The following is a 132,500-nucleotide window of genomic DNA, read 5'->3' on the forward strand; positions in this document are numbered from 1 at the left end:
TCTAGCACCAACCATCTTTCTGATGTTATTGTTTTCCGACCCGGTCCCTTTGCACTACTGTCACAACTAAATTTCCGTGCTGAACTTGACCTTCAAAGTGTTTAGCTAACAAAATTATTTCCCCTTGACTTCTATTTGTTCGCTCGTTAAAGAACATTTTCCCACCACATTCTTTTTTCCCATGTAGCAGCGTCATTTATTGTTATGTGAGCCTCTTGCAAGCAAACTACATAAACCTTTTTTTACTTGTTTAGATGTTTAAACAATGAACTTCTCTTTTTTTTCAGCCCTCTGGCATTCAGCGAACATTAATTATACGTACCCTATCCATATTACTTCAGTGTTTTATGGTTAACCATTGCACTACAATAAACACAGCATGGGTACCTAACCATAATTCAAAGTCGTGATCGACATAACATTGCCAGGTCCATTGTCCAGATCAGTCCACATAGTGCTATTTCAGCCACATGTTTTATCTCCCTTACTGCCAGACACGGCCAGCATGACAGCCTGAGTGGCCAGCATTACATTTCTGCTGCTTCCCCTTCCCTTCCCCTCCTTGGAACGACGCCGCTTAAGCTACAACTGACAAATAGCGCTTCATCGTCGCCGTTCTCCCTTCAAGAGCTATCAGCTCATCGTCTTGACAAACGTCAGTCCTGAGACATATCGGCCTTCTCTTGAAGTACTGAAGCCATATGATTGACTCACTTGTGTAAACAAAGTGAGTCTATGTTTTAACCCGGTGTTGGGTTGTGTGTGTGTGTGTGTGTGTGTGTGTGTGTGTGTGTGTGTCCGTGGTAAACTTTAACATTGACATTTTCTCTGCAAATACTTTGTCAGTTGACACCAAACTAGGCATAAAAATAGGAAAAATTCAGTTCTTTCCAGTCATCTTGTTTAAAACAATATTGCACCTCTGGGATGGGCACAAATTTTTTTTTTTTAAAGAAGCCAAATTATATGCAAACTGCATTTACTGTTATATTTATACATTTTTTATTCTCTAAACTTGGCACTTTGATCTGATATTCTGACACAACAACAAGAGCAGTCATTGTTATCATTTTTTGTTCAAACAGGAACTTCTTTTGCTAAGCATGGAAGTTATATTTATTTTGCAAACGTTTTGGTGCAGATAGTAAAGAAGGGAAATTAATCTGTAATTAATGCTAGGGGACTTAATTTGCTTTAAACTGATCTTTCTCATCTTAAACATTACATTTTGAAATTATACTCAATACATAAAAAGCTTGTGTGTTTTACTCTCAGTGTACAGGGCTTTCACTATGTTCATTCGCCCAAGTGGTCTTTTTCGGAAAATACTAAAATCAACACGACGAGTGGACTTTATAGATCTACTGACTGAGCCTTGAAGGTCATGGGCAAAAATCAATTGCGTACACATATTTATAGATATTCAAAGCGCGTGCTCATATTCTTCGCTAACGCGAACGACGCCATTTTGTTTCAAGTTGTTGACCTGCCCGTTCAATCCTATATTCAATGGACAATACACGATAACATGTGATGGAAAGTTGGAGAAGGAGACCGTTAAATATTTATTCAGAGAAAGATTTGTGAACGCCTCATCACTTACTGGATTATGCCCCAAACTGCCATAAAAATATCCACAGAATCATTCGGAATTCACAGTTAAAAATTGTAAACCATGCGAGTTAATACCCTTGAATTGATGAACGTAAAAATTTCCAGTCTTGACTTTTCTCAAAATGAAGTCCTTTTCACTTCATACGACGTTTAGAAGTACTTGTACTTGGCTCTACATGTTATTAGTTTAACAAAACACTAAATTTTCATATCAACTTTAAAACTATAAAACTAGAATGAACATAAAAGAGAAATTGAATCGACCGTGTCATACTACATTCCCGGCGGGTGTAACTAAACATGTACATCTATCTAGATCTAGAGAAAACGGCTAAATGTTGCAGTGTGATTGTGGTGATAGCCACGTCTCCTTTACCGCGGACTTAAAAAGATGTTTTTTTTATTGCCCTTAAAGATTTTTTCAATGCCCAAGATACACCAGAATAATATAATTTATCCCCCCCCCCCCCTTTTTTTTAAAATTTTTTATTTATTTATCGCCCTTTGAAAAAGTTATGTTCAAATATTGAATTTTAGAACGTCAGTTAAGGAGCCACGATAGTGTAATGGGTAAGACAGTTTCTTCTTACCCGAATACGCGGGGTTCGAATCTGGTTAGGACTTTTCTTCTTTATTTTCTTCTTTTTTTTTTAACCCGAAGCTTTATGGTAACAGATACAGAACACATTTTAATGATTAGATTTTTTTTTTAAGTGTATTACAAGTGAGTCTTGAAGGCCTTGCCTCTCTTGTTCGGTGTTTGTTTTATACGTGTTTGTTGAATCATAAGTTCCTTAATCATTTATTTGTCACTGTTGTTGCTGTTCCTGGGTATTTTTCTTAACACACACACACACACACACACACACACATGTATGTATGTATGCATGTATAATTATGCATATGAGTGGTTTGTGTGAAAGCATGTTTTGAATAGGATATTAATGTGAACTTTCGTTGTAGTCTCAGTATGTTCACAGTATGTCAATTCGTTGTCTGAGTGTTAGAAGTTGGTTGGATCGGGGTTTCTACTCCGTTTTCTTCTAGATCGTGACAATTATAGAAGAAAAAAAGAACAATGACGATCAGACAGTTTGACTTTTGATGCACAGAAATGGTGGGGATCAAACCCACAGGGCAGAACAGTTTAGTGCGCGTGCCTTTAAAAAAAAAAAAAAGATTTCTTATTTGGTGTGTGTGTGTGTGTGTGTGTGTGTGTGCGTGTGATGGCGAGAGACACACACATACACTCTCTCTCTCACTGTCTCGTTATGAAATAGATTCAAGCGTGGTTTTTTTTGTTTTGTTTTGTTTTGTTGTTGTTGTTGTTTTTGCGTGTGTGTGTGTGTTTTGTTGTTGTTTTTCTATTTCATGCGTGCCTACCGAAGATGGCGTTGTTGCTGTTTAGTTTGTTTCTCTCTCTCTCTCTTTTTCTCTGTGTGTGTGGGGGGGTGGGGGGGAGGGGGGAGGGGAGAAAGAGAGAGAGTGTGTGTGTGTTTTAATACGTTACAGTTAACGACTTTATGCATATTCTGAACACGGTCATTAATTTTTATCTTGCACGTGAACTGAGTGGCGTTGAAGGACTTGTTTTTCAATGACCATGTTAGGTGTATGTGCAGAGGGTGTGGGTGGAGTGGTGTTGCTTGGTGGGGGAAAGTGTGTAGAGGTGGTGCTGCTCGGTAAGGGGTCAGGGGGTGGAAGCGAGGGGGAATAAGTAAGATGGAGTAGGGGTGTGGGGTGGGGAGCAGATTGATCACGTGAGGATGAACTCGTTTGGTAACACGGCGAAAGGAACAGGTCAAACAAGAAATTAGGATTTCAAGGTGTGAAAACAACAGAAAGGAACAGGTCAAACAAGAAATTAGGATTTCAAGGTGTGAAAACAACAGAAAGGAACAGGTCAAACAGAAAGGAACAGATCAAACAGAAAGGAACAGGTCAAACAGAAAGGACCTATAGCTACCCAGCTTCAGGAGAAAAAAGAAGAAAGATAATTGAGAAGAAAAGAAAAGAGGGAGATAAGCAAGAATTTTGTCTAAAAAAAAAAAAAAAAAAAAAAAAAAAAAAAAAAAACAGCTGCAGGGAGGGGGATAAAGAGGTAACTGTTAAGAGGAAATCATTTTGGTGAAGACAGTTCTTCCACGGTTCAGCCAACGAGAAGTGATACAAATTGTTTTTTTGAGAAATACTGATGCTTTTTGATTCACATTAGCACATTATGCCAGGATCCTGGTTGGGAAAGAGACTGATGACGTTTTAGGGTACGCATCTGCAAGATGACACATTCGACGAAACTTGAAGCAACATCATTTCCGAACAGATATATATATATGTATATCACCAGGGATCATCCCGTGTTCCTGAGGAAATATACTATCTTAACAGTTGACAGTAGAGAGTGCGAAAAAAAAAAGTAGGGCGGGGTGATGGCGAGGGTGAACTTGTGTGTGTGCGCTGTGTGTGTGTGGGAGGGGGGGGGGGGCGACCACACTGCATATCGAAGGCGAAAGGTTGAAGCAGACTCAACTTCACGTCGCTAGGTCATTAGGTGGCTATCAGTAATCATCGACTGGAGAAACAGATCCTGAGACGAAAGTGGAGATGGATCGGACATACCTTGAGGAAATCGCCATCCAGCACTACACGCCAGACCCTGGACCTGAAACCCCCAGGGAGAAGGAAGAGAGGACGCCCCAGGAACAGCCGGAGGAGGGACACTGAAGCAGAGTTAAAAAGGATGGGATCCATCTGGAGGGATGCAGAAAGACAGCCCAGAGTCGAGTTTTGTGGAGAAACGTCGTTGATGGCCTATGCGCCATAGGGAGTGAAGGGCCTAAACAGTCGTCGACTAAATCATACAAAGAACGCACGAGCATACTCACCCATCTGAAAACAATTACACATTGCTAATTCTGATGATATAACTTCTAATATCACCATCTTAAAGAATAGTGTAAGTGACTTGATTTTAACGAGGTGGAGGGTGAATGTAATTTCTGTGAACATGCACACGATTTTATGTTGTTGGTGTTGTAGTTGGTAGTGATTTAGTTGATTCGCTCACTTTTTCCCTTCGTTTATTTTTTTTCGTTTAGTTGGTTGGTTGGTTGGTTTTCATTTACATGAACCAACTATTACAGTTTTGTTCAAGAAAATCATGACTGGCTGAAAACATTGAGACGAAATAACAACTTATTTGACGATATATGTCCTCTTTATTAAATGACAAATTTACTGAATAAACAATATCGTCATAAATCATCCAAAAGAGGTGTTGTAAAAAAAAAATTAAATTTTTTTTTTTAAGTTCAAATAATGATATAAAGAGTTAGAAATAATTAATACATACCCGTTTAAACCATTCGTAAAATCCTGTTGAATAATCTGCGAAAGACAACTGACTATAAATATTTGTTTTAAAACCCTCTGAAGTCCACTGTGTAAATCAATTGTAAATAATATGTATGTAAATCAATTGTAAATGATGTGTAAAATACATTATGCTCATCACACACACACACACACACACACACACACACACACACACACGTCCTCGATGATATAACAATACCCCCACCCCACCCTTACATTTTCTAACGGTCATTTCACTGAACTTCTGTTTCCAAATAAATGCAGTAAGTCGAAACTGCGAAATACGTCAAGATTATCGGAATACGTGTCAAATAGCATCCTCAATCCGATGATGATGCCAATGAGAACGGTAGTTGACCGACCCCATAGACCAGCGTCTTTAACCTGCGAAACATTTTCACTGTTTCTGACCAGTCCCCCACTGACCAGCTCCACACTGCATCTTGAACGGCTTGCTATGTCTCCCATGACTGCAGCATCCTCATGATTCTTCTGACCGACCCACTGAGGTTCCAGGAAACTCACCTTGCGTCGGTTGCGATATCCACCGTCTCCCAGACTAGGTGTCGCGGTGTGAAAGTGGTTGCCGCTGTTCTGCCTCTGCCTCTCCAAGCTGTGGCCTAGTTTCTCGATGAAACTTCGCTTCTGCTTCAACAAGCAGTGGTTGCTTCTCAGTACATACTCGAAGGTGGGAGTTCGCGCTGAGCTTAGATGTGACAGCCTTTTGTGGGAGTGGTCAGTATGACGCAGACAGCTACGGACTCGAGAAGCGTTGTCACGAACAGACTGATGACCCACCAGAGTTGTTCTGTCGTCAGAGGGACTGTCTCCAGAGAGAGTGTTCATTCTGGCTTCGTCCATCGTATGTCCTTTTAAGTCTGTTAACATCATTTTGTGCTCACTCCTCGGAGCAGCATCGGTGATGATTTGACCTTCCTTGTCGCTGCCCGCAAACAAGTTATTGTAGTAACTCTTCAGCATGCACTCGAAGTTCTGGGGCTTATCTGAATTGCTGGTGAATATCTTGTTCCTGCGAAGGTTGTATTTAGTATCCGTCAAACTGTCTGTAGTCATTGTGCTCGGGGGTTCAGTCATAACTTTTTCGCAAGATCTTGGCTGACATTGTGCAGCGACTTTCCCACCACTCCCAACGGCAGGATCATTTCCTATGTTCGTGATACAAAGTGTGGCTGACTGCGGTGCTTCTTTCTGCCCGAAACCTGCTGACAGTCAAAGTCAGACAAAACATTAGGACACCTGACGACTGGTCTGCAGCAAGTCCAGTACTGAAAACAACATGTTGAATACGATTATACAATTATGATGATGATAATAATAATAATAGTAATAATAATAATAATAATAATAACAATACAAGGATTACGGTGATGATGATGATTTGTTTTTTGTATTTGTATTTCTTTTTATCACAACAGATTTCTCTGCGTGAAATTCGGGCTGCTCTCTTCATGCGTGCAGTTTTATTTGTTTTTCCTATCGAAGTGGATTTTTCTACAGAATTTTGCCAGGAACAACCCTTTTGTTGCTGTGGGTTCTTTTACGTGCGCTAAGTGCATGCTGCACACGGGACCTCGGTTTATCATCTCATCCGAATGACTAGCGTACAGACCACGACGCAAGGTCTAGTGGAGGAGGAGAAAATATCGGCGGCTGAGCCGTAATTCGAACCAGCGCGCTCAGATTCTCTCACTTCCTAGGCGGACGCGTTACCTCTAGGCCATTACTCCATGATGATGGTAATAATAATGTCCATTTATAACAACTCTTTACATATTGAAAACAAGTATCTTCATCGGGAGTATGACGTCAAGAGCAACGTTATCTTTAATCAATATATATTTCATGGAGTGGACACAGCTGTTAAGTCAAGTGAATAACGTTAATGTTGTACTTAGCAGTAAAGTCAGGATGTGAGAGGAGAGACCCATCGGCTTGCAAAAAGTAAGCAAGTACATCTGAGCATGCTGCCAACACTGTTTACATGATTGTTGAAAAAGACTGAAGATGGTTCAAAGAAGGATACACATGCAGAACAATATTTTTAGATTTGTGCTCTGTTGTGTTGAGACTTAAGTTTTCTGGACCAAGTCAGTTTTAAAGCTAACATATTTATTTTCATATGTGGCACACTCAGCCTACATTTTAAAAATGTTTCTTTTATGATTACAATTCTGCTCATTCTATCGTGCCAAACGTGACAAAACCATGATAGTTTTTGGAGATGTGTTATATGTGTACCATTTTGGGACGTAATATACACAATATTCATTCAGGATAGGTCCCGTTCTTTTAGCAAAATCATAAACGGCGGACAGAACGCGTTCTGTGACTTGAACGTTTGGATCATGTTTTCTACCCCACTCAAATCCCGGTGAGCAGATTGGCGCACACTACTAAAATCACAGACGGTTACAAACAAACCTGTCAAAATAGTTGTTCAGTATCGGAATCCGTGAAAGAAATACGAATTTTTGTCTCAAAGAGATTGCTGGAATTTGCCTCTTGGAGTTCTATTTAGAAGCCAAAGTCTATCATTCTACAGAAAAAAAAGTGTATTATCCACATCACACGCACATGTGAAGTGCATGTTTAGTTCATCAGTGACGGACCCTATACCGAAAGGAAAGTAGGTCTGTTTATTCTGTGGTTTTGTGAACTGTCTGCACCAAGTGATGAGGCCTTTGCACAAAGTATTCTCAAAATAAAGTTCAGCGACCTCATTCGCCTTCTTTCAATATGTTATCACAAACTACCGATGGGATCAGCATCATGGTTTCCCGTCAAGAACATGCGTTTAGCGGCTTGTGTAGAAGTGACAGTTTATATTGAGGTGTCGGGTTTATTTGTTACAACTTAAAGCGATAGCGATAAATAAGCCAGATGTTTGTGTTATGTCGCAATAACATCACAATTGATTTCATTAGGAAGTAGCCCATCACTTCATCATACTTTTGGAATCTCTAGCACAACTCTCGACTGGCTTAAATCTTACCTCTCCAATCGCACTCAAAGGGTGTTCATTTCTAGTTCTCACTTTGAAACCAGACCTCGGTATGGTGTACCCCAACGCTCAGTTTTTGGTCCAATATTGTCTGTACACTCACCCACTGTCCGACATCATCAGACAATATCAATGTGATTTTCACAAGTTTGTAGATGACACCCAACTCACTAAAGCTTATTCCTCAAATTCTTTTGCCATTCGCAAAAACACAGAGATGTGCATTGTTGCTGTGAAGGCGTGGATGCTGACAAACAAGTTTAAACTTGATTACGTCAAGACAGAAGCCACACTTATAGGTTCTAGGTCTGCACCAAGTCACATTTCCGACTATACCTTAACTGTTTGCAATGCTCAAAACGTTCAAAATCCTGTCAGAAACCTAGGTGGATTTTTATTCAACTCTGTCCTTGCACGATCATGTCAGTAATTTATGTAAACTGCAAACTTGCAACTGAGAAAAATCGTTACCATTCTACCGTATCTAACTACTGAAGCAACCAATCGGCTTGTTTGTTCCTTGATCCTAATTCGCATTGACTACTGCAATTCACTACTCGCTGGTCTGCCTTGTGATTTGTTATCACGGCGTCAGATGATTTTGAACAATGCTGCAAGAATCGTTTACAAGAAGTCAAAAAGGGTCAGGTTACTCCACTTTTACGTCAACTTCATTGGTTACCCATCCAGTAAGAATTCAATACAAAATTGCCACATTGGCTTTTCACCACTTTGAAGGATCTCTCCCTTCTTACTTATCTACTGTCCTTTATAATTACACCCCTTCCCGTTCTTTCACGTCTTCTGCTGAAAAGCTCCTTCGAGTCCCAAAAACCTCTCTGAAGACATTTGGCCAAAGGGCCTTTCAGTATCAAGCACTTTCTCTCTGGAATTCTCTTCCTCTGGATCTCCGTCACTTATCAACGCTGCCCTCTTTCAAAACAAACTTGAAGACCCATCTATTCGAACAGGCCTTTGGGTGTGATGAAGCATAGATAATTGTCTGCATTCTTCCTCCTCCTACACATCCTACTTTGCCCTCTACTGGTCATCATGTAGTGCGTGTGTGTGTCTGTAGATGGATGTTTGCGTGTGGGCGGGCGTGTATGTGTGTGCGAGCGAGTGTGTGCAGGGTATTTTTGTCTTGTGTGTGTGTGTGTGTGTGTGTGTGTGTGTGTGTGTGTGTGTGTGTGTGTGTGTGTGTGTGCGTGTGATTGCTCATAACTGCAATTTTACTTATTGTCTACCATGATGTATAGATACACATATGTGTTGTTGTTTTCATGTGCAGAGGTATGTAAAATGCACAATTGTATTTGTGTTGTTCTATGTACGGCGCTTAGAGCCCATTACATGGGTAGTTTGCGCCATATAAGTACTATCTATATATCTATTATCATTATGATCATTATTGTTATCATCATCATCATCATCATTATTATCATTATTATTATTATATGCATAAAAGGCACGCGCTAACCCATTTTAATTCACCAACGGCGCTGTTTTTACCAACAGAACGACCTTTTGCGCGAATGTGAATAATGTAAGACCTTAACACTGTTTGTAAAACATAACAGCCTTTCTTAGCCTTCAGTCACAATTTCAAACTTAATGTTCAGGATGAGTGAGATGCGTTTAAAAGAACATATTTCCCAAATACATTCAGATCGATGTCCCATTGTATCGTACAATTTTACTGCTCCTACTGATCGGAATGAATTACTATTTTAGCAAAAAAAATGATAAAACTGCTGCTACAAACTGTAAGGGAAAGTGCTAAACTGTAGTGGAAAAGAAACCTAAATTTAAATGTTAAAATTATTTTTTGCTTCTTCACTATTTCCTGTGCCCTTCCCAGAAATGCGTTGTGGATGTACTATAATCTATAGTTTTTATGTGTGGAAAGATATGATTTTTTTCTATTCTAAAGTAAAATATGGTGACGCCTGAAGGGCTACGTGTACATTTTTGTACTCAATCATCGCAAATTTAGTCTTGTTCAGAACAATTCTGGTCAGGAGATAATACAGCTTTCAGCTAATGAATTTCGATTACAAAAAAAAAAGAAGAAAAAAAAAAGACTGAATTAACATTGTTAATGTTTATTACGTCAGATGAAGGGTTTTGCTGGCTGATAGGTCTATATTATACACGGGCACCTAAAGAGACAAAAGACGCATTTAAACACATAATATCGACACATAGCATACGCAAATAGATAACAACCGGCTAGTGATCTTAATAAGTTGTCTTGTGCATTATAAACTAGGAAATACAGTTCTCAAACAAATGCATTCAGAAAAGGACACGGGCGCAGTGACTGACGAAGGGCTCAAGTTTGAAGTACACGTAGGAGAAAAAGTACACACACACACACACACACACACACACACAAAAAAAAAAGCCAGTCAAATGTTTGCTGTCATCAGAAGGACATTCCACCACTTATGCAAGAAGTGCTTCCGGCCTGCCACTATACAAATCACTAGTGAGATCACACCTTGACTATGCAAGTTCCATCTGGTACCCTATGAGTGTAAAATTAATAGAGCAGATTGAAGGAGTTCAGAGGCGTGCTACCAAGCAAATTCCAGGGTTTGATTAAAGAAGTTGAAGTTACCAACGCTTAGCTACCGTAGGTTAAGAGAAGACATGACTGAAATATATTACAGGAATTTATGACAAGGATGTGTGTGGCTTCATCAAACTCTGGAAGGAAGTAGCACCACATACAGGAACAAGGGGACATCATATGAATATATACCCAATGCAAGCGAAGACTTTAAGGCAAAAGTACAAACAACCGGAAGTTTCGCACAGAAGCAGCCAGAACTTGAAGTAGAGTCCGATGAAGAGGAACCCCTGGGACATGTACCGGAAATCAACTCTAAGTAAGTCTAAGTAAGTACTCTAAACACATCTGACTCCAAATCATCTTCAGCCGCAATGCGACAGACCATGTTCGCAGTTACCTTTCCGCCCGATAACAGACTCTTTATTGTTGTTTTTAAAGCTGACAGTTAAAAGACTGGGTCAGGAATCTGTTTTGAACTGTGGTCTACGTCTGGATTTTGTTATTGTCAAGGATCCCAATAAAAACCTCAAACAAACTATCATACAAACTCATAATTCATCAGGATCAGGATTTGGGGCGTTGTTTTATACAACTTAGCCATTTTTGGCTTTTTATGCCCCTTCAGATTTACTCCTTTACATTGTTGGTCAAGTCGTTGACTAGCTCAGTCATTTTATCCATCAGTCATATTTCGTTTTTGTCAATAACTCGTGTTTATCTATGAGGTTCTTAAAAGTATTTATACTAGGTGCACGTTTGATATTGTTTGTTAATTTGTTCCAATAATTTGTTGCTCTGTTACTAAATGTAAACTTTCTGAGATTTGTTCTGGAATACTGTTTAAATATTTTGTCTGTACTGTTTCTTGTAGTGTCTACCTTTGGAGTACAAAAAAAGCCTGCTTTGTTTACATCGTCAAACCCATTTAATGTTTTGTACGTCTGTATCAAGTCCCCTCTTACTCTTCTTGCTTTACGTGATGGTAGTTGTAAGTACTTTAATCTTTCTTGATATGAATAATCTTTTATGCTATTGACCAGCTTTGCTGCTCTTCTTTGAGCCCTTTCTACGGCTTGTGACTGCTTTATTTGCGTTGGGTACCATACAGTGTTTCCATATTCTAGGATAGGTCTAACTAATGTTTTATATAACCGTAAGAAAGTAACCTTATCTATAAATGTAAATGCTCTTTTTATTATTCCAATCATTCTGTTCGATTTGTTTATACTATTTGTTATGTTTGTCAAATGATAAATTTTTGTCAAATGTGACACCTAAGTCTTTTTCCTCATCACATTTTGATACGTTTATTTCTTTGTCTCCGATTTTCATTATGTATTCTTTCTCTGGGTTTGATTTCCCAATATGAAGTACTTTACATTTTTTAGCATTAAAATATAGATTCCATGTGTCTGACCATTTTACTAATGTTTCAATATCTTTTTGTAAATCCTGATATAATTTTGAATTTTGTGTCATCTGCAAAAAATTTACATGAGACAAAGAAGGTAACAACCTGGCAGTTATTTAAATGTAAAGATTAACTTGCTTCATAGACTTACACATTCTTATGAACAACACGCGTATTATGATATAATCCAACATCTCATCCCATTTACCGCTCCTGGAGATCCAGCAGTCCTCAGTCCCGCTCAGGAGATTGTCACCCATTGACGACGTGTTGCTTCTTCTCAAACGTTTGTGTTCCTCCGGAATCATTTTCTCTGCCATTTTCTCGGGGTAGTCAGCAAGCAAGATTGCTGACGACTTAGAGCTGGATCTTGTTCTCCTCATGGCCAGGTCTGTTGCCGCAATTCACATTGGTTACTTTCGGCAGCGAGTTGGTTCTGACTACAGAATACAGAATGATAATGTTTTGCTCTCTGGGTGAATCTGTCTTTTAATGTCCACGCATTGCCCAGTCTTTTTTGTGTCTTTTTATTTTTTTTACGCGAATTTCAGTATGATCTGAAAATGTAACAGACACGACTTTGATGCCGATCTTCCGGGTTGTGTCGCAAATAAAAAGTGATGCAGTTTGTGACTGACGTCAAGTGTGCGCCGGCGACGCTTTATATAACGTCATATTGTACATGACATCATTAATAAGTTTCGAGTCGTGTCGACTCCTTTTTCTTCTTCATTGTTGAGGGCCCACAATCATATACATTGAGTTAACCGATAGGTCGTTAAACTCCACTCTACCACCTAAAACTGATAAGGGGGTGGTGGTGGTGGGGGGGGGGGGGTCGCTACTACTATTTTGTAATTGGTGTTCTTTGATGATGTGAAGAAGAAGTAAAGGTGAAGGTGGCATCATTCCACTGCTGTTCAGGGGAATTGGGGGGTGAGAAGGGACAGGAGGTAACGGGACAGGGGATCGGGGTAGGAGAGATGGGGGTGGGGTGGGGGAGGTGGCGTGGGGCGTGGGGGGCACTGGAAGTGTTGTTTACTGCTTGGAGACCCTTGACAAAAAGTGTCAAGCGTTTTGGCCTCCACAGCTACTTGCATACGTGCCTGTGTAGTGTTTAACCAGAATTTAATGATTTGACTGATCACTTTTAAAGTTAAGGGATATTCGCCCATTTCACTGAGTACTGCTAAATTTGTGGCTGATTGTGGACTACCAATATTTGTTACTTTTTTCTTTCTTTTTTTAAAGATTTATATTTAAAAATGAATAAATAAATAAATAAATAAATAAGCTCAAAAGTGTGTGTTTAATACAATGTTTCTATAGGTCTTTAAAGGTAAAACGATTGTCTGATTTTTCACAAGTGGGGAACCATATTTCCGCACCATACGTTAGGACAGGTGAAACAAGACAATCACACAATTTTGAAATCATATGTACGCTTATGTTTTCATTCTTGAAAGTTATTTCAAGACTATGACATGCTCCGTTTACCATATGTTCTGTAGCCTGTTCAAAATTTCCCGATTTGATGGAATATTGTTCCTAGGTATTTATACTGTCATGTTGCTTCTACGACTTCTGTACTACATCCATAAAAAATAAATAAATAAATAAAATGAAATAATGATGATAATAATAATAAAATCAACAAAATAAAACAAAACATTTTAGCTCTTGGTTCTGTTTTCGAAATTGTGACTACTTTTGTTTTGTCTTCGTTGACTTGAATGCCTCATTGTTTACAATGTGTCTAGCTGGTTAAGCTGTAGGCCATGTTTAGTTTTGAAAGTAGTCCTTGGTCATCAGCGCATAAAAGACAAGAGATACTCTTATTTTGAGACAACTGTTGGTCGATCGGTTTCTTGGGAACCAGTCAACAATATTATTTATGAATATATTGAATGGTGTGGTGCCTTGTGTGCGTACGTGCGTGCGTGCGTGCGTGTGTGTGAATGGTTCAGCTCCTGGGAGTGACGGGTTAACCATAGAATTTTTAACATGTTTTTGGAATGAAATAGGGAAAGCTCTGGTAAAATCTTTCAATGAACCAATTATTAGAGGGGAGTTATCATATACACAAAAACAAGGTATAATTACACTGTTGCATAAGGGAAACGAGCTTGATAAAGACAAGCTAACGTACTGGAGACCAATAACGCTAACTAATTCTGACTATAAGATACAACCAAACTATCAGCAGAAAGATTAAGTAAAGTTATTCAGAAATTAGTAAATAATGTCCAAGTAGGCTACATTAAAGGTAGAAATATTGCAACGATTATTAGAACAATGGATGATGTAATTAATTACTTAAATCAGAATAATGGATCTGGGTATTTACTGGCAGTTGACTTTTGTAAAGCCTTTGACTCGATATGGAAGAGTTTTCTATAGTATACCTTTGAAATCTTTGGTTTCGGAGCCGACTTTCAAAAATGGGTACCTGGTTTAATGAATAATACAATAAGTTCAAAAAATCATGGGGGATGGGTGTCAGAGCCCTTCAGCGTGTTATGCGGGATAAGACAAGGGTGTCCATTTTCTCCATTAGGTTTTGTTTTGGCAGTCGAGTTACTAGCTGTTAAAATAAGGAATAGTTCTCTAAAGGGCAAAAAGGTCCCATCTTCTAATCAGAGGCAAGATATTTATATAAAGATGGCAGGCGCAATAGCCGAGTGGTTAAAGCGTTGGACTTTAAACCTGAGGGTCCCGGGTTCGAATCTCGGTAACAGTGCCTGGTGGCTGAAGGGTGGAGATTTTTCCGATCTCCGGGTCAACATAATCTTTATGTGCAGACCTGCTTGTGCCTGAATTCCCTTCGTGTGTATACGCACGCAGAAGATCAAATACGCACGTTAAAGATCCTGTAATGTCAGTGTGTCAGTGTTCGGTCGGTTATGAAAACAAGAACATATCCAGCATGCACAACCCCGGAACACGGAGTATGGCTGCTTATATAGCAGGGTAAGAACGGTGATACACGTAAAAGCCCACTCGTGTACATACGAGTGAACGTGGGAGTTACAGCCCACGAACGAAGACAAAGAAGAATATAAAGATATAACAAATGGTTGATGGTACAACTTTATTTCTAAAGAATAAAGACGACATGGATAAATCAAGAGAAATTTTCTATCTATTCAAAAAAAAAAAAAAAAAAAATCATGTGTGTGTGTGTGTGTGTGTGTGTGTGTAATTAAGGTATGTAATATGCGTAGTCTTTGAATCTGTTTGATGCTTTTGTGCGTCATGTCATTTTGTTTTTCTTCCTCTGTTTGATGCTTTTGTGCGTCATGTCATTTTGTTTTTCTTCCTCTGGTAAGTTATTGCGTGAGTGTATGTGTTTAATGTTTATTATAAAGCGCTTTGAGCTTCACTTTAGGGAGGAAAACGCTCAACAGGTATTAATTATGATTGTTATACACATATACACACACACACACATGCACACACACGCACACACACACACATACAGACACACAGACACACACACACACACACACTCACACGCACACACACACACAAACAAACACACACACACACACACACACACACACACACACACACACACACACACACACAGATAGCAGATATTCGGCTACGCTGAAAGAAAACAACTGCAATAACAGTAAAACTTACCCAATCGACTTTCTTTCTCAGTATCTGTCTGTCTGTCTGTCTGTCTGTCTGTCTCTCTCTCTCTCTCTCTCTCTCTCTCTCTCTCTCTGTGTGTGTGTGTGTGTGTGTGTGTGTGTGTGTGTGTGTGTCCTATTCATTGAGTGCTCTGTCAAATGATTTCATTCAGTTGTCAAAAAGAACCGTGCGGACGACAGAAGTATGAAAAATGAGTGTGTCATGTATAGACAAGTGGAGAGGAGTTTGGGGGATATGGAAGGCAAAGAGAGACAGACAGAGAGATAAAGACAGAGAGTAGGATAGTCAGAGTGCTGAAAATTTCTCCCACTCATTGTTTAAAAAAAAACATCTTTCGCCAAGGCCATAAGTGGGAGCAGCCGTGATTCTGTCCACGGGGTCACATGCCAAACGGCTCTGTGTGTGCGCGTCTGTCTGGACACAAAAGTATGCCGACTATAGCCTTCACGAAAGAAACTGACAAGGGCAGTGGCCTCAACTAGCCATGAAAAGAAATACGCACTCATTCACCCAGCCCAGACGGGCGCAATAGCCAAGTGGTTTAGGCTTTGGACTTTCAATCTGAGGGTCCCGGGTTCGGATCACAGTAACGGCGCCTGGTGGGTGAAGGGTGGAGATTTTTTCGATCTCCCAGGTCAACATATATACAGACCTGCTAGTGTCTGAACCCCCTTCGTGTGTATACGCACGCAGAAGATCGAATACGCACGTTAAATATCTTGTAACCCATGTGAGCGTTTGGTGGGTCATGGAAACAGAAAAATAGCCAGCATGCATGAAGCACGACAGTCATCGGCAAGTCATGTTTGTGGTGTAACGGAAAGGAGCCATGGGAGAAGACAAACATGGAAACCAAAAGTCACAGTGATTCAGCAACCCGCTACCATGGCTCAACATTGGGTGCCTCTGGATGTTCAGAGAAGTGGAATGTTGACCTCAGTAATAGGCTGCAAACTCATTGGAGGTATCACACACAGGTCAGTGGACTTGCAGGGCTAAAAAAAAACATCTGTCGCATTGTTGTTTGATTGGTACACAATGGAGTGGGCTGATCTTTACCAAATCAGATAAGAAAAGTTGTTAAAAACGTGTGTATGTTTAAGTTTGTTTCTCATGATGTTGATATGGATACTAGCACTACAGTGTTAGCACTTTACAAACACGGGGTCATGTTGCACAACAGGCTGTCTGCCTGGGTAAAACCAACTGACAGCCGCCATTGGACAATCAACATTCATTCCCTGTGTCATCAATCAGGTTTCGGTCACACACACACACACACACACACACACACACACACACACACACACACACACACACACACACACACACACACACACACACACACACACAGTGTAATATTTGACGTGTATGACCGACTTGTTTATTTACCCCGCCATGTAGGCAGCCATACTCCGTTTTCGGAGGGTACATGCTGGGTATTTCTTGTTTCCATAAACCACCGAAACCTGACATGGATTACAGGATCTTTAACGTGCGTGGTCGATCTTCTGTGTGTGTCACGTAGGGCGTTCAGGCAGTAGCAGGCTTCACACCTGTTGACCTGGGAGACACTTAACCCACCAAGTGCGACGTGGGTCGAACTCAAGAAACTCGGGCGAGAATTCAGCGCTCTAAGAATTTGATCACTGCACCCGTTTATGTTTCACGCCCACACTGTGTGTTATCCCCAGACAGGACATGTAACGAGCCAATAAAGAAAGCCGTGTGGAATAAGCTGAGAGGCTATCTCCGTCAGTCTGTATTGTAAACAAATATAATATATCGTGCTGTGGGCGATGGTGATGCGGAGACGGGACCTGGAACCTTGACCACTAGTGAACACAGGACCACAAGTCCAACGCCCAACCGATCCTGCCACGGTGCCTCCATGGTGAAATGGAGAAGGCTCTAAAGGCAAAATTGTTGTGTATAGTGACCAGTCCAGATTACCATACTTACCACTTGGAATCTATTTTGTGCTATAGTCTGAAGACAGGACAAAAACTGACAGTTGGGATTCATGGTGCACAGTGTTAGTGCCTCTCAATGAACATACCGTCCCTGAACAATGAAACGGGGCATATGTTGTGGCATGGGAGAACATGTCAGAATCATGAAGACAAAGAAATCAGAGTTCACTGAATGAATCCATGGCCATTACACAATCGGTGTAAAAGTCATAATGATAACAATATGAAAAAGTGTTCATAGTTTGCTAAAGGGTCCCAGAGACTGTAGACCAAGGGTGTAATTATCAGAATCATAACAGCATAACAAAGAAATCAGAGTTCACTGAATGGACTCAGGGGCTGTACATCATGGATGTAAAGTCAATCACATTATTCACTGAATCGACTCCAGGATCCCCCATATTAAGGGTGTAAAATCATTTTTAAAATAATATGATGTCAAAGAAATCAGTTCTTGGAATGGACTCGTTGATTCCTCATCAAGAAGTTGGGTATCAAATTCATAACGCAATGACAAACACTTCAGGGTTCATCACATCTGTGTCAACAGTGGTTTGCAAACATTTGAAGAACACTAACAGATATTTTTGTTTGCATACACAATGCCTTGTTGTCTGGAAGAAAGCCTAGATATAGGGTATCATACATGCAAAACAGCCATGCAAACACATGATTTGTATTGTCAGTTCACAATCACCCAACACATTGCTCAATTCCAGTTTTGTCCATCTTCTTGATGAAGTTTTGATACAGGTTTTTCGTAGCTTTTTAGTGCATGTCAATTGTGCATGATGACAATTTATTCTGCTCCCCCCCATCCCCCGAAAAAAAGGATTTTCCAACGAGATACTTCAGGGTAATGGGATGTGAAATATCTTAATACAGAAACACGGATGTGTGGTCAGCATCATGAAATAATAATCATAAGAAGTAGTACCCTTCAACACCACATGAGAATGGGTGTAATGATCTTGTCATGAGTATCAATATTAATACTGTTAAAATATATAATTATGAACATCATGACTGTGACTGGTATAATGAATATGCATTAATGATTAGGTAACTACAGGCCGAGTCAGCCTCATTTGTCTGGGTAGTCTGTTGTTAACCCCATGTTCCACAGCTTTATCTGTGTGGGGGCGGAGGGGGGAGGTATCCGCTGAAATGCTGAAATGCCTTCACAAAGTGTACTTGCTATGTCAAGATCTAGTGGGAATCTGTTAGCTCGTCAAGTGCGAGTGTCTGCACTAGTACTATAAGGCATATGTTTTGCTTTTAAACATAATAAACAAGCAGATTTTGTCAATATGTACTAGTCCAATCTCGATAAAGCAAACATATTTAATGGGTTTTTTTTGTTTTGTTTTTTTAATTATAGACCAGTGTTAAATTAGTAGATGCAGACGATCCTCTTCCACACGTAGTATACAACGAATCGACACAGATAGAAGAAATAACACTGACAGCTCCTGAAATGAAAACCATTATTGCTAATCTTGATACAAAAAGGCGTCTGGCCCTGACCTAATTCATAACACATTATTAGTCGCTTCAGTTGATGTTATATCTGCTCCACTCAGCACATTCTTTAATCGATACTTGGACGAAGGCAAATAGCCACAGCCTTGGAAAACAGCTACTGTTACACAAGTTCATAAAAAAGGAACCAAAGATAAATGTACTAATTATCAGCCGATCTCCGTTTTAAGTTGTGTAGGAAGTCTTTGAAAGATGTGTGCACAAATATGTTTATAACTTTCTTACATCTAACAACCTGATTTCGGAAGCACAGTCAGGGTTTATTCATGGTGACTGGACAATTAACCAACTTCTTATTATCTATGACAACTTAGTAAATAACTACGATAAAAGTATTCCTGTTCAGTCAATATTTTTTTTTTATATATCTAAAGCTTTCGATCGTGTGTGGCACAGGGGCCTTTTACTTAAGCTGGAAGCTGTTGGTATCAGAGGTAAACTCTTGGTTTGGTTTCGAGCCGGATTATCTCTCAGACAGATACCAGTCAGTTCTAATCAAAGGTGTACAGTCAATTAAGTTAAAACTTCCTCAGGGTGTACCACAAGGATCTGTTCTTGGTCCACTGTTATTTCTAGTTTATATCAATGACATAGTCTGTAGTATTAGTTCTGATATCAAATTATTTGCTGATGACACGAGCATGTCTCTTGCAATGAGAAGCCCTGTCACGAGAAAAGAAACCCTGCAAGCTGACTTAAATAGAATAGACGTTTGGGCAAATACATGGAAAGTTAAATTTAATGAACCTAAAACAGAACTACTGAATGTATTCCGGAGAAACGTGGTATGCTACGACCTAACTTTTGGAAATGTCAACTTACCACAATACAATCAACACAAGTAGTCTGACAGAAAGCACCGGAACCTCTCAAAAAAAGGTCTCATAATTTTTTTCAGCGGTTTGGGGTTCCTTAATACGTACTCATCAAATATCTGACTGATGCCATCTTGTCATCATTAAGCTTTTTTTTTTTTAATTAAATAAAGAAAAAATCCAAATAAGCATCTCTCCTTTTAGTCCACACGGCACACCATAGCCGCATAGACCATGTGCGCCAGTACCCTGGCTGTCAGCAGCTGACTCAACTCAGGAATGTCCCGCCTGTCATCACCGGTGTCTTGTCTTCCGCCTCCCATCCCTGAGAGAGACCGTGGCACCATAAAACAGCCACCTTTTTCAAGGCAGTGCTACCTATTTCTAGGCAATATTTCGAAGTACACAACTTTTGTTGGTAACATAATATTACGTTTGTAATTTTTATTACATTTCTGTATATCCTGTGTCCCTTTCTTCTAACAGTTTGTGTGGTCACAAATTTATCCATGGCCAAAATCTGAATGGCATCGGTTTTGTTGTATACCAAGCAGATCGCCGGGATTTCCACTATTTTGGAATTTGAATGGAACAAAACACACAATTTTAAGGTGAGTGTAAATTATTTCACACTGAAATATTTCTAAGTAATCCGTATTTTGACATGTTCGCGAGTTCATCATTGTTTCAGTTGCTTGGAATGTGTGCGTAGAAATAGATTGATTGTTCAATTGTCTGACCTATTTATGGAATACACTGTTAATGATTCTGCCGCTAACGTGATATTTGTAACACGATATTCTGAAACAACGTTCATGTCAGTCATTGCTTTAGCAGACTGCTGGGTTAAAATGAATGTATTGTAAAATATTCGCGAAATAAGTCTGTTTTCCTTTTTCCGTATTTTTCAGCTCTGATGAACGCAGTTCAAGGAACATGTTGTGAAAACATACATAATAAGCATGTCGGAGTGTCCTCTGTGTGTGTGTGTGTGTGTGTGTGTGTGTGTGTGTGTGTGTGTGTGTGTGTGTGTGTGTGTGTGTGTGTGTGTGTGTGCGTGAAAGAGAGAGAGAGAGTGTGTGTGTGTGTGTGCGTGCGTGCGTGTGGGTGGGTGGGTGGGTTGATGGGTGTTTGTAAGAGAGAGAGAGAGAATGTCCGTCTGTTTGTCTGTCTATCCATGTGCATACCTATGTGCACGCCCACGCGCATGTATGCACATACTGAAAGTACCTCTGTCTTTTTTTTTCAACAGGTGGGAGAGGAACTTTGCTACTTCCAGTAGCATTCATCTTTACATTAAAAAACTGGAAAGTTTGCTCTCTGTTTCTGAACATGCCTTCATACGCTGCCATCTTAACCGTGCGTCCACTTACACCTCTTCTCTTCACATCAATCGCTACCTGAAACGCAAAAAGAAACCAGTACCGCATCCAGTGCAACAGTCGCCATCCAAAAAGTCAGAAGGTCATGGTCCAGGCGATCTGACTGGCATCAGTCTGAACCCTGGTGCACAAGCCACAGTCAGCTGATCAAAGGCATCTCTGAGAATCAAAAGCAGAAGAACACTGAATCACAGAACGTTAAATTCCACAAAAAGAAATGCCAGTGTGGATTCAGTCCGATGCCAAAGACAGAGACAAAATTCAAAGGAAACTTCTGGTGTGCATCAACCCACTTGCTCCAAATGATTATTCAGCGGCATTGTCAGCATCGCCATTGGAATGATACCCAACCAGAATGTCAACGTTGACAAATATGAATTTGGGAAGAAGACAAACTTGACTGCAGGATTCTTCAAAACAAAAAACTAAAGTTTATAAAAACCTTTTTGGTGGTAGATGAATCCTCTTTGTTTAGTGGGATACGACGTTTCGAACCATAGGCCTGTTGTCAAGTGATGAGAAGAGGACAGTGTGGACAGGAAAGCCAGTGTGAGAAATGGGTGATGATATTTAACTACTTTTTGTTTTGATGGACCATGCACACTAAAAACACTTGCTGATCACCATTCAGTGCAATACACACACACACACACACACACACACAGACACACACGGGGTCATTCTGCAAAGCAGTTCAGTGTAGGTGGGGTGACAACATAGATAGTATCGTTAGTAAGGTTGGGTTACTGATCAACTGTCTTCGTTCATTTAAGTACAAGCTGACCAGATGGGCTCTAGAAACGATGAAAAGATCCTTCATCATCCCGATCTTTGACTATGCTGATATAATCTGGGACAACTGCGCACAGCACCAATGTATGTATGTATGTGTGTGTATATGTGTGTGTGTGTGTGTGAGTGTGTGTGTGTGTGTGTGTGTGTGTGTGTGTGTGTGTGTGTGTGTGTACGTATACATAATTATACCCATATATGTTTGCATGCATTTAATTCAAAGGTTTTTAACGATGAGTAATATCCTGTCTGTATGCATATATGTAAGTGCATATACCTGAAAAGGTGTTGCCCTTTCACATGCCAGTTCATGATATGAATACATGATGGTGTGCTTGCTTGTTTGCTTTTTGGATTTTTGTTGTTGTTTTTTTCCGCGGGACGGTTGGCCTTCGCCGCTTTGAAAGTTCAGTCTTGCTGTGCTTGTGCCCCAGCGTTGATAGTTCTCTTTCTCTCTCAATTGACTTCTTTCTCAACCACACGTTTAATACTCATTTTCTTCACTTTATCCCACCTTAGTTTTGTTCAAAACTCGTGTATGATCACGTGTTAACTTCAAGTTACGATGACATCCGTCACATATTCAGTGTGTACACGTATCACGACATGACTTTATGTACGATTTTCTTGTTGTCCTTTTCATCGATATATGTGTTGTATTGTGACATGTTCCAAATCAAAAGACTGTTTAAACCAACATACCTACCCCCAACAACCCTCTTTCCACACACACACACACACACACACACACACACACACACACACACACACACACTGACACACACATTAGGAAACACCGGCAACAACAACGCACTATCACAGCCATACCACAGTCATACATCACTGAATATATCATTCTGAAAATATGAGTTGAGAATAAATAAATAAAATAATAGATAATCAAATTTCACTTCAGTACCATAATAAAAGCATAAATTCATAAGAAAGAAAGACATCTTTTTACATAAAGTTTAAAATGGAAAGGGCACATTTTTCCCGTTCTGTAGGCATATTCTACATCGTCTACTAGTAATAAGGTACAGTCTCAATGTTGAGTGGGTGTTCTGGATCATTTTAAATCTGCAAGGCTTTGCGTCTGACGGTTTGTTGGAATAGATCACTGTGACAGCTGTTGACGACCTACTGTCTTTCCAGGCAGTCCAAGTAAACGCGATGTACTTGTATTGTATCTACCAACAGGTGTCCCCAAACAGGATTCAAAACTGACAACAGTGAAATGAAGGTCACAAATAAATTCTGGTATCAATAGAATGACGCGAGCTGTGAAGTAGTGGACTGGTCACCATCAAAGCCAGTCAAGAAACGGTCCAGCAGTTAGCTCGCACACGCAGTCGTATTTTTTTCGGGGCGCCCTCTCTTAGGATATGACACCGGTCAAACATCACATTACAAGTAAGTATCATTTCATCAGTCCATTCTGTAACACTGCTGCTTACTGTCTCGTCTACTCGGCGCGAACCACACCCCACTTCAGTCACTGTGTATGTCTGTGTGGGAAAAGACTCGTCATTAAATGACATTATCCGTGCTCATCGTATCGGCCCATGGCGTCCCGGTGTAACAGGCCGAAACTTGTCCCTGGCTGGTTCTTACCCCGAGTAGGAACCAGCCTAGGCCATTTCTTACCCCTCCTGGCTGGAATATACCCCCTGTGTGTACACTTCGCTCACCCGACCAGTCTGTATCACATTTACATTGATGATGATGATGATGATGATGATGATAATAGGAATTTATATAACTCCTTCCAAACACTCAAGCCACTTCGCAATTAATGCAAAAAAGTGATGTGATGTTAGTCCAAATGTGACGATGTCCGTCCTTCGGGTTCGAAGATGACCATGGCTTCAAGAGCCAGATGGAAGATCAGTAGCAGTGGGTCTAGAGGTGACTGGTGAGGCCAATCCGGGCCCTGAAGTCTCGCCCACATGTGGGACACAAATGAGTGGATGCTGTTGTGGCAGTGGATGCCGCTCGGGCCTTGCGCACAGCACGCTTTCGGCGAGTTTCGCTGATGTGCCTGGCTTCAGCTGCACGGGCTTCTGTGGTGATTATGCTGCCAAGCTGGACGGTCCAGAGCAAGTGTCTCCCACGTGTTGATGTCGACGCCCAGGACTTTGAGGGACGATTTGAGGCAGTCTTGGTAGCGTTTCTTCTGTCCTCCAACTGAACGCTTGCCCTGAGACAGCAGCTGATTAGACAGTCAGCTGTCTGACATTCTGACCACATGTCCAACCCACTTGGCTTGGACATTCTGCAGAAGGGTTTAGACGCTGCAGAGGCCAGCTCGCTCCAGGACTTCCATGTCGGGGACTTTGTCCTGCCACCTGATGTGGAGGAGTCTGTAGAGACAGCTCAGGTTGAGCTGTTTGGTGTGTCTGCTGTAGACAGTCCAGGCCTCGCTGGCGTAAGGGTCACTGCACAGTAGACCTTCAGCTTAGTGGTACAGCTGAGTCCTCTCCGCTCCCAGACGTTCTCACGGAGTCTCCCAAAGGCGGCGCTGGCTTTGGCGATCCTGTTGTTGACCTTAGCGTCTATGTTCACACATACAGACAAACAAACACACACCACTACCCCCACTGACATCCACTACCCAGTGATCACCACTCACCACTACTGACCACTACAGCCCACTGACTACTGCTGACCACAGCTGACCGCTATCCACTGCTGCCCACGACTGACCGTTGACTACTGCTGATCACCGCTAACCACTGACTACTATTGACCACTGCTGGCCACCATATACTAAACACTAACCATCATTGACCACTGAGCACCGATGACATCCATTGTCCACTGATGACCACTGACTAATGCTGACCACCACTGACCACTACTGAGCAACACTGACCACTACTGACAGCTGACCACCACTGACCACCACTGACTACTAGCACTACTGATCATTTACAACCGCTAACCACTGACCGACCAGAACCAACCACTGACCACTACATACTGACCGCAATTACGACTATTGACCTCTGACTACTACTGATCACTGCTGACAGCTTCTGACCACTGACCACTTCTGACAACTGACCACCGCTGCCCAGCACTGACCACTGCTGACCACCACTGACCACTGACTTCTGCTAACCACTGACATCACTGTCCACTAATAACCACCGTTGCCCATTACTGACCGCTGCTGACCGCTGACAACCACTGACTACTGCTGACCACCGCTGACCACAATTACAGAACACCAATGACCACCACTTACCACCGCTGAGAGCCACTGACCACTATATACGGACCACTACTGACCACCATTGACACCACTAACCGCGGACAACTACTGACACTGCTGACCACCACTGACCACTGCAATTCACTGACCACTGTTGACGACCATTGACCACTACATACTACTGACTACCGGTGAGCATGACTGACCACTACTGACCGCCACAGACCACCACTGTCCACCACTAACTGGTGACCACCGTCGACCACTATGGACCACTGACCACCACTGAGCACCGATGACCACTACTGACTGCTTACCATTGACTACTGCTGACCACTACTGATAAGCACCCAAAAGTGTATGTATGATTAAACAAACATATGTTTAGGGGAACATAGACTTGGGGGGGATACAGACCTGGGCGAACATAGACCTGGAATAATATAGACCTGGGGGAACATAGACGTACCAAAAACGTTTTTTGGGGAATATCGTCCTGGGGAAATATAGACTGGGAGAACAAAGACCTGGGGGAACAAAGACCCAGAAAACGTAATTTAGGGAAACATAGACCCGTGGGGACATGGACCTGGGGGAATATAGTCCTGTAAGAACATGTAGCTGGCTGAAGGAAAATTCTGGGGAACATAGATTTAAGGCAACATAAAGCTGACCCCCCGAATTATCTGCAAAATAAACCTCTAAACCATCATTTCATAGAGCGTGTGCGTGTGTGTGTGTGTCTGTGTGTGTGTGTGAATCAGAATCAGAATCAGATGTCATGAAAACCGTGAATGAAACGTTTATAGACAGAACAATCAAGGGAGTGTGTGTGTGTGTGTGTGTGTGTGTGTGTGTGTGTGTGTGTGTGTGTGTTCTTTGTCTCTGTTCTTGCTCATTGATTTTTTAGTAATTTTTCTGTGATTCTGATTAATAATTTGTCATCACGTTATTGTTTAATCTTTGAATTATTAGTAAATTATTGAGAGGGCTCAAAACTCCAGAATAACCTTCATTTTTCTGCAAAATAGAATCTGCTATGAAACAATACCCATATGCACCCTTCCACTGGCAAAGAGGAGACAACCCGACAAAAATCCCCAATCCCACGGCTTTCATACAGTACCAATGGGATGAATGGCTGTTGGGTTAAACAGTCACTAACTGTATGCAGTCTGGCCTTAGGGCGACACCAGGCTGACGGACTCTACACAGATGGACATCCATTGCCCTTCCCTGATAAGAGGCTCTGTCAGGGTGACCGAATATTTTCCCTCACCACATAGAACACCCTTCTATGGATACAAAAAAAACCCTGTCTCGCGTGCACCTCGGGGATCAGCTGCATAGCACGAGACATAAATTCAGATCCCCAAAACCCCAAAACAGGCGTGGCAAAAGAGGTGGGAAAAGATTGTGCTTAGGTAGCAGAATGACAAAAGCAGAGCGGCTGTCAAAGAAATTCTTTAGAATCGGCAGTTGGAATTGTTCCAGCGCAAGAATGAGAATCTCAACAATTGAGAAATTGGCATATGATTTTGACATTCTATGTCTCCAAGAGACCAGGACAAGTGCAGACAGACCAATACATTTTGAGAATTTCACAGTCTTTCAAAGGAATGAAGGAAGAGGGGTAGCAATCATACTGAACAAAAACCTAAAAAACAAAGTTTCCACCATAAATCTAGAGAAATGGTGTAGCAACTCATGTGAATTAGTGGGGGTGCGTCTTGAAAAACCTGACGGAGTTCACAAAAGCATCGTGCTCATCAATGCCTATGTTCACCCAGGAACCTGCACAACAAAAGAGGATTGGGCCTTTTTAGAGGAATAGAGAACGAACTTGGAGACTCGGTCATTATCTGTGGAGACCTTAATGCAAGATCGAAGTTATGGGACCAGCGGAACACCAACCCACAAGGACTCGCACTTGAAGGAATGATAGGGGAAATTCTTCTTAGCCCTTTAACAACCACATCCCCAACTCGCCTTGGAACAAGACAAGGGGACAGTGACAGTGTGATCGACATCGCTCTAACATCTCCAAAATTCAGAGCAGAAATGAATGCAGAGACGCTTCCATACCAAGGCAGCGACCACCTCCCGGTAGCTTTCAGTCTACAGAAACTGTCAGATAAACCCTGTATGAAACTGCGTGATCCATTTCAGTATGAAACCAAAGAGACAACCGTCATCGAAAAATTAAGACGCAGAAGAAACAAAAGAACGGCACTGAACAGGATGCAAACTATTCAGCCCCCATGGTGGAATACCGACACAGAGAGAGCCTGGATAGAAAAACATGCGGCTGTCAAACTTTGGCAAAAAGAAAAAACAAAACCATCTCCGGACAAAGATATTGAAACAAAAATGAAAGAAAAAACTGAACAGTTTGAAGTCATTGCTCAAGAGGCCAAAAATGACAAGTGGAAACAGTTTTGCGAGGCACTCAGTTATGACACAACATTGACAGAGTTCTGGCAATTTTATCGTCGCATGGAAGGAAAAACGTGCACAACAACAACCCCAGACATGTTAGACACTGACGGAACCAAGCTTAAGACAAATGAAGAAAAAGGATCTGCCTTGCTCAAACGTTTCATACAACAGAGTGATCAAAGAAACTTAGATGAGAAAAAGAAATATATTGAGGAGTTAAACCAAACCCTTATGCAGACTGGACCAGATGATGACTTGACAATGGATGATCTAAACGAGGCAATAGCTAAATGCAAGAAAGAATCGGCTCCTGGCCCAGACAAAGTTCGCTACTCAGACATCAAGGAGCTATCGGAAGAAGACAGAAGCAAACTTTTCAATCTATATCAAAACAGTTTCCACAATGGACAGGTGCCGGAGGACTGGACACACAGCTTCTTAAAACCCATACCAAAACCAGGAAAGGACCATCGTCAGGTAAGCGGCTACCGGATCCTAACCATGCAAAACATTGCTGGAAAGCTCATGGAACGCATGATAGCCAGGAAACTTGCAAGGGATCTTGAACACAGGCACATTCTCCCTTCAAATCAAGGTGGTTACAGAACAGGCAAGTCCACATGGGAAAATGCAGCTGCTTTTGCATATGAGGTGTATGAAGGATTTCAAAGAAAAGAAGAAACACTAGCAGTAGCAATTGACCTTGAAGATGCCTACAATAAAGTCCAGTTTGCGCACCTCATGGAGCTGCTACTAAGTTATGGAGTAAGTTTGACACTGACAAGATGGATAGCAGCAGCGCTTCAGGAAAGAACCGTCGTCCTACGCCTCGGAGATTGGATGTCTGCACCTTCTAAACTATCCATGGGACTGCCACAAGGGTCTCCGCTCTCTCCTGTCCTCTACAATGTCTACACGAAGGGCCTTGCAGACTTAAACAACAATGGAATTGCTCGGGTGCTTACCCTTGCGGATGATGGCCTGGTCTTCAAAACTTCGAAAGATGCTCAGGAGAGAACTAAAGCCGTCCAGAAACAACTAAACAATATTGCTCAATGGTGCAAAGACACAGGATCTTCCATCAATCCAGCGAAAGCCCAAACGTTGCTGTGCACCCTCAACAACAAAACCGCGAGCAAATCACCACCTTCTGTGTCATTCGATGGCATTCAAATTGAGAAAACTGAATGCCTACGCTACCTAGGAATACACTTCGACAGGATGCTGACCTTCAGAAAACATACGGAAAATACTGTTCTCAAATGCAAAAAGGGCCTTTCAGTCTTAAAAGCAATGGCAACCAAAGGAATTGAACAACGCCACCTCTTCCTGCTATACCAATCACTCGTCCTCAGTGTGATCGACTACGGACTTCGGCTAACAACACCGTCTCAAAGCAACCTCCTAAAATTAGAAAGAGTACAAAATGAAGCTATGAGGCTGATCCTTGGAACAACAAAAGACACGCCCACAGAAACCATGCAATACCTGCTTGACCTTCCTTCAGTGCAGGCCAGAAACAAGTTAGAACAGGTCAAGACCTACTTCAAAGCATTAGAAAACCCTCAAAACCCACTGCATGACGCAGTCAAAGAACCAAAAGGCAGCCGTCTAGGACGAGGAAGATCATGGATGGGACAAGCAGAAGACACAATCCAGCTAGTATGCCGACTACAAGACCTGAAAGAAACAAAAGAATGGGAGAAAAACCCCAAAAACCTCAACCATCTATTCAACACAGTCATTTCACCCACTCTAGGAAGACATTGTCGGGAATGGCCAGAGGGCAAAACTGATGCGGCAGTGAAGCTACTCATAGAAGAAAACAGTAAAGAAGAGGACATCATCATATACACAGATGGTTCAGTCACCAAAGACCAGTCTGGTTGGGGATTCACTGCGAAACAAAATGGGAAAACAATTTGGGAAGAGAATGCTGCCTACAAAGTCACAACCTCCGGCCTAACGATGGAAGTTGAAGCTGCGACACATGCCCTCCAGTGGCTATCGTCCATCCATACGCCCGGAAACCAACATGCCATGATTCTAACCGACTCAATGAACCTCATACAGAAAATTGAAAACGGAATGGGAAGCCCAGAGTGGCATAAGGCAATGCGCAACTTTCAGATTAAAAACCCCACATGGTCATACTGCCCGGGACATCAGGTGTTAAGGGAAATGAGCGAGCTGACAGACTTGCTGGTAACGCAACACCAACGAGCGGCCTACATCTAGGAAAATCGGAAATCCTCAGAAAAATCAAAGAATACCAAAAAGAACAGGTACAAGGCCATCACACCATCGATCGCCTCAAAGAAATAAAAGCAGAGAGAGGGAGCGGCCGCAAGTCTAACATGAAAGGTAGAGCACGATGCTTTGCAAATCAAACAAATATCGGCATCATTTCCAAACCAACATTGCGCAAATTTCTTCAAAACGGAACAGAGTCTCTGTGGGCCTTTCCAAATACTATAGACTGAGCAACACACTAGACGCCACGTTTTTGGCATCAGAGATCTTTTCCCATCCCTCTTGCGGCCAGTCAGTGGCAGCCTCTGTGCGTGTGTGTTTGTGTGGATGTGTGGGTCTGTGCTTTTGAGTGCGTTTGTGAATGCGCGAGAGTGTAAGTGTACACAAGTGTCAGGAGAGATCTGTGTACGTGTGTGTGTGTGTGTGTGAGAGAGAGAGAGAGAGAGAGGAGGTGGGAGTGCGGGGGGAGGTGGGGTAGAGGATGAGGTATGTGAGTATATGCATGCCTACGCTGTGGGAGCAACAGGATATTGGAACGTATATATATATATATATATATATATATATATATATATATATATATCTTTGTATATATGTGTGTGGGGTTGGGGGTGGGAGATATGGGCGTATGTGTGTGTGCTTGTACAAGTAAGTGTTCATCTCTGTGAGTGTGTGTTTGTGTGTGTGTGTGTGTGTGTGTGTGTGTGTGTGTGTGCCGTGGAAGCTGCGATACGTAGACTAGAAATGAGTGTGTGGAGGAGGGGGGTAGAGGAGGTGCAAGGTAATGTGTGTGTGTGTGTGTGTGTGTTGGAGCTCATGTACGTTTATATGTATTTGACTGTGCTTTCATATCTGTGAAACTGCATGTTTGGTGCATTTCTGTTGTGCATGTGTGGGTGTGGGTGTGAATGTGTGTCTTCATGTTTTACATTTATTCGCTTATTTATCACCATTGTTGTCTTATTTATTTATTTATTTATTTATTTATTTATTTATTTATTTATTTATTTATTTTTTAATCATTTTATTAGTATTACTATTGTAGCCGTGTACCGAGTGGTTCTAATAGGGGTACGGCACAAAAGACTTAACTAAAATTGATTGATTGAATGAAAGGATAGACAAGATCCCACGCACAGGCCAGGAACATATAGAGGCCAGTCACAAATGCGGTTTTCTATTGTTTTATTTACAATAGTTACATGGAGAAAAACTAAGAGAAGAAGATATATATGAGAAGAACTAAGAAGAAGACGAGAACTAAGAGAAGACTAAGAAGAAGAAATAATGAGAAGAAGACAACTAGGAGAAGAAGACATAACAGAGAAGATGATGAGAAGATAAAAAGAGAAGACAAAAAGAAGAAGAAGACTAGAAGAGAACTAGTCTAAGAGAAGACAGTGCCTGGAATGACACAAACAAATGTCATTAGCACAACATGTCTGCACAAGTGAATAATAAAGCGCATGTACACATTTTACATGGAAAGACTATCACTCGGGTTTGGGATACGCAACAACATAATGCATATGTGTGAAGACCAAACGCTGACATCAAATGACATTTCTAATACATTTAAATAGTGCAGTTAAAGTGATTGAAGCGATGCTGACTTGGTGAAAGTACACTGACAGTATAGATTAGATAAAGCTTATACTGTGTCAAAGTGACTCAAATGAATCAGTTTATCATGTTGCACTATACTGGAGTAAGCTGTATAGGAGAGAGCATGATAACTAAATTACAGTTAACAGACTGATACATATCAGGTGGTTTTGGCCAATAACTGATATTAATCCAACACTATCTTGAAATCACAACAGCAGAATACTACATACATCTTAGAGTACTGAGCACACTGTAGCAGTACAACTGATATTAGTGTGAAAGATAATACCTGAATAACAAACAAGATAGAGAATCAGTGGCTTAGATATAATACTGGCAAACTGATAGACCAGATAGTAAGTGAAGAACCACCATGGCTTAACCATTAAGTGGTGAATGAACTTTACGCACTCACTAGAACATTCTGGAACAAACTATCTGTGTCGAGAGACGTCACTGACTGTGACGTTAAGAATCAAATGGAGCACTGCTCCATGCAGATGACGACATGGCAATTATTTAGATCAGTCATAGCCGATCTGTGACTAACTTGTCAAAGCAATAACTGAACAAAGAATTAACTGAACAAAGCAATAACTGAACATACTCATATAAACACAAGTACTGTGTCAAATAATACAATTTACAAATCAACACATTCTACACACTAGTACTTACAGCCATACGTAGCGAGATGTTGCTGTTGTGGGAACAACCGATGACATCAGCCCGAGACTGTTACGTGAGCTTGCTGAAGAACTGGCTCCTGCTTTCACACTCCTGTACCAGTGCTCCCTCAACACCGGAGTAGTTCCGAGAGACTGGAGGATGGCCAACGTCACCCCAGTCTTCAAGAAAGGTGAGCGCTACCGCCCAGAAAACTACCACCCTATTTCCCTGACCAGTATACCATGCAAAATAATGGAGCACATCATCACAAACTCTATTATGAACTTTACAGAAAAGTATGGAATCATCACCGAAGCACAACACGGTTTCAGACGCCAGCGATCCTGTGAAAGCCAGCTCATCGGAATCGTAGACGAGCTCTCAGTAAATCTCGAAGCCGGAAAACAGACAGACGCTCTCATCATGGACTTCTCCAAAGCGTTCGATAACGTCTGCCACTCCCTTCTGCTCCACAAGATCCACTCCATTGGCATCACAGAGAAAGTTCACACCTGGATCAGGAAGTTCCTATCAGATAGACAGCAGTCTGTAGTGGTGGATGGAGCCACTTCCAGTCCTGTTCCTGTAGAATCTGGAGTCCCACAAGGATCTGTTCTTGGGCCTTGCCTGTTCCTGCTCTACATCAACGACATGCCGACTGGACTGTCCTCCACTGCTCGTCTCTTTGCTGATGATACCCTGTGCCACAAAACCATCTCCTCCACCAGCGACCAGCAAGCCCTACAAAAGGATCTGGATTGCCTTGCAGAATGGGAGCAGAAGTGGCTTATGAGCTTCCATCCAAACAAATGTCAGACCCTGCGAGTGAGCCGGAAGAGAGACCCCCTACCATCAGAGTACACCCTTCGTGGCCACACCCTTGACGTAGTCAGTAAATCCAAATACCTCGGCATCACCATCACCTCTGACCTTAGATGGACCCCCACATCTTCAATGTCTCCAACCGAGCCAACAAGACCTTAGGCCTACTAAGACGGAACCTGAAAGTAGGCTCCCAGCGCATCAAACAGCAAGCCTACCAAACACTGGTCCGCCCAACCTTGGAGTATGCCAGCTCTGTGTGGGACCCCTATACAGAGAAGGATATCAATAAACTTCAGGCAGTACAACGCCGGGCTGCTCGCTGGGCGACCCATCGACACAGGAAAACATCCAGTGTGCAAGACATGATGGAGACTCTTCAGTGGTCTCCCCTCAAAGAGCGAAGGAGAAAGGCAAGACTGATTAACTTCTATAAGTTCCATAGCGGCAGTATTATCATCAACACATGCCACAAGCCCTCTCAAAATCCTTCAGCATCCACTGGGACCCGAGGATCGCATCCAGCAGCATACCACCTCTCCAACTGCAGGACGCTGTACAGGCAAAAGTCTTTCTTCCCTCGAACAGTATCAAACAGGAACAGCCTTCCTGCTGAGACTGCTCTCAGCATAACCCTGGAAGGCTTCAAATCCCGAATCTGATTACCTCCAGCAGGTGCTGGCCGCGGCTGGCTCGGGTGTGGAAGTGACCACTCATCGCCGACTATTGGAGTTTAACGACCTATTGGCGTGTACACCCTTAAGGTCAAGTTTTTTCGGTTGGAGTTGTTTTAATGCGTGTATTTGTTTGTGTGGTTGGGGTTGTATGTATTTGGTGGTGAGGGGGTTGTATGTGTGTGTCACTGGGGTTGTATGTGTTTGATGGTGAGGGGGTTGTTTTTGTTTTAGAGGGTGGGGTTGTGTGCGTTTGGTGGTAGGAGTTGTTCGTTTGTGTGGTTGGGGTTGTGTGTGTTTGATGGTAGGGGGTTGTTAGTGTAGTTGGTGTGTATGGGGTTGTGTGTGTTGCTGTTGTAATTGGGTTGTATTGGTATGATTTTGTGGTTTTGTTTGTAATGTTGACTGCTTGTGCTGTCTGTGGTTGTGCTGTGGTGTAGGGGTTAGGTTTTGTTAGTTTTGCCTTATGAGGATTGTTTGTGTAGTTTGTGGGTCTTGCGTTTCGTTGTTGCTAAGGGTTCTGCTTTTTTGTGTTGGTGGTGTGGTTACTGTTTGTGGTGGTGGTGTTGGTAATTTTTTGGTGTGGTCGACGGCGAAGGAGGAAGAGAGCCCGGCGACAGGGGGAGCGCCCAGCCCCCCCCCCCCAAAGAACCCCGCGGCGGCACCCGGGACACCACGCGCCCCCACCAGCCGCCCAACGCGCGAGGCATGTGGTCGACTCTTGTGTCACTTGTCACTTGTACATCATGTGTCTTTCTCAGTTGTGACATTTGTTTTCTTCATCGCACTGACCACTCATCACCCGCTCGGCCAATTTATACAAATTAGGCGAACTACAAAGACAATCACGTGGGCTGCAAACCTTATCGTCACTAATCTGAAGAAATCTGATGAGAACTGTGCTTGTTACAAGGTGTTCAGTAACAGATTTCTAAATGATTCCTGAACCGATTTGCATCGGATAAGTTGCAAAAGAAAGAGCTCAACGCCTACTTTATAATGAGTGTAAAATGAAGTGTTGATTATTTAAGATGAATTTATAATCTTAATTTAAGTCACCTGAACAGGGTCAGTTTTATCGAGCTCGTCGCTGAAAATTACAAACTGCGTTAAATCAGTTTCACGTAGGCAAACATAAATGGAATAGATTTAAAGATGGAATTAAGACGATTCTGCCAGTATATAATACTAGTAGTTTACTGATCTGACAAAAGAGCTATTAATTAAATACTGTGGAACAGAAACACAAGTTTGCTCTCAGCCAATGACGTATCGCGACGCGACACTGGTCGAGCAGTCAGCAGGTGGTCTGGCCAGGACAAAATGATGTAAGCGGAGTGACGTCACACATTCTGTGCGCGGGTTAGGAGGGAAAACTGTCGTCTGCTAATACAGCTTGTGCTTGAATAGTGTTGGAGCAAGCATAGCACGCTTGGTCACACTATTATTATTACTACTACCTTTCTCTATATTATAATTATTATTCATTTATTTATTTATTTATGTAAGCTTATCTATTATTTATTCCCCCGTTGTTGTTTTTTTGTTTTGTTTTGGGGGTTTTTTGTGGGTTTTTTCAAGGCCTGACTAAGCGCGTTGGGTTACGCTGCTGGTCAGGCATCTGCTTGGCAGATGTGGTGTAGCGTATATGGTTTGTCCGAACGCAGTGACGCCTCCTTGAGCAACTGAAACTGAAACTGAAACTGATTTTTTAGTGGAGATACCTTTCTTCAATACCCTTTTTTGACTCACTTGTGTAAACAAAGTGAGTCTATGTTTTAACCTGGTGTTCGGTTGTCTGTGTGTTTGTGTGTGTGTGTGTGTGTGTGTCTGTGTGTCCGTGGTAAACTTTAACATTGACATTTTCTCTGCAAATACTTTGTCAGTTGACACCAAATTAGGCATAAAAATAGGAAAAATTCAGTTCTTTCCAGTCATCTTGTTTAAAACAATATTGCACCTCTGGGATGGGCACAAAAAAATAAAGAATGAAGCATAATGATATGCAAACTGCATTTACTGTTGTATTTATATTTTTTGTATTCTCTAAGCTTGGCACTTTGATCTGATATTCTGATCTGATATTCTGACCCAACAACAAGAGCAGTCATTATTATCATTTTCTGTTCAAACAGGAACTTCTTTTGCTCAGCATGGAAGTTTTATTTATTTTGCAAACGTTTTGGTGCAGATAGTAAACAAGGGAAATTAGTCCGTAATTAATGCTAGGGGACTTAATTTACTTTAAACTGATCTTTCTCATCTTAAACATTACATTTTGAAATTATACTTTATACATAAAAAGCTTGGATTTTTTTTAAAGTGTATCACAAGTGAGTCTTGAAGGCCTTGCCTCTGTTGTCTTTCTTGTTTCTCTTCTCAGTTCTTTCTTCCATGTTCATTATCTAAAAAAATTATAGTTTAAAGTTTTATTCATCCTTTCACTCCAGTTGCTTATGGTGGACTGCTATCAAATGATACTTTTATGTCCAAAAGAAAACATTCAAATACTAAACACTATAACTTAATATGTAAACGCAAATATGTTTTAAATAACAATTAGCATTTGAATGTGCAGATTTGATAAACGTACTTATAGCTAACAAATTCCATCTGCTTCCTATGAACAAAAAACAAAAATGAAAACCGACTTCGGAGACAAATATTTTTCATGCACACGCTTGTTTCGGAAATCATTATACTTTGTGCATTCCATTATAAAATAGAACTCATCCCCAGTCACAGCCATATTACAAACCTTGCATAACCGCAACTCTCGTGGTGTGCCACTTCGTCTCCCTCTTTCTATATCCAACTCAAGATTACTAAGCATAATTCATCAAAAGCAGTCACTGTACATCAGAGCGGCTGAACATCTCTAGGAGTGAACTTAATGTTCAAAGATAATATGAATTAAACCAGGTGTTCAATATCGAAAATTTTAATTGCAAATAAGACAACAGTTTTATCCAAGCAACAAGTTCATTGATAACTTTCCAGTTTTGAATAAAAGCCCATTGGTAATAAATATTGTGTGAAATATATTCCTCTCAGTTCACATACCCTTCATTCTAATGTTGTTAATCTTGGCACTCTTCAAATATCAATATAAATTATTTCAGAGAAAAAGAGAGGGGGTAAGAAATGGCCCAGAGGATCAGAACTGGCCTAGGCCAGACATTACCCCGGTTAAGATGTAGCCCAGGCCAGTTCTTACGGGGGTAAACTCTGGCCTAGGCCAGTTCTTACGGGGGTAAACTCTGGCCAGGGTAAGATCTGGCCTGTTACACCGGCAACGATGACAACACAACCAGGCCCCGCCCCATGAATGCCAGATTCTCTCGGTGGTCAAACAGAATGACAGTACTGACCAAAGGCAGGGAGGCACTGAAGAGTAAGGGAGTGACGGTGACTTCTGACCTGACTACCAGACAACAACAGATCATCACCGCCTGCGTTACTGTCAGAACTGATGTTTCGTTGGATAGTTTAACTCTTTCCATACGAACGGCGAAAGAGACGACGTTAACAGCGTTTCACCCCAATTACCATCATCAAAACATTGCAAGCGGAAGGCTCTTATACTGAAGACGTGAATGTTGACAAAGAATACCACAATTCTGACGACGGAAGCTAAAGGTTGGGTCATTCAGACACCCACTGGACATCCGAGGGGTCTGTGTAGAGGAGAAGAAAGGACTTGCCGTACTGAGTGAGTTAAACTGCCCGTTTTGTTGTTCCGTTCAAGAAACAGAAGTCTTTTTCATACTGGTTTGTCCAAAATATAAAGAACTTTGAGACAAATACATACCTTCAAAATTCTGTAATAATCCATCAAGTTTTAAATGATCCATTATTGCTGCAAACGAAAACAGTAAAGTCATGAACAACCTGGCTATGTTCATTTTTAAAAATGAGACAATCAACTTATTAGTATGCTTTCAATAAGTTTTGCCTAAGTGCCTTACTTGAGTGTTTGATTGGTGTATTGTTTTCGTTGCCAAAACATTTCACTTGTCTGGAACCAACTGACAGCAAATGTAACAACTCAACCTCTCTTGATATGGACCAAAGGCCTGATCAGTAAGCATTCATATTCGTATTCGTAGTCTCTCTCTCCGTGCCCTAGCGCGCATGCACACTTGCCTGCGCACAAACTAATGTGCACCTGTGTGTTCGAGAGTATGTTTGTGGTTAGGTGTAAGTGTTCCTCATTGTGTACGAGCGCATGTCTGACACACATGCGACAGAAATTCAAGGCTACATACTGGTGTGTGTGTGTGTGTGTGTGTGTGTGTGTGTGTGTGTTTACATGCGTTCATGTGTGCCGTGTTTGTTGGTGTCAATGTATGCAGGAGAAAGACGGACCTTTTGATTACTTGAAGCGATACTGATTGAACGATCGAGGGTACTTAACCAGAACCGAGTGCACACACACGCGCCTCTGAGCTGGCTGCTGACGTCTGGAGAGACGTACAAAGGATCGGCCAGCAGCCGTTGGCACTGACTGAAGCCAAACAATACCTTTACAGTCGGCACCCCATTACAGCAGGCCCTTTCCCCACTGCCACAAGCATGTTTGAGATCAACCCGTCAGAAGTCCCACGCTACCTGTCACGACGTGTCTCGCGGAAAATATCGGAGGCCCGCAAGCCTCCCTTGACCCAAAACGGAGTTAGGTAATGGGAACAGCGTGTGTAGTGGTGGTGGTCGTGGTGTGATGGTGGTGTTGGTGGTGGTGATTGTAGGAACAGCGTGATTAATGGTGGCTGTAGTAGTGGTGGTGGTGGTGGTGTTGTAGTGGTGTTGTGATGAGGGCGGTGGTGGGCAAACTGTGTCGAGAAGAGAACTGTGCAGAAGAAGCGAATGGAAAAGTTGGTGGGCACGTAAGTGAGTGGAGATGAATTAGTTCGACGTAGTAAGAAGCCAGAACAACATCAATAAATCGACTGCGATGGTTATGGCGATGATGACACGTCAGTGACAACCGCAATGATGATGATGCTGATTAAAAAAAACAAAAACAAAAACAGCTTGATTACAAAAAAAACAAACCAAAAAAACAACAACTTAATCACAACAATGATGATTGTGATGATTAACCAACACGATGTACTGTATTCGTTTCAGCTGGGACAGAATGTATGATTGGAATCTGTCATTATGAAAGTGTGATACTTTACACTTTCATTTTGGGGTGTGGATACTGTACTCAGGTTGTTAAAAAAGAACAACAAAGTATCACACCTGAGTGTCAAACATTGCGCGGCTCAGACCGGGGGGTGGGGGAGGAAGGGCAAGGGGCGGGGAGGAGAGTTCAGTTTGTTTGTCAATGTGTGTGTGTGTGTGTGTGTGTGTGTGAGTGTGTGTGTGTGCGTGTGTGTGTTGTGGCTATAAAAAAAACAACCTGCAACTTAACAAAAGATGAGTATGGAGGGAAAGGAACAGCCTGGTGGTGGATGTCAGTTTATTGTATCATGACTGTTTACTTCAGTGATCACCATTCCATGCAGTAACAGTAAAATACAGCAAATTGGAGCTTGATAACAGGCAACTACTACGTCAGTTCACTCGCATGTACACGAATAGGCTTGTACGTGCATGACCGTTTTTACCCAGCCATATAGGCAGCCATACTCCGTTTTCGGGGGTCAGTGTGGACTGGATGCTGGGTATGTTCTTGTCTCCACTCAAGTTAATCCATCGAACACTGACACAGATTACAGGATCTTTCACTGACGTGCATATTTGATCTTCCGTCTGCGTGTGTATATATATACACGAAGGGGTTTCAGGCACAAGCATGCAGTTCTGCACATATGTTGACTAACCTGGGGGATCACCGGGAAAAAAATCTCAGTCCACTCTTTACCCACCAGGCGCCGTTACCGAGATTCGAACCCGGGACCCTCTGATTGAAAGTCCCGCTTTAACCCCTCGGTGCGCCCGTCGCACAAATCAGTCGATCTTGGAATGTTGGCAAAGACTCGAATATGATACTGATGTTTTTATTTCTGACTGATTTCTCACCCGGTTTCAGTTGCGCCGCCGCGCGCTTCCGAGTCAGTACTGTATAATTTGATCATATTTTGGGATGCCGTATAACTTGATCGTATTTGGGGATGCAATTACAGCATTATCACAATATTACTTTCTTTTGCATATATAGTTATAATCATTGGCAAGTGATATTGACAACATAATTATACTGTATTGATTTCACATTGACGTGCTCGGACGGATCCCTAACTTGCACTGGCTAGATCTGGTCGGACACCCGCAGATATTGGCCGTTGCTTAATCATGAGTTCTTGTGATATTACCGGCACCATAAATATAAATACGAATGCAGTATCACGTACAGTATCTATTATGTTTTTATCTGGACTCAGTGCTATATTCCTATACTGATTCACTGCACAACATACGGTCGACATCTGCAGGCTTTTCCGCACTCAGTGACAGCGATCATCAACGTGCATTGAAATTGCTTGCCATACTGAGTAGCTGTACTTGCAACACGCTTGTTACCCGCCAATCTCTCTGTCTATCCGGCTGTGTGTGTACGTGTCAGTGTGTATGTATGTGTGTGTGTGTGTGTGTGTGTGTGTGTGTGTGTTTGTCAGTGTGTGTGTGAGTGGTCCGGCTTCGAACGGCTGAACGTGACAGTACTGACGTTATCAGCATTCAACAGAAAATAATAAACAAGAACATAATGTGTCGCTCTTTGGTGCACACAACAAGTCAGTTTATTCTACTATTGTTGTTGTGTGCCAAAGCACTGGAGTTCACTGCAGTAACTGCTGCTGCAGTGCGCACTGGCAACACGGCGTACCCGTTACAAATAAATAAACGTCTTCATGATAAACAAAAGTAAAATATCAAAACTAAATCTGACAGTGTCTGTGAAATTAGATTTGATAACAGACGATTAAACATTAGATTTTCAAAATATGCCGCACTCTGTGAACCGATGATTCTCAACTCAATCTGAACGATGAACATGCCAGTCGGTGTACGAAATAGACCCTTTCATCGATGGCACAACGGTTGGAAGTTTCCACACGCAGTTGTACGTTTTTATAACGTGGAAGGTGATTGGCTGACTGGTTGAGGCAGTCGCAGCATGGCCGGCTGTTTGCCCAAAAGTGCCCATCGGTATCTTTCCGCAACGCCTGACAGGTCGTTAAACTCAACTCTACGTTCCGCAACGTGAACTGTCCGCTGCAGGTTCGTATACAGAATGCCTCTTACTATACTGTTGATGTTAGCATGTTTTAGCCTTTGCCATAAATAATAGAGTCAGAGAGGGGACACTGTAGTTTCTGATGTGCAGTGTTTTGTTCAGGGATGCATGGGAAATGGCTGGCCGAGCAGCAGTGGACTTTGGACGATCGAATGTCTATTTTCAGCTCGTTGCAGCCTGATTCCCACAATACTTGAATAATAACCGGCAGGAAGGGCACGAGTGAAGCTTAAAAAACGCCGTGAAATTGTTACGACGTCTTAGTAGGTCACATCAGCACAGACAGTAGTGATACCATCACCAGTTCCAGTGTCGATTTGGTCAGTTGCCAGTGACTTTTTCCTCCAGAGGTCCAGCTGACATAAGTGTAAATACTACTACTAGACTACTACTACTACTACTTCAGGAGGAAGGTGGCAGAATGGTTAAGACGCTCAGCTGCCAATACAGAGAGTCCGTGAGGGTGTGGGTTCGAATCCCGCTCTCGCCCTTTCTCCAAAGTTTGACTGGAAAATCAAACTGAGCGTCTAGTCTTTCGGATGAGACGATAAACCGAGGTCCCGTGTGCAGCACGCACTTGGCGCACTGAAAAAGAACCCATGGCAACGAGAGTGTTGTCCTCTGGCGAAATTACGTAAAATGAAATCCACTTTCATAGGTACACAAATATGTAAGCATGCACTCAAGGCCTGACTAAGCGCGTTGGGTTATGCTGCTGGTGAGGCATCTGCTCAACAGATGTGGTGTAGCGTGTATGGATTTGTCCGAACGCAGTGACGCCTCCTTGAGAAAGTGAAACTGAAACTGAAACTACTACTACTGTGTAATTGGCCTACTACTGCATACTTCTAAGAGTCACAGTATCGATATCAATCCGCTTGTCGTTGCAAAATCGAAGGTTTTTTGTTGGTTTTTTGTTGTAGTTTTAAAAATTTTTATGAACAAGTTGCTTTCAGAAGTCTCGAAAGTGTAAGAGGATCATGACACATTTGATTTGACACTGAATTTTTTTAAATTTTTTTTTGGGGGGGGGGGGGGGTAGGGTGGGGGGAGGGAGGGAACAGAACAAACGTCCCAGGTTGAAATACACACACACACACACACACACACACACACACACAAGAAGAAAATCAACTGCTTAAATTTTACACTTCAAAATGTAGATTTTTATTGTATGTGTGTGACTGGTGCTTAGAACTGGATGTGAATTTTCAGTATTGTGATATTTATTGTTATTGTGTATTGTTTCCTTCCAGACTGATTACTTGATAAATTGATTGTGATGTGTGTGCATGAGGATCGAGAGTGGGAGTGTCTGTGTGGTTGCCTCTGTGTGTGTGGGTGCGTGTGTGTGTTGTGTGTGCAAATGTGTGTGTGTGTGTGCATGCGTGCACCCATTTGTGTGTGTGTGTGTGTGTGATGTTTATCTTTTTGCATTACACACCATAGTAAATTATTGTTTCTTTGGTAGTTTTACAGTTACTGTATATGCCATGAGCTTTTGAAGGCACTAAATAAATTAAAATTTTTATTACTAATAAAGTAATATTATTATTATTATTATTATTAAATGCATATATATATATATATATACATACACACACACACACACACACACACGCACATATATATATATGTGTAAAAACTGTTCGGTTCTAAGAGTGTGGTTGGTTCGATTCCAAGAGAGGGGGGAGTTATGCAGGGGGGATATGGGATCAACTAATGATGCACTCACTCACTTGCACTCACTCACTCTCTCCTCACATCAATAGCAGGGCCACATGGAGTGGTTTTTATAGAGTGTTTACTTTTAGTTTTACAATATACATGGGAAATCAGCACACACACTAAGCAGTTCACCCTTCTTAGCAAAAGCAACTTTGTTTAAGCAACACACACTAAAGCAGCACACACTGCCTACTTTAAGTACTTCCTACAAGCAGCATCTACAAGCAGCATCTACAACTACAAGCAGCACACCTGAAACACAAACACACAACCAAAACCCAGGTCAGATAAAATCTGAAATATCTGGACATCACTGACATAAAAGGCCTATACCCTCCCAGCACCTTTCATCACATTTCCACCAGTATGCACTCTTCTCACACATAGATCTATGTGAGGTAATACAGCTTCATCAAGCTTACCTGCCACCAACAGCGACATACAGTACTGTGCACTATACCTATGACTGACCAGTACAACCCAGAGTGTTCGACTCAAGTTACGCATCATAGAATAAAACTGTGTGTTACCATAACAAAACAAATATCCTCTGTCTTCACAAGGTATACCACCGACACAAGTACATGTAAGGAAATTATTACTTCCAACATATCTCTGGTAAACAGCAGTGTGCAACAACATAGCACTGACCCTCAATGCTCTCACAGTTTGCCAACTCATTAATCACATTACAATGTTCCTTCCCACTTTGTCTTAACAAAGTAAACCACTGACACACAGCACAACTCGTACACATGTTACCACAACTACCAACAAATCAAACATGTGTTCCACAACACTTGCTGTTACCCCCGTGTGCACACACACACACACACATGAAAAACCCTCAACACACACTGACATTGTGTTAGCCTATAGATCTGTTCAGTTCACACTGAACCAACACCACCTACTATACAAAACAAGTAAGTAATACATCAAAAATACAGAAGAAGATATCTGTAACCAAATAGAAAGGGGGGGGGGGGGGGGGACTCCAAAGATTTAGGCCAGTACTTCTCTCAGTGGGTAGCTTTCACACATTAACCCCTTTTCCTTCCACAAGCCACAAGATCAACTTATCAACTTAAACTGGCTGTTCACCGACACAAAACATAGTTTCCGAACACAACTTAGTTATCAACATAGCATAAAACCATTACAAGTTGTGTACTCACAGCCCAACAAGGATTTCCTTGCTCCTCACATCACTGATCAGTCAGTCACCCTGTGTCAGTCAGTTTTTCTGGGAGACAGCTAAGAACTGGCTGTGCTGACTGGTTTTATCCCTTCCCACAACATACTGTGCATACTAATCCAAGCTACAACACTCACTCCCCCAACTAGTTGAACTGAAATAACCAATCTTTGCTTGTCCTAGTGACGCTATGTGAATGACTGACAGATTCACTGCTTAATCCCAATTCGTCCAATTCAACAGATTGATCTGATTCGCTACAATTCAACCCACTTGTTTCTATAACATTCTGTGACGACAGGTTCACCCATTTACGTCACAAAGAGATTGGGGAGACAGGACAATACAACTCTCGGCATGTTAGCCGGCATGATCAAAGTTCGCATTAGCATAAATTTTCCCTAGTTTACACTCCAAAGTCCCGCCATCTACGTCAGCTGCGTTCATGGAAGGGGAGATGGGGAATGACTTGAAAGACAGGCCGCCACATGGGATGTTCCGACATGCTGTGACACTCGTCTGTTTCAGCACGGGGATTGTGGCAGACATCACATAACTGCACGTGTTCCTACAGCTGGGGCGGGTGACGCGGACCAAAGGCGCTGACTAGGGAGTAGGGGTGAGGAGGGGGGTGGAAGGAGGGAGGGTGGCGTGGTGTCGGCGCGACCTCAAAGACTGGACTTTGGACGAAGCAGGAAGGGAGATAAGAAGGGGTGGGGGTGGGGGGGGGGGTGAAGGAATGGGGAGGGAAGGGAGACAGAATGTGGGTGGTGGGGGTCACACTGCCGGCACACAAAACACCCACCCCCGGCTTTTGAATGCAATGTCCTCATTGCTGCTGACCACATGCTGACCAATGCTGTCATCAGTTCATGCTAATGGGAGACTAGTTCTACCCAAACATTAGCAAAAACAAAAACATATGCAAATGAAGACATTACAGGACAAAAGAAACCACCAAAAATTAAACATTTAAAAAAAATAAAGCTGTACATAATACCATAACCCAGAAAAACACACACACAAAAAAAATGAAACAGGGAGATACACAATGCAAAAATCAACAACACAACGCAAAAATCAACAGAGTTCCAGCTGACACACATCAACCAACCACAAATCCTGGAATGAAGTAAAACAACAACAACATAGCATGACATACACAATTTTCCTCATTTCCAACATTCCCCTAGCAGGCTGTAGCAACAACTCGAGTCAATGCCGGATGGCTCACATCAAACCTATCCCTAGCTCTAGCCCTACCGGTTGACCCTGACAGTTTCCCACCCCTGTCAGTCTGATCTGGCACCCAGGCACCTACACATGTCCCATGCACCCCAGGCAATCAACAGATTGATCTGATTCGCTACAATTCAACCCACTTGTTTCTGTAACATTCTGTGATGACAGGTTCACCCGTTCACGTCACAAAGAGATTGGGGAGACAAGACAATACAACTCTCGGCATGTTAGCCGGCATGATCAAAGTTCGCATTAGCATAAATTTTCCCTAGTTTACACTCCAAAGTCCCGCCATCTACGTCAGCTGCGTTCATGGAAGGGGAGATGGGGAACGACTTGAAAGACAGGCCGCCACACGGGATGTTCCAACATGCCGTGACACTCGTCTGTTTCAGCACGGGGATTGTGGCAGACATCACATAACTGCACGTGTTCCTACAGCTGGGGCGGGTGATGCGGACCAAAGGCGCTGACTAGGGAGTAGGGGTGAGGAGGGGGGTGGAAGGAGGGAGGGTGGCACGGTGTCGGCGCGACCTCAAAGACTGAACTTTGGACGGAGCAGGAAGGGAGATAAGGGGGAGGGGGGGGGGGGGGGGGTGAAGGAATGGGGAGGGAAGGGAGACAGAGTGTGGGTGGTGGGGGTCACACTGCTGGCACACTATAACATATATATAATATATATATATATTAAAACACTAAATCAGTAAATGCAACAATAATTTTTACACTGTAGGGGAAAAAAAGTTCAGAGATGTTAGATAATGAGATGTACTGTTCTGTTTCTTCTGCTAACTATCTATACAGAAAGGATTTTCATTGTACTTTGTTGAATTGTAGGCATTGTGAAGTACTTTTCTGCCTTTTTTTTTTTTTTTTTTTTTTTTTTTTTTTTTGAAGGGGGGGGGGGGCGAAAATCAGAAGTTAAGAAAACCAGCTCCAAAGTAAGGACACAAAAACCTGAAAACTAGTTCTCAAGAAATGCCTGGAAACTTGTGAAAACTAGCTAAACAGTTATGAAAACTGAAAACTAATTTGGTGGTGTGCTTTGAATGATGAACTTGTAACATTATTCAGTGTGTTCAACGCTTCTTCAGGTTGCTAGCATCTTAATAAAAAAAATAAATAAATAAAAAAGATGCTTGTAAACGTGATGCCAGTTATGTAATCATATGTGTTTGTGTGTGCAGTATTATAATTAGATTTATGAGTGACACACTATCTGGTGTGTGCAGCAAAGCATAAGTTATCGTTGATAGTGTTCCTGCTCATGCATGTTTGGTGTATACTTTTGCATATGTCAGCAGAATTTTCATTATTTTGTTTGTTTCTTAGTGTTTCTTTTTGAATATTTGATGCTTTAACAGTACTTTTTAAGACAGCATTGTGTAAGCTGTTTAGCTTGTAACAAGAAGGAAAGATCATACATCATTCATACATCATCATCATTATAAAGTGACAACTAGAATACATTTTTCAATATGAGCTTGTAGCTGTGGCAGTGCAAGGAGAAATAGTTGATTTTTTCATTCTTTGTGTGCCATACCAGAGCTGTATAGTACATAATGTCACAAGTAAATATGAAAAGTGTCCATGTCTGTTACCTCTTTTGGATTGTTTACAATGCTTGAATAGTGTGAAATGGCTGATGTCACAGAATTAGATGAATAGCAGTTTGACGACTAGGATGTTGTGGGTTCTAGCCCAAGCTAAGAAATCTTGAGTGAAGCAAACTTCAGTCAAAATCAGTCACTACAGCATCGTCACAGTCCTCAGCCTCATTAATCATGATAAATGTAACTAAAAATTTGTCCCCAGATCTTTGGCCTTTCATGTCTTCCTGCCATTGTGGCTTTACTTAATGATTTTTTCTCCATTTTGACCTGCTGTATTCCATAATGGGCCTGTACATGTTTACCTCTGGCCTGGCACATTTAGGATGATTAAATTACCCGTATCTGTTTTTATCATTTTTTTAATTTTATTGAAAGACTTTGATAGTTTTGTCATACTTTTGATGACAGCAGATTCATGGAGACTGGTATTGGAGAGAGATGATGGCATCTCTGCTGTCATCAAAGGAGGCTTAGTAGGACACATCCTGGATTTGTTGAAACAGGCATCACAGAACACCAGTCACCACTGAAGTGGCTCCATACTACTACAGGGCCACATGTAGCAGTGGTTTGTGGCATCCAAATTTATATGACCACTGCTCTCTGTGGACTGTTGATGCAAGCACAGCCACAAGAGGAGTCTGAGTGTGGTGGGGGGGGGGGGGGGGGGGGGGCTTGGAAATGTATAGTGTAAGACTTATGCCACTGAGATGTGACATGGCATAGAGGATCAAGCAGAAAAAAAAATCTTCCTTTCTCTGTCTGTCACTTTATTTATACTCACAGTAACTGTAAATGTTTTGATTTTTATAATGTTCTGTACAGTAGCGCACAATGATGTCAGCAATGAGCAAGATGGGAAAGAGTGAGGATGCTGGTGTTTCAGCCAATTCTTTTCTATGGGAGAGTGGAGGGAATCTTCATGTGTATTAACATGAAGTTGATTGTCTCTGTCTCTCATAGTTGTTTATTCACACATTACACACACACACACACACTCACCACACACACGCACACACAGTCACACACACACACACACACACACACACACACACACACACAGAGTCACACACACACACTCACACACACCACACAAACACACACACACACAATATGCACTGTACTATACACAATGTATAGTATAGATTCAGACTTACTACACGGTATACCTAGATACTGTATCTAGATTACTGTATTATTATTACTAATAATACTAGTTTTAGTTTGTTTCTTTACTTGTGTTTGGCAGAATCGGGGAAATATAGTCATATTATTTTCAGGTAAAGTTCTGATTAAATAAAAAAGTGTTCTACAACTTGAGCTCAACCAGCCCATTTGTCTTAAATGATAAAACATTAGACAGTTTAAATTCTAATGATAGTAAAAATAATATGATTATGAATAAAATTTGAATGTTTGTATTCTGAAAATGTTTTCTTGTCTGTTTACACAACTGTACTTACCAGTTTTCCTAACAAGATATTAGGTCAACAGCCAAGAGGCAGATTTTATGATTCACAACTAACAGAAGCTACCATATCATCCAAAGTCTGCTCAGCAGAACACAGTAAATAATGTCCTGTGGCTCGCACTGTTCATTTATTTTCTCCTCTCCACCATACGCATCCTTTATTTTTCGGTTGTGTTTTTGTTGTTGTTGTTTGTTTTGTTTTTTTTGTTTTGTTTTTTTAAATTGTAAATCATGTTGTGGAGTGTTGCTTTCTCCCTGCTATCACATAATTCATGTGTGGGTGTGTAATACATATATTTAATGACAGGACTTTATAAGACTTCCTTGTTCTCCTGTCAAATCTGACTATTTCTATTATGAAATGTTTAAACCAACTGACAGAATATAAGCCCACACAGACATGAGTAACATCCTCTCTACAAACATGTCTACAACATCATGTCATTTTTTTTTTATGATACCTTCTGGAATCAGGCTTTGGGGTGTGGGTGCAAAGGGGTCATCCCTATGATCCCCCAGGTCTTTGTTCCCCCAAATGTACTTTTACTCTCAACCAGGTCAGAGTTCCCCCAGGTCTGTGCTTCTGGAACAGCTTAGGACATTTGACTAGTCCCCAGGGGAATGATAAAGGGCACTGATGCATCCCCTGGTGACGATTTAGGACCTATGGAAGAGGGGTGGGCAGGATTTGGGATGTTACATTGGGCTTGATGTGGCAACTTTTCACAACATTCAGGGTTTCAACTCAGAACATGACCTCAGTGTCGACTTATTGGGGTGGAAACTTTACTGGGGCACAAAAATTTGGTGTATATATGTGAGAAATCCACTTACATGAAGTCTGTTAAAGCAAGGAAAACTTAAGAGATAAAGAAGGTGGCTGACCAGGGCCAAAGAAATGTGTTGACTTACCTGCTGGGTCAACTTTAGTGAACTTTACCTAAGCGGGGACAACTGTAGCTGATTTGACTGTAGCTGATTTGATTTGATATATGTTGAATGAAATGTGCATTACCAATATTGGGAGAATTTAAGAAAGTATGTTGGTTGACAGATCAGAATGTCAGTTTTGACAGGGATCTCCAAAATAGTGTTTGCAGTTAGACCATAGGATATTTTGACATGAGTCTATTTGGGAACGATGCTGCACAGTCACTGAGTGCTCTCAAAAGGGTGTGCTTGTTTATGGTTTAGGGTGTGTGTGTTTAAATGTGTGTTTGTGTGTGTGTGTTCATGTGTGATCAAAACCAACAACAGTCTGGTGCGATGTTCCAATCATACGTAATGTCAAATGAGTTCAAGGCCTGCTTTTGTTATTGTCCACATGTATCCAAACCCATCATTCACAATTAGACTTGTCCATTCGCATTTATCTTCATGCCCCCCTGCTATTTCAACTGTTGAAAAAATGTTGAAAAGGAGTAGATGAAGTTTTCCTGGTGCAACCAATCGGAGAAAGCCTTCAAAAGCAGAAGAGCAACATCTGCTGATTGCACAGCCTGTTATCTGTACAATACACTCGTTGAGCATGTCACTTTGACTGGATTGTTCCCAGTTAGGCCACTTTTTTTTCTTTTCTTTTTTTACCCACCCTACAATAATGACCAGAGTTCCAGTCTTGTGACTGGCAGGGTTAATTTGCAGACAAGAGCAAATACTACTGTTCTATGAGAATGGGAAGTGAAATAACAAACCGACTGGAAACAGACACTAGCTGGTGGGATCAATAAAAGAACCAGAAGTAGGTGTAAACCAGTCAATGGATTGATGGTGTCTGGATGTTGGAGACAAATGCTGCACACAACAAACAAGTGTGACAGGTATTGATACATGGGTTTGCAGTGGGGTTTTGTGTGTGTAATGTTGTTGTTTGTGTGTTTTTTAAGAAAAATATCATATGCACAAATGAAACTGACTCTGTCTTTCATTGATGAAATTTGTCAGTTTATGTAAAATCTAGTTTTATTTCAGCAAGTAGTTCATTTGACGACATGCATATTGTCTATCTAATGGGTGACATTTACTTGCAGTGAGAACCATTCCCTGTATTTAATGATTACTTTACAGCACTGCAGACACTTCCTGTTTACCTGTCTCTGAGATCTGTAAATCTGCTGTACCATTATTCATACAAAATTTTGGTTTGTTCAGCATCTCTGGAGCTGTTTTTGGTTTTTGTTATGGTTGCCTGTCTGGTTGATTCAGTGTAAGTCTCTTTTTGGGTATTGTTGACTCCTGTGAAGTGATGAAGATAATAAAGGTACATGATTACAGAAATTGGCATATTTTCTTCAAGCTGAATGGGACTGTGAACAAAGTGAATTAATGTTATTCATTTGATAGAAGTGTGTGGTTTGTGCTTATTTTCTTTGTGATAACATCTTGTGAAAAGTTTTGCCTTTTCAACATCAAACAGTGACTGCGTCAATACTAGTACTACCATCAGAACCTAGTCAAATCAATTTTATAAACTTAGTATGGTCATCATTGGCATCATCATCAATGTGATATATATTTGACAGATGGTTGAATAATAACACCTGACTTTTTCATGCCATTCACCTTTCAATTCATGGTCTCATCGTTTTCCATGGGCATGACTGGTGAATATTCACTTTCAGAATGAATTCGGAAGATGAATGAAAGAAATTCTGGGGTGCTGTGAGGAATAACATTGTAAAATCTAATGTAAATGTGGGCAGTGTCTGTGTCATTTCTTGTTCATATTTTCAGTTAATTGGTCACTTATCTTGGTCTCTTATCTGGTATGTTTGTGAGGTGTTAAGCAGATGTTCTTTTCACCTCTTTTATCCTTTAAGTTTTGTGACACACATACATGGGGAATTATACGTAATGTGATCAGATGATGCAAACTTAACAGATTATGTGACTCCAGCTTGGACATGGGCTGTGTGCGGTCTTGAGAATGCCAGTGTGGTTTATTAACTTGTGTTTGACATACAATGGGCTAGATGATTTTCATTAACTTGTGTGTGACATATAATGGGCTAGATGATTTAAGGTATTGAGGTGTTATCTGAGGGAGTGGTTTGAAAAATTTGCAAGAGAAAGAGAGAGAGAGAGAGAGAGAGAGTATTTATGTGCAAACTGCAGTATTGCCATATTCAGCTGTAAATTAGAAGTTTAAGTTATTTTATTCAGTTTTGAAAAGAAATAGTATTTGAAATAGAGGTGTGTATGATGTTAAAAGAGAATACTGAGGTATGTGTATGTTTTTTTCTTTGCACAGCAGATTTTGTTCTTCAGAATATTCAGTTTCTGAATCAAATGATATTGAATATTTCTTTGAACTGTTATTTTCTTTACCTGCCAAGTTGTTCATTTATGACTGGGAGAGAGGCCTTTGTGAACAAACAGAAGTGGAATCATATGTTTAAATCCATATCTAGGTCATCTTGTGAATGATTAAAAAATGGTTTCAGTATAATTGAAAATATATATGTCGATATAAAATCAAAAAGTCACTCAGCTTGTTAAGACTCACCAATGGAAAAAGGTTGTTCTAAGTCATAAAATGTCGTTTGTGAAATGGTGCAATGAATCTTCAGTTATTTAACCAGAGAATTTTGTAATATGATACCAATAATTTTTTTAAATTCAACACAAAACTGTTGGAGATACAGAACGAAAGTAATCATTTTTGTGAAGGAAAATGAATGATCTGGGCTTTCGCCCCAATTATTTTGAATTTAGATAACTATTCAGGCATTTCAAAGTGTCAGTCATGGTCATTCACTCAGAAATGATGTCTGATAGGATATATGGACTGAAGTCTGAAGAAAAAGTGACTGTACCTTCACTGTCGGTCATGGTCATTCGCTCAGAAATGATGTCTGATAGGATGCATGGACTGAAGAAAGAGTGGTATGCAGTTGTCAGTTTCGTTACTGTCGTTGTCATCACCTTTGAGTTTGAACCAATCATAAGGCAAGAGAGATTCAACCCTCATCATTATACTCATGCATAATCATCAGCACAGCTTTCAAAGTTGTTTTAATTTGCTGTTTGGTGTCATATACTGTACCATGTCAAACTGATGCAAACTAGGCCTATCGGTTTGCTCTGCTTGGCCAAATTTCGCGCGGCTAACAGTGAAAAGAAAGTCTTGCCCGGTCCGCTCTTAGCCAATCAAACGCCTCTAAAAGCTATAAGCGTTGAATCATTCCTTTGGCCAAGGCTCTCCACGCCATCTTGTCAGGTTTACGCTGTGTCTCGTCTTACGCTTTTTTTGGCTATTAAGCGTATTCATTTGGCCTTACTTTGCTGCATGCGGCTTGTCTGTATTGTATTCTTACATTCTGTGTACTTGATTCGCCTCGGCCCCCTCGATTCATTCGTTTTTCTCTATCTCTAAGTCGATCCTGTCTTTCCTTGGGGGTCGGATTTTTGCTGGGTGCCTAAGCGCAGGTACTATGCCTCATATGCCATCCCATGAAGGCAGGGATCATGAGGCTGGGATTGAGACTCAGCAAGAGACTCTCCCAGGCCCGGAGCTCATGATTCCTCCCGATACGGACCACGGCGATGCATCTTTAAATGCTGATCGCGGAGGCGACTCTTGTACCAGTAAAACGGTCATGAAGGGGACCAGGGGGAAAGGGGTACGAGCGTCGCCTCCTGAGGTGTCCCAGCGCGAGGCAGGGAGAGGGGGGAGTGGCAAGTCCTCTCTTGGCGGTGGGGACTCGCAGCTAGGCGTGAACTCCCAAGGGGAGGCCGCGCCCAGCCATTACCCGGGTCCCTACTTGGAGACGGCCCTCAGGGGCCCCATTGCTGTTCCCCCTCCTCCCTTCTCTGTCGACCCCCCTCCCCCACTTCCTTCTGGGGGGGGGGGGGGGGAGAAAAATTTGGTTCCAGGGGGGACCTCTACTTTGCCCACCCCAGGCCAAGCCACCCCAGTCTCCCCACGGGAGGGGATTTGGGGCACGTGGCAACCTGCTCTGCAGGTCTTCCCACTGTCCGGCCGGTCTCCCTGCTGGGGGAGGCCCGCGCGTGTCAGGCGGTTCTGGGCAGTTGGCCCATTCATCTTCAGGCGGGATTGACACCCAAGTCGGACCTGACCTCCCTCCGACTTGGCCAGGTTTTTCCCTTCATGGAGGTCAAGGCGCCACTGAACATTGGGGTTGGGGTCACAGGATGGCTGGTGCCTATGGGTGGTTACCCCCATTCTACCCGTACTGGAGCGTACCGTACCTATGGTGCACGCTGGGTTGCCGGGAGGACCAGGGGCCAACCCCTTGTCCGCTCCCCACTGGACCCAACTCAGCACATCTCACAGGGTGACACACACAGCCCCGACAAGTGGGATCGACTTCTTGTCGGTCAGGTCGAGCTCCTCGACCAATATTGCCACTCAGACCACAAATCGGTCCTCTGTCAACTGACCGGTTACCTCCACGGTCACAACGGCCTCCTTGTCAGGACCGACGGCTGCCGAGGGGCCCCGCTCGGCCCGGGGGAGCCTGCAGTTCCCACCTACCCAGCCCTTGGTCCTACAGGGAAATGAGTGGGTGTTTGTCCCCTCACAGCACTCGTGGGTCCCTCTTGCATCCAGGCACGCCCTCTCTGAGAAGGTGTGGCACCCACCATCCCAAGCATGGTTGGACCTACGGTCCTCACGCTCCCCACCCGCTTCAGGCGTCAAGGACATAACAGCTGCAGCCATGGTCCCTGCTCGGGATCGTCCCAGCTCATCCCGCTGGGCTGACCACAGCTCACAGGACGCCCCAGTGGGTACATCCACGTGGGATGACACCCAGCAGGGGATGGACTGCGAACAAGAGTGGGAGCCCCTGTCTTCGGATGAGGACGAACAAGCGGATGAGCACTCTTCGCCCCCATCCCAGGGGGACAGATTGAGCCCGCGCCTCCCTAGGGCCATCCTGAATCAAACTCGGACTCTGCCGAGCTCGAACTGACCCTCCCCAATAGGGTCACACTTGCTGAATCAGTCCCTCAGGCTACTTTGTTACCCTTGACCCTCCTTAGGCCATGTGACTCTAACTCCAGAACCACAAGGCGACTCAGAGTGCCAGAAATGGCGCAGGAATGGCTTAATAAGCCAGCCTGCACTGTCAGGGGTGCTGCTTCCATCCCTCCTCCAGGCAGGGAGTCCCTCTCTGCCCTGGGCGCTTTTTCCCCGGGCAAGTTCCTTAAAGATTCCTCCAAGGGAGGGGTGTGGTCCTGGTACACACAGGACCACCCTGCCTACAGGGAAGCAGAGCTCTCCGCGCATGACAGGATGTTGGTTTCACAGCGCACCACCTTCCCCACTTCAGCTACTCTATCCTTTAAAACGTTAGTGGGACAAATTGGCCCGCCGCTGCCTCCTCAAGGTTTCCACGGCTTATACCTTCTTCAGCGTGTTCCTCCACAGGGCCAATGAGCTGTGGGAACAGCGTTCGGTTAATCAGGACACGGGGTCTCCTTCCTCTGTCCCGCCTGGCCTCTTCACCGACCAGAGGTTAAACACTTTTGGCAATAGGGTAGCATCTGGTCTCACGGCAGCTGAAGACACAGCTACCAGCCTTCACTTCAATACTGTGCTAGCACGGCGTGATGCCGTTCTCCGCCTAACATTCCTGTAGAGGAGAGGGCTGCCCTGCGGTCCATCTCAGCGCAGCAGCCTCCCTCTTCGGCCAGTATGCGCCCCATTTTGTCAGCCACAGGGCAGAGACAAACAGGGAGGTGGCCTCATATTTAGCCCACACCTCCCAGGGGCGCCAGGGTTCTATGCCATTAAAGAGACCGGCCACCAGGGCCCCTCCATATACCATGCCACCTAAGTCAAAGCGGCGTGCGCAGAATCAGCGGCAGAGGAATAAACCACCTCATGTCTGTCCAAGCTGACGGGCCATGCCCAAGGCCAGAAGGCAGCACCCCGAATGACTGGGCCCTGATTCAGCACCGCCAGTCATTCAGCCCCTCCAAGTAGGAAACTTGTCCCGGCATGCACATCAGTGGCGTGCTCTGGGACTCAACGACTGGATTGTATCGGTGCTAGAGTCAGGGTACATGCTGCCTTGGGCGGAGGACCGCCCCCTCTAAGATCCACTGCTCCTCCTTATGTGCCCAGCTCGACGGAGCAGGAGAGCGTCTTAGAGAAAGAGATATCGCACCTACTCCTCATAGATATCTCAACTCTCGGACCCGGGTCCCGGTTTTTACGGCCGGTTGTTTGTGATTCCAAAGGTCTTGGGAGGGTGGAGACCAGTCTTGGACTTGTCCCCCCTCAACAAATTCCTCCCCAAAATCAAATTCAGGATGGACACACAGGCACAGATTCGGGAGACCATTCAACAGGGCGATTGGGCTACCTCTATCGATCTGAAAGATGCTTATTTTCATATCCTCATCCATCCGGCATCCCGTCGGTACCCGAGGTTCGTGTGGAGGGACAAGGTGTTCCAGTTCTCGGCCCTCCCATTTGGTCTGTCCCTTGCCCCTTTCCTGTTCACCAAGGTGGTGCGGGAATTGGTGTCCATCGTCCGGTCGGAATCCATTCGTCTCTGTGTGTACCTGGACGACTGGCTTATCCTGGCCCAGTTGCAGGCCCTGTGCCAGAGTCATACGGCCAGACTTCTAGACCTTTGCTCCCAACTGGGCTTCCTCGCCAGGAACCAGGAGAAATGCGATCTGTCCCCAAGTCAGTCCTTCGACTTCTTAGGGATGAGATTCGACACGCGGTCCATGATAGTCTCTCCGACGCCAGATCGCCGGGACCGTCTGGCAGGCCTCCTCAGCCACTTGCGCCGTTCCTCCCAAACAACAGCGCGGACACTTTCTTCCCTCCTTGGCATGATGGAGTCCATGGCACCTCTCATTCCCCTGGGCAGGGTTCTCAAGCGCCCTCTTCAGAGGGCACTGAGGTTACGGTGGTCCCAGAGCACTCAGCCATGGGATACCCAGATATGTCTGGGTGAGTGGTTCCTCGAGGTGACATCAGAGTGGTTAATCACCCCTCATCGGACACAGGGGGTGCCCATAGCCCCACCTACTCTTCAGGTGGCACTCTTCACAGACGCCTCCTCCCTGGGCAGGGACTTGGTCCCCGGAGGAGTGCCTATGCCACATCAGTGTTCTGGAACTGGAGGCAGTTCGCAGGGCTCTCCTGCACTTCATGGGGGAGGCCACTGGCAAGACCATCCGCTTGTTCACGGACAATACGACGGTCGCATGTTACGTGAACAAAGGGGGAGAGTGCACTCGCCAGACCTCTCCCTGCGGACCGAGGCTCTCCTCCGTTGGTGCCACAGCAAGGGCATTGCACTTTCAGCGAGACACATAGCAGGAAAAGCCAACATCTTGGCAGATGCTCTCAGCAGGTCCAAGAGTATCATCCACACAGAGTGGACCCTGGACAAGGACACCCTTCAGGGGGTGTGGGAACGGTGGTTTCGGCCAATGGTGGACCTTTTTGCCACAAAGTTCAACAAGAGACTTCCCACTTATGTCTCTCCGGTCGCTGATCCAGAAGCGTGGGCAGTGGATGCTCTCCTCCCGAAACCTGGAGGGGGTCAGGCTGGTGTTCTCCTGACCCACTCCCGGGAGGGTCACTACCTTGTCGTGGTCGGGAGGCTTAGTGGCCAGTGATCGAGCGAGCTATGTCGGCGGGGGCATCAGTGCTTCTTGGGGTTTGGTGCTCTGGTCCCAGGTCTTAATTGACAGCCTACATAGCCATCGTAGCTGTTAGGGCTGAATAAGTGGTGGTTTTGTACTGATGCCCCTGATAGGGCTTCCCATGCCGAACAGGTCGTGAGTGAGGCCCAAACTAAACGTGACCCACTGTCCCTTTCGCTATTCTTTGTTCTTCTTTTTACCGCCTCTTTTCTGTCCTCAGCTCCCCATCAAGCCTTCTTTTCCACATTCTTTTTTTCTCTGCGGCCTTCTTTAGGCCCGCCGTGTTTGCCGTGCGGCGCGACCTGTGATGGAGGCGAATGAGATCCTGGGGATTGAGAGAGCACGCTGCTCTCAACACATCCCTTTGGCTCGGACCTCTCCTAAGACAGGCGGCACACATTGGCCCGTGTGTGTCAATCGGCTACCCTTTCGTGGGGCTGGGTCAAGACTGGCAGTTTAGTGGCTGACGAAGGTAACCCCCGTAGTGCTCGGCTCTCTGTCCCCGGGAGCTGGGCATGATCGGGGGGGAGCACGCTGGAGCTGGGCTGCTGGTTGTATATCCCTCCCGAAACCTGGAAGGGGTCAAGCTGGTGTTCCCTTGACCCTGGCCCCTAAGTTGGACCCCATGGTGGGTGGGTAAGGGAGGGATGAATTCACATTTTTTTTTCAACATGAATCCTAAACAAACACACACCCCCAAACTCGGAAAAAGACGACGACAGGGAACGGACGACTCAGACTCTGAGTCGGAGGTCGTTGAGACCTCTGGTTTTTGGCCATCGTGGCTAGTGATGGAGGGCGCTGATGACGACAAGCCCTTGTCGGCTCTCAGCCCCTTCGCTGTCCAGAAGGGCTTTCAGTGTCTGGCAGGATCGCTCAGATCCATCAAGAGGCTGAGGAGCGGAGCGTTTTTAGTGCAGACAGAATCCAAAAGGCAGACACAGCTCCTTCTCAAGGCGACCACTTTCGTGGATAGGGCGGTGAAGATTTCCCCTCACAAAGGTCTCAACTGCTCAAAGGGAGTCATCAGATGCCCGGAGTTGAAAGGTGTGTCTGAGCCCGAGATCAAGAGCGAGCTGTCCTCTCAGGGAGTGACCGATGTGTACAGGGTGACGGTGAGGAAGGGGTCGGACAGAGTCCCGACCAACACTTTCTTCCTCACCTTCTGCTGCCCGGATGTCCCCAAGGACATTCGGGTCGGATACCTGCTAGTTAATGTCAGCCTGTACGTACCGTCCCCTCTGAGATGCTTTAAGTGTCAGAAATTCGGACACGTGAGAGACCGATGTAAGGAGGAAGAGGCGTGTGGCACCTGTTCGAAGGCGGCGCACCAGGGCGATTGCGTCAGTGCAGCCCTGTGTGCGAACTGTGGAGGTGGCCACCCGTCCTCATCGAAGGACTGCCCCGCCTGGAAGAAAGAAAAACAAATCCAGAAAGTCAAGACAGAACAGAAAATTTCCTTCTTTGAGGCAAGGAAACAGGTGGAGGCCGTGTCGCCTAAGGCGTCATATGCCTCTGTCGTCAGATCCAGGACGGTGGACGTCGCGGTCCAGACGACGTCCACAGGAACGCAGACGGACGACTTAACCGCCTCGTCGAAACCGTTGGCCTTGGGTGGAGGCGCTGTGTCCACCCCTTCCCATCCTGCGCGGCAGTCCTCAGGGGCTGCTGGGCGGGAGAGAAAAGCCTCGGGCGGAGGCACGTTGTCCGCCTCCCGCCCCACCCCACCCCCCGGCCCCCCTCGCCCCGCCTCTCGTCTGCCTGGCCCTCGGGCTGGCGGAAGTGGCCAGAAGCCCCCCGTACCTCCAAAACTCAAGGAGGGGAGGGTTGCGGCCACGGCGGGATCGGGAGGGGCCGAGGTGGTGGATATTCCGACTCGGTCAGAATCCGAAAAATTTATGTCGATAAACAAATACTCCATCCTGGCGGACCTTGAGCCACCGCAAGTGGAGGAGCAGGGGGTAGCGATGGAATAGGCTGCTGCTTTATTTATTTATTTTTTTAAAACCTTTTTAATGGCAGTGATTCACTGGAATATCCGGGGATTCTATGCCAACTTCCAGGAACTCCAGCTGCTTTGTCGTGCTTTGAAACCTTCAGTGCTGGCACTGCAGGAGACTCTGCAAAGAGATGGCAAGGTTTTATCTCTCTCTGGTTTTAACTCCGTTTTTAAACCCGCTCAACCGAAGCAAGAGGGGTTGACGGGAGGTGTCGCTCTTTTTATTCGAAAGTCCCTTTTATACAGTACAGTTCTTTTAAGCACCCCTTTACAGGCGGTGGCAGTCAGAGTCACGCTCGAGAAAACCATCACTGTCTGCTCTCTCTACCTTCCCCCTTCCGTCCGTGTTCTGAGGCAGGACCTCATGAACCTGGTCGACCAGCTCCCACGTCCGTTTTTACTGTTGGGCGACTTCAACGGACACTCCCCGCTCTGGGGAAGTGAGATGACATCAGCCCGAGGTCTTCTCTTAGAAAACCTTCTCTCTGACATGGACTTGTGCTGTCTTAACGACAAGTCTCCCACTTACCTGCATCTGTCCTCTGGAAAGCTCTCGTGTTTAGATCTGTCGGTCTGCGATCCATCGTTGGTCCTGGACTACGAGTGGAAAGTGCACGACGATCTGCACGGGAGTGACCACTTTCCTGTCGTCCTCCGCCCCACAGATGGAGAAGGTGACTCTGCCTGACCGCCTGTACTACGACAAAGCAGACTGGAGTTTTTTTACCACCAAGATAAGAGCGGAGCTGCAGGAAGAAACAGTATTGAAAAGCAAGGACCCTGCTGACGCTCTGACTCGGATCGTTTTAGATTGCGCCAAAGCAGCAGTCCCATCGTCTACCTCCAAGCCTCAGGTCCCTAGAACGCCCTGGTTCAACGCGGAATGTCGGGAGGCCCGTAAGTCTCGGAAGAGAGCGCAGCGACGCGTCTTTCGGAGACCGGAGTCCGATAGCGTTCGAACCCATCAACAGCTGAGGGCGAAAGCCAGGTATGTTTTTAAAAAGAGCCAGAGGAAGTCATGGAGAGATTTCTGCTCTTCCTTAACCTCCAACACACCCAAGAAGAAAGTGTGGAGGGTTTTAAAAAGAATTAAGGGCAAAAACGCATGCCCGACCTTCCACCATCTTAAACTTTCAGACGCTCTGGTCACAGAGAAGAAAGCAGTTGCGAATTTGCTTGCCTCCACAATAGAACAGAACTCGAGATCTGCTAACAAATCTGCTCGCTTTCTTAAAACCAAAAACCTGTCAGAAAAAACACCATGTAACTTCTTTTCCGACAACACAGAGAATTAGAACCTTCCTTTCACAATGAACGAACTTAAATCTGCCCTTCAGACCTGTACGGATTCCTGTCCAGGAATGGACGAGGTCCATTATAAACTCCTAAAGCACCTTCCCCAAACCTGTCTGGACATCCTGCTTAAAGTTTATAACCACATCTGGGTCACAGGCTTCTTTCCACCCTCCTGGCGGAAAGCCCTCATAATCCCGCTGCCGAAACCGGGAAAAGACCCCTCGAACCCCTCCAACTACCGCCCAATTGCACTGACCAGCTGCGTCTGCAAACTGATGGAGAAGATGGTCAACGGTAGACTGATGTGGAAACTAGAGACCGACGGCCTTCTGGCGAAAGAACAGTGCGGTTTCCGCAAGCATCGCTCTACCGTTGACCATCTGGTTCGTCTGGAAACCACGATAAGAATGCTTTCGTCAACAAACAACATGTGGTGGCCATATTTTTTTACCTGGAGAAAGCTTACGATACCACGTGGAAATTTGGTATTCTTTCCGACTTGCACAAGCTCGGCTTCCGAGGACACCTGCCTCAGTTTATCCACAATTTTTTACAAGACAGACAATTCCAGGTGAGAGTCGGCACCACCCTGTCCGACATTCACGAGCAGGAGCTGGGTGTCCCGCAGGGGAGCATCCTGTTGCCGGCTCTGTTCAGCATCAAAATTAATGACATCGTTCAATCCGTTCAGAAAGGATCGGACAGCTCGCTGTTCGTGGATGATTTTGCCTTATATGCAACCGGCAGCACGTACGCCAGCATCCAGCGACGGCTTCAGCTCTGCGTCAACAAAATCCAGTGTTGGGCAGAGGAGAATGGCTTCACATTTTCGTCCTCCAAAACTGAATGCATCCATTTTCATAATTTTCGCCAATTCTATCAGGACCCTGAAATCCGTCTGGGAACATCCACCATCCCGGCGGTCAAGGAAGCCAGATTTCTAGGGGTCGTCTTCGATCAGAAGCTGAATTTTCTCAGCCACATTAAACAGCTGAAAATATCTTGCCTAAAAGCCCTGAACATCATCCGAGTTGTGGCACACACGAACTGGGGTGCTGATAAGAGGACTCTCTTGCACCTCTACAGAGCCCTGGTCCGGTCCAAACTGGATTATGGAAGTGTTGTATACGGCTCGGCCAGACCGTCCTACCTGAAACTGTTGGACCCTGTACACCACCAAGGGCTCCGTCTCAGCTTAGGTGCTTTCCGCACCACCCCTGTGCACAGCCTGTACGCAGAGGCGGGGGAACCGCCTCTTTCCAACCGCAGACTGAAGCTGACCCTGAACTATTATTTGAAATTGTTTTTGGAACCTACAAACCCTGCTTACGACGCTGTATTCAACAACCCTTTCGATAAGAAATTTACAGACAACCCAAACTGCATACCTCCTCTCGGACTCCGCATTCAGCCGCACTTGGAAAATGCCGATCTGGATGTCGGTGGCATCTCAGATTTCTCTAAGTTCCCTGACAGCCCCCCGTGGACCTTTACAACACCTGAGGTCCGATTCGATCTGGCCTCGTACCGTAAGGACACCACCAGTTCTCTGGCCTACAGAACCTACTTTTCGGAACTGTGCCACAAATTCCCCACTTTTCAAGGCATCTTCACTGACGGTTCCAAGTCAGAGGACGGAGTCGCCGCATCTGCGTTCTGTCCCGCCTTTCCTGACCGGCCCTCAACGGAACACATCCTGTCTGACAGCTCGGTATTCACCGCGGAACTGACCGCACTGGTCCTGGGGTTAAAAATGGTTCTCTCTTCCAAACAGAAGAGATTCATGATCTTTTCCGACTCCTTGTCAGCCCTGGAGGCGATCGCCTGCAGGAATATCACTCATCCCAAACTGCTGGAATTTTATGAAACTTTTACTCTCGCAACAAAGAAAGGATACGAGGTTGTGTTGGCCTGGGTTCCCGGACATGTTGGCATTCGTGGTAACGAAAGGGCGGACCTGCTGGCCAGGAACGCTGTAAAGAAAGAATTGTCCAGATCCTTGGTACCCTATACAGACATGAAGCGGAAGGTCAATACTTACGTTAAGGATCTTTGGCAAGAGAAGTGGAACACCCAGACGGACAACAAGCTCTTCCAGATCCGTCCGGACCTAAAAGAGACCCTCCCTTAGGGGGTGAAGAACAGAAAGGAGGAATCTGTGCTGTGCAGACTTTTTTTTACTCATTCTTACTTGTTGAAGGGGGAGGAGGCCCCTCGATGCGTTCCCTGTGATGAGCCTCTCACCGTGAAACACGTGCTCCTTGACTGTTGGGATCTGCATGACATTAGACGCAGACATTACACGGCGGTTTCTTTGAAGACTTTGTTTCGTGATGTCCCTCCGTGGGCGCTGATGGACTTCTTAAAAGAAGTGAACCTTTTTAACCAGATTTGAAGGTTTTAAACTATGGAAGTTGTTTTTTTTTTAACTTTGGAGTGGAAAGTTTGAAGTGGTGACTCGTTTTAATTGGTTGTTTTTTTTAGCCTTGTAGTAGTAATTGACGCGGCGATAGCCTTGAGATGGCCTTAGTGGTCGGCGAGGCTCTAAGCACCATAATTTCATTTCATTTCATTTCATTTCTGTGGATGCTCTCTCTCTAGACTGGAGCAGTCTGATTGCCTTCGCATTTCCTCCCTTTCCAATTCTGTCCAAGGTGATACGGAAAGCCAGATTGGAACACCCACAGCTGATCCTCATTGCGCCGAAATGGCCATCCCAGCCCTGGTTTCCGGACCTTCAGTCCCTGACACATGTTCCACCCCAGGAACTCGAAACCAAATCTCATGCTGAGGCAGCCTCGTTTGGGCATTTCTCATTCCAATCCTCAACTGCTCCACCTGCACGCATGGCTACTGTGCGGTCGGAACTGTCAGCATCACCATTGAAGTCTTCGACCCCTCGGTCGGTCTCTGTGTCGGCTGCGCTGACCCAGGGGGGTGCCTCCTCTGACCTCCTCTCCATAGTCACCAAAGCAAGGAGGAAATGGTTGCGGTGGTGTACAGCTCAGGACATTCCCCCTACTAACCCTACGAGCATGCAGCTGGCCAACTTTCTGGCTCACTGCTCCTTGGTTCTCAACCTGTCTGCTAGTTCTGTGCGAGGGTACAGGTCTGCCATCTGTACCACAATCAAACAGCTAGGTGGTCCCGCTTTTGAAGCGGATTTCCTGCTCAGAGAGGTGGCTAGGGGCGCCTCTCTGAAGGAAGCTAGAAACCCCAGAAGAGTGCCCCTCTGGGACTTGTTCCTGGTGCTGGATTTCATTCAAAAACAGCCCTTCGAGCCATTGGGGACTATTCCTTTCGACTTTCTCACCCTCAAGACCACTTTCCTTCTGTTGCTGGCCACAGGCCGTCGTAGAAGCGAGATTCATGGTCTTAGTGGAATGCCACAAGATCTGGCCTTCCACAGAGATGGTTCCATCACTCTTCGTTTCCTTCCAGAGTTTCTAGCTAAGAACCAAGACCCCGAGGTCTCTTCCCCCTCTCTGAGGGTCAGACCTGTGTCTGATATTCTTGCCCAAGATGATGAGGATAGGCATCTCTGCCCTGTTCGGTGTCTCAAATACTATTGGGATATGTCTCGCCACAGGCATTCTTCTCAGAGGTGTCTTCTGATCTCCCTCAATGAGAATTACAGGAAAGACATTGCTACAGGCACCATTTCCTGCTGGGTTTCCCAAGTCATTTGTAGAGCCTACTCTCATGCACACAGGGATATCAGCTGTCTTAATCCCAGAGCACACGAAGTGTGGGCCATAGCTACTTCGGCTGCTTTCCAGCACTCAGTGCCACTGCAGCATGTCTTGGAGGCATCCTTCTGGCGGTCTGAGAATCCCTTCATCAACTTCTACCTCAGGGATTTCCGTATGACCAGGGCTGACGGTTCCAAGGGGATTTCCTTTGTTCCCGGCTAACACTGCCGTCTCTGTGACAAGGGCTCCCCATATGAACCAGTAGGCGTTGCCCTTCTCCATTTGCTTTAAATTCTGCATCAGTTTGACATGGTACAGTATATGACACCAAAAAGAGGAGTTTGTATTATACTCCATGTTTGGTGATACATATACTTACCATGTCAAACTCGAATGCCCGCCCGTCCGTCCCCACGCCTCCGCCGTGGTTCTCATGGGGCATTTTCTTCGATGGCCACAGAAAGATTCAGCGCTTATAGCTTTTAGAGGCGTTTGATTGGCTAATAGTGGACTGGGCAAGACGGCTCGTCTTTTCACTGTTAGCCACGCAAAATTTGGCCAAGCAGAGCAAACCTACAGGCCTAGTTTGCATCAGTTTGACATGGTAAGTATATGTATCACCAAACATGGAGTATAATACAAACTCCTCCTATTGGGACCACTGTCTTCACTTGACGAAATGCCCAATGCATTTTTGGCTTGTGAGGCAACTCCATGTGGTCCAGTTAGCAAATCATTGAGAAAGAACAACATCGACTGATGTAGAAGAGATATGGAGCACGTTTAAAGATGCTGTGTACACAACAGCAGCTTACACACTCGGCTTTGTACAGAGGAGCCACAAAGACTGGTTTGACGAGAACAACTCTGGAATCTCCAAGCTTCTGAACACACTGCATATTCAGCATCAGGATCACATTTCCAATAAAGACTGCCAGAGGAAGGAGAACCAGTTCTTGCAAACCAAGCAACTCGTACAGAAGAGGCTGCGTGAGATGACGAACACCTGGTGGGAGAGAAAGTCCGAAGAGCTTCAGTCTGCTGCTGATGCTCACGACATGAAGACCTTCCATGATGGTCTCCGAGCTGTGTATGGGTCAAGAGTCACAGGATCAACCCCTGTCCGAGCCTTGGACCAGACCACCTTCCTGACAAACAAGAAAGACATCCTTGCCCGCTGGGCAGAGCACTTCAACACCCTCCTCAACAGGGACTCGTCCGTATCTTGACGAGGTAATTGCAGCCCTCCCACCAAGACCCAGAAGGTCCTGAACTGACAAAGTCAGGAAAAGCACCAGGAGCGGATGGAATCCAGACTGACATCTACAAGTATGGAGGCGAGGTGCTGACAGACAAGCTGACCGCCCTGTTCCAGTCTATCTGGGAGAGAGGGGAGGCCCCCCAGGATTTCAAGGATGCTTCAATTGTCCACATTTACAAACAGAAGGGAGACAAAACATCCTGCGGTAACCACCGTGGAATCTCTGTCCTCTGCATCGCTGGCAAGATGTTTGCCCGCATCATACTGAACAGACTGGTTGACCATGTCTCCAACACAGTCATCCCTGAAGCACAGTGCGGTTTCCGTTCAGGCAGGGGAACATGTGACATGGTGTTTGCCGTACGCCAGATGCAAGAGAAGTGCCGTGAGCAGAACGAGGAGCTCCACATGGTCTTTGTAGACCTGACTAAGGCCTTCGACACGGTGAACCGCCGTGGTCTGTGGAAGATCCTCCTAAAGTTCAGCTGCCCAGAGAACCTAATCCAGCTGATTGTGTCATTCCACGATGGCATGCAGGCGAGAGTACAGGAAAATACTGACATGTCGGATCCGTTCCCTGTGGTAAATGGAGTGAAGCAGGGCTGCGTCCTGGCACCCACACTGTTCTCCATTCTCTTCTCTGCCATGCTGATTGACGCCTTCCAAGACTGTGACAGGGGCATCTACATTCAGTTTCACACAGATGGCAAACTTTTCAACTTGCGGCGACTCCATGCTAGGTCCAGGGTGTTTGAGGCACAGTTGAGAGAGTTCCTCTTCGCTGATGACTGCGTGCTTGCTGCACACGCCCATGAGGACATGCAGTTCATTATGGACAGGTTCTCAACCTCCTGCAGGCGCTTTGGACTCACCATCAGTCTCAGCAAGACCCTATGCAGCAACGGAGCCCTTGATGCAGAAGTGACGCTGCGCATCGCCAAAGCCAGCTCCGCCTTTGGCAGACTCAACAACAGGCTGTGGAACAACAAAGGCATCAGGCTCAGCACCAAAATCAAAACCTACAGAGCTGTTGTGCTGACCACCTTGTTGTACTGCTGTGAAACACGGACGACATATCGCCGTCACATCCAGCAACTTGAGCAGTTTCACCAGAGATACCTATGAAAGATCCTTGGCATAAAGTGGCAAGACAGGGTCTCCAACCTCCAAGTCCTAGAGAGGAGCGGCATGCCCAGCATCAAATGCCTACTAATGCTGGACAGGACACGTTGTCCACATGACAGACAGCAGGATCCCGAAGATGATTTTGTATGGCCAGCTGAAGGAAGGCCACTGTGAACTTGGAAGACCCTGCAAGCCTGTGACATAGACATCGCTTCCTGGGAAACTGATGCCCCTGACCGCGCTTGCTGGAGGATGCTGTACTCTAGTAGCATAAAGACGTTTGAAACCAAGAGAACACTGGCCGTCAAGGAGAAGCATGAGCGAAGGAAGCAGTGCTCAATTTCTGGAGACGTTTTACCTTGCAACACCTGTGGGAAGTGCTGCACATCCTCTTCTCCCATATATGGACACACACCGACAGATAAGCCTGCCTGCCTACTCATCCGTCAGACCGACGGGAGACTCCATCATTGAGAAAAAAGAGGTTCCACAAGATGAATGCTCACTTAGAATGTTTATAATCCAGACACATTAAACTAACCATTCAGAGTCTGTTTATGTTTATTCAACCAAACTCTGATGATGGAAAAATCGAAATATGTGCAGGACGTCAGTGGACGTCTTATAGGCACTACGGCAACACTTTTTGCAGGACATCAGCTGATGACTCAACTGGTTAAAAGCTGTTCCTTGATGTCATTCACTTTTTTTTTTTTTTAATTATTTTTGTTATAGTAAGGTTGACATCGCAACAGTATTGATGGCAAAATGCTAATAGTGAACATCTGTCTTTATCCACAGCATTTCAGATAGGTGCTTTGAAGACCATGCGTTCTCTGACCGCAGTTTTGCGGGCAGCCGCTGCTGCCTTTCGGCATCGGCCCCTTTCTCTGGTCAGATCCAGAGTGGCCTGTGGTAAGTGATTATTGGTGTGTGTGTGTGTGTGTGTGTGTGTGTGTGTGGTCCAGGAGAGTACATGGTCCTCAGATTAGATATGTGAAGTGACAGTGTAATGTAACGGATGGTTCAGTAATTTGAACTTAAATTGTCAAGCAGCTTTATAAGAGAGTACATTGAGTGTAATTTCGCTCTCTTTAAAGGAAAACAAAACAAACAAAAGCACACGGTTTTGGTCAAAACACAACCAGTAAATGAGTAATATGTTTCACCTCAAAGTAAAGTCACAATCTTTCTGACTGAAATTATAGCTGCTCATTATTCATGCAGCAGATTATGATTAATGCAAGGACCATTGACCAGCACACAAAATACTGTCCCTTCCCCACAGATTCCAGCCTTCTTGCTTGGGATTCACTAGACACACTTTGTGGCAATTTAATTAAGTATCTGTCTATATCCTTATGTTAACAGATTTAGAAAATGAAACATTTCAGACCGTGCATATTGTACTGTGTGGAGAGCACTGACATTAATACAAGGGAGAAAAATCCTAAAACCATGCCAATCTGTGTAAAGATGAACAAATAATTGTCAGTTATCTGTTTCCTTTTCCCTTTAAGTTTACACTCTTCATTGCCCAGGGACACACACACACACACACACACACACACACACACACACACACACACAGATTATATAAAAGATTACAAAGGAATTAAGTACTGAATTAGGATAAAAAGAGTGAAAGGATAGAAAGCTCTCATCCATTGGCCAGGAACATATAGAGGCCAGTCACAAAGGGTTTTCTATTGTTTTATTTTACAATATTCTAAGAAAAGAAGAAGAGAAGAAGACAGTGCCTGTAAAAGACACACACACAAAAAAAAATGTCATAAGCACAGCATATCAGTATAAGTGGATAGCAAGTACATGGAAAGACTGACACTCAGTTTGGGATAAGCAACAACATAACACATGTGTGTAAAGACCATACACTGACAACAAATGACATGTGTAAGACATTTAAACAATTTAGATACAGTGGTTAACGCTAAGCTGATTTAGTGAAAGTACACTGACAGTACAGATTTAAGTAAAGCTCATCCTGTGTCATTGTGACTCAGATGAATCAGTTATCATGTAGCACTATACTGGAGTAAGCCATATACATGATATGGGAGGGAGCATGATAGCTAAATTACATATCAGATGGTTTTAACTAATAACTGATATTAATTCAACACTATTTTAACTAATAACTGATAATAATTCAACACTATCTTATAATCATCATAATAGAATACAACACACACATCATAGAAGACTAAGCACACTCACTATTTTGTATTTTTTGTATTTTGTATTTTTTGTATTTTGTATTTCTTTTTATCACAACAGATTTCTCTGTGTGAAATTCAAGCTGTTCTCCCCAGGGAGAGCGCGTCGCTGCACTACAGCGCCACCCATTTTTTTAATATTTTTTCATGCGTGCAGTTTTATTTGTTTTTCCTATTGAATTGGATTTTTCTACAGAATTTCGCCAGGACAACCCTTTTGTTGCCATGGGGTCTTTTACATGCGCTAAGTGCATGCTGCACACGGTACCTCAGTTTATCGTCTCATCCGAATGACTAGCGTCCAGACCACCACTCAAGGTCTAATGGAGGGGGAGAAAATATCGGCAGCTGAGCACGCTCAGATTCTCTCACTTCCTAAGCAGATGCGTTACCTACTCTAGGCCATCACTCCACTATGTGATTGGTAGTACAGAGAGTCAGTGTAACACACTGTAGCAGTACAACTGATATCAGCATGTGAAATAATACATGGATGATAAACAAGATGATAGAAATAGAATAAGAGGCTTTGATATTAAATACTGGCAAATTGAGACTAAATAAGTAAGTCAGTGCTTAATACATTGATTGGAAGAACTATCATGGTTTGACCATTAAGTGACTTCAGCATTTGAATTTCCATCTCTTAACACAGGATAAGTAAAGCCAAACCTTCATCAGTGTGAGTAAATGAAGAAATAATCTGTCATTCCTAGAATGTTCTAGAACAGTCGAATAAACAATCAGTAGGCAGAGACATCACTGACTGATGTTCGAAAGAATAAAATGGAATACTACTTACAAGGATATCATGACGACATGATGATTACTTACATCAAACAGAATAAGACCTGTGAATGAACGACCACAATTCTTCAGACAAAGTTTACCGACCTATGATACTATCAACATGCTTATAATAAATAAATAAGCACACAAACTGTCGAAACTTACAATTCACAAATGACCAACACATCTAATACAGAGTACTTACAGCAGAATGTTGAGCAGCTGACTGTGTGCGACACTTAGCGTGTGGTCGAAAGCAACACAGTCTAAGACTGACTGGCCAGATGCCTAACAGCTTTTATTTCAGATTCAAATTTGAATAGTGTTACACCACATGAGTTAACTCAACGGGTCAGTGGTTGAACATGGTTACTGTAGTAAAACTGTCATCCGCTTGATGGCATGTGCTGTGAGTTGAACAACGGTTATTGTAGCCAGCTGAGCGCTTTGCTACACACACACACACACACACACACACACACACACACACATATATATATATATATGTGTGTGTGTGTGTGTGTGTGTAATATGTGTGTGTGTCCACAAAAAATGAATGCTTGCTATTTGCCTCAGATGTACATATACTTAGCATCATTTCACAATTTTTCATAGTTAAACTCTATTTTTGAGTTGTGTCCCAATGGCCAAGAGTAGGAAAACTTGAAATGCCTGAACTCCCTTTGTATGTATACATGCGCAGAAGATCGAATATGCACACTAAAGATCCCGCAATGTGGACTAATGGAAACAAGAACGTATCCAGCATGCACTACTTCTCCCTCGATAACAGAATATGATTGCATACATGGCGGGGTTAAAACAGTCATACACTTAAACCCCACATGTATATTTGTCTCCAAAATCAGTTTTAAATGTTTGTAATAATGCTTAAAGGAGGCAAAAAAGTCATTCTCGCTGTAAATAAGATGATTAGATTTGCAAATGTTGCCTAGCTACACTTTTGGAGTTAAAAGACATTTGTGATTTCTCAACTTTTATGTGACATTGTTGTGTATTTGGAAATGTTTGTTCAAGGCACGAAAATATTATTTTGCAGTAATCCTCCATACTCCTGTAGGAGTGAAAGGATAATTAAAACTTGAAACTTGAGTGATTGTGAGAGTCACAACTTCAGAAAGGAAGAAGAAGATGCCCCTTTGGATTGGATTTAAAGTTCAGGGAAGGTTAGGCCAACCTGAAAGGGTTTATTGCAGCTGATTCCACAGGCTGATTTTGAAATGTATTATGAAGTAATGGAGCCAGATGTGAAGTTAGGACTCGGTGTAAAGGGCCACAATACTTCCATCAGGGCTCGTACAAGTTTCTCTTGGTAATGTTTGGCCTGCAGTCCTTGTGACAGAGTAGGTTTGTTTGATTTCAGTGTCTTTTCTGCCTTTTGCCAGTCTGATTGCCTGTCTGAGTAAGTGTACATGTGTGTGCTTGAACTTAAATTACATTAGGTGTGCCAGGATCTTCAACAGCAAAAGTAAGATTTTTTTTTTAATAAAAATAAATAAAAGGAGAGAGAGAGAGAGAAATACAAATAAACAACAGCTGGAAACAGAAGTCTGGTGTCTAATTGGGGAGCTAATGAGGCACTGCCAACCTTAATCTTGATAGGCACATGACATTTCAGTTGACAACATGGCAAAGGCACTCACAGCCCCTCTTTACCCATTTTGCCCCGCCCAGCTCCTCATTCACACTTAGCATGTGTACGTAACATGCACTCATATATCAATATCCATTCTCCACAATATTAGTCACAAACACACATTTTTTTTTTCTTAAAAAAAAAAAAAAAAAATTATTTAAAATATTTTAAAATTTATTATCAGTATTATTGTTATTGTGATTATTATTCATATTCACACATGCACTTTCTCCCTTTCTCTCTCTCTCACACAGTATTATAATCAAATCCATGTTTTCTGCTGTTCTTAGCTGTATCAGTGTGTATTGGAAAAAAAAAAGTGAGTCAGAAATTGCAAAGCAACTGGCATTGGAACTAGCTGTAGTTTGCGACAGTTTGACTCGATATATATGATTGTCAGTCGTGTCCGACTATGACCATCAGAACAGCAGAGGAGGCAACTGCTGTTCTGACTATTTGGGCTAGAATTTGATTATAGTGGAGAGTGTCTTGCCCAAGTACATCCCCACTCTCTCGGCCAAGAGGGTTTTAGGACAGTCAGTGTTAGGATGGTTCCCAAAGGCCAACTAGCCCACAAGGCTGCAACACTCAGAGTCAGTGCAATTTTGCCTTCTAGTTTGAGAGTTATAGTCCTTCACAAAAGACTAAGCTGTAAATGGTTTCCCATTGACTGGAGAAACCATTGATAATACAGCTCTCACTTTGCTGTTGGCCCAAATGTAAACTGTAAACTTATGTCAGTCTGTGATATAAGAAGGAGTGTTATTCAGACTACTTTATTTAAATGTTATGTTCAGTCTCTGTTCTATCCATCAACCAAATTGTTTTGGGTAGTATTATGTTGAATGATATAAGTTGCACTTTCATTCAGTCTGTTGTTAGCTTCATTCATTCATTCATACTCAGACCCTTTTTGTGTGCACTTCATTTAAGGAATGCGAGATGAGTGAAACAAGGTGTGAGGATGGACTGCTGTTGACCAGACATAGAGAGAGGCTGGTGTGTTGATCAGTGCACTCAGTATCCATTTCCCTGTTTTATTCTCTGGGACTGAGGGTGTTGTGTTGTTCAGGTTGGACAGAGTATCAGAGGGTGTCGGTGGTGGCCCACAGCACCATCCCATCCAGCAATGCCGCCTCGCGCAACTTTGAAACACTGCGCAGCACAGGGCTCAAGCAGGACCATAAGAAAGCTTCCCTGGTCATATTTGACAAGGATGGCACACTCATCTGCTTCCACACCATGTGGTCACCCTGGGCACAGAAGCTGATTTCAAAGTGAGAGAGACTCCATTCTGATTAGTTGGTATATGTTGAGTGCTTTTCAGTTTGGAAATAGGCCATTGCTGTTTTCTCTGATTTAGACCCCAGCAGTTGATATCATTTTTACTTTTCTTTTTTCTTTTCTTTTTTTTAAGTCAATTTTCAAGTGATGATGTTTTTGCAGCTGTATTTGAAAAATTGAAATTTGCCTAAAATAGAAAAGCTTGATTTGATGTTAATCTGTTAAATTTTGATTTAACTTATCAACTTTCATCATAGTTTGTAGCAGATGACCCAACTTGCCAAAGGGAGCACAGAAGCATACACATACATAACTGTTCTTTAGACAACACAGCCAGCATTGATCTCCTCAAACAGTTTGTTTCTTGATCTGAAAATATAATATCATTGGTATCATATGTGCGTAAACTGTGACACTCTGTCACTGACAGCAGAAAGTTGCCTAGGATGGAATATTCAGAATGATGCCCACATGGTACATATACACACACATGTACCAGTATTCTCAGACACATCTCAATACCTTTTTGTGTTTATCACTGGTCAAAGTCTTGTTTTTGTTTCATCCATTATCCTCTGCAGCATTACGACAGCGACAGGTCTGAACATTAGTGACAAACTGTCGCACACCCTGGGTTACTGTGCCAAGTCAAAACGCATCTATCCGGGGCTGCTCGCGGAGTCCACTACCCCCATCATCCAGGAACAGCTGGTCAAGCTCCTGGTGGCAGAAGGCATCAAAGAGGAGGAAGCATCTGAGATCATTCGTCAGAGCTGGTTTGAAGGAGATACTGGCAACCCAGATTCCATCAAGTCAGTTGCCAACCTTCAGACGTTGTTTCACATCCTGAAGGACAATGGTGTGAAAGTGGCTATATGCACAGCAGATAACCGCCGTGGGACTCTAAACACATTGCGCAATTTGAATCTTTTTAAGTAAGTATGTGATGATTTTTTTTTTTTTTTGGGGGGGGGGGGGGAGGGGTTATTTTTAATGGTTTTAGATACGCTGCTCATTTTGAGACCCCACCCCCACCCCTCCTCACACACCTCCACCCCCACATACAGCCACACCCGGTTCATCTGTCACAGTATTCGCAGTCCACAGGGAACTATTTATGTTTTGCCAGGAGGCCACACATGGGAAGCATTTTCTCTTTAGTACTTTATATGTTATTTAGTTTATGTGCATATAAGTTGATGTCAAATTTGAGTTGTAGTTTGTTGTAGATGTGCTAATGTCGATTTGTGGATTAACTCACTTTGGACGATGGAATGCTATAGTGTTCCTGACGTAAGGTAGTGTTCCAGACGACGGAACGCTATAGTGGTTTCGACAATTAAAATTTTTTCCACGTTTTTCTCATGGGGTAGCATAACATTTGTAGCTACACCGGGCATTGCGAACGTGTCAAGGGTCGAATGGAAAGTTTCAAAGTTTCTTTATGAGATTTTGTAACGACACTCTCCACAGCACGCCAGCGAGTTCAGGACCCCACATGACAAGCTAATCTGCATACGTATCGAAAATGGCATCGCAGGCTATACAAGTGGAAATTTTTGGAGCTAACTAGATCACGACAGCAGCTTTTACTGCTGCTGAAGTGATTGAAATGCTTCAAACTGAAGGTTTCGACATCGACGAGGATGATGAAGATGTTGAATGAAGTATCTGCAGTGAAGAAAGCTACCAGCAAGAAGTTGCCAATAGTGACTCAGCTTCTGAGAGCAGTGAAGAGGGAGGGAGGTGGGAGTTCACACAACATGAGGAGAGGGGTCAGTGGGTCAAGTACAGTGAGTTTCATTCAGTTACTTTGTTTTGTATTTTTTGTGATTTTTTCCCTAACCCTAACAAATGGGTCATCTGTAGGGAAAAAGCAAGGGAGAGAACTATTCGTTCGGAGTGAGTTAATGCAGCATACTTTGTATAGTAAAAGTGGGTTATCATAATGTGTCATTTTAGCTGATGTCAACAAGTACTCAGGACCAAAAAAAAAATGAAAAAGAAATTTGTCATTATTGCAGAACACACATAAAGTATGATTTATTGTCACTTGATGTGAACATATTACAAAAATAACTGAATATATGATAAATGCTGCTAATGTTGCAGTGCAGGGAACATTATTTCTCATTTTAATAAGAAGAAAAATTCCATCCTGAATCCATGAGTTAGTCCTTGGTCCTGACACATCAAAATGTTCGCTTTGCTTACCTGTACCATATAATATGTATCTGTATGAAGCTTACACTGTTGAGTGATATACCAGTGGCAGGTTGACAGTTACTCCAATGAATCATTGGCTAGTGTAACATTGGTTGTGTCAGCATCACACTGAAACTGTTTTGATCAAAGACATCTACTGTTGTTACTGTATTGTCCAGAACAGAGTGAACTGAATCCCTTTCAAGTGTGAATTAATCAATAACTGTTAGAAGTGAGATAGCCTGGAAACGTAATTGACTGATTTGCATCATTGTTGTGACAATGATGAAGGTATTGAATGACCAGTAGTCAGACAACTGGCTCTTGTGTTGGGGAAACTGAGAAACTGACAGGAGATGGAGAATATTTGTGTTAACATCAGCAGGTCGGTATTTGCTTTCGTTTAACACTAGCAGGTCAGTATTTACATACAATTACATTGAGATGACATGAACAGTTTATTATTTGCCTAGATTTAACACTAGATATTGCAGGTCAATAACAGTTATAATGCTGCCAAAATTCCCTAGACATTTGAGATGAAATGCACCAGGAAAATGTTAGCAGCCAGACGCATCGGTACTGGCGTGTGAAACAGAGGCTAGAAGTAGAAGGGGTATAATAATAATAATAATAATAATAATGATAATATACAGGCGTATGTAGTGCAGTACCCCCAATCTCAAATGGGGCTTACCGTGCTTTACAATAAGATACACAAATTTAAGACTAAGTGACATAATTATGTATAAAAAATAAAATAGAATAAAAATGAAATGAAATAGAATGAAATAAATAAATATAGTCTTACTCATATTTACTAAAATACATATTTCAGACTATTTCACATCACGCTGATTAAAATCTACCTACTTCAAACTAATTGACAACAAGACTGCAGGTGTATGGATTTGTAGAAGATAATGGGAGTTGTCATTTGATATGATGTGGGAGGAAGAATTGTTTTCATTGTACAACTTTTTATTCAAATGAAAAAATATGTTGTGAAAAAGAAATAATGTTGAACAAGATAGATTATATAGCAAGTTTCTGTTTTCAGGACTGATAATGGAATACAGTATGGCAGATTCAATAAATGAACTCTGAATGTGATTTTCTTGGCGAAATTGATTGAACAGTGTCTACCTCTAAGTCACTTAAAGTTCCACAGACTATTCATTATTTCCCAGCTCCCCTTCACCCTTTCCCTCACCCAGTCACTACCTGCAACTGTCTTTGTAGAAAAAAACCCCAGTGACATGATTACTGCTGCAGGTATGTTGACATGGTGGTGTGTGGGGACGACCCAGGCACCGAGCCCAAACCCTCCCCACACAACGCCTTGATGATCTGTGAACAACTCGGGGTCAGCCCAGCTGACACGGTGATGGTGGGGGACACCAAAGCAGATGTGGGCATGGGGCATGCTGCCAAACTGGGCTGGACCGTGGGCGTTCTCTCAGGGGTGGGCGATAGCGACGAACTAAAGCCAGAGGCAGATCATATCATCAGGTATCTGTGAACAGCCAGCTTGCTATTTTTATAGTTTGTGGAAATAAAATTTCAGAAGTAGCAGTAAAGTTAGTGGTAATATGAATATGAATTTTGATAAATGAAATATAAAGATAATCATCATCATAGGCCTCATCATCATCATCAGTCAGTTCATGTCTGCCCTCCTGGTACAGTGCTGCCTGTGGTTGAACAGGTCGATGCGCAAATGACTATCACAGGTCACACAGATGGATTGACTCTGTGCTGTTTAAACTACGGCATTCCTTCTGAGGTCCGCTTTTCTTCGGCTGCACACACCAGTCTTTCTTCTCTTGATTTCAGATGCTTGTATCTCCAACTGGAGCAGTTGTCTGCATCCTACTAGTGCTCTGTGTCAATTTTGAGATCCTTTAAACTCCTCTTGCAGATGTCTTTGAAGTGCAGCTTTGGCGGACCAGTGTTTCTCTTGCCTGACATCAGTTCTGTGTAGAGAAGGTCTTTGGGGATTCAGCCCTCCTCCATATGATGGACGTGGCCCAGCCAGTGAAGCCTGCAGTGCCTGAGCAGAGTGAACATGGGTGGTAGGCCAGCATGAGACAGCACTACGATACTGGGCACCTTGAAGCCATTCAGTCTCTTCTCCTGGTTGGCATAGGTTGACCACGTCTTACTTGCATAGAGCAGTGTGCTGACAATGCAGGCATTGTACACTGACATCTTGGTCATGACAGAGCTTCGAATTCTCCCACACAAAAGTGGTGAGGCAGACAAGTGTATTTGCTGCCTTTCCAAACCTCTTGTCAATCTCTTTGTCCAAGGAGAGGATGCAACGAATGATGGACCAGAGGTATTGAACTGGTTCACAGCATCCAGCTCATGACTGGTGGCGCTTCTACACCCTGACCCAAAACTTCTGTCTTCTTTAGGCTGATAGTCAGTCCAAAAAGTCTTTGCATGCATGGGAGAAGTGGTCATCAGGGTCTGCTGTGTATAAGTTGTGACTGTGGCATCTTCTGCTAATGGCATGTCCGTGATCAGGGCCTCCCATACTTTAGTTTTGGCTTTGAGGTGGGCAGATTTGAATTGCCTGCCATCTGATCTTGTGCAAAGGTAGATTCCCTCTGTTGCAGTGCCAAAAGTATGCTTCAGGACCACAGCAAAGAATGATGATGATGATGGTATGGATACTTAAATAGGGCCTATAATTGATCAGAGACCAAGCTCTAAGTGCTCTACAAATACAGAGTCATTTGCACAACAGGCTGCGTACCTGGGTAGAGCCGACTGACAGCTGCGATTGGGTGCTCATCATTCATTTCCTATGTCATTCAATAAGGGTCAGTCATAAACACATACACTCCCATACAAACATGTAACACTTTACGTGCTTGACTGTTTTTGTTTATTTATCCAGCCATGTAGGCAGCCATGCTCTATTTTCGGGGGGGTGTATGCTGGGAATGTTCTTGTTTCCATAACCGACCGAAAGCTGAAATGAATTACAGGATCTTTAATATGCATATTTGATCTTCTGCATATGTATACACACGAAGGGGGTTCAAACACTAGCAGGTCTGCACATATGTTGATGTGGGAGATCGGAAAAATTTTCACCCTTTATCCACCAGGTGCCATTACCAAGATAGAACCGGGGACCCTCAAATTAAAGTCCATTGCTTTAAGCTCTCAGCTGTTGATTCAGCTTAGGGGCCAGCACACAGCCTTGTTTTATGCCACTGTGTATGTCAAAAGGCTTGGATATGCTGCAGTCGTAAAGCATTGTCCCCTTCATGTTGGCATGGAAGAATTCGATAGGGCTCTGAAGTTTCAGTGGACAGCTGATCTTTGGTATGATCTTGAAAAGGCCCTCTCCACCTACTGGATCGAATACCTTGGTGAGATCGATGAAGGCAATGTACAATGGCATGTTCTATCCTCTGCATTTCTCCTGAAGCTGGTGGAGGGACAATGCCATGTCTGTTGTCAATCTGTTGGCATGAAAACCACACTGTGATCGTGGTCATAATGATAATGATTATGATGATAATTAATTTTTGACCAAGCCAGTGCATCACTGTTAAAGATCAATAATTGTTCCATTCAGTAGATGAGGTGTTAATGTCTCAGAGTTACTCTATTTCAGATCAGTAACTGAAATACTCTTGGCAGTGAGTTAATTACTGATGTGATCTTCAATAACTGAACTCCATTGATTTTTAAGAACTCATATAGTCATTGAATGGATCAGTGTATGTGTGTGTGTAGTGATGAGGCAGCTAACCATGGCATGACCCAATCAGTCGGTAGTGTAGTGATAAAATAGCTAAACAGTGACCCATCAGTCAGTAGTGCAGTGATGAAGCAGCTTACCAGTGACCCATCAGTCAGTAGTACAGTGATGAAGCAGCTTACCAGTGACCTATCAGTCAGTAGTACAGTGATGAAGCAGCTTACCAGTGACCCATCAGTCAGTAGTACAGTGATGAAGCAGCTTACCAGTGACCTATCAGTCAGTAGTACAGTGATGAAGCAGCTTACCAGTGACCCATCAGTCAGTAGTACAGTGATGAAGCAGCTTACCAGTGACCCATCAGTCAGTAGTACAGTGATGAAGCAGCTTACCAGTGACCCATCAGTCAGTAGTACAGTGATGAAGCAGCTTACCAGTGACCCATCAGTCAGTAGTACAGTGATGAAGCAGCTTACCACTATAATACCAGTGACCTATCAGTCAGTAGTGTAGTGATAAAGCAGCTAATCAGTGACCTATCAGTAGTAGTGTAGGGATGAAGCACTTAGCAGCCAACCAGTGTATCAGCCAGTAGTGTAGTGATACAGCAGCTAATCAGTGACCTATCAGTAGTTGTGTAGGGATGAAGCACTTTGTAGCTAACCAGTGACCTATCAGTCAGTAGTAAAGTGATGAAGCAGCTAGCTAGTGACATATCAGTAGTATAGTGATGAAGCAGCAAACCAGTGACCCCATCTGTGTCTTTCACTGTGCATGGCAGTTCTGTGAGCGACCTCCTGCCTCTGATCCTGCCATTCAAGGAGTGGCGGGAGCACTATGCCTTCAGCACAGAGGAGAGGATCCTGGTGAGGAGAGTGGAGGAAGAGGAGGTGGTGAGCGGCGAGGCGGTGAAGGTGGAGAATGTGGAACTGGTGGTGTTAGATCTACATGGCACAATCCTGTGTCTGCAGTCCAAGTATGCTGATTGGCTGGCCCATCTGGCAGACAGGTGAGGCACGCTGAGGGGAAGGGTCTGAGCTCTGTGTTCTGTTTGATTGTGGATAGAGAAGCACACATTGTAGAGGGTAGAAACTGGAGAAATAAAAGAAGTTGATTGAGAATCCAAGAACATAACATGGATCATTAGATGTGAATATGGAAACTCATTCCATGTGTGGACATACTTATTTTGAAAGGAAGTCCAGCCTTGTCACAGACCAAACTGGATCTCTTAGCAGCATTGTCATCATCCTTATCCATATCCACCATCAGATAAGATAGAAAACAAAGATATCATATACTCTGCAGCTTTTAATGCCCTGTTGAGTATTAGGAGGTGGTTCAGTTTTGAGTCACAAGTTCCCCTCCACCAAAGTCTTTGTTGTTGGTAGATTGTTGGGGATTGATGTGAGAGGTAAGTGATGATAGTCTTCACTCCAGGGAAGGCATTCAGCCAGTCTGCTCTGCAATAAAATGATTATTGTTATCAGTAGGGAGCAAAATAGGTGATGTCCTGTGTATGCTGAATCAGAATAACCTGCATTGACCATCACAACAGAGACTCAGTGAAGGTAATGCCACTGAAACTGTGTGGAAGACTGGACAACTAGAACAAAGTTCAGTGTTGGAAAACGTTACATGGAAGTCTGCAAGAACATCATCTATTCCAGTGAGTTAGACTTAAAGCTTGGAAAATTGTATGTGCAATCAAGGTACGAATTCCAAATAGTTAATCAGTAAAAGGTCGGAAAACTATACATACGCGGTTGGGGTAAAATCCCTAATAGTTCAATAGTGAAAGGTTGGAAACTAATCAATTGAGGCAGGAATTTGGGCACTACCCAAGTATTGTTGAAAAAAAAATGTTAAAAATACCTTAAAAGTGCACACAAAAAAAGTTAAATGTCAATTTATGATGAATGTGTGGATGGTATAAGAAATGTTTGATGCACACTGGATTCTGACTGTTCTATGATTGTCATCTGTTGTGAGATAGTGAGGAAATAAGGCTGAAGCCTGAATCACTGATGATTGAAATTTTGCACCACTGATGACTGATTGAAATTTGAACCACTGATGATTGATTGAAATTTCTTCAAGGGTAATGTTCACTCATCTTCATAGTTGAATACAGTCAGTTTCAAAAGGGTGTGTTTTATTATGTTAAAAACAGTGAGAGTTAACTTATAAACAAATAATCTCTTGTTTTATGCATGAAAGAAATTAACAACAACAACAACAACAAATATCAAAGCATGTTTTGATTTATCAGCACATCTAGACATCTGAATTATGTCATCTGCAGGATGGAGAAGACTACAGGCTTGAAGCTGGCCGACAAAATATACACGGCTTTTGGGGCATGTAAGGAGACCAACAAGGTCAAAGTGGGATTGCTGGCAACCTCCACACATGCACGCCTGCGATCAGAACTGGTGAAGATCCTACGGGAGGCAGGCACGTTCTATGAGGAGGCCATAGTGACGGTCAACCAAGTGTGGAACGATTGTTCCCAAACCCTGATGGAGGCCACACCGCGCGTGATTGACCCTAACTTCTTTAAAGTGAGTGTTTACTCTTCTTCATTGAATATGCCTGGTAAATATCAAGGATATCCAGGTAAATGTCAAGGACATCTCATTGATAAACATCCGCAAATGCTGAAAATTGCTCTGTGGCACAATTAAAATGAACAAAATGATTTCAGACAGCATTGGCATATGTATTTTGCATCAGTATGATCACTTCTTTTTATCAATTTCTTAGAAGTTTAAAAAAAAAAAAATTATCCATGTTTGTAAAAGGTTTTAACCGTTGCCTGCCTTCCGACGTGATGTGTCTCTTTTGTTGTACTGTTATATGCCTACAGGACGTATTTATAATGTCCAATTTTCATAGGCAATTCACGTTTGATAGTGAAAGGGAAATGACCTACTTTGTTTCTCCCTTTCTTCTAGAATGTTTTAAGATAGTTGACATCCCTTGGACTTCTGTGATCTGTACTGTTTGGGAAATTCTGATGTCACTTGCAGACATGGTTGGTCAAAATGGTGTTGTCCTGCAAAGACCACTCTCAGCTCCTTTTTTAAAGGTTTACATCCTTAGAAGTGGCTCAGAAAATACTGAAAGATACGAAAATTGGGGAAGAAAGCCAGGGCAGTGATGAGAGTGATGATTCAGGTGCAGATTTGGGTTATGATGATAAGTCACAACCCACTTAGTCACACAGAGTAAAAAGTAACAATGATAAAAATGTTGTGCTCGAGACTTAGTCGTCTTCTGTAGCAGGCCAGGATTACAGTGACAGTGAACATGAACCATTTGCCAGCACAAGCACTGTCACTCGGCATGTATAGCTGGAAAGGGATGAGGAGAGGGGTTGTTAGCCCACAATTTCTCGCAATCCCCCAATTTGACAGCATCGTTCAGCCACCAGATTTCACTGTGTACAGAGCTGACCGCGCTACTGAATGAGGCAAGCAGAGGGGCAGCGGTGTGTATTTTCTCATGATGGAGTCACCCGTTGGACCGATGGATGAGTTGGCAGGCTTATCTGTCAGTGTGTGTCCTCATATGGGAGAAGAGGCCGATTCTGGATGCACAGCACTTCCCACAGGTGTTGCAAGGGAAAACGTCTTCAGAAATTGAGCACTGCTTCCTTCGCTCATGCTTCTCCTTGACGGCCAGTGTTCTTTTGGTTTCAAACATCTTTATGCCACTAGAGTACAGCATCCTCCAGCAAGCGCGGTCAGGAGCATCAGTTTCCCAGGAAGCGATGTCTATGTCATAGGCTTTGAGATTTGTCTTCAAGGTGTCCTTGAAGTGCTTGCAGGGTCTTCCAAGTTCACAGTGGCCTTCCTTCAGCTGGCCATACAAAATCATCTTCGGGATCCTGCTGTCTGTCATGTGGACAACGTGTCCTGTCCAGCGTAGCCAGCACTGGATCAGTAGGCATTCAATGCTGGGCATGCCGCTCCTCTCTAGGACTTGGAGGTTGGAGACCCTGTCTTGCCACTTTATGCCAAGGATCTTTCATAGGTATCACTGGTGAAACTGCTCAAGTTGCTGGATGTGACGGCAATATGTCGTCTGTGTTTCACAGCAGTACAACAAGGTGGTCAACACAACAGCTCTGTAGGTTTTGATTTTGGTGCTGAGCCTGATGCCTTTGTTGTTCCACAGCCTGTTGTTGAGTCTGCCAAAGACGGAGCTGGCCTTGGCAATGTGCAGCATCACTTCTGCATCAAGGGCTCCGTTGCTGCATAGGGTGCTGCCCAGGAAGCAAAACTTGTCGACTGACTTGATCTCTGTGTCATCAATCTTGATTGCAGGTGGGAGGGAGGCACTGGCGTTCTGTGAGCTAGCTGGTTGATACATGGACTCGGTCTTGCTGAGGCTGATGGTGAGTCCAAAGTGCCTGCAGGAGGTTGAGAACCTGTCCATAATGAACTGCATATCCTCATGGGTGTGTGCAGCAAGCGCACAGTCATCAGCGAAGAGGAACTCTTTCAACATTGCCTCAAACACCCTGGACCTAGCGTGGAGTTGCCGCAAGTTGAAAAGGTGACCATCTGTGCGAAACTGAATGTAGATGTCCTGGTCACAGTCTTGGAAGGCGTAAATCAGCATGGCAGAGAAGAGAATGGAGAACAGTGTGAGTGCCAGGACACAGCCCTGCTTCACTCCATTTACCACAGGGAACGGATCTGACATGTCAGTATTTTCCTGTACTCTCGCCTGCATGCCATCGTGGAATGACGCAATCAGCTGGATTAGGTTCTCTGGGCAGCTGAACTTTAGGAGGATCTTCCACAGACCACGGCGGTTCACGGCGTCGAAGGCCTTAGTCAGGTCTACAAAGACTATGTGGAGCTCCTTGTTCTGCTCATGGCACTTCTCTTGGATCTGGCATATGGCAGACACCATGTCACGTGTTCCCCTGCCTGAGTGGAAGCTGCACTGTGCTTCAGGGATGGCTGTGTTGGAGACATGGTCAACCAGTCTGTTCGGTATGATGTGGTTAAAGATCTTGCCTGTGATGCAGAGGGGAGAGATTACATAGTGGTTATCGCAGGATGTTTTGTCTCCCTTCTGTTTGTAAATGTGGACAATTGAAGCATCCTTGAAATCCTGGGGGACCTCCCCTCTCTCCCAGAGTCATTGTCTGGTAGCTATGAGAGGGCTACATTTACCTCCTCAGATACGGATGAGTCCCTGTTTAGGAGGGTGCTGAAGTGCTCTGCCCAGCAGGCAGGGATATCTTTCTTGTCTGTCAGGAGGGTGGTCTGGTCCAAGGCTCGGACAGGGGTTGATCCTGTGACTCTTGGCCCATACACAGTTTGGAGACCATCATGGAAGGTCTTCGTGTCATGAGCATCAGCAGTGGACTGAAGCTCTTCGGACTTTCACTCCCACCAGGTGTTCTTCATCTCACACAGCCTTTTCTGTACGAGTTGCTTGGTTTGCAAGTACTGGTTATTATTCCTCAGGCAGTCTTTATCAGAAATGTGATCCTGATGCCGTATATGCATAAGCACATGTTATATGCTGGTGTTCCAATGTTAAAGTGTTATCATGTGCCTGCTTCCCTGACATGGAATTTCTTACTATCCTGACCAGTGCTGACCCTTCTACCTCTCACATGAAATCTCTTCACTGACACACCCCACAGCAATCCTCTCCAGTGCACTTGGTCTGCTAGCAGACCCAAATAAGAAAGTGCGAGAACAGTTGGCCCAACTCCACTGTTAGCATTGCTGGTGACTTCAACACATCCAGCCTCAAGAAAGAAATGCTGAAGCTGTACCAGCAAGTGGGCTGTCCAACACGTCGTGATAAAACCCTCAACCACTTATACACCTCCATCAAGAAGCATGCCATACAATCCACCATGCTGCTTTGGGACAATCAAATTACAACATGGTGTATCTGGTGTCAGTATACAAACAAAAACTAAAACCTGAAAAACCAGTTGTTAAAACTGTAAAACAATGTCCTGCCCCTGCCCTAGAGGCCTTGCAGGATTTTGATTGTACAAGACTTGAGTGTTTTTAAGGCCTAAACGAATATACCGACACAGTGTGTGAATGCATTGCATCCTGTGAAAGTGTGCATACCAACAGGAAAATATCAAAATATTAGCAAATGACAAAATTTGGTGTAATGGGGCTGTTGAGCAAAAACTGAAGGAAAAAGAGAGAGCTTTTTGTGAAACTAATGATAAAATAGTCTACAATCAGGCAAAAAGGCGTGTTGAAAAATTCATTAAGAAAGCAAATTTTTTATATTGGAAAAAAAACTAGAAAAAGATTTTCTGCAAACAACTCTAGGAATGTGTGAACTGGACTGCAGAACATTACTGATTACAAAATGACCACCAGACAGTTGACAGCTCTGACAGAACTCTACCTGACAAACTTAACACATTTTACTCTAGATTTGACTATCCATTGTCTACTGCTGATGTGGTTGCATCCACTTAACCTCCCCTCTCCCTTTTATATCTCAAGAAAATGAAGTCAGCAACACTTCAATCATCTGAAAATGAGAAAAGCTGCTGGCCCTGACAACATCTCACCAGGCCTTTTGAGGAAGTGTTCAGTCCCACTATCTAGTGTCTTCACTGAAATTTTTAACATGTCTCTTCAGTCATGTGTGGTGCCACACTGCTTTAACTCACTCGGGACGAAAGACCATGATTGGGACGTAGTGTTCACAACCAATTAGAATGAAGGGCCCCGATCGGGGCCTTAGATAGTTTTGAATTTTTGGAGTGGCACCTAATTTCCATAATGACGTTTTGAGCTAAGAATATCTTAACTGACCTTTCCACTCTCCACTGCGACCAATAAATGCAGTGTGTGTTGCTGTGCTCGTAAGTAGGAGAGGTATTGTCGATGTGACTGGTTCACGTGAACAGTGCGTGTCAGCTATGGCATCTGACCCTGTTTCATCTCAAGTCACAAGGCAGACAACAGAATTAGATGAAGAGGGCCTGTCATGGCTGTATAACGTTCTGAATTTAATGAAACTCCTTGTGCTTTCCTGGATTCATTTACAAGTCATCAGTGTGTGTGCAAATTTTGAACAAAAAAATATGGATACTTTCATCATCTCACTGTATGATAGCATAAGAAGGGAGGAAGTTTTATATTTTGTCCCCAACTACCTTGTTATGTTACTGATCAGTTTGGAAGTTTTCAGTTCATAAATTCTAACATTTGTTTTTTGGCGATTTTATTTCTTACCTATAACAAATGGGTCGTCTGTGGGGAAAGTCAGGGGAGCTAACTGGCAGTACTGAGTTAACTCACTCCATGCCAAGAGTTTTTGCCCTTGCGAATCCCAGAAAACCCAGGGTTTGTATAGGATGGGAAAAAAATTCTCAAAAAACAACAACAAATAAACACCCAGACAATGGAAATTTAGTATGTGCATTCAGTTAATGTTGTTCCATATTTGTGCAAAAAATTAAATTATTTACTCACCATTTTGTTGTTCATCATGGCATCCATTTTTTGTATATTTTGTAGTATTTTTGCACCCATCAGAAAGGTATACCAAGTGTCCTTGAACAGCTTTCAAATGTTCCACATCACATCCTAACACTATTTGAGGAACTGAAGACCTAGTACATGCAATGAAGTATGAACAGATGGTGGAGAAAGTTGAAATTCACTCACACACACAAAAATATTGTCTCCACATTAAAAAAAGAGTTCACTGTACACAAAAACCTGATGTATTATCACTGACAATAGTCTTATCTGGAGTGAAAAAGCTCATGGCAGGTGATGTTGAGTCCTGGGCACAGCTTCACACACAGTGGAACTCCACATTTTGGACACCAGTTGGCAGTTTGGTGTCTTGGTGTGTTGTGGCGCTTGAACAGGTCTTCACAGACCTTGCACTTACAGTAGCTGGTCACTCATATCCACTCCAGCCATGTTGGTGATGTAGTCTTGTACTGCAGCTGGCTTCTGTCTTTCAGGACGGTGTCATGTTGTCACACTGACCATGGTAGTTGGCAGCATGACTGTTGTCAGCACATGAACTGGCTTTTTGTCCTGCCACTTCAGCACAGCAACATGACCTGCAACCATACACACACACAAATGATCATTCAGGTCTAACTCTTTCTTCTTATTGATGTTTAAATTAGTTGTTTGCTTATTCCCTTGTTTATTCTAAATATTTATGTGAATGGAAGCATAATGTGGTAAGTTTTTTTACATGTAGTCAAAGAAAACCACCTTAGATTTCTTTTTTTTTTTTTACAATATTACAAACAATAATGACAGTATCATCAGTATTAGAACTATTACTGTCATTTCTATAGCACCTTGTTCTACAAATAAACTCCATGTCATTGTAAAACAGTAAATGAGTAAACATGCATGCAATCACACACACACACACACACACACACACACACAGTTGTACACCTCAGCATGTGACATTGTTTTCTTTCACACACACACACACACACACACACACACACACACACATATATATATATATATATATATATATATATATATATAATACATACACACTCACCATTTTCAGTCCAATCACTGGTAAAAACACCAGCAAAGTTGTCCGTTTCCTCAGTGATTTCGTTGTCAGCGTCGGTCAGCTGGCACATGGTCAGGACTCGCTTTCCTCTCCAATGTAAACACCTTCTTCAGCGGCCGAATCTAATTCTAGTTCATCGGGTTATGGTTCAAAATCACTGTCCGACGAATCAACATTATCTCCTTCAACATCGGAGCCTTCAGTTCGGATCAGAAGGATACACTTAGTCTCAGACTCAGCTGATTTGGACACGGACATGGACGTCAGAAATCAAAGTGGATTTGCGGCTGCATGGTTAGTAATTCAGGGGACTGATCCTGAGAAACCATTGTCGAAGCTTAGCCCCTTTGCTGTGGCAAAAGGTTTAAAAGGGATGGCTGGAGAACCCAGGTCAGTGAAGAAATTAAGAGATGGCAGTTTGCTGGTGGAGTGCGCTACAAAAAAAAACAACAACAAAAAACAGCTGCTTTTAAAATCAACATCACTGGTTACCTGTCCGATTAAGGTCACACCTCACAAATCACTCACTCAGCGTCATCAAAAGGCGTCATCAAATGCAGAGATCTGCAGGGAGTTTCTGAGGCAGAAATTTAAAAAAATGAGTTGTCTGCACAGGGAGTCACGGAGGTCCACAGAGTGACTGTGAGTAAGGGGTCAGATCATGTACCGACAGATACCCTTTTTTTTTCACCTTCTGTACAACCACGTTGCCGTAAGTCATCAAGATCAGATATTTGAACATTAAGGTGTCGCTGTTTGTTCCTTCTCCTCTGCGCTGTTTCAAGTGTCAGGTTTGGTCACCCAAGGGACAGATACTCTGTTGAGGAAAGATGTGGTACCTGTTCCAAGGCGCTGCATGAAGGTGCTTGTCAGGATCCTGCCCTCTGTGCCAATTGCGGAGATGACCACCATCAGCTTCCAGAGAATGTCCCAAGTGGATCATGGAAAGAGAAATACAGAGAGTGAAGGTAGAGAAGAAGATATCCTTTTTTGATGCAAGAAAACTGATTGGCGATACAGTTTGTCAAAGGCATGTCATATGCAGCAGCAGTGAAACAGGTATCAGTGGTGTCTGTCAGATGTCAAACAGAGGTTTAATCCATTAACTCACTCTGCTTCAGCATCTGAGAAAGAATCATTGAGGAAAAATGGAAACTCCTCTGGCGGAGGCACAAAACCCACCAACTCCAGGCCTGTTTCACAGGTTTCAAGTTCTGCCTCGTGTGCAGGTGTAAAAGTCGCCCCACAACAGGTTGTTGCTCTGCTAACTAAACCTCCCCTACCACCTTGACCTTCGGAAAGCTGTGCCAGAGCAGACAGAAAGGTAGTTACAGTAGAGATGAACAAAAAGCAACATTCTGTCAGTCAGAAAAGCCATCATCCTGCACCAAAATGTAAGCAAGGAGAGAGACAAAAGAAAGCAGAACCAAACCTCCAAAACAAATATTCTCCATTGGACACAGGTGGGGAAGATTCAGAAATGGAGAGTCTTCCCTGAAATTAAAACATGATGGCCAGTATGAAGTTAGTACAGTGGAATGTAGGAGGTATCCAGAGCAGTTTAAAACATCTTCATCTTTTAGTTAAAAAATTTTGTTTTTTAGTTTAAAAAAATTGATTCCGGCTTTGCTGGTTTTGCGGGAAACCCTGCAAAGAGATAATAAGCCTATTAAAATATGTGGTTACAATGTGCTTTTGAAACCTGCCCAGCCAAAACAAGAAGGTGTTAAGGAGGAGTTGCTTTGCTCCTTCACAATTCTGTGTTATATAGTCCCTTGTCTCTAAACACATCTTGACAGGAGGTTGCGCAACGGTTTCATTACACAAAACTATGATGATTTGCTCAATTTATTTATCTCCATCTGCACTTATTACAGAACGAGACTTGGTTGGTCTCATCGAGCAGCTCCCATGACCTTTTTTGTTGTTGGGTGATTTGAATGGACATTCCCCACTTTGGGGTAGTGATGACACTTTCACTAGAGGTCTTCTGCTCGAAAGTATCTTCCAAGATCTCAAATTGTGCTGTTTAAACAATAAATCTCACAATTTAATTTCACTCTGCCACAGGGAAGCTTTCATGCTTAGATTTGTCTGTGTGTGATCCGTCATTAGTCTTAGACTACAAGTGGAGAGTGCATGACGATTTTGGAAGTGACCACTTTCCAGTTATTCTTTCAGTTACAGCTCCACAGTGTGACATTTTACTGGAACGCCTTCAATACCACAAAGCTAACTGGTACCTTTTTTCTGCCTCTATCCGTAACCATTCACAAGAAGAGATGGTTTTTCAGAGTGCTGATCCTGCAGACACCTCATGCATTCTCACTTGTTGAAAAGGGAAGAGGCTCCTTGGTGCATTCCGTGTTATGCACCACTGACAGTGAAACACCTTTTGATTGACTGCTGGGACTTGTATGACATAAGAGTGAAATATTATTATACTGCTGATTCTCTGATAGTTTTGTTTTGTAATGTCCCACCTTGGGCAGTTGTTGAATTTTTAAAAGAAACGAGGATTTTAAACAAGATTTGAGATTTTATTTACATGTAAGATTTTTAACAGATACGTGGATGACATTTTTTTGGTCATCTTACTAGGTTTTTATACTTATCTGACATGGATATGGTTTTAACATGGTGTCAGCCTTGATATGGCCTTAGTGGTAGGCTGGGCTATAAACAACTTAATTTGATTTGGGTTCTGTCCCCACTGTTGTACTCACTATTTACACACAGCTGTGCAACCCATAATGAATGTAACACCATGGTTAAGTTTGCCATTGATACTACTCTGGAAGGACTGATTATGAACAGTGATGAGTCAAAATACGTGGAAGAAGTACAAGAACTTGACAGCTGGTGTGATCAAAACAACTCATAACTCAGTGTATCAAAAACAAAAGAATTCATTCTGGATTTTAGGAAGACCGAGTCTGACCCGTTACCACTTGTCATTAAAGACAAGCAAATAGAGATCATTTTCCACCCTCTTTGAATGCATTCATACTCACACATACACATGTGTACATGCACACACACACACACACACACACACACACACACACACACACACTTGCATACACTTACATTTGCACACGCATACACACACTTGCATACACTTACATTTGCACACGCATGCACACACACGCTCGCACACACGCGCGCGCGCGCACACACACACAAAATGTGGCAAGTCTGGGTTGGGGGGGTATTGGATTTTCATCTGAAATCTCAGTTGTATAGACAGACATTCAAACAAAAGAGCAAACACACAGAAAAGGTATTAAAGAACAGACATACAGAGTGACATTGTGCTGCAAACAGGCACAAGGTGAAAGATGTTAAGTGATCAGCCAACACCCACATACAGTGTGACCATGTATTGATTGTGTGCCGATGCTAAATGAAAATGCGCATCATTTGTGATAAATGAACAGTGTAACCCTCTATTTGCTCTTTCTTTTCTTGCTCAGATGGTCAAGAAAATGAGATCTTCAGGAGTGAAAATCGCCATCAATACCACTGCCAGTCGTGGTGTGACTGTCCACGATGCGAGTAAGCTGGGTCTTGATAAGATACATGACTTGATAGTGTGTGGTGATGACCCCAACAGCCTCCTGCATGGAAAGACTGGGGGTATCGTGCGCCTGATCTGTGAGGAACTGAGTGTGGCGCCGGAAAAGACGGTGGTGGTTGGGGATACAATGGCCGACATCAGCATGGGTCTGGATGCCGGTGTGGGGCTGACAGTGGGTGTCCTCACTGGAGTGGGCTCCTACAAGGAACTAGTGCAGGCTGACCACATTGTGCCCTCTGTCAGCCAGGTGGGGCCTTTCTCTGCCTCTCATGTTCATTACTTCAGACTGATATGTTGACATGTTTTATTTGTTTTCAGAATATGCCCGGTGTATGGATTTTTCTTCCTTTTTTTTAATGGCTTTTTTTTTTTTTGTATAGTCCAACGCACACCTTCAGTAATCATTTGGAAGCTTTACCAGTTGATTCAGACCACAGAGAGTGCTTTATTTACTTTAGATGATTTGGAGAAGCAGCATTTGGTAATGACAACATTGTTTATCTCCTCTACCTGACTTGGTGGCAAGAGACATGAAACATGTTTATTCCTTGGAGACATCTTGTTAATATCTTTGGATACATGAGGATACAAATCAATGCCTTATCCAAGACTGCATACTGAAAGTTTTTGTGATGAAAGAGAATTGGAAACTTTATTCATTTATAGACTGTCCATGCAGAGACTGAATTCAGAAAGTTTTCCTTCAATTATTTATTTTAAATATCTGTTTTCTCTCCACAGGTGTACAACCTAATCTTTGCTGATCCGTGCTCAGACTCCGATTCAGAAACGGGGGGGTCTAATTCCAGCAGAGCCAGACTCAGTGGAGAAGAAGCTGCCACAAAAGTGAAGAATTTTTCTACTGACCTGCCTTGCAGAAGCTATTCCACTGTCAGCACCAGTGGTCAGTGCCACATGACTGAGATGTCAAGCATCAGAGTGGATCCTGACATTGCTTCCTTTGACTACATTGTGGTGGGGGCGGGGTCAGCTGGCTGTGTGCTGGCCAATCGCCTGTCCCAGGACCCCAGCACCAAGGTATGAACCTTTCCTGCCCTAACACTGAGGGATGTAATGCTCTGATTAGTTTTCTTTATTCACTTATCACCCATTTAAGATCCTAACAGTAAGGTGTTAGGTTTTCCAAGGATATCACTGAAGATTGTGGTGGTGATTTTATTATAAGTTTGCTTGCTTTTGCCCTGCATTGCTCCCAATTAACCCCTTCACTGCTAGCACGTTTTGCTATAGCCTATGCTGAGAAAATTTTCAGAAAAACAAGAAAGACACGCCAATGATTTTAATTTGCTTATATTTCAAAAAGTACTGAAGATAAGTGCATAAAAGTATATATCAAATGAAAGGAAAATGAACCAAGATTTTGTTTTTAATATTATATGTTCAAATAATGAGCCAATCTGACACAAAAATTCCATAAAATGCAATAAAAAAAATTTGGGACTGTCATTCCATGTAGGTGCTACAACATCAACCAGTTTATCAACCAGTCTTTCTTGTGACTGTTGTGATCAACCACACACACTGTCAAAGGCTGTAGAACAGTGTCCAGGTCCATAAGTCTCCAACACAGTCCACACAAACAATGAAAAAGGGTGTACTCACCCAGCATCTATCGCCAGTAAAATCGCTGTGTGTGGTACTTGCGGAAATAGTCTTCAAGACACAGTGCTGGTTTGCTGGGGCAGTCTGGGCAGTAGAACCTCACATCCTTTCTTTGCCCTTTCTTCCAGCAGACTCTGCACCTCCTTTGTAGCCGGGCCTTTGTAGGTGGGATGACATCAGTGAAGTGTCATCCACACAGACGAACAGCGTGGTCATCTGTAGCAGTGTCTGGGTCTTGGTCACCAAAAATCGTGGCACTAATTACATCCTTCTGGAAGTCCAGGAGTGTACTGCTGTTGCCTGCTTTTTTGTTGAGGATGTGTGCATTCAGCATGGCAATTTGTAGAAAATGTACACACAGATATTTGTACCACTTCAGGGTTTTCCTTGTGGCATCGTAGTGCTGCAGTTGTTGGTCATGATGGTCCATGGCACCCATGTTTTTGTTGTAATCCAGAACTGCTGGAGGCTTATTTACTGCTCTTTGGTCTTGCTGCTGCTGGTCTTCAGCTGCAGGTTGTGGCAAGTTGTCAACTCCAGATGGTCCAGGATGAACATCATGTTCATCACCATGCTGCATACCTGAAACACATTGCATAAAAGACTAAGTTTGTTGTTGTTGTTGTTTTTTACATATAAAAAGGTTATGAAATGGTACCATTTTATTTCTTTCTTTTTTTTCAGGAGCTGAAATACACACACACTTACCCCCCCCCCCACCTTCCCACCCCCCAACACACACACACTGAAACTGGTTCATGGTATGCCACACCTCCTTCATTCTCTCTTTCTCATACAAAGCAAAATAACACACACACACACACACACACACACACACACACACACACACACACACACACACACACACACTTCTACAAGTGTTGCATTTACAAAGTAATTTAGGCATACAATTCTGTATATCATTATCTGATTTCAGTTTAGTAAACATCTCCTCACCCCCCCCCCACCCCTCCCCCCAACACACACACACACCCTCTCCCCGGCCCCTCACACACACACACACACCACCACCACCTCCTCCTCCTCCTCCTCCTCCTCCTCCTCCTCCTCCTCCTTGACTTTCTCTCTCTCTCACACACACAGAGACACTGATCAGTGACTGACGAAGCTACTTACCACAGCTAACACATTCAAAACACACACAATGCAGTCATATTCACTGTTACAACAAACAGAAAGCAAATAATAAACTGACAAACCTCGTAAACACCCACCTGCATCTTGAATCAGCTGAACTTGTCTGTCTTCAGTTTCGTCATGCAATTCCACCTCCCACACCTCTCCATGTCAAAATCAGCGTCTTCAGCATCAACTTCACGCAGTTCTATCTCATTCAGTCCACAATCTTCATCTCTACTGTTTGCATCGCGAAAGATTTCTTTCAATATTAGTGCAAGTGTTGGGGGTTGTCTGCGTTCAGCCATGGCTTTGCAAACACAACTTGAGCTTCGTACAAACTTGCAAAACTTTTGCCATAAATATGACAATCCGATGAATAATTTTAGCTTAAGGAACTCAGGAGATAAAGAGCTCTCAGGGGAGCTAATTTAATGGTTAGCAGACAGCATTTTCTGTAATGCGGGACTCGAAACATAGAACGTTGTAACATGACGTACGGCGCACATCAATACAGCATTGGTGAGCGACATTCATGACGTACGCCGTACGTCAACAGCGCAGTCAAGAGGTTAAAAGAAAAATGTGATACATAAAGAAGGAAGAAAGAGTGTCAGTGAATGTATGCTCCTGTGTTAGACAAAATGTAAGGTGTCATTCTCCTAGTTATTTGTATATCCAGCTGATGAAGTCCGACTGGATAAGCGTCAAAATATGAACATTCTTGTTATCAAAATGTATTGTTATTTACAAATTGTGCATTATTTATGGGTATGAGGAATTAATCACAAACCAAAAATGTTAAGGCAAGTCAAGATATAACAAAGAAATAAGTAAAATGATAATTAGAATAATGATGATAATAAATAAAGATTTCATAATACCTTTACACTTTTAGTCCTTGGTTTGAGGTTGATGGGATCGAGTTGACAGTTAGAATAACTGCAGCAGACTTAAGGGGCACGGCCTGTGAAAATCAGACTCTGCTGCTAGCGTGGGATGGTCTGTAAACTGACCAGCCCCTTCCCCCCCACCTTCCATTTCCCCTGCCCACTTGCCACACTTGTCTTGGTCAGTCTGGCAGCTGCTGTGCTGCTTGTCGTTCCTCTATGGAGAGAGGTGTTTAGTGCTGATTTTGGTGTGTTTTAAAGGTGCATTTCTCTGGAACCTAACTTTCTGTTTGGGGTGATACTTTATTTGCCTCTGACACCATATGAGTGAAAATATTGTACATCTTTGTATGTGTAAGCTGTAATTAGTAAATATTTCATTGCATGTGCACTTTGCATGCCTGTGTGGTATGAGAGATTTTTAGCATGTGTTGTTATACTGTTATTTATGAGGAGGTATGTATGAATTGAACAAATACAGTAAAAGTAAACTGTGTGTGTGCATGTGACAGATAATGAATAACACATGTTCGCACATGAACATGTTTGACAAACTGTAAGCGAATGTATCTCTGTGTGTGCCTGTGTGTAAATATGTGTCAATTTTAAAAGGGTAATGCATGCACATTTGTACATATTTCGCGTTGACCTGTTTAGACTGAACACTGTATCCCTTTTTCATATTGCAACTAATGGAAAGCTGTTATTCAGCAGTCACACACACAAACAAAAATCTTGACACAAGACTTTGCTAGAAGAACGTAATGGCAGTGAAAATATCCATTCTGTGTGCTATAAACTTGGTGGGATGGTTAGTGTAAACACTACCTCAAAGGAATGACTTTAGCAGTGGTGAAGAATTTGTATGACCTCTGTATGGTGCTGGGTGACCAGGGCCAACCATTGTGTTAGTGAGAACAGTTGAGGCTGGAATGTTCTTGCTAACTCATGTCTAGCTCCTGGGGCCATTCATCACTTTTTACCCCCAAAAATGCAATATTTGAGTCAAATGTTTTGTTGTTGTTATTTTGTTTTGTTTTTTTCCTTCTGAAATTACATCAGTCAGTGATGTAGTAATGTTATTTATAATTGGGATCTACAGCAGAAGTACCAAAGTTGCGTGACGTCTCTCTTCAAGTTTTCCACCCTTTGTATGTGTGTGCGCATGTGTGTGTGCGTGCATGTACGTTGTCATTGAGTTAAGGAATGGAAAGCAGTAGATGTCAATATTAGAAATCTGTTTTGATCAGTGGCCTGTATTCCCTCTCCATCCATCTGTCTCTTTATCCCTATCGCTACCCTCACACTGGCACCGTATGCGTGCATATCCTATACAGTGATACACACATGTCCATCTCACCATCTCACACACATACTTCTTAGGTCTGACCATCTCTCTCTCTCTCTCTCTCTCTCTCTCTCTCTCTCTCTCACACACATGTTGCATGCTACATTTTGCTGTGACTCCTGTTGTTATGGGCCAGAGGCCTGACTAAACATTTTTTGACTTTGACTTTGACTCTCTCTCTCTCTCGCTCTCTCTCTCTCTCTCATACACTGAATGACCTTAGGAATCAGTTAATTCCACAAAAAAATTATCCATCCATCTCTGTTTCATCTTTCTTTGCTTATGTCATGAACAATACAGTTTACTATATACCTGTATAAGGTATTCAAAATCTGCTGTTTGATATGTAGGAAAATGTGCTTTTCATGTGTGTGCATTGCTTAATTTGTAGTTAAATTGTACTGAATAATGTGACAGTTTGTGTTCACTGCATCCCCTTCATGAGGGCCATGGCTTTTATTGAATGAAAATGATTGTTCTCCCCCCCCCCCCCCCCCCCCCCCACACACACACACACACAAACACACTTCTCTCTGTCTCTTTGCTTTGTCTTCTCAGAAGGTCCTGTATGTTAATTACTAAAAAAAAAAAAAAAATAAATAAATAAAAAATTGGAAAGGCATCATCACTAAAGTATCTAGATCCATTCTATACAGTTATTTATGACAAATCACATATATGCAAACTGAATTTACTGGGGGGGGGGGGGGGGTTGTGTGGTTTTTTCTCTAAACTTGGCACTTTGATCTGATATTCTGACACAACAACAAGAGCAATCATTTTTATAATTTTTTGTTCAAACAGGAACTTCTTTTGCTAAGCATGGAAGTTATATTTATTTTGCATGTCTTTGATGCAGATAGTAAAAAAAAAAGGAAATTAATCTGTAATTAATGCTAGGGGGCTTAATTTGCTTTAAACTGATCTTTCCCTTCTTAAACATTACATTTTGAAATTATACTCAGTACATAAAAAGCTTGTGTGTTTTACTCTCAGTGTACAGGGCTTTCACTATGTTCATTTGCCCAAGTGGTCTTTTTCGGAAAATACTAAAATCAATACGAGTGGACTTCATAGATCTATTGACTGAGCCCTGAAGGTCATGGGCAAAAATCAATTGCGTACACATATTTATACATATTTAAAGCGCGTGCTCATATTCTTTGCGAACCGAACGACGCCATGTTATTTCAAGTTGTTGACCTGCCCGTTCAATCCTATATTCAATTGACAATACACGATAACATGTGATGGAAAGTTGGAGAAGGAGACTGTTGAATATTTATTCAGAGAAAGATTTGTGAACGCCTCATCACTTACTGGATTATGCCCCAAACTGCCATAAAAATATCCACAAAATCAGTCAGAATTGACAGTTAAAAATAATAAACCATGAGAGTTAATACCCTTGAATTGATAGAACGTAAAAATTTCCAGTCTTGACTTTTCTCAAAATGAAGTCCTTTTCACTTCATACGACATTTAGAAGTACTTGTACTTTGATCTACATGTTATTTGTTTAACAAAATACTCAATTTGGTGTCATATACTGTACCATGTCAAACTGATGCAAACTAGGCCTATGGTTTGCTCTGTTTGGCCAAATTTCGCGCGGCTAACAGTGAAAAGACGCCCCTCTTAGTCTGGCCCGCTCTTAGCCAATCAAACGCCTCTAACAGCTATAAGCGCTGAATCATTCCTTTGGCCAAGGCTCTCCACGCCATCTTGTCAGGTTTTCGCTCTGTCTCCTTTTTCATACCAGCTTTAAAACTATAAAACTAGAATGAACATAAAAGAGAAATTGAATCGACTGTGTCAACCGGGTGTAACTAAACTTGTACATCTATCTAGATCCAGAGAAAATGGCTAAATGTTGCAGTGTGATTGGGGCTTTAGCCAGGTCTCCTTTACTGCGGATTTAAAAAGAATTTTTAATTGCCCTTAAAGATTTTTTGAATGCCCAGAATAATACAATTTAAACAGCGTTCTCACTGCGAATACCGCAATCGATTTATCGCCCTTTAAAAAAGCATGTTTAAATGTTATATTTTTGAATGTCAGTTAAGGAGCCACGATATTGTAATGGGTAAGGCAGTTTCTTCTCACCCGAACATGCGGGGTTCGAATCTGCCATCAGGACTTTTTTTTTTTCGTTTTTTTCTTTTTCTTTTAACCCAAAGCTTTATGATAACAAATACAGAACACATTTTAACGATTAGATTTTTTTTATTTTTTAGGTGTATCACAAGTGAGTCTTGAAGGCCTTGCCTCTCTTGTTTTGTTTTGGTCAGCTTCATGGAGCCTTTGCCCCCCAGACTCCCCAAATGGAGTGGTACCTTTGAACCTCCCTAAGGGCTTTCACAGACCCCACCCATGCCCCACCCCCACCCCCACCCCTCACGTAGTTTTTTGATGTATTTGCATATTTAAAAATTCAGACAAAGTATTGTCATTTACTCTCTGAGACAGACTTTCCAGTTGGCAAGTCTGGTTTTGTTTTTATTGTTTTTGTTGTTACTGCTTCTCAGGTTATTTTGGTATTGTATAATTGTACATTGTTAATTGAATGTTGATTGTACCATTTCCTTATTGAAAATTCTAGAAAGAAGTCTGCAGAGAAAGAAGTTAAGAAGAAAAATTACCACACCCACTTACATAGCACTGAAGACTATGTGAGGAAAAGAGCACTATTTGGTGTGTGTGCAGGTGTTGTTGATAGAGGCAGGTCCTGAGGACAAGACATGGAAGATCCACATGCCAGCAGCCCTGATGTACAACCTGTGTGATGACCATTACAACTGGTACTACAACACTGACCCAGAGCCTGGCATGAATAACCGTGTGATGTACTGGCCACGAGGGAGGGTTTGGGGGGGAAGCTCCTCCCTTAATGCCATGGTCTATATCCGGGGTCACGCCTTGGACTATGACCGGTGGGAGAAAGAAGGGGCTACAGGATGGGCTTACACCGATTGCCTCCCTTACTTCCAAAAGTCGCAGACCCATGAGCTTGGTGGGGATGAGTACAGGGGCAGCAGTGGACCTCTGCATGTCTCTCGGGGCAAGACCAACCACCCTCTGCACCGTGCCTTCATTGAGGCTGGCTTGCAGGCTGGCTATCCCTTCACAGAAGACATGAATGGATACCAGCAGGAAGGCTTTGGATGGATGGATATGACTATTTGTGAAGGCAAGCGGTGGAATTCATCTGTTGCCTACTTGCGGCCAGTTCTCTATCGTTCCAACTTGAGTGTCATCAGCAAAGCTCTATCCACACGCATTCTGTTTGATGGGAAGAGAGCCATTGGCTTGGAGTATGTCTGTGGTGGGCAGACACAGCAGGTTCACGCCAACAGGGAGATCATTCTGAGTGGTGGGGCCATCAACTCTCCTCAGCTGCTCATGCTGTCTGGAGTGGGCAATGCCCGTGACCTGCGTGACCTGGGTATTCCTGTTGTTGCCGATGTGCCAGGTGTGGGAGAGAACCTTCAGGATCACCTGGAGGTGTATGTCCAGCAGGCCTGCACTAAGCCCATAACCCTGTACTCAGCACAGTGGAAGTTCCCCCACAACATGATCCGCATTGGCCTGGAGTGGTTCGTCAGTCACACTGGGGATGGGGCCACTGCTCACCTGGAAAGTGGCGGCTTCATCCGGAGTCAACCAGGCGTGACACACCCCGATATCCAGTACCACTTCCTGCCATCAACCGTGAACGACCACGGGCGTGTGATGGGACCATGCCATGCCTACCAGGTCCATGTGGGTCCTATGCGCCCCACCAGCCGCGGATTCCTCAAGCTTAGATCTCGTGACCCTCGCCAGCACCCAAAGATCGTGGCCAACTACTTATCCACAGAGCAAGACATAGTGGAGATGAGAGACAGCATCAAATTATCTCGAGAAGTCTTTGCTCAGAAAGCCTTTGACCCCTACCGTGGTCATGAAATAGCTCCTGGTCCGTCTGTCACTTCAGACAAAGACATCGATGAATTCAACAGAAATATGGCCGACAGCGCTTACCACCCCTCCTGCACCTGCAGAATGGGGTCTACTGATGACCCCATGGCTGTGGTCGACCCTCAGACACGGGTGATGGGAGTGGAAGGACTTCGTGTGGTGGATGCCTCCATCATGCCCAGCATTGTGAGTGGCAACCTGAATGGGCCAACCATCATGGTGGCTGAAAAAGCGGCTGACATCATTCTGGGTAACCCCCCACTACCCAGGTCCACAGCCCCCGTCTGGAAACCCAAGTCCCTGGACACACAGAGGTGATGCAGGACAATCCTCTGCTGTACTCTGTCCTTGAATGAGACTTAAGACGGGGGCATATTATTTCCTGTTCATGATTATTTGTGAACATTAATCCAGAACAATAACAGACACCTGTACTTTGCATTTGATAAAGTTTGCTTATATTAGTATCAACCAGGTTTGCTTATATAAATTGATATCAAGAATTCTCATTCATAGAGTTAACTAACTCCGGACGATGGAATGCTATAGCGTTCCTGATGTAAGGTAGCATTCCGGACGACGGAACGCTATAGCGGTTTTGACAATTAAAAATTTGTCCATGTTTTCCTCATGGGGTAGCATAAAAATCGAAGTTACACCAGGCATTGCGAACGTGTCAAGGGTCGAAAGTTTCTTCATGAGGTTTCCGTGACTTTTCACTCGCTGGCCAGCTGTTGACCTTGGTACCCCACATGACAAGCTAATCTGCATACATATTGAAAATGGCATCGCAGATGATACAAGTGGAAATGTTTGGAGCAAACTAGATCATGACAGCGGCTTTTTACTGCTGCTGAAGTGATTGAAATGTTTCAAACGGAAGGTTTCAACATCGACAAGGATGATGAAGACGTTGAATTAAGTATCTGCAGTGAAGAATGCTACCAGCAAGAAGGTACTAACAGTGACTCAGCTTCTGAGGGCTGTGAAGAGAGGGAGGGGGGTGGGTATACACACGACATTAGAAGAGGGGTCAGTGGGTCAAGTACAGGGAGTTTCATTCAGTTACTTTGTGTTTTGTATTTTTGTGATTTTTTTCCAAACCCTGCAGGGGAAAGCAAGGGAGAAAACTATTCATCCAGAGTGAGTTAACGCACACTCACATCAGCTGATTTCGATGCATGAATTTTGGAACAGTTTTAAACAGACTTTGAATGAATCATATCAAAACATAGTGGTAGCTTATGATGTCGGGTATGAAATATTTGTTGGTCAGGCTAGCTGCAGTTCTTTAACCACCTCAGGATGAGGTTCTTTAGACTGGCTGTGTGAAGGAGCTGCCTAATCATGCTTGTATCAAGCACACTGGCTTTGTCATCCAGTCATGGTCACTACTTTGTGTTGGGGTTTTTGTGGGGATTGTGAATGTACTGTTACTGTTATCAGGTATATATACAGAACAGAATGGGATATATATATATACATTGAACAGTTTGGCGATTTTTAAATTGGCAGATCTAATATATGCTTTGTGTCATGCTCAGAGAGTTGCCATTGTCTTTCTGGTGTGTAGTTGGTGTGTTACATTGGTTTGTGCATTGGGCTGGTGATGCCTGCATTTCGTATCAAGAGGGCAGGTGGGTATGCCATTTTAGTGTCTTTCCTTCACTTATTATTTTAGTAGATGTGCCAGTATATATATGTGTCAGGTTTTGCATTGATCTCCACACACACTCACACACACACAGCTTTTGATGCATTTACTACATTATTGAACTTATTCTTATGTTGGTTTGGAGATAAGTCAGGAAAGGGGTTGATATGGTGGGTTATGTTTATATTATATCCTATGAGCTTTCACTTATAATTGTTAATTAAAAGCAGATTTGTTATTCACCAAAGCATCAGAAATAATTTGTTTGTTATTGTTTGTCATTCAGAGATCACATTTCTTTGAAGAAAATGGTTGAAGTTGTAAGTATCAGTAGTATGTCCTGTCAGTATTGTTTAGGGTTGGAATCACATTTTGGTTTTATATGATATGGGTCACTCTCCAAAACTGGGTACTGTTCTAAATGATATAGGTCACTAAAAAACAAAAAACAGTCTTCTGTTGACACAAAACTGATACTATTTGCAATGAAAATTAAATACACCTGGGTATACTTATCAATCAGAAGATAACTATCTGAAAAAGTTGCTGCTTTTTGCTGAATGTTGTACTTGAGCTGCTATCACTAAGTAGCACAGAATTCAAAGTCTACCCAAAATATAACACACAGTTAACATGTAATCGGTTTCATTTATTATGTATTGTTACAAAATGGTTCTATAACCATAGACTTAAGAATAAACAATCAAGAATATTTTTTTTTTATAGTTTACCCCTCTTTTTTTTTATTGCTCCATATTTTAAATATGTATATATATCCCATATCAAGTCCAACATTTTTTCATGATGAAAAGGTGGTTGGATTTTTTTTCTTTTTTTTTCCTAATAATTGTTTTTTGCATCAGTTAACACTATATCTAGACTAGAACCAGAAATTATACGAGTTCATACTTTAATGTAAAAATTAAACAGTGGGCATGTAAATGAGATACACTCATGGGCAGTTTTGGAGACCAACCCATACCTCAGTTCACAAACCTTTGGTTTTACCTGTATTCTTCTCGTTCTCTTTAAATACCCTTTTCTCCTGTAAACAGTTAGAATTAAATGAAGACCAGTAATATTTATTAGTAGTAAATTGTATGATTACATAAATACCCATAGCAACAGAATTAGGGGGAAAAAGTGAAATCACATTCCTGTTATGATCTGATTTTTTGTGTATATATATATATATATATGTGTGTGTGTGTGTGTGTGTATCTATCTATATATATATATATGTAATATATATAGATTGATATATATATAGAGAGAGAGAGACTGTACTTTTCAGCCAGCGTGCACCCTCTGACAAACCAAGGTGTGCATTTATCACAGTATGGCTACAAACTGTAGCTGTGAACACCAAGAAGTACTTTTCAGCCTACAAGATACTGCTTTTTAACTCAAATCTGACCCCTGTGTCATACTGGCCATATGAGCCATATCTATCTGAAAATTACATTCTGACAGCCACTTGGTGCCATCTGTCACAAGAAACACAATATCTGACTACATTGTTGATCATAATGAACGCACACAATTGCGCTGAACAGCAACACTTCAGTCTTGCCACTTTTCAATTCAACATGATATATGTTATCTGCAATATTGAATTAAAGCCAAATCACACATCACACCAGTTTTCAAGTGAACGTGATTGCAGTTTGCCTTGAAAAAGAGCAGTATCTGAGGTGGGGATAAATTTATGGTAAGAAAGTAGAGAAATCAGAAAAGTGAGGTGATCACTTTTCAAAAGCAGACTGGTGGACAGGACTGAAAGCAGGGCTAGGAGGTAGGATTCTGATTGAATAAGTAAGTAACTGGGCCTTTACAACAGTATACATTCGACTGAAGGCTTCAGAATTGTAAAAGCAGTGTTTGAAAAAAGAAGGGGGAAAAAAAAGAAGAAGATATTAAAGCAAAAGTATGGTGTAAAAAGGCTGAGCCAACAAGCAGACAAAACCTTTAATTCCAGTCCAGTTTTCCAAAGGTGACATCACGTATCAGAAATCAAGTCTGGTGTTAGCAGAGCTATATGGAGGACTTTCACTTTGTGGAAGGTGCACCTCATGCACTTGAATGCATCTTATCTGCGCCCTAATTAGGATTTTTTTTTTATCAGGGGTGTGTCTTTTGCACTCCAGAGCCTTGTAGGCTGAATTGTATGGAATATAATTTATATAGATGTACATGGGATGCATATGTATGTATGTGTGTAAGGATTGATAAAACATCTTTGAAAGTATGTCTTCTCATTATGTAATATTTATCCTCTCTCTTTCATGATACTGTTGATGAGAAAAAAAAATGCATCATTTTCACTTGAAACAAGAATCTGACGGAATTGAACCAAACTTTCATCCTTTGCCATCCGCAGGAAGAGTTAGGGAGAATCATATGCCAATGACAATGTAATTGGAGAGATCTGTATGGCTGCTTAACTCTTTCATCACCAAGTTAATTATTTTAGAAACGATGTTCAGTACCAGGCTTCGGTTCATGAATGTCAAAACAACACAGTGGACTTGTTCACTTTACTCAGCCAGGGGGCACAGGTTAGCCATTGTTCTATTGGCAGGAAACTGGCTGGAGCTGTAAAGCTTTGTGATAAATGGTCTTTTTAACGTGACCCCTCGATGTTGACAAGCCGTCCATGGTGGTGCACTGTCTAGTCAACTAAAGTCACCTGTGGCGGTGCAATAGTTAATAATTTTAACCAAACTAATTAAACACAAAGCTACATTGTGCAATCAGATTGATGAGCAATGGTTAAAAGATTTGAGTGTATGGAGTTAATTAATGGTGATGTATACACAGAAACCATTATTAAAGATTCCCCATTTCTGCAACTCTGTGGTGTGTGTTTGTGTTTCTGTCTCTTTTGATGGGAAGTAAAATACAGCATGTTGTGTCTTTTTTCTTTAAATTTTGATTTAGTAGTACAGTGGGTTTTTCCCTTTGTCTCTCATTACAGTATTGCTCGTTTTAGTATCATGATATGATTATTGTAAAATCAGATCGATTATTCTGTTATTAAATGTTTCTTGAATCGACTGTATATGAGACAATGGAATCTGCTTCTATTTCATATTGATTGTTGTGTGTCTGTGAATCTATACATTAACCTTCGCCGCACTGAGCTTCTGACTCGAAGATTCGTTTCAAGGTGGGCCTCTCAGACTCACATACCGCCAAAGAAGCAATGGGCGGTTTACCCCTTAATAATCCCAGCGTGGGCCTGTCAGACCCACAGGGTTGCAAAGCAGGCAAGCGAGCGATAGGGCCTAGGGCTGAATTTCAGCCGTCACCGGTGCATCTTGAAACAAGCATGGCATCACAAGCATCCATGGTGGAAGAAGCAGAGCGAGAACTTCGCGCTGCTTTGGGTGTATTGGGGTAAGTAATTCGATCGCCCATGTTGCATCCTTGTTATTATTTATTTGTGTACACTTTTGAAACATTTAAGAAATCCTGCCCGTTTTTTAAATACTTTTCGTGTTGTGAAGTTAGTTGCATGAACTGCTGCCGAGTTTCAGGAGGCAGCATAGCAACACACATAGATCTAGCGCTCTGTTACGCTCTGTGTGTTATAGGGGACTAGTTTATGAATATCCATTGTGTCTATGGCTAGCAATGGCTGCAGCAACTTATGGAAATTGAATCTAAACTATTTGCGCCCTAACAATATGCATTGTGAAGCTGGTTGTCTGCAGGCAAGCGATGGTGCCACGTTTACAGTAAATTTGGATCCCCTTTCAAAAAAAGCCTTTTCCAACAAAAATGCTTTTGGGGGATTAGTTTTTATATATGACACTTTTGCATCTATTGTTATATGTTTACATATGATGTACGTATCATGCAAGCTCAAGTGCACAGATTGCTCTGCATGTGTGTTGTGGGAGCTAAGATATGTATGATTGATTGTGTGTGTGTTTGGGGTGGAAATGTGTTTATATGTGTATTTGGGTGGGCGCTGGTGGTGGTGAAGTGGCACAGCCGTGCATGTTCCCTGCCCCTGGCCTTCATTATAGCCCTCTGCAAGTGACGCCCTACCTCCAATGGGTTGCAACCCCCACATTTAGTGGTTGATTCCAGGTATTTCTGGAAGGCATTATCAAAGACCATATTGATTTGCCAAGCAGAGAAGGATAGAAAGCGAATAATAAAACTGACAGAGAACGACTGGCAGCAGAGTATAAAATCTCAAGAAGAAATGACAGCAGAGGAGGACAGCAGAGAAGGAGGACAGCAGAGAACAGAAGATGGCACAGAAGATGACAGGGAAGAACAGACAGCAGAGAAGAACAGATGGCACAGAAAGATGACAAGGAAGAACAGACAGCAGAGAAGAACAGATGGCACAGAACATGACAGAGAAGAACTGACAGCAGAGAAGAACAGATGGCACAGAAGATGACAGGGAAGAACGGATATCAGAGAAGAACAGATGGCACAGAAAGATGACAAGGAAGAACGGATAGCAGAGAAGAACAGATGGCACAGAAGATGACAGGGAAGAACTGACAGCAGAGAAGAACAGATGGCACAGAAGATGACAGGGGAAGAACAGACAGCAGAGAAGAACAGATGGCACAGAAGATGACAGGGAAGAACTGACAGCAGAGAAGAACATATGGCACAGAACATGACAGGGAAGAACGGATAGCAGAGAAGAACAGATGGCACGGAAAATGACAGAGAAGAACGGATAGCAGAGAAGAACAGATGGCACAGAAAGATGACATGGAAGAACGGATAGCAGAGAAGAACAGATGGCACAGAAGATGACAGGGAAGAACAGACAGCAGAGAAGAACAGATGGCACAGAAAGATGACAGGGAAGAACGGATAGCAGAGAAGAACAGATGGCACAGAACATGACAGAGAAGAACGGATAGCAGAGAAGAACAGATGGCATGGAAGATGACAGGGAAGAACGGATATCAGAGAAGAACAGATGGCGCAGAACATGACAGGGAAGAACGGATAGCAGAGAAGAACAGATGGCACAGAACATGACAGAGAAGAACGGATAGCAGAGAAGAACAGATGGCACGGAAGATGACAGGGAAGAACGGATATCAGAGAAGAACAGATGGCACAGAAGATGACAGGGAAGAACGGATAGCAGAGAAGAACAGATGGCACAGAAAGATGACAGGGAAGAAGGATAGCTCCTCTCTATTTCATATGTGGGTCTGAGAGGCCCACCATTGGACGAATAAGGGCCTTTGCTCCTCTTTCTCATATGTGGATCTGAAAGGCCCACCTTGGGATGAATCAGGATAATGAAATTACATCATTAATTACTCCTTTCTTTTATGATGTAACAATTCCAAATTTTGTCACCGGAAAGGGATTTTACAAGTCAGTTAAAGTCAGGAAATTTCATAACTGTAGCTTTAATAGTTCCGGAGATATGGGGACTTTTATGAGATATGGGGACTTTTATGCGGCTGTGGGTCTGACAGACCCACTCTGTGCGGCGAAGGTTAAATATTATTCATGTTCATTTTCACATATGATACAAAACAATCATTTCTTTTCCCCCACCTTTGACTTCACTTCTGCCAAGTTCGATTCACTGCCAGCATTATTCCCTTATGCGTCATCTGAATATTTTGATGTTGAAGCATTGTGCAGCCAGTGCTCAAATCATGCTGTTTCAGTGTGCTTTCTTTCTCTTTACTATAAATAATGGTTCCTTTTTTTTTTGTTTTCTTTTCTGTTGATAATGCATTTTTTAAATTGAATAAGATCGAACAAACGGAATAGTGATTTTTGCTATTGTTATTTTCTTTGTTTTTATTATGCAAACGGTGCCATTACTCAAGACAAAATGATAATGTCTCTCTCACCCACAAGATAGTGGTGGGCAGGATGCCTTTAAAGAACAGGAAGATGGTCACCTTTCTTCCATGTCATTTCCAGCTATGAGCTCTTCATACAATTGTATGCAAGCACACACACACATATTTATGTACACTGGTAATTAAAAAAAATAAAAATTAAAAAAAAAGAAGAAGAAAAAAAGCAGACAGTGGAAGATATAGAGATGATTGTCTACAGCTGAGTTGTGGCAAGTGCTTTTTGTTCATTTGCTTGTTAAGTTTGTGACAAATACTGAAATAGGTATTCGGCTTCAGACACACTTTTAATGGGTACTGTATTTGTTGAGATATTCATAATCATTTTAATGATACTGTATCTTTAGTGCCTATTTCATCCTTTTTTTCCCACACAAAAACAATGTAATGATGAAGAAAATCATTTTATTCAGGATAACAAAACTTCATGAAGGTTTCCAAGTTGAGATGTATACATGTTAAAATGATCTGATTTTGCTTTTTCTTTCATTTCACTTTCATTTCACTTTCCTTCCTTTCTTAGCAGTCTTCATTGATCAAAATGATTTTTTTTTTTTTTTTTTTTTTTTTTTTTTTTTAAACCTTTGTAATATCTTTTTCATCTTCACTTGGTATGTGTAATGTATGTCTATAACTGGATGTTAGTTATACTGTCAGAACAGCTGATGGTCATCCCTGCACTATTTTCTGTGTCTTCTTTGCTTAAAAGCTGTGGGTATGTTAAACAGCCGTGTGATGTGGGATGGTTCAGAATAAACCAGAGAAAAAGTTGACTGACTTTGTTTATAATGTTGAAATGAAATTGGTGTGTAATTATGCATGCTTGCACATGTGTGCATTTTCTGTCTCTGTGTCTGTCTTTAAGTCTATCTCTTAAACACAATCAGTGACACACACACAGCTTCATGGATAAACCTTACTTGTTTAAAAGAAGCCCTTTATCTTTGAGTTTAAACAAGGAATGGTTACTCCTTGTAAACCCAACATACTTCTTTGAACAATGTGCCTTTCTTCTGTATTGAGTGAAAGTAATAATTTCTCTTTTCTTCACTTCAGGTACTTTCCCTGTGTTTTTAGTTCTAACACAAAATTAAGGACTTATTTACATGTGTTAAAACTGAGTGAGTTTTTTCTTTGGTTGGTTTTTGTTTTGTTTTTGTAGACAACTCAGTCTCCTGACAAAATACTTGAAATTCTGCTGTTTTGGTGCTCACTGCAAAGAGAGCGAGGATATGGACTTCCATCTTGTTCCTTGCCTCTCCAGGCAGAACAGACCTTGTGTTAACTTTTGACTTTCAGTGTGATTTTGTTGGATTTCCTGTTGGAAATTCTTCCAGTTGCAGTTGTCAAAATCACTGAGATATACTGCATTTATATCATTTCAAGAGAGAAAGAACAGAATGAACTGTGCCCCATTGAGACAGAGTGAGTTGTCTTTCATAATGAGTGATGTGTTCATCTTCAACATTGTGCAGTTTTGTTGGTAATGTACAGTCAGTCATCAACACCATTGTCGATCTCCATGATAAACATGCACACAAGTTTATAGGATTCATCCCCAATATTTTCATATGTGAAAAGCTATTAAAGGACAAAGAATACACAAAATATGGTAATTAAAGAGAAAATCTTAATATAAAATGTGAAAAAAGAATTTATCTGCATAAATGATGAGCAAATAATTGTAAGTGAGTGATCATTTACACATTCCCCACATGTGCACTCACAATTCACTTTATATAGCTCTACTTGCAATAGTAGTAATTACAATAAAAGCAAAATGGACAGCAATGTCAATTTATGTACATAATACTCTGGTTAATATTAAAAGGTTGAATATCCTACAGTCGTTTACAGCTGTCTGAGCAGTGAGTGAATTTAATCTGCATAAAGCGTCTTCAGTGAAAGTGTCCTGAGCCTCGCCATGGATTCTAAAGTGAAAAAAATCACGGACTTTCATCAATGTCTGCAGAAAAAAATGAAACAAAACTTTAATGTTATGCACTCTGTTTGAACTTCATAAAGTGGATATCACAGTGTGAAAATATAATAAATGGGGAAAATATGTACAGATTGGTTCAGGTTCAGATCCTCGTCTCTATGGTATTTAAAAAGCGAGGCTGGCAAAATAGGGGAAAAATTATTTCTGACTGTTTCTTCCTTATGTAGAGGACAGAGTGATGGACATGCAATGTGACAACACACACAAGCACACGCACAAACATTATTTATCTCTGCTCCACACAAATACATACATTTGCACACATTAACGTGTGAACACATCACTGTGTGTGTACATGTGCATACGCTCTGCCACACTGAAGCAGGCACATGTACATGTAGTTTCTGCAGTCAGCTGTACTTTGCTCTGAATCTCTCCTTTTCACAAACTTCCAGTCAGATATAAAAGAGGATATAGAAGCTCTGAATAGTAAGCAACAACAAGCACAGTAAATTGTCAATCCTGCTCAGGCACACAGCAGCAAGTCATTGCTGCTTTACACTTCCCGTCTGCTTGCTCACAGATGAATAAAAGACACTGAGCAGACCCTGAAAGTTCCTCAAATTACTGATGCTCAAAATGAATACACACTAGTGTAATTTGTTGGTATTTAATGTTTACATCTAATTCTCCTGACCTCTGGCTTTTCATCTATCAAAATACGCTGAAGTGTAATTCATTTGTCTCGTATGTGTGTTATGTGCGAGGGTAGATCCAAACCTAGAAGCAATGACACTAACTGTAAGATATGAATGAGCACAGCTATAAACTAGAATCTCTTCAAAGGTTTTATAAAGTTACAAGTATTTGTCTACATTTGTTTGGAGGTCATGGTCTTTGAAAGTTGCCAATGTAGTGAAAAAGCAGAAATAGACAAAAAGGAAGCCCATGCAGTAATCAAGTATGTGTAGAAAAAGGGCATGACACCGAGGATCATCCATGAGGACATGGTAAATACACTTGGTGACAACTCCCCTTCATATTCAACAATCAAGAAGTGGGCTGCTGACTGAAGGCGGGGCAGGGAGATTGCAGAAGATGACCTGTGGTCCAGTCATCCCAAATCCTCAAACCACTGATGATCAAATGAAGCCATTCACCGCAATGTCCTGGATGAAAGCTGTTTGTCTGATGCACAAACAGCTATCACTATTAGCTATGGTTCAGTGCAGAGGGTTTTGACTGACATCCAAGGGATGAGTAAGCTGTCTGCAACATGGGTGCCCTGAATGCTGGTGCCATATCAGATAGTGGCCAGACTTGAAACACCAAGGGATCTTCTGGTCCGTTTCCAGGCCAACTCAGCTATTTCTTTTTGGAGAATTGTCACCCAAGATAAAGCGTGAGATCACCTGTTTGAGCTTGAATTAAAAATAAAAAGCAGAGCAAGCAATGGAAGCATCTTGGTTCTTCCCATCCCAAGAAATTCAAACAGGTCATGGCTTCTGTTTTCAGCATTGCAAGGGTATCATGATGACTGACTACCTGCAGAAAGGTCATACCATCACAGGAAACTACCACTAATATATATATATATATATATATATATATATATATATATAATAAAGTATTATGCCTCAGAACTGCACCAGCTTAAAGAAGCCATCAAAGAAAAAGGCCAAGGAAAGCTCCCAACTGGGGTCCTTTTGCTGCAGGACAATGCACCAGTTCACACTTCACAAGTGTCAGTGGCTGAGACTGCCAACTAAGGCTTTTGCCCCATCCACCTTACTCGCCAGACCTGGCCCCGTCTAACTTCTTCCTGTTCCACAAACTGAAATAACATCTTCGTGGGCGCCGTTTTTGGAGTGACGATGACGTCATTCGTGCCGTTTAAACATTTTTGGAGGCGCAAGATACAATTTCACCTTCTTCCACGCAGGTACAGCAATGTCTGAACACAACTAGACAGAGTATATTGCAGTCAGGGGATACTATCATTGAACATTAGGGAAGAGTCAGTTTTTTCCAGTCAAGTTTTCTTGGTAAGGCCGAGAAATGGTGTATCTACCCTTGTATAGCGTGCTTGAGACCAAACAGCGCTGTCCAGTCTTGAATAAATTAAATTATAAACCTGGTTTGTCAGTGCGGATTTTGTTTCTGCTGTTGTGGCTGTGTGTTGACATGATGGAAACAAACAAAAAAGAAAAGAAAAACGAAAGGTGTATCAGTGAAGAGACTGAGGGCTTCCTTTTCAGCAGATGTTTCTGGTTGTGTTCCTGTTCCTCTGTGAGTGTTACCAGCCTGTGGGCCTACTGACAGGAAGGGCATTGTGTGTTGGTTTCATCCATCCCTCGAATGAGACAAGTTAGTAGTGAAATCACTGTGTCACCTAGTCTTGACGAGTAGGCACAATGGTCAACAGCCTCTGCAAAAAGGCAGTGACTTGATCTGAAACACAGCAAGTCAACATGTTTTTACAATTGGCGCGTTTCATCTTCTTTCTCTTCTTCTTTCTTTGGTCGTGAAAATGCTTATAAAACATTATATTAAGATTTATTACGTTAACAGTGGCAACCTTTATACAGTTTACACTGAACAAAAATATTAACACACACACACACACACACACACACACACACACACACCATCACACACATACATACAGACACACACACACGTACTCCCCTCCCCACAAACATACACAGATACCAAACTCACAAAAGCTTCTTCCCCAAGTTCTTTTGCTATCCTTTGCAAAAAACATAGAGATGTGCATTGTTGCAGTGAAAGAATGGATGCTGACTAACAAGCTCAGACACCAAGACAGAAGCCATGCTTGTAGGCTCTAGGTCTTTGCTTAGTCATGTTCCGGACCATACCTTGACTGTCTGCAATGCTGTTGTCAATTTTCAAACTTCTGTTAGAACCCTGGGCGCATATATTTTTATTCAGTTCGCTCCATCCCGTTCTCCCAGGTCTTCTAAAGAAAAGCTCATTCGAGTCCCCATATTCTCTTCAAAGACATTTGGTCAAAGGGCTTTTCAGTATCAAGCACATCCTGTCTGGAATTATCTTCCTCTTGAACTCTGGCACTCACGAACTCTGTCCTCTTTCAAGGGTAAACTTATAACCCACCTGTTCAAATTGAATTTTCGATATGAGGCGCTTATGGAGAGTTTGCGCCAAATACGTACAATATATTATCACACACACACACACACACACACACACACACACACGTGTACACACACACACACACACACACACACACACACATATGCACGCACTGACACACACACACACATGAACGAGTGATGATATATTCTGTTCACACGCGAGTAGTGATTTAAAAAAAAAAAAAAAAAGAGAGAAAACAAAAACTGAAAGAAAGAAAAAAAAAAAGAAAAGAAAAAAGAAAGACTGATCATCCCTCAAATGGGATTAAGCGAGGTAGAGTGGGAGGGCGGTGATCAATCTATTTTTAACCCCATTTCCGAAGAGTCCCAAAGATCAAGGTCCCCAATTTCTTCAGTCACCACAAGTGTCCGCAAAGTCGCAATTAGTGTCCGAAAGAGTCTGACGGAAGATCATTGATCACTGAGCCAGGCATATAGAATTAAATCTTCATTGTGTTCAGTCAGGCGTGTTTCTTATTCGCCGCGCGATCACGCTCACGTGTTCGTGGTGAGGGCGATGAATTGTACGTAATTTTACTCAATTTTATGCGGATTCAGTCACTAAATTAACGTGCCACCATCTTGCTTTTTCCATTTTTGGTCCCACAAACCATGAAAATGTAACCAAGTGCAATGATTTAGGACGCTAAAATAGGACATAACTGCAAAAAGAAATAGGCGCGAGGCGGGAAGCAGATTTTATCTTCACCTCACTGATACCAGTTGCTCTGGTTGGTAGGTATACCTCGCCTTGACTAGCGAGAGCCTTGCCACTCTTGCCGCGAGATGGAAAAAACGAAACTTGTTTAACGGCGTGTCTCATGAGAACCTCGCCCAAATAGCGTGAAAATAATGGTCCTCTGGCCTTGGCTAGTGATCCGTGACCTTCGGGACCGGTTCCTGGCTCACGCAACTTTGGGGACACTTCAGGTGACAATGTAATTAGGTAGGCTATACTATCCGGAAATGGCGTTAAAAACTGATTACCCTCTTTATCGCCTTCCCCTGCAAACAGACATATAGAGGCGCATGATCTGTGCTGTCGAAATTGCGAGCAACGACAAAGGCGGCGCGCGCATATGTGTGAGCTGATCGTGTAGGTGCATGCACATGCCTGCATTCGTGTGTTTCAACCAACTGATTTTCAAATGATTATTCTTTTAGATACGAACCCATTCCTGGAAGTTTTAGGTGCATGTGGATGAAAGGGAAGTAAACCAGAAGGCCGACAGCCAGGATCAGAAGAGTGAAGGAACCACTGCCGGCAGGGTTCTGGATGATTGGTGCAACCAGCAGGTACATGCACGCTAGCAGCATCAAGACTGGCACAAAGAGGGGAACCTAGAGCGAACAGACATTGTGGCTTTACTCAGTGTTGAACCATAAGAACTGAAGACACCAAGATCACCAAGATATGGGTTTTTTTTTGGTTTTTTTGTTTGTTTGTTTTGTTTTTTTTTGGGGTGGGGGTGGGGGGGGGGGGGGGGGGGGGGGGGGGGTAGGAGGAGGGCGGAGAGGTGGTGCCTCATCCCTTCCGCTTCGAATGATCTTTGACATTGTCTGACTGGGAAAATGTGTGATGCGAAGAGATGAAAAACATTCAACATGGAATCAGTACTGTTACTCTGGCACAATCATTTGAATTGTTTAATTTTTTTCTTATAATGATTTAATAACTTATTCCTTGTTTTATCCCCTGTTTAATCTATCATCTATTATGTTCGTCTCTCCTCTAAGATAGCTTGATACATTGCTCCACCATACTTGAGTCTAGATGATTTAACAAGGAATTCAGTGCCTGAACATGGATTACTGAAACTCCTTCAGGACACCCCGCCTCCAAGAGCACGGGTTTATAACCGTAACGTTCCTCAAGGCACTCCCCAGAACATGGATATTTGAAACTCCCCTACGTCACATCCCGGAACAAGGATAAATGTGTGCAGGTCTTACCTTGTAGGGTCGATGCAGGTGAGGCTCCTTCCATCTCAGAATTAACAGAGACAGTGTAGTCAGGCCATAGAACAACCAGGAAGCGAAAATGAAGATGTCGATGAGGAGTCCTAGGTCACTTGGAATCACCAGACACGTGGCAATAGCCAGCTAAACTCACACGCACGCACTCACGCACACACGCACGTGCGTGCACACACACACACACACACACACACACACACACACGTTATAAGTCGAAACAAAATGTCCACTGTCATGTACCTCATATCTGTGTTCGTTCGGTGGCTGCCAGTTGCTGAAGTGAATTGATTAGTTGAATGTTTCGTTGCTGTTTTTCTATTATTTTTCGTATTTTTGTACTGCTTGCTTAATTATGTTTTCCAACACAAATTTGTGGATAGCAAAACCATTCAATGATTGTAAGTATGGAGAAAATAACTGCACAACATACAACAATAAAAAAAGAAAAGAAAAAAAAAGCCAACAACAGCAACAAAAATCACCACAACTGCTACCAATACTAACAAACAGCAACACACACACACACACACACACACACACACTGAACGAAAGAAAAAAACAACTACTGCCAACACTGGCAAAAACAGCAATGTCGCCATCAACAAGGACAACAATGACAACAAGAAGGTGAAATAATGCTAGGTAAGCACAGGCAGAGAGGGACTGGCGACCGTTGGCTGAGTGGTCAGAGCTCTGGACCTAAGTCCCGCGGATCTGTTACGGTCTGTGTGTCACAACCGGCAGCATGTAGTACTCTGTCACAACATAATTATTTTACCTCCAGTTGGTTGATTAAGTGGGGATGTTCCAGTCTACTAGGTCGACATGGATGCAAACCTGATCATGCTTTAACTCTTTTCACATACAGGAATCCAAAATGCGCACTCAAAGATCCCGTCAATTTCTAAAAGAGGGAACAAACACACCTAGCCGATTCAACAACCGCCGCTCACTCAAAGAAACGATTAACTTGAGAGCTGCAGTACAAAAACAGTAAAGAAGATGAAGGAGGAGGAGGACAACAACAGCAACGACGACAACAACAACAACTGGCGGACAAAGGAGGGTGGAGGCTGCAGCCCCTGCTCACAGTGAAGAGGATAGCGGGCACCGGGGTCAGGCTATGCAGGCTGATGAAGCCCAGCACCTGGGGGAAGTACCCCTCCCTCCCTGCCACGTATGACAGCCTGCAACCACCACAGAGTCACGTGCCGTAAGTCCATTCATCAGTCACTGAGCACAGTCATTGAAAAACAGCGATAAATCTTGTGTAATACCCAACTCAAGCCATGCCCAATATTATAGAATAACCTGCAACATGACACAATGCAGCACAATACCAAGACATTAGCTAACTGAAAGCAGGAAAGAGAAAGAGGCAGCAAAACATGAGTGATGCGAAAGTAATCAATAACAAACCGAAAAATCAGTCAAGCGATCATGTCGCGATTGCAAATCTACTAAAACATAAATTGAATGAATGGAGTCTCCCGTCGGACGGACTGATGAGTAGGCAGGCAGGCCTTTCTGTCGGTGTGTGTCCTCATAATCATGGAAGAAGAGGCCAAGAAGAGGGGTTGTTAGCCCACGATTTCTCGCAATCCCCCAATTTGACAGCATCGTTCAGCCACCAGATTTCACTGTGTACAGAGCTGACCGCGCTACTGAATGAGGCAAGCAGAGGGGCAGCGGTGTGTATTTTCTCATGATGGAGTCACCCGTTGGACCGATGGATGAGTTGGCAGGCTTATCTGTCAGTGTGTGTCCTCATATGGGAGAAGAGGCCGATTCTGGATGCACAGCACTTCCCACAGGTGTTGCAAGAGAAAACGTCTCCAGAAGTTGAGCCCTGCTTCCTTCGCTCACGCTTCTCCTTAATGGCCAGCGTTCTCTTGTTTTCAAACGTCTTTATGCCACTAGAGCACAGCATCCTCCAGCGAGAGGGCATCAGTTTCCCAGGAAGCGGTGTCTATGTCACAGGCTTTGAGGTTTGTCTTCAAGGTGTCCTTGAAGCGCTTGCAGGGTCTTCCAAGTTCGCGGTGGTCTTCCTTCAGCTGGCCATACAAGAGCATCTTCGGGATCCTGCTGTCATGCGGACAACGTGTCCTGCCCAGCGTAGCTGGCACTGGATCAGCAGACTTTCGATGCTGGGCAAGCCGCTCCTCTCTAGGACCTATAGGTTGGAGACTCTGTCTTTCGTGGGCATCTCTGGTGAAACTGCTCAAGTTGTTGGATGTGACGCCGATACGTCATCCATGTTTCACAGCAGTACAACGAGGTGATCAGCACAACAGCTCTGTAGGCTTTGATTTGGGTGCTGAGCCTGATGCCTTTGTTGTTCCACAGCCTGTTGTAGAGTCTGCCAAAGGCGGAGCTGGCCTTGGCGATGTGCAGCGTCACTTCTGCATCAAGGGCTCCGTTGCTGCATAGGGTGCTGCCCAGGTAGCAAAACTTGTCGACTGACTTGATCTCTGTGTCATCGATCTTGATTGCAGGGAGGGGGCGGGGGGGGAGTGGGGGGGGTGGGGTGGGGGGGTGGGGGGGGGGGGGAGGCACTGGGGTTCTGAGCTAGCTGGTTGGTACATGGAATCGGTCTTGCTGAGGCTGATGGTGAGTCCAAAGCGCCTGCAGGATGTTGAGAACCTGTCCATAATGAACTGCATGTCCTCATGGGTGTGTGCAGCAAGCGCACAGTCATCAGCGAAGAGGAACTCTCTCAACAGTGCCTCAAACACCTTAGACCTGGCGTGGAGTCGCCACAAGTTGAAAAGTTGGTCATCTGTGCGAAACTAGATGTAGATGCCCCAGTCACAGTCTTGGAAGGCGTCAATCAGCATAGCAGAGAAGAGAATGGAGAACATTGTGGGTGCCAGGACGCAGCCCTGCTTCACTCCATTTACCACAGGGAACGGATCCGACATGTCAGTATATTCCTGAACTCTCGCCTGCATGTCATCGTGGAATGACGCAATCAGCTGGATTAGGTTCTCTGGGCAGCCGAACTTTAGGAGGATCTTCCACAGACCACGGCGGTTCACCGTGTCGAAGGCCTTAGTCAGGTCTACAAAGACCATGTGGAGCTCCCTGTTCTGCTCACGGCACTTCTCTTGCACCTGGCGTACGGCAAACACCATGTCACGTGTTCCCCTGCCTGAGCGGAAGCCGCAGTGTGCTTCAGGGATGTTGGAGACATGGTCAACCAGTTTGTTCAGTATGATGCGGGCGAAGATCTTGCCGGCGATGCAGAAGAGAGAGATTCCACAGTGGTTATCGCAGGATGTTTTGTCTCCCTTCCGTTTGTAAATGTGGACAATTGAAGCATCCTTGAAATCCTGGGGGACCTCCCCTCTCTCCCAGATAGACTGGAACAGGGCGGTCAGCTTGTATGTCAGCACCTCGCCTCCATACTTGTCAGTCTGGATTCCATCCGCTCCTGGTGCTTTTCCTGACTTTGTCAGCTTCAGGGCCTTCCGGGTCTCGGCCTTGGTGGGAGGGGCAGCTAGCGAGTCATTGACTGGTAGCTGTTGGAGGGCTGCAATTACCTCGTCAGATATGGACGAGTCCCTGTTGAAGGTGTTAAAGTGCTCTGCCCAGTGGGCAAGGATGTCTTTCTTGTCTGTCAGGAGGGTGGTCTGGTCCAAGGCTCGGACAGGGGTTGATCCTGTGACTCTCGGCCCGTACACAGCTCGGAGGCCATCATGGAAGGTCTTCATGTCGTGAGCATCAGCAGCAGACTGAAGCTCTATGGACTTTCACTCCCACCAGGTATTCTTCATCTCACGAAGCCTCTTCTGTACGAGTTGCCTGGTTTGCAAGAACTGGTCCTCCTTCCTCTGGCAGTCTTTATCGAAAATGTGATCCTGATGCCGTACATGTAGTGTGTCCAGGAGCTTGGAGATTCCAGAGTCGTTCTCGTCGAACCAGTCTTTGTGGCTCCTCTGTACAAAGCCGAGTGTGTCAGCTGCTATTGTGTACACAGCATTTCTAAAGGTGCTCCATACCTCTCCTACATCAGTTGATGCAGGAATTTCTTGGAGAGCTGCTTGGATTTGCTGTTGCAGAACGTCCTTGGTGAGAGGGAGGCTGTGGATGTTCAGCTTCCTAGGGGGTTTCTGCCTGGCTGGTTGGAGCTTGCGTGCAAGTCTGATGTTCATCTTGCTGCGTACCAGGCGATGGTCTGACCAACAGACTGCTCCTCTCATGCAGCGTGTAATGAAAACATCACCTCTGTCCCTCTGTCGGACAATCACATAGTCCAGCATGTGCCATTGCTTAGAGCGGGGGTGCATCCATGTGTTCTTGTACTTGTCCACTTGTTGGAAGAGGGTGTTGGAGATGGTCAGTCCATGCTGCGCGCAGGGCGAGAGTAAAAGCAGTCCGTTGGAGTTGCACTTGCCAGTGCCGTGCTGTCCCAGGACTTTTGGCCACGAGGAGAAGTCCACGCCGACGCGGGCATTGAAATCCCCAAGTATGATCAGCCTGTCCTTTCTGTCTACCGCTGAAATGGTGCAGCTGAGCTCCTCGTAGAAAGCTTCTTTGATGTCATCAGGGTTGGTCACCATCGGGGCATAGCAGCTGATGACTGTGGAGAAGCGATCCTTGGACAGCTTCAGACGCAGGATCATCAGCCTATCATTTATCCCACGTGGAAGACTGTCAAGCTGTCGTGCAAGTTTGGTTCGTATGGCAAAGCCCACTCCTGAGGTTCTTGGGGTGCCATCTGGCTTCCCAATGCAGTAGAAGGTGTAGCCCCCTCCAACTTCCTCCAGCTGGGTTTCACCGGCAAACCTGGTTTCACTCAGGGGTGCTATGTCCACCCGGTAGCGATCAAGTATTCTAGCAATGAGCGCTGTGTGCCTTTCTGGTCTGTCGTCTCTGTCTAAATGGGTGCGAACATTCCAGGCATCCAGAGTCAGGGCATAACTCCTGGTTCTTTTCTTCTGTTGTTTTCGACCGCTAGTGTTGGATGTCCAAGTAGGTGCGGTATCCTACTAGGTAATAGGTGAGGCAGGCTTTTTTTAGGGATCCTTTTATCTCCCCTTCCCCATGTGGGGAGAGCAGTTGCTGTCCCTAAAAAGGGCTGCTCTGACACTGTGGGAGGATACGGGCGCCGCATCTGCCCCAGTCTACGGCGGACGACCATCACCCCACAGCCGCCTGCGTGCAGAGTCATGACTAGGAACTGCCAGCAGCATCCTCTGCCTGTCCCCGTTACAACTTCTCTATCGCCGCAGGGCTTGGGAAAGTTGGGTGTTGAAGGGCTAGCTCTTCGTTCCGACATTAGCCTGGTTGCCTGACCAGCACAGGTGACATTTTTTTTTAGTGAAGAGGAGTTGTGCAGTCCCTTCCCCACTCTCTCGCCTACCGACGCTCACAGTTCCACAGGTGCAGATACTGCCACGTGTAGGACGGCCTCGGCAGGTGCAGGTTTTTTCTTTGGAGTTCCGTCTCCTAGGAGGACTTCCAGCCAAGGATAAGAGCTCCCCCTGCCCTTTGGTCATCCTCTTCCGCCTTCACAGCCGTTGGGAAAGGTTTCCTCCTCTGCCTGGTCCGTCGTTGGGAGAGTTCACATGCGGCAGGTAGTACTGGGTTACATGGTACCGGTAGCAAGGGCTATGCCCCTGACCTGACATGTAAATAAATAAAACATAAATTAAAGGTATGCATAACAGCACAAATGTTATGAACACGCTGAAAGATCCATTCCCACATCCTCCAGTCACACCCGGAACAAAGCTTGTAACAAAGTTGTCCATGAAGATGTTCAACCATGCTGCGAATCTTGCAGGACATTAAACCAGGCTATGCTGAAATCCAAGCTATTCCACCTTCAGATCGTTACATAGGAAGTATAAGTAAATAAATAAATGATTTTTTTTAAGTTAGGGAAAAGTAAACTGATCTGGTCCCCAAAACGTCACGCACATGAAGTTCAAACTGGTAAACGGCACTTCTGACTGGGCAGCTGGTGCGGACCTTCCAAGTGTCCCCAACCTAGCTCCTGAGTGTAACAATCTGGTTATTTATTCAAAGAGTTGTAGAGAACGGCTTAATGAAAATAAACATAGGTAACTGGGCCCAGCAGGCAAAGGATGAAAACAGAAAAACAAGGCAAAAAGAAAGCGCAAACAAAGAGAAAAGAAACAAAATCTGCTTGCGCAGAATAAATTCTATTTGTTACGAAAAGATCTCGCCTGGCTACCTCACGGACGGAGAATGACGTATCTTGACGTTACAGAGACACTCCATCGCGGGGACAGACAGACAGACGGAGCTGGAGACAGACAGGTGTGAGGGAGCGAGAGGTGACATCGGCCTTACCTGCCGCTAGCAAACAGACAGCCGTTGGCAGCTCCAAAGGTGGAAGCAACGACGAAAAAAGGCATCAGCCAGGACATGTATGGTCCGAACATCACCTCTCCCCACCTCTGCACACACACACACACACACACACACGCACGCAATGACACACGCACGGAAACGCGCGCGCGCGCGCGCGCGCGCACACACACACACACACACACACACACACGATGAGTCACAGACATGGATACTCATGTATACTACTAACACTTGCTAAGGATATGAAATTTAGCCATGCAAAATAAACAGTACATCTTTATTCAAAATGAAATGGATATACTGCATTTATTGTTTAGTAGGCCAAATCAACTTGAAACAGTGCAATATCATTGCAAGACTGCACAGGTAGAGGTAGTAACAAAATACACATGAAATGACATGTCAGTAGCGTGATGACTTCCACCCGCCTGAATCACGGCCCTGCAGCGCCTGCGCATGCTGCAAATCAGGTCCCTGATCTCTTGCTGGGGGACTCTGTCCCACTCTTTTAGCAGGGCGACTCCAAGCTCGGCGAGGGTTAGTGGATGGTTCTGTCGAGCACGTGCAGCTCTGCCAATCACGTCCTAAACATGCTCAATTCATGACTGGGGACCTTGCCGGCCACTCCTTTCGCTGGATTGTTTCCTTCTGGAGGTAATGCTCAACGACACAAGCACGACGAGGCCGAGCATTATCATCCTTTAGGATGAAGTCCTCGCCGATAGCACCAGCATAGGGTCTGACATGGGCTTCTAGAATTTCATTCCAGTACCTGGCAGTAGTGTGAGTGCCATTTCCCAGCACATGCAGGTCGGTTTTCCCAAGCATAGAGATGCCGCCCCACGCCATCCAGAAGCCCCCGCCATAACGGTCATGCTGCCTGGAATCGATGGTTTGGGCGTCTCCATACTCTCCTGCGTCTATCAGTCATGTCCAGACAGGACCTGGACTCATCAGTGAAGAACACAGGAGTCCAGTCAGCAAGGTCCAAACTTCATGGTCCCTGGCCCAGGTTAGTCTGACTCTGCGGTAGTTGTGGGTCAAGGGGATGCGGATGACTGGAGCTGGGAGATCAGACCAGCATGGTGAAGCCTTCTCCTCATCGTCTGATTCTCTCTGTCCAGTAGCGTGCTGGAGGTCACTTTGCAGCTGGGTGGCGTTCCAGAAAGGATTGCAGTGTTTCTGTAGGACGAAATACCGGTCGTCTCTTTGCGAAGTAGCGCGCACGGACCCTCCAGAGTGACGCCTAGATGCTGACCCCGTAGTCCGATTCCACATGCAGGAGATAACGCTCTGCGACACCCCAAGGGTACCGGCCACATGCCACTGAGTAGCCTCAGTTTCGATCATCCTCACTCCTCTGGCCATCTAAACTTCAGAAAGATGTCTTCTCTGCACGTGACGAGCCATTGTGCAATAAAAAGCAATGCAGAGCTGCTAATGAAGCTGTGATACACATGTCTCAGAACATCAACTGAACTTTCCCCTGACCGGTGTTCACCCGCCTATTTGAGGGTCATGCAGTTCACGTCCTTTTGTGCACTGTGTGTATCCGCGATCGCTCAGTGGATAACACATGGATTTGCGGACAGGTTCTCGTCACACAACCAACCACTTAGTTTTTTCCGTCATTACAATATGATGAACACTCTGTGATAGTGAATAATATCCTTAGCAAGTGTTGAGTAGTATACATACTGACGCAGGCTAAAGATGATGACACAACACACTGACACATACTCAGCACACTGACGTACGACGAGACACACACACTGACACATACTAATGTATTATGTGACAACGCACACTGACATATACTGACACACTGACGAATGAGACATGTACACATTGACACATACAGACACACTGACCACGGCGACAGCGTGCGACTCGATGATTTCTGGTTTGGACATGACGGCCAGGTATCCCACGTTGGCCATCACATAGCACAGTGTGGTCAGGGGGATGCCCACAATGATGGCTAGCGGCAGGTTCCTGCCTTGTCAACATTGCCCCCCCCCCCCCACACACACACATACACATGCACACGCACGCACGCACGCACGCACACACACACACACACACACACACACACACACACACACACACACACACACACCAGCAGCACATTCAAGACAAATTACAAGTCTAATGTATAGAATTCGTTTAAATGCCTTTCGTACAAAATTTTCTAAAAATATAAAATGTATATGCGGTAAGCAAATAACTGTAAGTCATCTACTCATTCATTGTCCGAGCATAAGACCGTTAATTCCTAAAGATGTAGCTGATGACTTTTCTTCCAATATTTCATTAGCCACTGAAAAGATTTTGAATGATTATTCATTGCTTAGAATGTTTTCGGAAATTTTAAACTCCAGTCCAGTTGGTATCCTCCTTTGATGTGTTATAATTAATGTTGTTATTTATATTTACATTGTTATAGGTTAATACTTGTTGATATGCATATACATATTCTCCTTCCCATGACACCTCATTCAATACACACCACAATCTCTTTAGACCTTTTTCTTATAATATACTTTTCCTCTGTTACATAACATGAATTTTTTTTGAATTTTTTTTTTTTACACTAATATTCACATGCATTCCCTTTCCTTTATCCACTTCTTTACTCCTTTCCGTCTAAAAACACGTATAGTGAATAGACGTTAAACTGAAGATTAAACTGAAGATAAAACACACACACACGACATAAGGTCAAATGACACACTGAAATTTTCTGGTTCCAGCAATACCAAGCTGAAGTAACTTGTAAAAGCACACACACACACACACACACACACACACACACACACACACACACACACACACACTCATTCACACAGATGCATATACACACGCACACATGCATGCACACACACACACACACTTACACCCCCAAACCCCCCCCCCCCCCGGACCCCCCCCCCCCCCCCACACACACACACACATGGCAAGGTAACATGACACACAGGAATGTACTGGTTCCATCAATGCTTAGCTGGAATAACTTTGTAAAAGCAAACGCACATGCCAACTCTCTCTCTCTCTCTCTCTCTCTCTCTCTCTCTCTCCCTCTCTCTCTCTCACACACACACACACACTCTCTCTCTCTCTCTCTCACTCACACACATGCATACACACACACATTCACGCGCGTTCGCTCGCGCACACACACACACACACACATTATTTACGCGCGTTCACACACACACACACACACACACACACACACACACACACACACACACACACACACACACACACACACACTGACCTCGAAGGGTTTTTCAGTTCTTCAGTGACGAAGTTCAGACTGTTCCTGCAATGGACATTAAGCATCTTATAATCTGTAACCGTCTGTCTATCTGTCTGTTTGACTGCTTGTTTTGTTTGTGACAGCGAACAGTTTATCTATTATACCATGAACATTGCCTTCCCTTCTACCCCTGTCCCGGCTATACCTCCTTCCCTTCACACACAGACATCAAGAAAGCTTTCTAAGGCATGAAGAACGTCCGATATGACAGGTGAGCAAAACAGTATACAGTCTCAAACAGAATAAATAGAATTCTGATACAGTGAAGATAAGACAGGTTTTATGACTAATAAATATATGGGTGATACCAAACAACTTAAACATCAAAAATATTCCAGGCCTGTTACTCTGTGTCGACTTTGAAAATGCCTTTGATTTCTTATATTCGAAATATATATTAATTTTCAAAGCATACGGCTGTCGTATATGTCGATGGACTGATTTTTTTTTTAAAAAGAAACATAAAATTAGCAATTAATGTCAATGGAAACTGCACACAGTGATTTGAAATAGATGCTGCAGACAAGGAGATCCGATTTTGCCATATCTATTGTACTATGTGCTGAAATTTACCAATAATGATAAAACAAATAAAGTGATTTTGCATTTGTGAAATAGAACACAAAATCTCACAATTTGCTGATGACACCCAACCATCTAATACGGAGATAAAACATCGTTTGAACGCTCAGTACATAAACTCCATGTCAGGTCATTAGATCTGCTACTGGTAACCTGAAATCCAGCACAACCTGTTCAGGGTCGGATTGCCGGCGACTAAACCGGCACTCCCACCGCTCCTCTCCGGGATTGGTGAGGCGGGTGGCTAGACACCCTTATGGAATTAAAAACGAGATCCATAAAAGGGCGTCGGCTCAGGAGAGCCACCGACGGCCATCTAGCTCCACTGTGCTGTGTGCATGCCACACGCAGTTGGTCCCCGGGGTGTGTCTACCCATGCATGCGAAGTCTGGATTCGGCAGAATCTGCGGAAGAAACCTATCGGTTCAACGGAGAGGAAGGCGGTTACAGCAACGCACTGTGGAGTGCAGAGAGCAAGATGAGACACCGAAAGGATATCTTGGTCATCCACTGCATCCGTGCTCATCCTCCAGTCGTCTCGACTTAGTCTTGCCACTGGAAATTGGTGGACCCGGACGAGAGAGTGAGGTTGATGTTGCGCAACTCCTCTTCACTTTAAACAAACTCATCGCGCAAGTCATCAGTCATCCTTATTGACCTTTCATCCTTCATCACCCCCAAGTCCTGTGGCGACAGGCGAGCGACGAAACGACAGGTGTGGGTACACTGGCAGTCGCAGCCGCAGACCTGCACGCAGGCGGCTCAGGCCATAGGGTCGTTCTTCATCGACAGGAGCAGCGATGGAGCTCGGCAGCCGTCTGAGCAGCCCTCTTTAGGAATGCACTGCTCACCTCCCTGGCATGAGGAAGGGGCTAGAAAAGGTGCCCTAAAAATTGCCTGCTCCATATCACCCTGGCCAGCATACCGCGGCTGGCGGGGACCCTACATCAGCGGTCGAAATAAAGAGAAAGAAAAGAAAAAATCAAGGATCGTTCCTCTCACCATTGGTGCTTGGAACATAAGGACTCTCCTGGACAGAGATAACGCGGACAGACCCCAAAGGAGAACGACACTAGTTGCATCCGAACTCGCCAGATACAACATCGACATCCCAGCCTTGAGTGAGACTCGGCTTGCAGGCGAAGGCGAGCTCTGTGAACGGGGATCTGGTTACACCTCTGGAGTGGACGAGGAAGCGAAGAGCGACGTGAGGCTGGCGTTGGTTTTGCAGTAAAAACAGCACTTGTCAGCAAGCTAGCTGGAATCCCAAAGGGAGTCAACGATAGGCTTATGACCATGAAATTTCCACTGGCATCTGGCCAGAAGCACCTCACCATTGTCAGTGCCTACGCCCCAACCATGACCAACCCGGATGAAGTGAAGGCGAAGTTCTACGAGGACCTTCACTCTGTCATTGCTGCTATCCCTAAAGCAGACAAGCTCATCATTCTTGGGGACTTCAATGCTAGAGTTGGCTCTGACTACATCTCCTGGGATGGAGTGATTGGAAAGCATGGCGTGGGCCACTGCAACCCAAATGGATTGCTTTTGCTTCAGACTTGGGCAGAGCACGAACTGCTGATAACCAACACAGTTTTCTGCCTCCCTACCCGTAACAGGACGTCATGGATGCACCCTCGCTCAAAGCATTGGCATCTCATCGATTACGTCATCGTCAGGAAAAGGGATAGGCAAGATGTACGTGTGACAAAGACCATGTGCGGCGCCGAGTGTTGGACAGACCATCGCCTTGTAGTCTCGAAGCTGAATATTCGAATCCAGCCCAAGAGACGCCCCCAAGGCCAGAAGGCTCCAAAACGGCTCAACATCGCTAAGCTGAAAAACATCACCGTCAAACAGACCTTTGTGGAGCTGCTGGAAGACCGTCTGGAATCCGCCTCTCCGGACGACCAGAATGTGGAGTCTGACTGGAGGACCATGCGCGAGCTGATCTATAGTACAGCTTCAGAGACCCTGGGACCCATGACCAGAAAGCACAAAGACTGGTTTGATGAAAACTGTGATGAAATCAAGCAGCTTCTGGATGAGAAACGCCGTCTGCATCAAGCCTACCTGAGCAACCCAAAGTCCACATCAAAAAAGGATGCGTACAATGCGATCCGCAGGACTGTTCAGCAAAAGTTACGTCAGATGCAGGATAAGTGGCTGAGTGACAAAGCTGATGAGATCCAGGGATATGCTGACAGGCACGATATGAAGAGGTTCTATGATGCCTTAAAAGAAGTCTACGGCCCCACATCCTCAGGATCATCCCCCCTCCTCAGTGCAGATGGGAATAACTTGATCTCTGAGAAGGAGAAAATTCTCAAACGCTGGGCTGAGCACTTCAACAGTGTCTTAAATCGCCCTTCCTCCATAAATGATGAAGCCATAGACCATCTCCCACAAGTCCCCATCAACGAAGCACTGGATGATCCGCCAACACTTATTGAGACCCAGAAAGCAATCCGTCTGCTATCCAGTGGCAAAGCACCTGGCTCAGACTCCATACCAGCAGAGGTCTACAAGGATGGAGGCACTGTGCTGGCTGAAAAGCTCCATCAGCTGTACTCACTCATGTGGAAAGAAGAGACGATCCTCCAGGATTTCAAAGATGGATCTATCATTCACTTGTACAAGCGAAAGGGGAACCGGCAAGCCTGTGATAACCATCGGGGCATTTCCTTGCTCTCCATCGCAGGCAAGATACTTGCCAGGATCCTACTAAACCGCCTCGCAGCACACCTTGACCAAGGTCTTTTGCCTGAGAGCCAATGTGGATTCCGGAAAGAGCGCGGAACCACCGACATGGTGTTTGCTGCAAGGCAGCTGCAAGAGAAATGTCAGGAGCAAAATGCTGATCTGTTCTCCACCTATGTCGACCTCACTAAAGCCTTCGACATCGTGAGTAAAGAGGGACTGTGGAAGATCATGGCCAAGTACGGATGCCCTCGGAAATTTATTTCCTTGGTCAGCCAATTCCATGAAGGCATGCAGGCTCGAGTCCAGGACAATGGCGAAACATCTGCTCCTTTTCCTGTCACAAATGGTGTCAAGCAAGGCTGCGTCCTGGCTCCATCACTGTTCAGCCTCATGTTCTCTGCAATGCTTACTGATGCCTTCAGAGATGGCGATGTTGGAATCGGCCTAAAGTACCGAACAGATGGCAAGCTGTTTAACCTCAGAAGGCTTCAAGCAAAAACGAAGGTCATGACAGACATCATCAGAGACTTTTTGTTTGCTGATGATTGTGCCCTCAACGCTGGATCTGAAGCTGACATGCAACTCAGCGTCGACAAGTTTGCCACTGCCAGCAGGAACTTCGGCCTTACCATCAGCACGAGGAAAATTGAAGTTTTCCATCAGCCAGCCCCAGGGAAACCCCACGTTGAGCCCAACATCACAGTCAACGGTCAGAGACTCAGTGCGGTGGAGCGGTTCACATACCTTGGCAGCACACTGTCACGAAATGCGACCATCGACGATGAAGTGAATGTCAGGACTGCAAGAGCAAGCGCAGCTTTTGGTAGACTCTATGCAAATGTCTGGAACAGAAGAGGCATTGTCTTGAGACCAAACTAAAGGTCTACAGAGCAGTAGTTCTCCCCACACTACTGTACGCCTGCGAAACTTGGACAGTGTACCAACGACATGCCAAGAAGCTGAACCACTTCCACACAACATGCCTAAGGAAGCTACTGAACATCAAGTGGCAAGACAGGACCCCAGACACAGAGGTGCTTGCAAAAGCCACCCGTCCCAGCATCTTCACCATCCTGATGCAGTCCCAGCTTCGCTGGGCTGGACACGTGGCGCGCATGCCAGACCATCAGCTGCCCAAAAGGCTCTTCTATGGCGAGCTGCAACAAGGGAAGAGATCACACGGAGGTCAGAAGAAGCGCTTCAGAGATACTCTGAAAGTCTCTCTGAAAGCGTTTGATATCAACCCTGACTCCTGGGAGGAATCTGCAGTGGACCGTGACAAATGGCGCGCTGTTGTGCACAAAGGTGCCAAGTTGTGCGAGGCCAACAGGACTGGTGCAGCTGTTCAGAAGAGGCAGGCCAGAAAGTCACGGGCAAACAAGCTCCCTGACAATGATATGCCGGTCTTTGTCTGCCCCAACTGTCAGCGAATATTTCGTGCGCAGATTGGACTATTCAGCCATCTGCGCACTCACAGATAGATTCATGAGCACCACCCCCCACCCCCCACCCCCACCACCACCACCCTACCCCCATCCCCCAGCTGGATGACAACGATGGTCATCATCGATCTCGATGGACACACACCACACCACATAAACTTGAGAGTTTAAGAAAGGCAACAGAATTGTTTACGAATACTGACAAAACACAAGCACTTTGGCTAGGGAGTAGAAACAAATCATATCAAATATTTTGTCATAATTCAAATATGGTATGGAATCCTCCTAAATTCAAACTATGTGGGGGGGTGTTGTTGTTGTTGTTGTTGTTGTTTTTATTGGGTTTTTTTATGTTGTTGTTGTTGTTTTTACACAATATTTACTATTCAAATGAATGTGAACTGATTAAATACAATAATGTAGCATTACAAGTTGAAATCTTATTTAAGATATGATCACAAACAACAATCACTCTGATCAGTAGAGTGGCCATTCAAAAATCATTTGTGCTGTCAAAACTCAGACCCACCACACACTTTATACAAAATCTACATAGGACGTGTTTTGAGTTTTGTGTGCAATGAAAAACATAATAAGTATAAAGGCTTCCATAAAAACAACTAATCAAGGGGGACTAAATATACCAGATGTAAGAAAATAATTATGTACACTGCTACTGGTTTGGAGCAGAAAATTTTACACCACAAATCACAAATGAAAACATATTGCGAAAGAAAGAAATAATTCATTTTTTTCGAAACCCTTGAACGCGATGAACCTGTCATTGGTCAGAATATACGAATAAAAATATTTTTGGAACCATGTTTCTAAAGCTTATAAATAATTCTGTCTTTGCTTTACACCCAAAACCTTGAGTGAATTACTTTTTAAAGCAGTTTTCTGTAATGGAGATATAAAAAACAGCGAACTTCCATTAGCTGAATAGCTGCACTAAATCAGTATATCAACAATACTGGAATAGGGTTATCTGATGGTAATAACTGTGATAACTATGATTTAGACCAGACCAGTGCATTAAGGATAATCAGTAGTGTACACAAAGGTGCTAAAACACATAAATAATTTTTTGTACTTCAAACCAAATTGTTTTCTTATATAGACTCACAAAATTTTTCTCATTTGTTTGTAATATGATGTAATCACACACACGCACACACACACACACACACACACACACACACACACACACACACACACACACACACACACACACACACATATATATATATATATATAATATAATATAATATAATATAATATACACACACACACAACATCGATGTGATTTCTTTAAATTGTTATCAACATCGCCTTTCGTACAGTCCATTTTTGTACTCTGTTTCTTTTTCTGTTATTGATTTTTTTTTTTTTTTTTTTGTTTGTTTGTTTGTTTGTTTTTGTTTTTTTTTGGTTTTTTGTTGTTGTTGTTTTTGTTGTTGTTTGATTGCCTGTTTGTTTTTTGTTTGTTAGTGTTTTTTTTGTTTGTTTGTATGTTTTTGTTTGATCAGTTTCTTTTCTTTCTCCTTCGACTATGTACTTTCGTTTGTATTTGAAATAAACCATTGGAAATAATGTACAGTTGTCATGACAGAGTTTTAGTTGATAGTGTTGCCTGCTTGTGAAAGGAGATTTCTTGTATAGCTTTGCTATGCTATTGTAGTTTGGGCCGAAGTTGAATTGAAGAGAAAGTCTAGTGGTGCACGTTCTTTAGGCGTTTAGGTGAATGTGTTCACGAATTGATTTATTTTTAAGTGCACCAAAATTATTGTCATTCCACTCTTGACACACGGTAGTGTGGGTCACAGGAGTGACCTGGTGACAGACCTCAGGGTCATGTGTCACGGGACACTTGATGCTTTGTGAGAATGTGAGTCCTGGAAGTTGGGACTGTCGATCTTCAGGAAAGCTGATGTGAAGTGGTGGATCCTCAGTGTCTGTTTTAGGACCGAGTTATTTGTCCTATACAGTTGTAAGCATCTTCAAGATGTGAGAAGACCTATGAGAAATAAGCTTCGGATGAACTGAAAGAAGGCCACGAGATAAACATTTTTATGCAAAGATTTATACCACGATTTGTGAACATCATGAAAACCTGCCTTGAAAGTGTGAGAGAGAATGGAAAATTTGTAATTGTGCCTTCTGAGCGCCACAGCTGATATGATTTATTCCTAGAGGGAAAAAATGAATATAATTATTTAATTTTCTTTGAATTTTGTAATAATTCGAAGTGAGTGCATTTGTCGAGTCATGTTGTTCATCCATAGGCTGGAGTGAAGTCAGAATGCGAGCGTTATGTGCGAGTCTACCTGTCGTGTGAACTTGAGTGAACGGGAAAGTGTGACAACAGTCTACTTGTCGTGTGAACTTGAGTGAACAGGAAAGTGTGACAACAATCTACATGTCGTGTGAACGTGAGTGAACGGGAAAGTGTGACACCAGTCTACCTGTCGTGTGAACGTGAGTGATTGCAACAGTGTGACAACAATATACCTGTCGTGTGAACTTGAGTGAACAGGAAAGTGTGACAACAGTCTACCTGTCGTGTGAACGTGAGTGAACGGGAAAGTGTGACAACAATCTACCTGTCGTGTGAACGTGAGTGAACAGGAAAGTGTGACAACAATCTACCTGTCGTGTGAACGTGAGTGAACGGGAAAGTGTGACAACAATCTACCTGTCGTGTGAACGTGAGTGAACGGGAAAGTGTGACAACAATCTACCTGTCGTGTGAACGTGAGTGATTGCAACAGTGTGACAACAATCTACCTGTCGTGTGAACGTGAGTTATTGTAACAGTGTGGCAACAATGTTCACAGAAAGGTAAGGATCACTTAGGAAATGCAGTTTTCTTTTGGCAGAGACCCAGGCTTTGGCACACAACCGATAGACCTGGAGGAATCTGGTGGACAATTCTTCTGTGTGGCACCTCAAAGACTTCACAAAAAATAGCAGCAGCAGCAGCAGCAGCAGCAGCAGTAGTAGTAGTAGTAGTAGTAGTAGTAGTAGTAGTAGTAGTAGTAGTAGTAGTAGTAGAAGAAGAAGAAGAAGAAGAGTTTTCTTTTTGGGTATGGTGAAATGATGCTGAATTTCCGACAGCCAGTGGTGTATACAGGCGATGCAATGAATACCACTACTAACCAAAGGGGGATTTCTTCCATGTGCACTTCCATTTCTTTACAATGAAACATCGATTTTTCAAACGCATTTTTCAGGTTGTTCATGGAGTGCGTGTGCCGAGACACCAGTTAGTGTATTCAGTGACAGGCCAGTGGCGACCATATGCAGCCTGCATGATTTAAACCATCTTGATTTGTTAAACACTTTATGAAAACATGCCGGCTTTTATGAAGTGGTCGTTAACTTTTTGTGAAGACTGTATGAAGACAGACAAAAAGGGGGAAATTGGTAAGCTAAGTACCGGTTGTGGCGATGCACTTTACACAGAGAAGTCTGCAGTGACTGAACACTGATACAATAGAATACAAAAAGCAGTACAACACAACGTAACGTAACGCAAAGCATCGCAGTGCAGTATAGTGCACTAGGTGTATCATCACCACCAACACCAACACCAACACAATGACAACAACAAACCTCGTCAGAATGACTACGACAACAACAACTAAAACCACCATCACCACAACAAAATAATCATTATTATCACTGTTGATAATGGATCTCATCATCATCATAATGACGACCACCATCATCGTCATTTTCATAATCTCTACTATGACTATTACCACCATTACTCTCATGACTGTCAATAAATATCGCTACTAATCACCATCACCATGGCATTCATCCCTGTTACTTATTCACCATCATCATCGTCGTCATTATTATCATCGTCATGATGAAAAGAAGAGTGACAGTGTCAGTTACCAGCCGTCAAAGGCCCACAGACCGTTGTAGAAGGCGATGGCTACAGTGCCGGGGGAGGTGGAGGTGTCCGCGAATGGTTCCGCAAAGTTCTCTGTCTCACCTAGCAACCCAGCACATCAGTCAGTCAGATCATCAAGTGGACAAATCAGACAGTCTGTCTGTCAGCCCGCCAATCAAATATTTCAGAGTTGTTACACGAACACCATGCCAACTGTA

General features: G+C 43.5%; 2 protein-coding genes across 4 annotated transcripts in view; one reads left to right on the forward strand and one right to left on the reverse strand.

The window, feature by feature from the left end:
- The first annotated feature begins 40,963 nt into the window (after nucleotides 1-40,963).
- LOC143286051 (uncharacterized) lies at nucleotides 40,964-103,905 on the forward strand. Of its 2 annotated transcripts, none has more exons than XM_076593587.1 (10): nucleotides 40,964-41,076; nucleotides 67,156-67,269; nucleotides 72,110-72,314; nucleotides 72,903-73,256; nucleotides 75,802-76,038; nucleotides 79,032-79,259; nucleotides 80,556-80,814; nucleotides 90,304-90,654; nucleotides 91,149-91,445; nucleotides 98,112-103,905. In XM_076593587.1, the coding sequence occupies exons 2-10, from the start codon at nucleotides 67,182-67,184 to the stop codon at nucleotides 99,681-99,683; spliced, it is 3,591 nt and encodes a 1,196-aa protein (XP_076449702.1). In that variant the 5' UTR covers nucleotides 40,964-41,076; nucleotides 67,156-67,181; the 3' UTR covers nucleotides 99,684-103,905. The 2 variants fall into 2 exon arrangements, with proteins under 2 accessions (XP_076449702.1, XP_076449703.1); XM_076593588.1 differs by lacking the exon at nucleotides 40,964-41,076 and adding an exon at nucleotides 45,523-45,746.
- A 4,512-nt stretch (nucleotides 103,906-108,417) lies between these two features.
- LOC143286052 (b(0,+)-type amino acid transporter 1-like) overlaps nucleotides 108,418-132,500 on the reverse strand; it is a 44,605-nt gene continuing 20,522 nt past the window's right edge. For both annotated transcript variants that reach the window (XM_076593589.1, XM_076593590.1), the window contains 8 exons: nucleotides 132,285-132,384; nucleotides 123,610-123,654; nucleotides 122,201-122,324; nucleotides 120,309-120,415; nucleotides 115,078-115,174; nucleotides 113,964-114,113; nucleotides 113,183-113,351; nucleotides 108,418-111,282 (listed from right to left, as the gene is read on the reverse strand). In XM_076593589.1, the coding sequence (XP_076449704.1) occupies nucleotides 111,224-111,282; nucleotides 113,183-113,351; nucleotides 113,964-114,113; nucleotides 115,078-115,174; nucleotides 120,309-120,415; nucleotides 122,201-122,324; nucleotides 123,610-123,654; nucleotides 132,285-132,384 (851 nt within the window). In that variant the 3' untranslated portion in view covers nucleotides 108,418-111,223. The remainder of the gene's footprint in view (nucleotides 111,283-113,182; nucleotides 113,352-113,963; nucleotides 114,114-115,077; nucleotides 115,175-120,308; nucleotides 120,416-122,200; nucleotides 122,325-123,609; nucleotides 123,655-132,284; nucleotides 132,385-132,500) is intronic.

This window comes from Babylonia areolata, chromosome 9 (genome assembly GCF_041734735.1).
Source record: "Babylonia areolata isolate BAREFJ2019XMU chromosome 9, ASM4173473v1, whole genome shotgun sequence".
Lineage (NCBI taxonomy): Eukaryota > Metazoa > Mollusca > Gastropoda > Neogastropoda > Buccinidae > Babylonia > Babylonia areolata.

What these genes read in the sequence shown, in the direction of transcription:
- LOC143286051 (XM_076593587.1), top strand. Translation starts at nt 67,182, where the DNA reads ATGCGTTCTCTGACCGCAGTTTTGCGGGCAGCCGCTGCTGCCTTTCGG. An exon ending in CGCAATTTGAATCTTTTTAA is followed by an intron (nt 73,257 to 75,801) that starts GTAAGTATGTGA and finishes TTACTGCTGCAG; the next exon opens with GTATGTTGACATGGTGGTGT. An exon ending in GAGGCAGATCATATCATCAG is followed by an intron (nt 76,039 to 79,031) that starts GTATCTGTGAAC and finishes TGTGCATGGCAG; the next exon opens with TTCTGTGAGCGACCTCCTGC.